This window comes from Gastrolobium bilobum, unplaced genomic scaffold (genome assembly GCF_033153095.1).
Source record: "Gastrolobium bilobum isolate Gb01-03AN ecotype WA unplaced genomic scaffold, APGP_CSIRO_Gbil_v1 utg16198, whole genome shotgun sequence".
Lineage (NCBI taxonomy): Eukaryota > Viridiplantae > Streptophyta > Magnoliopsida > Fabales > Fabaceae > Gastrolobium > Gastrolobium bilobum.
Genome location: NW_026897479.1, coordinates 366 through 144,544, shown reverse-complemented (window position 1 = coordinate 144,544; position 144,179 = coordinate 366). Strand labels below are relative to the sequence as shown.

The following is a 144,179-nucleotide window of genomic DNA, read 5'->3' as shown; positions in this document are numbered from 1 at the left end:
TTCAGATACTCCTTGACTGCTTTACATGCATTAGGATCATTCCCTGCCACTATTATATCATCAACGTAGACTAGGACTGCTAGGAAAGCGTCCCCTCTTTGGAGAGTAAAGAGCGTATAATCTGCCCTTGATTGTATAAAACCATAATGTGTCAAGGAAGAGCTGAGTTTGGAGAACCAGTTTCGTGGTGATTGCCTCAGTCCATATAAGGATTTGGTAAGACGACATACTTTGTGATTGGATCTGTCACTGAATCCGGGAGGAAACCGCATGTAAACTTCTTCACTTAGGTCACCGTTCAAGAATGCATTGTGGACGTCGAGTTGATGTAATTCCCAATTTTTGGAAGCTGCTACAGCAAGTAGTGTACGAACACTCACCATTTTGGCCACTGGTGCATATGTCTCACTGTAATCCTCCCCAGCAATTTGATGATTTCCAGCTATCACCAACCTTGCCTTATAGCGTTCCACCGTACCGTCAGAACGGTATTTGATTTTAAACACCCATTTGCTTGGGAGAGCATGTTTGTGTGGAGGCAAATCTGTAATGTACCAAGTTTTATTATCTTCCAAAGCTTGGATTTCGTTCCTCATGGCAGCCACCCACCGTGTATCTCGCATGGCTTCTCGAAAATTTCGAGGCTCTTGATTGGCGTCAATTGCTGCAACAAAGGCTCGATGTTCTTTAGAAAAATTAGTTAAACTGACATAATTGCATATAGGATACTTAATACCTGAGGTGACATTGGTTCGGATGAGAGGATGCGAGTGTGTTTCAGCCATGTGACAAGCATAATCTTGCAAATAAGTGGGAAGTTTTCGTGCTCTCTGGTGTCTTGTAGGCACAACATCCTGAGAGGAATATGGCATTGAAATAGCATCGGAGCTCCCCCTATCGTCCATAGTGGGTTGCACTATTGTGGCAGTTTCACATGACTGCTCTTCAGCGTTTTCTGCAACTACAACGTTTTCAGTTTCATCAGGGAATGATGTAGGCAGCTGAGGGACAATAGGTTCATTCTTCTTTACTCGGAATGGAAATTCTTGTTCTCGAAACTTGACATCTCTTGACACAAAACGCTGTCCAGTCTCGATATCTAACAATCTCCAACCCTTTTGTCCTGTTGGATATCCAATTAAAATACATCGTCGAGAGCGTGGAGCGAATTTGTCATTGGGTTTGGGTCTGAAGTTAGCGAAGCACAAACATCCAAATGTTCTTAAGTAAGTGTCTTCTGGTGGGGTTCCATGCAATATCTCATGTGGTGACTTTCCTCCAAGAACCTTTGTAGGTGTTCTATTGATCAGATGTACAGCTGTTAGAATGTTTTCTTCCCAGAACTCAGCTGTCATACCTGCATGAAATAATAAAGCACGCGAGACATTAAGAATGTGTCTATGTCTCCTCTCTACGCGTCCATTTTGTTCGGGAGTATGTACACACGATGTTTGTTGTAAAATGCCTTTTTCACTCAAGAGTTGCATCATTTTATTAAACTTAAATTCAGTTCCATTATCAGAACGAATTATTTTGACATTTTTCCCAAACTGATTCTGCACCATAGCCATAAATTTACACATTCGATCATAAGTTTCACTTTTCTCGGCCATCATATATACCCACACACTTCTACTAAAATCATCGACAATAGTTAAGAAATAGTAAGCACCCGAAGAGGAAGGAGACTTGTAGGGTCCCCAAGTATCACAATGAACCAAATAAAAACTTTCTTTACTGCGTGAAGTACTCAAAGGAAACACAGATCGAGTTTGTTTGGCACATTGGCAAACATCACATGCCGCACCAGTAACATTTTTATTCAACGAAATATTAATTCCTGGAATCAAAGACAACATATCATAAGATGCATGACCTAGTCTACTATGCCACAGCTCCATAGATTCTTCTGCTCGAACTGCTGAAGCCGAAGCATGCTTGGGCTGAAACACATACACTCCTTCCTTGAGCTCACCCAAACCAATCTCCCTCTTCAGTGTTTGGTCCTGCAAAAGGCAATTTTTATCAGTAAAGGTTACCATCCTGCTATTATTTCGCAATAGCTGTGAAACAGAAATCAAATTGCATCTCAATTGGGGAACATATAACACATTGGATAGTTTGAATTGTGCATTAAACATCATTGTTCCTTCTTTTTCTGCAAGAGTAACAGATCTGTTTGGTAAAGTGACGGACAAAGGATTAATCTTTCTAATTTTAGTCAACAAATTCAAGGATCCCGTCATGTGAAGAGAGGCTCCGCTATCAATAAGCCATTAAAAGTGTGTAATCTTACCAGACAATTTATCATTGGATGGCTGTTCAACCAAGGCAATGAGCTTGTTCATAATTTCAGGAGTCAACATTGAATTCGTTGTGACCTGCGGAGGCACATTATTCTGGTAAGAAGCTGCTGCTGCAGCTTGTTGAAGTGCATCACCTTGATAGGATGCTACGGCTGGTTGAGAGCTTTCCCAAGTCTGCATGGCATGAGCTTGTTGATGTCTTCCTCCTGATCGTCCCCTTCCACGTCCCCGTCCACCAAATCTGTTTGCTGGAAATCCAATGACGTTCCAACAACGTGAGGGATCATGGTTGGTTTTCCCGCAATGAGGACACGGCACTCTCTCGGCTTGTTTGCCAGAGATCGTGTGCTGATCATGACTTTCCATCTTGTCTTTCAATCCAACCTGAGCTACATATCCTACCACATTTTCTCGTTCTTCCTGATGGCGGGCAATGTTACGATGAGTTTCTTCTTGCGTAACAATTGCATACACTTTGTTGACATTTGGCAAAGGTGAGGTGTTCAAAATCTGTGAACGTAAATTGCCAAAGACAGCCTCATCAAGTCCCATGAGAAATTGATAAACACGGTCATGTTCCTTCTCTTCTTCGATCTCCTTTGCGTAAGCACACTTGTCTCCACAGTCACACGTCTTGCGGGTTTTACTCCCTTCAAGTTCGTCCCACACAGCTCTTAACTTGGTATAGTATTCACCCACACTATTTCCAAGTTGTTTTATATTAGCTAAACTGGTCTTGAATTGATATTGACGTGGAGAATTTTCCACGGCATATCTCTCCTTCAAATCATCCCACAAATCTTTTACTTCATCAAAACATTTGATGAATGGCTGCAATTTCGCATCAATGGTATTATGTATCCAACCATTGATCATCGAATTGCACATCTCCCACGCTCGCCATTCTTCCCCGTCATCTTCCTCTGGTTTCTTTACGGTTCCAGTAACGAAACCTAACTTATTTTTCGCTCTTAGTGCGTTTTTCATGAGCTTTGCCCAATTCTCATAGTTGGCTTCTCCACGCAGCATTACAGTTGTAAGCAAAATTCCCGGATTATCCGAACCTGCCAGATGAAATGGCGATCCAGGATCCGAGGGTTTCATCTTGCTGCTGGCCATCTTCCGTAGGGCAAGCTTTCGCACTTTTCCTCACACTGCGGAAGCGTTGTTTAATTTTGGTGCGCTCTGATACCAAGATAAACTTGGTAATGCAACCTGTTGATATTATTCAAGTGTGCAGCCTTTTAATAGGCAATTGGCAAAACAGATACACGATTTGTTACAGAGCTTTGTTACAGAGAAATGATAAGAGATAAAAACAACTATCTAAATTATCTAACTATCTAGTAACAAACTAAAGAATCTGCAATATAACAATCTAACCGTATAATATATCTAACAGTATAATATCCTAACAAATATTGATATCCTAACAATCTCCAACACAAATTATTTATAAAAATTATTTTCTGTATTTTAAAAAATCTCTTCTCCCTCCGACTTAACTCTATGTAATAGAAGATAAATATAAATAAAAGTGCGAAAGGTGTGAGCTTAAGAAGATAAGTGGGTTTTTTTCCTTGTTTTTTTTTTAGTAATCTTTTTCCTTGTTTTATAACATTTCACCATTCACGTGAAGTTTTATTTATTTCTTCGGTCAATAGAAATAAATTATCTCCGACAACTTTAAAATTACGTCATTTTAAATTAATAAATAATATTTTTTATGATATGAATTTTACTGAAATATCTTTCATTAATTCTCCTAAAATTATATAAGCACTCTTCATTAATTTAAGATAACGTAATTTTAAAGATCATTGAACATAACTTATCTCCGATATTAGAAATTGATTAAAAAAAATTCATTTAAAACTTTTCAATTAGAAAACCCCTTTATTTTTTATCTGCTTTACATAATTAACTTTTTTTTGTTGGATTGTAATACAATTGATTTGTAAATTCTTGAAACCAAAACTACTTGACAGCGCAACCATAACTATTAACTCAGAAAATAAAAGGAATATGACAGAAGCGTTAAAAATACGTCACAAGCCTAGAGAAGTATATTGCTGGAGATACAGACGATGAAATGATCACTGTTTTGTTTCTTTTGTTATTTAAAGCTAAACAGAGTTAGATGAATATACTCAAAATAGGAGCGTACTTCACATTTTACTGTTTACTTTATGTAAATGTACCAAGTATTACTATTTTAGAAAAAAAAAATTTAAAAAAAAAGACATTTTGAGTGTTGAGTCAAGTGTGACTGAACATGTCCCCTCAATACGATGTTGGAAAATAAAAATCAGAAGTTATTGTTAGCAAACGAAATGTTAAATCAATTCTATCTAATACAAATGAGATTTAATAAGATAGGACTTTCTTCTCGTGGTAGTTGAATTGAATTATACTCTCTCTCTCTTTTTCGAGGGTCCCTTTGTTGTTTAATTAAATAAAAGTGGATAGAAAGCAACTTGTATTTGTGTTAACTTTTTTGTTCGTATTTCGTTGTGGGCTACGCTATAACTTAAGCCCTTTAACTGGTTTTCGGCTGTTTCTATAGCCGTAGTAGTCTAGGTTATTGTTTTATTTGGTCAAGGGGAAGATTTTGCTTTTCCTTCGAAACCTTCTTTCGATGCACTTTGTTAGTAATCAAAGAAGCATCATTCTCAAAATTTTGGACATAGTTGCAATGTTAATGATTAGGATTTGGTTTGGCGTGCCAAAAGGACATGCAATAAAAAATAAAATGAAATAAAATAAAAATAGAAAAAATGATTCCATGATTGAGGGCCCGAAATGCAATAAATTTTTTTTTTTTTAAATAAAAAAACTGGACACATATTAAAGAATTAAAAGAAAAAATATTTAATGTTTTATAAAAAATTTAAAATGTTTTGTATTCTTGAATTAGTTATAATAAATAATAAAATATTTTTTATTCTCAAAGTGTGTTCAAATACACATATAAAAATACTTTTAAAATGTTAAAACATAATCGACCAACATCTAAATCCACTTTTAGTTGGCTGATTACTGAGATCTCCACCGATATTTGAATGTGATTAAGAGCATTAAATATCATTTGACTTGTATTTATTTACAATAAGTAAGTGAAATCATGAAATTCATGATGGAAACAACGGGAAATTGATCAGGAAACGTGATATCTGTTATCCCCTCTTCCCCACATATTTGACTCTGCCTCAGGTAATTATGGTATTTCAGTAATCGTGCTAGGGAATAGAGATAATACCATGTGAGTGTTCAACATATTTGATCAGTTATCTTAATTATGGTCAAAATGGCAATCCACTTGTGTCACTAACCAATGTCCCACTTGCATCCATTTTTGTCTAGTTTGTTGAAAGATATCCAACAATATCCGCATCTGAATTATTATGGGATTTCAGCACTCCTAATAATTAGTTGATAGCTCCTATTCCATTATTATTAAACGGTCCTACCCCCCTCTGTCTCTCTACCTCACTTTTTAATGTAATTTTTATTTTGATTTTCAAATATATATTACTTTTTAATTTTTATATTTGATTACTCTAACCATTTCAAAATAAATAAATTGATAAAATTAATTATATTTAAAATTTTGAAAATAAAAAAAAATTAATTTTTATTTAAGAATTACTTTGAATTTTTTAACATGTATCTTAAATATGTATATATTAACAAAATCTTGATTTTTTTCATAACAATTAATTTGCCAACTTACTTCACATACATTTTATAAATGTGTATGATAGAAATTTTGGATGTATTTACCATAAAAGTTTCCTCTTTCAACTTTCCCGATATTCACTCTCTCTCCAAAAGCTTGGGTATTTTTTGTTTTTTTTTTTGTTTTGGTACAGTAAAGCTTGGGTATTTCTTAATTCTCACTTCTTCGTCAACATTCGCCATTTGTTGATTCACTTACTTTACTTTGTTTTATTGAAAATACAAATTATATATATATATATATATATATATATATATAAGGTTTAGTAAGTATATAGTGACTGAATATAAATTTTGGTCCAGTGCACTATGTTCTTTTGGAAGAACACAGTTATAGTAAACATTATAACTATGTTTTTTCGAAAGTACATCATTATAAAATTTAGTGCACTATATTCTTCTGGAAGAACATAGTACACTAAACGGTCCAAAATTTTCATTTTTTTCATATATAAAAAGCCAAAACAGGGAGTTAATTATACAAGTCGAATAATAGATACATACCCTTTATAGCAGGCCATAGGGACGAAGGGTCACCTATTCCTTAGGACTGGTGGGCCCATTTTCCATCTGAGCTTTCAGTAAAACCCAAGATTAGGTGGGCTCCTCAACAGTACCAATCTAGAAGATTAGAAGTTACCTCGGGCTTAAGTAAAAAAAATTGGCAACAGAAAAAGCCCGTGTATAAAGAGGAGGTGGGCCCAGTTGAAGAAAAAAGGAAAGCAGGGTAAGAGGGAATTTGTTGGGCCTAACCTAACCTAAAGCACACACAGGTCCACGTATGGTCAAGGGTCACATCACCTCACGCCTGCCTTCAAATCATAATGTATCATTTGCCTTATGATAAATGCTAGCATTAATAATAATTTTTTTATACCTTCCTTTTGTTAACTTTATTAAAAATAAAATATTTATTTATCTTTAAATTTATACAATATTCATATTACTAATATAATTATGTGTATAAAATCTTTATAATAAGTAAAACCTTAAACAAAATGAAAAATATTCATATATAATATTCATTTTTCTATTTTTAAATGTACTGTTCATGAAATAGATTTATATTCTTAATATTAGTTTCAGTTTGTTTTAAATAGAAAGTCAGAGACACATGCCCTTGCCGGCAGCGGTGAATAATAATGTATTAACAATTAAACAAGGGACAGAGAACGGAGATGGCGTGTCCGTCTCAAACCTTGCGCTGGCTCTTTTCTTTTTTATTTTCTTAAAAATACAAAAATTGGAAGATAAAGTCAATACTTAATATTATCCATTAGCCTAATTATAAATTTATAACCACTAATGAATATAATTAGTTTGTTGATTATATAATGGCGGTTTGATTGTCCAATACAACTATATATATATATATGAGGCAGGATATTCTTACATTGGTGTAAGAGTTAGAAGTCTTACACTCAATCTTTACCATTGATCCACTTGTATCCAATGGCTCACATTACTAAAAAATTTGAGCCCTTAGATATAAATGAAATTAGTGGACAAGATTAAAAGTGTAACTTACAGTGGTATAAAATCATCCTAACCCTATATATATATCGACTAGTTGTATATTATTATATAAAAAGAAAGGTCATTATCGATCCCTTTCATGAAAATAATTAAGACAATAACCTCCAATTGTTGAAAAATTATTATAAATTTCATTACATAATCAGCCATGAATAACGATATGTTCTTTTAATTTTTTTATATGACCTCAAAATATTCAAATACTTCATCATACTATATTTTTAAAATCTAATATAATTTATTTCGAGCACAGTTGAAACCATACTGATTAAGGAAAAAAAAATTAATCACTTGAATTAATAATTATTGGTAAATAATTCATCATGTTGTATTACTTCAAAGTTTTAGCATAATTATCCTTCCTTATTCATGTATTTTGAATTTCCTCAGATTAAAATTTCATAAATTTTTGCATCTGAACTAAAATCTAATGCTAAAAGATAAAGTTTGGGAATCTATGATGATTCATAAACAAAGTATTATTGTATAAATAAAAAGATCTTAATATCTTTTTTTTTTGTACATAGGTTTAATATCTTTTTAATAATTATACATCAAGAATCCAGTATATATTAGTAATTTTCGGTGTTCACATAATACCTGCCAATTATAAATTTCACAATTGTGTGCGCGAAACAACGCATACATAATCCAAAAAAAAAAAAAACCACCCGTAAATTTTGTCCATGTGTCTACTTGTCTAAATTCTAAAAGTACATTTTTCTCATTTAACAATAAAATAAAGAATTTAATGTTTTTGTATTTTCTACAAAAAAAACAATTTCTTTCCACTGATATAAAAATAATCGGGTGTCATTAATATATATTTTTTCTTCTCTTTATAATAGAACACACTTATTTTTGTGTAAGTGTGACTGAGAAATTTTTTATGTATAAAAACAAGATATATTTTTTTCCTAAAATAAAATACATTCATAAAATTTACCCGAAAGTTTTTTCACTTAACTAGGTCCAGGATGTTACTCGGTCTAAGATGAGTCCAAATATCGCATAGTAGACTAATCCATCTCGGATAAGCCCAAAGATTACAAACCATACTACTTGATCAAGTATATCCAAACATCCTCTCTTTTTTCCTCTAAATTCATTTACTAAAAAAAACCAACAAATAGTTTTTAAAAAGATATATATTTTTTCCATTAATAATTATAAAAATACCACATTATTATTATTTTATTTATTGCATCCAATAATTTTCAAGAAAAAAGTAAAGAAAACAAATTTTTGTATTCATCATTTATTTTAATATCATAAAAACACTAAATAATATAAAAATAATGTAACATTATTTTAATAATATACGAAAACATATCAAATAAAATACAAATGAGAAATAAATCAAACCTCACCTCGTTATTTCAAATTTTTTTTGTAATAATCATTTCAAAATCTAAATGAAATTACTTTGCAAAAAAATAGAATTGAGGAATTTAAAACTGCAAGGTTAGCGATTTACTATGATAATTCGGTGTTTTTACTGCCGCACAGTAAGAAATACAGGCATATAACAAAATAGGAATATGATAAATTATTGATACATGAATTCAAGTTGCATAAATTATGTCATAACACGATTAATATATAACTTACAAAAAGTAAAATAGTAAGTACAAAAAAAGTGAATATAGAACATGATCCGGATAATATAGGCCCAATCACATACGGAAAAGTTCAACTCACCAAGAATTCAGAGCAAGCGCGACGGGCAACTATCGCGCGTAACCCGCAATGCCCTCATCGTGACAGACAAGCCGCAATAATTATATCGCGGATGAAACCCCCTCAAGTAAGCAAACTAAACGTCCAAGGCAATCTCACCGCGCCTTTATGTCAATAAGCAACGGACAGCTCCAGCTTACCGCGACTCTACAACTAAACACTAACAAAGATAAGGCAACTCAGATCCTAGTACTGACCTGCAACCCAAACATGGTCAATCAGAAGCCAAGCCGCCTTGCTAAGGCAGCATCATAACTACTATATAAATAAAGGGTTCAACACCCAGGTACGATCATCCTTTACATTTAACAACATACATCATCTGCCTCTAATACTGATTTAAGTATCGGAGTGTCTTCGCAAATACCTCCAGTCAGACTTAACGCTCTACCGCAAAGGGCAGATACGCAGTTTGATCCCATCCTGACTGAAGGCCCAAAACCAAGCACTAAAATCCATATTTCAACCGTATGTGATCAGACTTGATACAGTTTGGCCAACCCACTTCATATCTGGTCTGATCAGAACATAAATAATTAAAAAAAATATCACTTATTCTTAAGTTACTTTTATTTATTTTAAATAAAATTATTATTTTTATAAATTCTATATAAATACAATTTGCTTTTATTTAATCATTCTAACAATTTGCTTGTATTAATATAGAATTTATAAAAATAATAAAGAATATAGATTAGAAATATTTAAAAATATTTCTGATCTATTTAATCACGCTTCCCAGTGGAGCCTATAAAACACGCGCATGCCATTTCAATTGCCACGTGTTTCATGCATTTATGTGCGCGTGAGGTATGGATCCCCTTGGTCTTATATTCTCAACACGTTTGCTCTATCTCGGAGAAAGAGCTTCATCGGATGGCTATAGCCACTCAAGTTCTCCGAAACTCATCTTTGTGTCACTGATAATCGAGGAAGAGTTACAAAATGTCACATTTTATTAAATTTTTTATCCAAATATCACGCGAATAATATTTTTTAACAGATTGTCACGTGTCAATAATGTTAATAATTTCGTGACACGTGGTCATATTACAGACCAAATTTGCTACTAGTGGTAGCGAATTATGACACATCAGCTTTTTCATGCGAAAGTGTGCCACGTGTCAAAAAAACATTCGCGAACATAATATGCTTCACAGGATAATGAATTACTACCTGCTTGACATGTGTTATTTGCTGACTGTGCATTCTGACGTTGCATAATTCGCTACACTGTGTAGCGAATTATTTGCAAGCATATTTCGCTAAACAGTGTAGCGAATTATTCCACGTGGTATTCTGAGAAAATTTACTGTTGGTGTGGCAGTCTGGTAATTTTTTTGGCTAGACGTGGCAAAATGGTCACTGTTTCGATAACCGACCCATTGACCTGATTCTATAATACATTACTGAACACTTAATAGTGTTAACTTATGCAATACATTATCTGATACAATATAATGTCAAACGATGAATAATATTAAAATTTAAGTAGACCTTATACAACCGGACCTTATATATCAGTTCTTATATTATTAAGCTTTATTCTATTTTGTACATCAAGCCTTTACAAATTTAAGTTTTTTTTTTTTTTTTGGTAAACCAAATTTAAATTTTTAGGTTGATATGATTTTTTGAAAAATTCGATCTTTTTTAAGTGTACGAATGATGGGTCTTATGGGAGTTGTGCAAAGGGCATGGGGATTTAGAAGTTATGGAAAAGTGGAGCACTGAGTGTCTTTGGTAGGAGGTTTTGTAGAAGATATCTAGGCAAATGAATGTGGTGTTTTTAGATGTCTATGTTTGGTACTAAGTTTTCAAAAATTTAGATAGGAAAAGGATTTGCACAGTAATTGCCTTTTGTGTGTAAAAATACAGTTGGATAATATCATTTTTAGATGGTATTTGCTTGTTTCCCGTGAAAATTGAAAAAGGACAGTGTGAACCAAGAAACCAAAATGACCAAAATAGTGTCGGATAATACCACTTTTTAGGTGCCATCTTTGGAAAGAGGTCCAAGCCATTGACCTTTGTTATGTAATTTAAGGGTTGTAATGGTAATTTAATTCTATTTTTCTATCAATATTTTTCTTTCAACCAAACATAGACTTAGAAAATTTAAATCAATTTTCCCAATAATTTTTCGGCTTAACAAACAACTTTTTTTTATTTTCTTACCAATCTCATTTTCTTACCATTTCTCTAGTAATTATATTTCCCTGATATAAAAATATTTCTCCTCTACCAAACGCCCAAAGTTACATACTTTTGGTGGAGAATGTGATGGGATTGTTGGTTTTCACTTTTGTTGTGGTGAGAATTGGTGATTAAACGAGTCTGAATTGCATGATCTAGTATAGTTTTACAAATGTATTGATTTATCATTTATGCATTGTGGGGCTGAAGTAACCAACGTTGATTGTAATTTATTTGTGATTTTTTGGTTCAGTCTGGTGTCAATCTGTTCCCTTTTATGTTTTTATTCTTTGCATTCACTTCTTAAGTGTAAAATCCTTTTGATATATTGCAACCTTGGTGAAGGCCAACGCAGTAGTGAGCTTATCCATGTTTTATGTTTTGTGTTTAATTTATCTTGTTAACAGCGTGCAAATGCAAACCATGTGTGATGCAATTGATTTGAATAGGGTTGGAGGAGTCATCAAGACCATAGTGAGGAAAAGCAAGTCAGATGCTGTGGCTCCAACAGAAGATTTTCGAGTTGTTGATGGTATGCTTGTGCCAGTAATGTTGATACTTTGGAGTTAGTATAGTGGTGAACTATATTAATTGGTAATCTTTAATTAAGATGTATCATGTCCTCTGTAGTTCATCTCTAGTAAAATCTTTGGTTCTTTAGTAGTCATTTCAATTGTAGATTCTCTTATCTTCATTTTGTCGAATAAAAAGAATGATATCTCTTATCTTCTATCGGTTGGCCAATGGTATACTCTTATCTTGTATTTCTTATTAACTTGTTAAGTTTGATGAACATGACTCAGGTAAGACTTGTATGGGCTAAAATATATGGGAACACTTGCTATGAAAGTACTTGGCCTTTAATATGAATTGCTTACTAAGGTTTATAAGTTACATAGGGATCAGTGTTTCATGGACCACTCTTATAGTAGTGATAGAAAGCATGTCTGGTTGGGATATGATGGTCAATTGGCATAGGATAGCAATGAAATTAAAAAATTTACAAGCTAGGGTTAGGGTATATCAAGGTCTGATTCTGTAAACTAGATGGCTTTAAGGTTTACATAGAAGTAATATCGGTTTTGGAAGCGAGAGGGAAAGCAATCTTAGCAGAAAATATTGTGTTCCACGCTTGTAAACACTAACACAATCTGTACCCCAAGCATTTTATGCATGTTGTGGAAAATTGGAGCTTGATAGATCAGGGTTTTGCAAATTGGGTTACCTTAAGATGTCTGACCAAGAGAACAGAAGAGGGTATAAACTGCAGATATTATATTAGAATAGATTAAAGGAAAAAATAGGGGAAACAGCATATAGGGCTAATGAAAAACATGACAAGTTGAACATTAACATATGCATTACTTGATTCAAAGCATTACATGTACAAATAGTTTGTAAATTTGCAATTCCAATGCTATAAGAATTTCAATCATAGTCCTATTATAAATTTCACATTTTCCATGCTTTTTTATGGTTTACAAAAACCAATTCTACTTCTATAGATAATAATATTATGCATTGCTGCGAAACTTGCCCACACTTCCCCTCTTCTCAGGGAGGTCATCTTAAGAATCAATTTCTATTAAAACTATCATAAATTTCTATTATAAATTTCACATTTGGCAATGGACTTTGTAATTAAAACCATTTGAAATGGTGGTCCTTTTTATCTATTATTAGACTTAACTCATCCGAATCTATCTGATTGATGAGACAAAAAATTTAGGAGCAACGCATGCATGATTTTATTGGTTCTTGTTGTAACATTGTTTCTCTCAAACAGTACATTATATGAAGGCATGCTTGCTGATACTAGAGAATTATTTGACACTACACGAAGATAACAATATCTTCACTTTTGAGCTTGGAAAGGGTAATGTTATCAAGGCTTGGGACATTGCAGTGAGAACCATGAAGGTCAAACAAAGCATGCTTTTGATGAGCTGTAATTATTTAAGTAAAGACTTTTTTTTACCTCATACTTTTGGCTGATTTCTGCAGGTTGGTTGAAATTGTCAAAATAAAATGCAAGCCGGAATATGCATATGGTAGTGCAGGGTTTCCACCAGATATTATCCCAGAGTACTGATCTCATTTTCATGCCCAAAATATTTTGTTCGTAAACATAAATCATTGTTAAATAAAAAAATTTACATGAAACTTCTAACTAGGAAGAACACCAAAAAGTCCATTTATTATCAAGATCTTTTAACTATTAAGGACTTCACTAGTAAGTATGAGCAAAATTGCAACCTGGGATAGATATCCTAGTAATGTTCTAAGTATACAAGTACTAGGTGAAGTTATGCAGTAATCTCTTAAAGTAGGAGTGGCAGTGAGGACGATTTGTCCTGTCCCGTTCCAATCCCCTTTTGAAAAAGGTTGAAAATTTCAACTCATCCTATTTTTTTATGGTGGGTTAGTGGTCAACCCTTAAAAAAAAGAGCTAAAGAGGGAGATTGGGTGAGATATTTTATCCTATTCAATTAAACTTTAAAAAAAAAAAAACTTGTTGGGTCAACCCGATCCGCACTCAACCCACCCTGAATCGAAGCAGGTTGTGGCAAGTAAGAAAATGTAACCCAACCCGTTAAATTAGGCAGGTTAGCCCCATAGATTAAACCCATTTGCCACCTAGCTTGGTTTGTTACCTATTCTGTTTTTTTGGTCACAACTACTTGGGTATGCAGTATCAGATGAATGTATCATTTTTTTTTATTATTATTCCCTTGCAGTGCGACACTTGTTTTTGAAGTTCCATGTAGTTCGATAGACCCTCCATTCTCCTAACTTAAACGGATTCACCTACCTCACAACCTCTCAAATTAAATTAATACCAACATATTAGAATGAAATAAATCTGAAAATTGTTTTTGGTGACACCGACTGCTAATCATTTAAGAACAAAACTAGAACAACCGCAACCTACTCTACCACCAAACAGGACCGATCAACAACTACCCAAAAAAAAAATTAATCTCCAAAACGGGTGGGCCATGGATTGGGCTATGTGGGATCATCCTACAAAAACCAGAATCAGAAAAAAAAAAAAAAAAATCTAATAAGGAGAAATTACATCTCTCTAATCAGACGGCTATAAAACCCTATCCAAAACCTAAGGATGCACGCGTAGCCGTTGACTGGCAAGCTCACACTTAGTGTCAGTGAATCCAACCCTAGAGTTGACCAAATCAAATTCCATCCACACGTTCCGTTGATGATGATGACCGATGACGTAAGCCTCAATCCCCACCAAGTCAGAGTTCCCAAAAGTGAAGCAATACACCGAATCATTCCCCTTGCTGACATCACCAACCCAATACAACAGCCTCTCCCCTGACACCCTCATCTCCGCCCCGTCAAACACCAGCGTCACCGCCGGCAGCGGCGGAATAGTCGCCGGAACTCTGTAACACAAGTCCATCGCTCCTTGGAACACGTAGTTCGGGTCGTCAAGCGGCGTTAGCAACCCCTTCGTTTGGAGAGCGAACTCGTTCCTCAAAGCGGTGTAAACCGACCCGAGAAGAAACGTGAACTGGGTGCCCGAATCCACCATTGTCTGACCCGCCCCGGTATGGTCGGGCACGAACACCGACTTCGGAAGCTGCAGCAGCTTCTCCGAAACCTTAATCCCCTCGAGCTGGACCGTGTAGGCGGCGCGGTCGAAGTACGGTAACGAGGTTGTCTCCTTGACAAGAGGGGTGTACTGGAGGGGCCCCAGCCACTCGAAGGTGGCGCCGCCGAGGAGCAACACGCCGGAGGCGTCGTGGCCGGAGATGCAGTACGAGAATTTCGGGAGGCCCAGTTGGGTTACGAACGAGAGCGACCCGCGGTTCATGCCCATTAACCCGGTTGTATTGGAGTCCTCGTTGGTGTTGGAGCTGTACCCGGAATCCATGCACCCGAATACTGTCCCTTGTTGTGCGGAGCCTCCGATGAAGAACGTGTCGGTGGCGAGGTTTCCCTCGATGGAGGAGGCGTCGGCGTAGGAGACCGTGGCGTGGCAGAGTTTTTTCTGGTCACAGGAAACGGGTATGGGGAAGTCCGGGGTTCGGGTCGTGCAAATGGGGGAGGTGCAAGGGGTTGGGGTGTACGAGGAAGAGAGGAGTGGGTTGAAAATGGAATTCAAGTTTGGGAATTTTTTGCAGTGAAGCCATGAGAGTTCACTCCCTGTGTCAAGGACCATGGTAACGTTCTGTGGGGGCGAGCCAACGGTTAGTGAGACGGTTAAGGTGACATTGTGCTGGAAAGAGAGCTCACGTGAAGGAAGTGTTTGTGCTTTTAGAGGCAATATGTAGTGTGTTTGTGTTTGTGTTTGTGTTGAAGAGACAGAGGAAGCACTCGTTTGAATTTGAAGGAAAATGAAGAAAAGGGAAATTGAAAGAGAATGGAGAAAGAGTGGAAGAGAGGTAGAAGACTCGAAAGAGGCCATGAATTGAGAATATTGATTGAGCTTTGTGCTGGTTGGTGGCTTGATTTGCTTTGCTCCTCAAATTGTTGAGTTTGAGTTTGAACTCGCGGTGGAAATTAAAAGCAGAGAGAGAAATGGGGTCTCTGTTGGATTGTCCTACGAGACAATCAACTTGTGGTCGTTCAATGGTGCGGCTCTAAAAATTCTCATACATAGCTGGATTGAATGAGAATCCATGCCATGACATTCAGTGGAAGGTGAAGGTCTTGTTTGCTAGCCGTCTTTACAAAATATGAACTGTATGCAGCCTTTACCGTGTTGACTGTTCTTGTTTTTGTAGTATTTGACTGCATGAGACTATGAGAGTGATGGTCTTAAAGCTTTTTAGATCTCACTTATTTTATTATTCCACATAAAAATAGTGCATTGCAGTCTTGATTCTTATTGGCCACAAACATAAAATTATTTTTTACTATTTGATGGTTACATATCATTAAGATTAGAAGCGTGGTAGTTTCTTTAGATTCTTCTTTTTCTTTCACACAACAAACGTATACGTCTAGACTCTAGTCTCTAGAGCATGTGTCTTATGATTTATCTTATTTGTCCAATTGAAAATGCATACAGATAAACATCATCATGCATGTAATATGCTTGAAGACATGATTAACTTGAAATGTGAGCCAAAGAAAAAAAGAAGAAAAGGAAGGCAATGTTTGATGCTACCGACACTTTGTTTGGAAAAAGGTTCTCTGGAAGGAAAAGACATGGACAAAAAGTGCAGTGTTATAGTAAAACCTCGAAGAGCCCAGAAACCGCCAAAAACTACTCTTTTGAGATAAGAAATGGTCTGTTTGTTATACCTTGTTGATTGATTAACTATTGTTATTAAAGAATGTTTTGAAATTTCTGCTACACGCTCAGGCTAGGGATGTAAATCTCTTAGGAGATTTAACAGGGTAACTTACATTAAGTTTTCACTATATTACACCTACAGTGAAATAGAACAAATTCGAGTTTTTTAAAAAAACATGTTTATTCTAAAAAAAAAAAACTTATTTAAAAAGTTGGTCATAGATATTTTTTTAGGGCTTATAAGCTTATATGTCAGCCTATATCATATTATATTAAATAAAATTATTATTTAAATGACTTTGAATGGTAAAATAATATTATTTTAACTATTTTTTAAATTATTGAATGTCTAATAAACTTGGAAATGGATCCTCTAATGTGTCAAAAAAACATGATATGGTCATGTGAGAAGATCACAACCGTACAAAGGTAAATCAACGGTTATGATTTCGTAACTACCTATTTTATCATTTTTTTTCTCTCCTCCTTTTTTACCATTAATCCACCTTTGTATGGTTATGATTTCCCACATTATATGATTATGTGAATTTACACATTAGAGGATCCAGATCCAATAAACTTAAACATGCTAACAGATCTAGATTAAGATTTTTATTTTTTTAAATATAATTAATTCATGTCAGACTTATAATTTAGGCTTATGCAGGCTAACTGATGAGATCATACCTCAAATATTTTACATAAACCTATCTATTTAAGTCAAAATTTAGTCCAATTCAATTATATCCCAGCATACAATCATTAGTAAGAGCAGCCACTGCATGCATGCTATGTAGTATTAATCAGTCCATTAAATAGAATACGAAACTTTCCAACTTGATTGACTCTGCTTTTGATTGGCAAAGGATACACACTCTGGCTTGCATTAGTAGGATAGTGACGTCCAACATCTCAAAACTTCATATTTTCTTATTGTAATTTTAAGTCGCCTAATTTAATTCTAGACACACTCATACTTGCAAACTTATAAACAAATATACTTTAAAGGAGCTGTTTTTAGAACATGAGCTGTATTTCCTTTTTCTTTCCTTCAAAATTATGAATTCAAATAAATTAAGAGTTGTTTCACAATATAACGATAGGAGTTGCAAGATGTAAGTATTTCAATTGTGCTGTATTATAATTGAATTTAATTTTGATGAACTTTGAGAGAAAAAGTTTTGTACTTACATGTATTGTTATGTTATCATGTCATGTATATATTGGAAAATGAATATTTTAGATAGACATAAAGATAGTAAACAGGTTCTAAAAATTTTGAGAGGGCTCTACGAGTGGTGCCATGTTTCAAATCTTTGTGTATCTATTTCTCTCCTAATTATCTTATCATCTGAAAAATTAACATGATGGGACCGATCTTGATCAATATCTAACGAAAGTATAATCAAGCAACTCATTTCAAGCTCAAGAAGCCCATTAATATTTAAGGAATAAGAAAGCGTGTTCATCCCGCATATATATCATTCCGCAAACATACAATTATAACATTAGCGGCTCAGAGCTCCTAACCCTCAACAGCTAATGATCGAAAGACAAACATCTAGTTCCAACTAGATTTAAGAAGCATAGCCCACAAACAAACATACCTTGAATATGATAGGTTATTGAAGCTATTTGAATCCTCCAATAAATGTGGCTAAGGCAGCATAAATAGGTCATAACATCATGCTCAAACCTCAGGTCATATATCATTATAAAATTTGTTATAATTTAATGAGAATTTATAAATAAAGTTAAGATTCGGCGTGAAAGTAAAAGTTTTGCAAGTTTGCAAATAATTTATCTATTTTTTTAAGTTGTCATTAATATGATAATAAAAAACTAATTTTGGTTGAGGTATCTAATTATAATAATGATATAATAATAATTGAATTTATTATTATTATTATTATTCTTTGTAAGTTAAGAAAATGTGACATTAAACTCGGTAATACTGCCACGTTTCATGCGTTCTCGGTGGATCTCATATCATATCCAATATTTATATTTTATAATGTTTTTGCCCTTCCCCATAATTATCGGTGTCTTTCTACACAAAACGATGAATATTCTGATGATGGCCCATGTTTATATTGCCCAATTTTGGAAGGGAAATTGGAAACTTAAACCAAGTGATGTGAAGTGCTCATAAATCATCAGCACGATTTCTCACTTGTTCAACCCAAATAAACTACACAGGTCGCTGAGTTGTCATTCTTCTTAGTCCGTTTTAGGCTTTTAGCCATTTAAGTCCCTTACAGCTTTACCTAAAGGGACCATCCAAGTAATCAAACTTCAAATAGAACAGCCCCTATCTTGGGAATTTTATTCCATAGTCCCTTTTTTTTCTTTTTCTTCTCCCCCTCTCTCTCTCCTCTCTCCTCTTTCTCTCTCTATTTTTTTCTCTCTGGAGGGACCAATGTGCCGGGCCCTCTACATTTTCTCTCCCTATCTTGGTCTTTTGGTTTGAAAACTGCATATAACGACACTGGTCATATACGCGTATAGGTCAAGGGTTTGGTACTAATTAATAAAACGACTTTTTTTTCTCCCTAAACATGAGAAAAAAAATTTAGCCGGAAATCTCAATTTTCAAAGATATGATTTATACATTCAATTTATAATAATATTCGTAAATTTAAAATTTAAAAAAATTCAATTTCTCGAAAATTTCGAAGAATCCCGTGTATCTGAGTTTTTTTTTAGCCGGAAATCTCAATTTTCAAAAATATGATTTATACATTCAGTTTATGATAATATTCGTAAATTTAAAATTTAAAAAAATTCAATTTCTCAAAAATTTCGAAGTATCCCGTGTATCAAACGCCCCCTGAGTGAAAAGGAAAGAAAAGTTCTTTCTTTTTAATTACAGAAAAATATTTATGTCTTTGTGGCGGAAATTTTTATTTGCCACACATTATTATATATTCTCGAAAATATATAATATAATTTTTTGATAGACTTATTTTTTTGTGAGAGTGGCAAACAAGTTATCAGCCTCAACTGTAAAAAAGTTGAACCGGATGAAATTTGTTGATGCATTTTATTCTCATTTCATCATCTGTGGCGTGACACCATAGGTATAAAGATTTACAATCCCCGCTCAATTTTGCTATTGATTAAACAAATGGAATATTAATATTTGCTTAATAACAAGAAGATACTAAATGGTTGGTGAGCAGAGTGACATAAGTTTGAGTCTTTGTGATTCCAACCAGGTTTATGAATAAATCTTTAGTGTTACCGTTGCATCAGGATTCAGTGCATCTCACCAATGAGAGTATTACACATTATAGGAGAGAAAAAAAATTTGTCAGAGAAAATAAAACTTTAACTGAAGTGTAATATTTATATTGGTGGGATGTACTGAATCTTTGGTGCTACAGTAGCACCAAAATTTGTTCCAGGTTTATACACTACCCCAGATAGCCAATTGATGTGCGTTCAGCTTTATTTCTTTTTCCTTCTCTTTCGTTGTTAGTCTCCATAATTGCTCTGCCTCTAATCATGCTAAGAGTAAGAGGCAGCCCAATTGGCGAAGTAACCTCAAGACTTCTCTAACCCCTTGAGAATTCTTGACCAGTTTACCATACCATCCATCATACTTTTTATCTGTTAGGGTCAATTTGGTACACAGTAAGATAAGGTACTTCTTGTTGGAGGATTCAATCACATCTCCATATCTTAGACCTCCAATGGTTACCAAATACCAAAGACAAGCACCCTAAAATGTTGTCATTATGAAAAGCCACCAGGCAACATCCATAACATAATCTGAAGCGTGTTGTTGCAGTTATAAGTTTATCATTTTGTTATTAAATTCGTTTATCTTTATTTTAATGGTTTAAAATTAATTATATTATTTTATTAGTAAGAGTGTTATAAATTTTTAATTTAATTTAGAATTTCCTTATCTTGTTGAAGTTATAATCCTATAAATTGTTAATTCACTGAGCTCAGAAGGAAGGCAGAAGAAAATAATTCAAGTCTTTCTCCCAATATTTCAATCTCCCCCTTAAATTTTTCTTCCTCTAGATTCTCTCTATCTTTATAATTCTATTTCCTACATTGGTATTTTTTTTGGATGAAGGGAAGTAACCTCATGTCGCAATGCGCATCCATTTTATGTTTCCTGATAAGATACTAGATGTAAGGCAATTTGACTGCACATGAGATTAGCAGTTTCATTGAGCCAACACTGTTTCTAGGCAGAAAACAGAACCATGACATTATCAACGTAATCAGAGCACTAAATGTTGCCCGAGAAATGAGGATGATGTATCTATTGCAGTTGCAGGTGTTCTCCGGTGTATTTGATTAAACAGTAATGTATTATCCCTTAAACCGATAAGGAAACATATTATTAACAATTCAATGATTCAACCATTATTAATTTGGTTTGAGATGTGTGTTTCTAAGACGTTTTCAACGAAGTCAATCGATGTGTTTCTAAAGCGTCGCCCCGCTTGAAGGTTTAAGCCCTCTTTCTGCAGCATGCTGATTTCTATAGGGTCTCAATACTCCGTTTTGGTATGTTATATCTTCGTAGAATTTTAGTAGTTTCTTTCTTTTCTCTGGGCTTCGGTCCATCAATATACCCAACAAAAAGAGAGGGAGAGGGAGAGGGATACAGGAGACAAACGCAATTTCCAAGCGCCCCTCACCCATTCCCAGAATTTTTTTATTTTTTATTTTTTATTTTTCATATAACTCACCAGCAAAGAAAACTTATGTAGCATCGATACGACACGCGACACGTGACACGACACGACACTCCGACACGTCAATCCTAAAAAATTATGGATTTCGACACGTTGGGACACGTTTTAATATTAAATAATATTTTTAATTTATATAGTGTATATTTCATTTAATATTTAATAATTTAACAAAAAAATAAAACTAAATTAATAATACCTATCAACACGTTATAAAGATTGAAGCTTTAATAAAAAAAAATAAGAACTGGGATGAGAGAGAGATATAATATCAGATAGAGAGATCAAATCATATTAGAGAGAGATCAGAGAGAAGAAGATACAACAAGAGCGTGATAGGAATTGACAACAATGATGCTAAGATGTTCTCTTATCTACTTAAGGGGAAAAAAGACAAAAAGATAAAATTGATTTGATCAGGTGGAAGCTTTATTAATATATTTTAACTTTAAAAAAAATTAAAAAAAATTAAAATTACGAAAATGTCATTTGACCGTGTCGGACACGGTCAAATTCGCGTGTTGAAATGGTCAACGTGTCGAAAAAAGTCAACCGCGTGTCCGACACCGTGTCGGAGCGTGTCGGACCCGACTCTTCCTGTTTTTACAAGTGTCCCCGCTTCCTTGAACAAAACCATACAGAATTATTGATGTTTCTCACAGCATCAAATAAATGATCAACAACCAATTTAAGAAAGTATGCTCAGCGTTAGCATGCCAATTTGAACGGATGGATTTTCTTGAGGAAAACAATGACAAGGACACGAATATGAAAGATATAAACTGAAGCTAATTAAACTTTACAAATAATGAGAGGGAGAAAAAAAAATATGAAATGAACATTATATGAAGGTGTTATAGATAATATTATGAAACTAGCATGAATATACCGATGTTTTTTGCCCCCACATTTTTCTCCCTCTAAATTCTCCCATTGAATATCTTTTATATATCCTTTACCAGGTTGAGTAGTTACCATGGTCTCATTCCACTATTAACATCCATAGACCAAGTCCTGCGAGAACGTGGAGAGGGATCCGCGTTGGAACGAGATGCACTATTACTCCTTCTCATGGATCCAGAATATTCTATAGTAGAAGAAGCAGAGTGCTGAGGCCTAACTCCACCTCTCAAGCAACTAAACAAACTGCTAAACATTCTGCGCAATCCACCACCACTTGTCCTTCTCCCTCTAGATGATGTTGATACTGACCAAGAAACCCTCCTCGGTTCACCAATAACATTGTTAAACCCACCATCAACTTCTGTGTATACACCAGGAAACTCCCTCTCTGTTCCTCTTCTTCCTCCTGAAAACCTTCCCACCGCAAAACCACCACCTGGTAACCTCCAAATTGTCAACCCCACATTCTCTTCCTCGTTTAAGGAAACCAATTGCTCTGCTGATGCTGAAGCATCACGTGTATTCTGCTGTGGATCAGAAGGCAATTCATGGCGACAAACGGGGCAAGAATTTCGAATTGCGAGCCATGGTAAGATACATTCAGGGTGGTATATATGTTTGCAAGGCATTTCCCTTGCTGCGGTTCCAAGTTCAAAATGTTCCTTGCAAACGGCACAGTGTGATTCCATGGTCATGTGTCTCTCCTCAATCTCAATCGCCGGCAACGAATCCACGGCGGATTTTGACGCCGGAGGGTGCTGGTTGAGTCTCCCAACACCACCGCTGGCCTCAATATTAGAAAGCTGTTCCATTACCCTGTCGAATCCAGATCCAAGAAGAAACTCCGACATCCTCGGAGGCAAAGGTCTGAGACCGGAACCGGCACCGTCGTCGTAGAAAAGGTCGAAGCCACGACTGTCTCCGCCCTCGCGACTTGTCCCCTCCGCGGATCCACCGCGTAGCATGATGACCGGATTGAACGGTGAACGGTTACCGCCTCTGTTTCTGCAGTGCCGCCGGTGAGCGGAACGAGAATTCTGATCGATCATGTACATGGCCGCTGCAGCCGGGAACCGCCGACGTCGCCCGTCCACGTGGACAGAACGGTTAGGATTTTCGATTTCTTCGACAAATCCACTGTCGCAACCGGGACAAATCGCCACGTCTTCCCTCCATAACCTGATGAATCTATTACACCTGTAACACCAATAGGAAGACATGTACATATAGATCCGAATACCCTTTCCAACAAAGATAAGAAAAAACCAAACTTTATACACCCCCAGAATCGAATTCGCCGAAAGCTGAATATTACTCAGAGAGAGAAAGAGTGGGAATGGTAAAGTTCAAAATCAAATCTTGCAATGAAAGGTCAGAAAATGATTAATTGAATCTCTTCGTCATGGTTTCCATGAGAGAGCGAGAGAGCGAGAGAGAGAGAGAGAGATAGAGAGGGTGTCCGGTTGGACATCCTGGGGAAGAGAAAATGTAGGCGATGACAGGTTCATGTTCATGGTGTCGCGTGCAAGATGATAACAGCAAAAACAACGTCTGCGACACGTGGTGAGATCTCGTTGATGTGAACGAAACGACACCTCCTTAGCCGTAAAACGTCCTGATCCGTTGTAACTTCTACGAGTGATGTTGGCGCGAGATTCCAGCCTCTTTCTTTTGTTGGGCTGTCTGAAAATACGAAAAACAGAAATGTTTTTGTTTTTGTCACGGAGTAAAATTCAACAAGAATAACAAATGGACTACTACCCGTCAGAAAAAAAAAAATGAAGATAAAATTTCAACCAAAAAAGTGCGTTAAAAAAATATAAGGAAAAAATGTTTGTTATTTTAAATGACATGAAGTTATCTCATTTTAAAAGAGAGTTAGACATAAGAAAATATTTTTTATTTAAAATTTAAATTAAAAAAAAAATCACTCACTTTCTCTCTCGTGATTTTCATTCTTTGTGTCTATTTCTCTCTTAAAATGACATAATTTATGTCGTTTAAAACGACAAACATCAAACCCAAATTATTATAATAAAATAGTTTTAAAATTTGTTGAGTATTTTATTATGCAAAAAACATAAACTTATACGAATTATTATTATTGTTATTATTATTATTATTATTTGTAATTTATATAAAGAAGATTTTGTAACATGTTGTTGGGTCATGCTTTATAATCAGAAGAAAAGCAATGCGCAGTCGGTGGCTTTTTATAACTCAAGTTCTTTGAGAGAATTTGAGTTCTAATGTATTGGTTGATGGTTAAATCACTGTTGTAAACTTAAGTCCTGAATGTCCAACAATAATTTATCACTAAGCTGACTTTATTTGTTAGTTGATATGCACCATTTAATATATATATATATATATATATATATATATATATATATATATATATATATCATTTAATAGAATTATTTCAAAATAATATTTAGTGGGAATCGAACTCTTGTTATGAAGATATAAATTATAGTCTTTACCACTAAACTACTTGCATCATTTAAAATATTTATTATATAATTGAGTATAAAATATAAATTTATATATATATCCGGTTCATGCGGTTGAACCAGTGACCCACTGACCCGGTACCCTGACTGGGTTGATCACCAGTCCGGGTTTAATAACATTGGGTTAAATTCTATCTGTAGTAGTTACAGTGTTTTTGTCTTTTTTTGCATAGATAAGCAAATGCAAACACTGTTAATGGTTTGATTTAGCAATAGCACGAAAAGAAAAACGATTCTTGAAAACTGGATTGATTTACCTGAACAGGCCTGGCTCCATTTCTACCTCTCACATGAAAATCTTGCTTATTACATGAAAACGGTGCGAAGTGATCCTATTGTCAACCTCGGAACGATGACAGCGATCAAGGCGAACAACGAACCCTTCTCGTCTTGCATATTCATCATAAAAATACTTCGCAGAATCTTCAATCAGTTTTGTTTTTCGTGTATTGGAGGTTATTTGAATTTTGAATTTAATGTAATAGGAGCTGATTGCGTTTTGTATTTAATAGGACGCAATCTGCGTCCTATTAAATACAAAACGCAATCAGCTCCTATTACATTAAATTCAAAATTCAAAATTCAAATAACCTCTAATACCGTGTTTGTCTCATTCAATCCATGCTTTCACGCTCATTTGGGATATTTAATCGATTAAGAGAGATATTTAATCGATTAAATCTTCAAGACAACCATTTTTGCCAGTTTTGACCATTTAATCGATTAAATCTTCAAGTTAATCGATTAAAGAGGAGCAGATTGATAGATAATTTTAGATAAGAGGCAAAATGATTATTAATTAATTAATGAAGGCAAAAGGGTCAAAAAGCCCGCAGTTGGTCATCAATTATTTTTAAAGAGGTGGTATGTTGGTAGGGATGAGTAAATAATTTGCATAATTATTTAAATTAAAAAAGATTAATCACTTAAGTATGTGGATACAATGATATTTTATCTATGTTAATTAATTATGATAATAAGATCGTTAAATCTAATTAGCTTCTAATGGATATTTGAATGATCATGATTGATTTTAATTAATTAATTTAAATATTTAAAGTGATTCTTTTGCTTAATTAAACTCTTGATATATTATCTACCAACTCGATACCTCTACTTAAAGGAACAAGATCCTTACCACTTGAAGAAATTGTTATTAAACTCTTAGTATTTATAACAATAAATTTGAATTTGCATTTATCAAATATGAGAATGACATGGTTAAATTAAAGTAGTATGTCTCGTATAATGGTTGATTTAAATTGATTACCTTTTTATTTAAAGTAATTATTTTAATTAGGGAAAAAGTGTTTGTCATTTTAAATGACAAAAAGTTATGTCATTTTAAGGAAGATACAGACACAGAAAATTTGAATTTTAAATTAAAAAAAATCACCCACTTTCTCTCCCCCATGATTTTCGTTTTTATGTGTCTATCTCTCTCCTAAAATGGCATAACTTATGTCATTTAAAATGACAAACACCAAACTCTTTAATTAATTAGATTATTGGCATTTAACGTTATTTCATCACAAGTAATCAGGGACAAATAATAACGTATTTGAACAAGACATGAAGAAGTGATGATTGACGGCAAATAAGTAATTGCAATGAGTATTTTAGAGCAATCACTAAATTTAAAGCAATATTGTTTATATAAAGGAATAAATAAAATGCTCTTTATTTTGAAAAGAAATACTCAAATAATTAAGAAAAGTGATTAAAGCATTCTATGCTACAAAATAACTTTTAAACATTATTGGAAGTCTAATGAATATGTGGATATGATGAAGTTTTGTCTTAACTTGCGTAATCATTTAATTTAAAAATATTAATTAGTCAAATTAAAATATTGGTAAAGGATTTCTCTAGTCAATGGAGATAAGTTATCTCCGGTGAGCTCAAAACGACGTCATTTTGGGACGGAAATCAAGGTATTTTTGTAAATATAATATATTGCAGGTTATATTAGTCTTTATCGTTATAATTTTTTAATTTTATTATTCCAAAATGACGTCTTTTTGAGCTCACTGGAGATGACTTTATCTCCATTGAAGAAATACTTCTCCCTTAAAATATATGGATATGATGATACTTTATTTTATATTAATAAATTATGGCAACGAGGTAATTAATTAAACCATTGGATTTAAAGTTATTCACTTATATTGCGTATTTCTTTTTTTGGATTATAATGGGAATTGAATACTATACAAATTATATTACACACATCTCATAGGGTTGACAAAACGGGCCAACTCGACTAGACCTGGCCCAACCCACGTGCAATTTGAAAAAATGAGTCAAAAAACTCAATCTAACTCGACCTGAGCCGGGTTAATATTGACTCACGGATTGGCTCAAAAATATGGCTCGTGAGTTTACTTGAAAAAATGGCTCACGGGTTGGCTCACAAATTCGCTCGATTTAAATGAACCTGTAGTATTAATGCATCAGCTATGTGGCTTTTATCAGTTTAAACAATACAATTGTCTTACAGAATAATTTATAAAAAAAGCAAAATAGAAAAAAGTTACAGAATAAGAAGTAAAAAAATCGAGAATACAAAAAGCTTTCAATGTAGGAACTAAGGCCAAGACTGAGCAGCTAAGGCGATGAAGCTAGGGGCTGGCTGACAGAGCGCGGACGGTAGTGGCTGGCGGTTGTGTCTCAATTTCTGAGTGAGAGACCGAACAAAAATGGTAGTGATATGAGAAGATTAGGGACTTAGGTTTAGAGAAGGAAGAAAGATGATGGCAACGATAGTGGCTAAGGCCTGTGTAAAAATTATTGGGTCTGGCATGGCCTGTTAGTCTGTATAGTTCCCAAATTATAAGTCTGTCATAACCTATATTTAAAAAATAAAAACATTGACCCTGTTAATCTGTTTAAGCCTATTAAACATTCAACAATTAAAAGAATAACTAAAAGAATATTATTTTATTATTCAAAATTATTAAAATAATAATTTTATGTATTTTATTTAAAATAAATAATATGATATAGGCCGACATGTAGGCTTATAGACTCGACTTATATAAAAAAGTTCATAGCCTATTTTCTAAATTAATTTTTTTAAAACATAGACATGTTTTATTTTACTATTTATAATAGGTCAAGTCTGACCTAATATAAGATAGTCGTAGGTTCTGTATGTTGACCTAACCTATTTATCCCCTAATTATGATAAGTCTTTTAAACGTAAGCACTTTCCTATTTTTAAAAAGAAAAAATTGTAAATTTTTTCAAGACTCGTTTTTCTAGGGTATGAAAGTAACGTTGCAGGAAAAACAAAAAGTGGTGCAGATGACCCATAGATTAGTGTTTTTTTTTTTCTTTTCAAAAACATGTGGGCCGGTTGAATTTTTGTCCGTCTCTATGACACTTTTCCCCCCTACAACGTTGCCTTCACATTACCCATTTTTTTAAACTAGAAAAAACTTTAAATTAATGAGAAAGTATTAAACATTAAGGGTTTATTAATCTCATGTTACATGAGAGTACTATCTCATGTGGGTGATACAAATATATGGGGTCCACAATTTAAACAGAAAAAATAAAAGAAAATAAAAGATTGGCACAAAATTCTGGTGTAAAACATGAGATAGATATCTTATGTAGCATGAGACTATCATTTCCCTAAACATTAATATGCATAAAGAGTGTAAATTGTTATTATTATTTTTCATCTTTCTTTTCTTCTTCATCTTTTTATTAGATAGATGTTAGTGTAATCATCCCCAAACTACCCAAGAGATGAAGCGATAGGTGTACATTATAAAATGATTTTTATTTTATTTTACTTTTTGTAATGGGGAGTGGCGTAGCCCCATAAATAAATTACAAAGGATTCCAAGCGGCAAAAAAATTAATTTAATGCTTTTTAATAAAGTTTTTATGCATTTATTACAGATTTTGAAAAATTTACACATTTATTGCACAATGTGACGCCCCTTTTCGGCGTCACACCCTAAGGAGAGACGCCTCAATGGGGCGTCAATTGTGACGCCCAATTGGGACGTCACATGTGCGGCCCTATATATTCCCCTACCATTCTATTCACTCTTCACACCTCTTCTCTCACTCTTCATATCTCTTCTTTACCAAAATTCTGACATCATACATCCTTTATATTTAATTTAGTATTTTCATTTTATTTCTTATTCTATTCAAGAATGCGTTCACATCCTAATTTTGTTCATGTTGTGTTATATTACAATGGTAGGAAGGTAGAAGGTTGACAACGTGTCATGTTTGAAGGTGAAAAAAGGCCGACACGTATCCAACGCAAAACAACCATTGGCGAACTGCATCAGAGAATTCAGCAGAAGTTAAGTCTTCAAGGCAACCAATGTATCACTCAGATCACGACAAGGTTATGGCAATGTGATAAATAAATTAGTTTGCAAGTGGTTGACGATGAAGACATGGAGATGACAATGGAAGAAATTTTCAACCAGTCAAGGACAGATTTTCTGGAGTTGTATGTCGACATCGCCACAGCGGAGAATGTTCCATTACCGGTGAGGTCAGTTGATTTAAATTCTCCCTGTCTTCCATCAACGTTTGTCGCTCATGCGTCTCCAGTTGGTAACATTTCTGAGAGAGATGAAAATGATCCGACCTGAAAAATGCATGACTAAGATGACGACGATGATGATGAAAATATCGCAATGGAAGAACGTCTTCTGGCGGAGGATGCTAGTGCTTCAGAAGGAGATGAAGGTGGTGAGATGGGTGCGTCTCAAATCCCAGTATACCATGAAGCAGTGGTCATGCAAATGCCGCAATTGCATGACGTTGCGTCTGCCCCATTAGGAAATCATCATGAAGGCAATTGATATAATTTGTATATACCTGATTTATACCTGATTTAATACCTGATTTAGGAAGTTTGTATTAAAAAGTTTTAATCATCAGATGTAGGTGACGAAGCTGTTATTCCTTTTTGGGAAGGAATTCCGCATTATTCGTACATTGATTGGAGTTATCGGAGCGAACAAGAATCATGCATTGATGGTACGGTTTCAGGATCGGGTTCAGTACAAGGTCCGTGGCAACTGGGTGACAAGTTATTTATTAACCAAGAATTTGCAACAAAAAAAGATGTCCAAATGGCACTTAAGCACAATCTCATTAGGGAGCATCAAGAAGCAATTGTAATTGAGAGCACGCCTGCAAAGTTATCCATGGAATGTTGTGTGTATGATAAAGGTTGTCATCTCATTAGGGAGCATCAAGAAGCAATTGTAATTGAGAGCACGCCTGCAAAGTTATCCATGAAATGTTGTGCGTATAATAAAGGTTGCCCGTGGCGCGTGAGGGCGATCAAACCAGTGTTTGGTGAAAATTAGAAGATTACGAGATGGGGTGGAGATCACAATTGTTTAAATGACCACATTTCCCAGAGTCATAGACAGCTCGATGCGGACGTTATTGCGGATCTCGTTCTAGGTACATATTTATTGACGATAAGATCATCCATCGCCGCCTGAATGAAATCATCTGCCGGTGCGGTTCCTCCAATATTCGAGGAGTGGCCTGAATAATGTGCATATACATGGCCTGAAGTACTGCCCAGCATGTGGGATGGCGTGAATCCCTGACTCTGGGTGTCCGTAGCTAGAGTCTCCTCACTGTCATGGCTACTTAGGATAAGACCTAGTGCTGACCACACGTACTCAGTATCCTCTACAGACTAATCTGGCACGTCAGCATCAAGTCCTTGTGAATATGGCTGTGAGGACGACTGTGAGTATGCTTGATCGACCCCAGCCATAGGCATGGGACTGGCCTGGAAAACTGCCTCCTATGAATCCATGTATGGGTGCTGAGACTCCGACTGGCTAGGACCACCTGTATCCTGGGATCCGTGATGATACATCGGCTATGACCCATAAGTAGTCCCAATTACTGGAGGTATGAGCAATCCCTGAGTCTCGACCACTGGTCTCGGTACAATCATTGAAACAGGGAAAAATTCAACTCGCTCACGTGTACGTCCTAATCCGCGTCCCTCCTGTCTATTACGGGGAACCTCCAGGGACAACTGCGGATCATGCCGTGTCTGGATCGGGGGTGCCTCAGGTCCAGGCTCATCTACCCGTGAATTCTCCCGAAACATGCCAATAATCCTGCCAATCTCCTCATGGATATACTCTAAGCCGAAGCGAGGAAACTCCTCTGTAGTTGTTGCATGATACAACATCTCTAGACCATCAATCTGTATATAACAATGTGTAAGCAAAGTCAAACAAATGTAAAATAATTATGTTTGCTAAAATAAATGATAAACTCACCATTTGTCCAATCTTTGCTGCCCTCCGAGAAATGTATCTCTTTCCTCTCGCTCTGTACCACTCCATGTACTCATAGTTAGGTGACATCAACCCGAGTAATGGAGGGGGAAAAGCGATATGTTGCTCCCTGGCCCTGCCATCTGGAAATCCAAGGACGAAGCTTATGCCTCCAGTTCTCGTCAACTTTCCCCCGCAGAGTATGATCATGGATCACTTTCTACTTCCTGCTCACATCCGGGATGGGTTGATCCAGATCAAACTGTCGCATGCACCTATCCGGTTGACATGCCTCTACGGTGTGGAAGTAAATAAGGGGTGTGACAGCAAGCCAAAGATACTGCTGTTGTGGAGTCACGTCCAGCCACTGATAATCGAAATATGGTTGCCACACCACCTACACACAAAATGATAACGAATATACGGTGTTACATAAAATATACATGCATGATGTAATAACAAGATACTAAGTAACAACAACCTTACCTCATCTCTACATAGTGTATCCAAGGTTGCCCGATAATGGACAACCTCATGCGGCTTAAACCTTGCCACCGAATTAAACCTATCATCAGAAACATACATCATCAATCATCATCAAGCAAGTATACAATTAGTATATATGATAAATCATTAGCGAAATCGAATGAACTTAATAAAGCATACCGGCATCCATAATGCGTGCCAGGCTCTGGATGAGGAGGAAGGGGTGGAACAATGGGTGTAAATCGTATCCATGCTCAAATCTTTAGAAGAATATGGCAACCACCCATGTCAGATCGACCGACATCTGTACACTCGTACAAATTCCTGAAAAAGTGTGCCAGAACTGCAGATCCCCAGCTGAAACGGCCAACCTCATCAAATCCTCCCCCAAGCAACGGGACTAGCCGACAACCGATATTGCTACCTCCAGACTTGTCCGTAAGCAACCAACACCCCAGCATGCGGGCAATGTGCGCCTTTGTGAAATATATCTCGCGATCATGATCCCCGGCATGATCAGTCCATCGGTTATATAAATGATCCAAGAATGAGATGCGGAGGTCACCTGAATGATGAAACTCACTGGCCAGTGGTTGGGCGCCAAAAACAGCAACACAAACAGCGGGCCAATCCTCGGATGTAGATCTGCTAACGACAATGTCGTCAGTAGGCAATCCCAATATGTCGGCCACATCCTGCAAGGTGATAGTCATCTCACCCTGGGTCATGTGAAAAGTATGTGTCTCTGGTCTCCACCTCTCGACCAGAGCACTAATTAATGGGGCATCAATCTGAAATAAATTATACAATTATCACGTGTTAACAAATGGTATTGAATAATCACATAAATACAAAACGCCAAAAATTGCATACCTGGATATGTCGCATGCGGGCAACATGTATAAATCCAGCCTGTGTGAGGTAGTCGGTGACCACCTCTGGAATAGCGCCGGTAGGTGGCCCCCCTTGTGGTCTACCACGCCTGGTCTTTAGTCTATTCACGTGTTCCGTATTCCACACTCGCTGTGAAATATAGGCACTCTGCGTCCTCTTACGAAGGACGTCCCATCTATAAGGCCCAGGTATAATGTACATGCTAGGATCGGTAGGCTTTGGATCTGATGCAGAACCCGCAGATGATGATGAATCACCCATGACCCTAAACTATATAATATAAAACAATATTGAAATTAGTCACATGTAACAACACATTTTATGTACAAATTAATTAAGCAATGCCCTAATTTATTATCAAAAATATTAAGCATAAACCTTACGTTTTTACTACAATCGTAATTAATGTAATAATATTAATACGTAGTACAGTAATTTATTTGTAATTAAATAATAATAAAACTTCGGACACAAATTAAATCATACTGACATAATACATAACCCTAAGTATTATGTTAATTTCATAAATATGTACTAATAATAACGCCTAAGTGACTATAAAATTATCAGTACACTACTGCATTAATAACATCATACAAAATTTACTAAGTCACTATCACTATTTTCTAAATCACTAATTAATACGCTAAACCCCAATGCATAATTAAATATTAATAAAAATAACTACGTAACAAAAAAATTACTAAATCATTACAACATTCATAGCATGATACAGAATTTCTAAGTGTCTATCTTTATGTTCTAAGTCTCTAATATACGATAAACCCTAACATGTTCACAAGGTAGCACTGTAATTTAAACGTATACATAGCAGGTATTACGAACTTACCTAAGTTGGCAGAGCTTCGCTACGAAAATTTCTGCGTTCGGTCGGGAGCACAATCCGTGGTTAGAGAGAGGTGAAACGGTAAGAGTGAGAAGTGAAATGGTAAAAATGGGGGTATATATAGGGCTCAAATGAGACGCCCCTTTTGGGCGTCACATGTGACGCCCCATTGAGGCGTCTCCCCTTAGGGTGTGACGCTTGAAGGGGGCGTCTCATGTGACGCCCAAAAGGGGCGTTACATTGTGCAATAAATGTGTAATTATTTCCAAAACTGTAATAAATGAGTAATTAATTTATTAAAAAGCATTAAATTAATTTTTTTGCCGATTCCAAGCAGATATAACACTATTCCAATCTTCTTCCAATAGCTCTAGTAAACGTTGGGCAAGGTATTGATAGACAATGATCACATTACAAGTCCTAGGGGAGTGCTTCATTAGCGAGTGCGCATAACAAACAATAAACCCTTATAAAATATAAAAGATTATGCATAACGTGTTTTCAAAGTATAAAAATTATATAATTAAGTATTAGGAGATGCTATTGTAACTAGGGATATAAATGAGTCAGACGACCTATCAGAGATTTATAGCCTGACCTATCTTAGGCTTTACTTGGCCTACTCTATTTTTTAAATAGAGCAGATTTAGGTTTTTTTAAAAAATTATTTAAAAATTAGGCCATAGGCTTATTTTAAAAAGCCTGCAGCCTAGCCTTTTCATTTTTATAATAATATAATATATTTATGGTATATATTTTTCACTTAAAGACATATTTTGAGATCATGATTTGTAACATTAATTTTCAAAGTAATAAAATTGATGTTATTTTAACAAATAATAAATATTTTAGGTTAGACGTGTAAATAATTCAAAATTTTGGGAAGATGATAAGTGATTTTGAGAAAACTTATAATGTTTTTTTGAAGTTTTCTAAAAAAATATATAAACACTAACCTTATGTTGAGAGAGAAAACCTGAAGAGAAATTTATATATATAGAGAGAGTACGTTGAGAGTGAATGACGGGTGGGGGCAGGGTAGATGTGGGAGCCGTATTTAAGGTTGCATCTTGCACAATATGTAGCGAGTTTACGGTGCTTGTGACACGTGTCACACATGTACGAATTGCAGGTGCAGTGTGTACTATGCTCGCTACACATCATAGTGTGTTTCACTGCGCTAGGCCACCACTTGTCCAACTATAGACGCTTCACTATTCAACGAGTTAGGCCACACAGATAGCTTTTTTAGACAATGCAGTCTGCCACTTTGACTGGCCAAACTCATTTCTCTATTCACCGAGTATTATGGCCCCAAAAATGGTCACGTGTCCAAACGATAGTCACGTGCTATTGTAACGACTTTGTGATATGATATTTTGGAAAAAAAATTGATTAGAACGTGATATTCAATTTAATAGTATTTAATAGTGTGACAAACGGGTCAATGTCTCGAACAATTTTCTGAACAATTCAATTGTTAACTAGGTAAGGAGTCATGAAAAAATAGGACTACTAATTATGCAATCATACTTTTTGAAAGAGAGAAGCTTGACTTTCTACACGAAATATCTATGGTATTACTGCTGTACCATTCACTCAGTACATCTATCCAATAAAAAATGAGGAATGACTGTCATCTTGTATGAAAAGAAGAGAAAAATATTTTTTTTATCCAAGTGTCATTTGTTGAATGACAGATGTACCTACTACAGATGTACAGAAGATGATCTCCTTTCTACAAGATGTGGCAAATCGAGGTATTAGTCATAAAATTATTATTAGTTATGCTTAGTTTTTTTTTATTTACAAAATTGAAAGATAGAGATCGATTTGCATTCTTCTTCTTTAAACAAGAGAAAATAATAAAAATCAATATCATGTAATACCTTGTGCTACAGATGAGTCCCTTTAATATTCATATTTATTAATTAATATAAGATAAAATGGCAATCTAACTCTATTTAGCATTAAATGCTTAACTTGGAATTTTCATGTTTTAGATTGGGTCCTCCTAGCTGTCCTATTTGTAATTTTCATGAGGAATTCATTATTTAAATGGCACGTGACTGTCCAAAGATTAAAAAAGTTTAGTCTAATCTTTTGAGGCCAAATTTGATAAATGATTTCTTTGATACTGATTTAGATGCTTGTCTTTCCTTGAATATTCAAAATGTAACTATTTTGTGCTTTGATGCCCCCTGGTCATTGGATTTTGCTGTTACTGTTTGGTTAGCCTGGCAGTGGAGAAACAATCAGGTGCATGGTGTGGAAAATAACAGGAAAGCATACAAGGTGCAGTCCGTAGAGAGTCTGGTTCGTGAGTATACACAAGCCTGGATAACCTTCTATAGGGACAAAGTTGACCAAGAATTACATTTCTGTTCCTATTAGATGGTTACCTCCGGACACAGGTTGGGTGAAATTAAACACAGATGGTGCAGCCAGGAGTGATGGCATGGGTGCTGCTTGTGGAGGAATTATAAGAGATGAAAATTGTTATTGGATAGAAGGGTTTGCTTACTATATTGGCCATTGTTCAGCTTTTGTTGCAGAATTATGGGACATCCTCAAGGGCCTTGAATTTGCTTGGGCTAGAGGTTGGAGACGCTGCATCCTAAAAAGTGATTCAAGCTCAGTTATCACTTTGCTCTCCAACAGTGGAAGAGCAGCTCGAGAGTCTCGCTTAGTGACTCAGATTCGAGCATGGTTACAAAAGAATTGAGAAGTTCACCTGGTTCATGTTTTTAGAGAAGGAAATAGTTGTGCATATTGACTTTCTAAATATCCTTTAGACTATCCTGTTGAGAATAATTTTTGTGTTTTTTCAAACCCTCCCCCTGGTATTTGTTCTTTGTATTGGGTTGATTTGTCTCTGTCTTGTATTATCAGAACGATTTTATTTAATTGATCTCTTTGGGGAGTTGTTGTTAACCCCTTAGATTACCAAAAAAAAAAAAAATGCTTAACATGGAATTCCCTAAAATACTTATCCCATTTAGTGTTTGGATTTTTTTTATGTTAGAAGCTATAAGGTAAAGCTAAAAAAAAAACTTAAATAGAGGGAGATGTTATGTTTATTAGTTATTACCTTTTTTTCTTATTATCTTTTACTATCAAATCTTAACCATTGATTTTTGTCAATCTAACAGTTATAATTTATTGGGTCACACTTATTAATTAATTATTAATTCTCAGTAAATTATAACCGTTAGATTTACGAAAATCAACAGTTAATATTTGGTAATAAAATGTAGTAAGAAAAAAGTTGTGAGTATAACCTCCCCTAAAACAAAATGCTAACAGTTGTTTGGTTATTACATAAATTTTTTACACATTTCAGGAAAAGCCTATCTATCTCTATAGCTCTTCATTTCAAAAAAAGCATATAATTCAAGAAAAGTTGATAAGAGTTTAAAAAAAGTTCATTCTAGGAGCTTTTGGCTTCTAACTTTTTTCTTCGTTATAAAAAGAGAGCTTTTCATTATAAGAGTTTTTCTCAAAACCTATTCGGCCTAACTTCTTCTTATAAGGAGAAGATAAGCTAAAAATAAGAGGATCCAAATAGACATTTAGTCAAATATGTTTTTATAAAAGCTCTTATTATAAAAAATTTTATAATGAAGAAAAAAAGTTAAAAGCTAAGAGCCTATTTGCACCTCTCTCTTTTTTTAAGTTAAAAGCTACTTAAGTTAAAGTTATAAAAAATAAAGCTTAAATAATAAAGTTAAAAGCTATTTGGTGATTACATAAAGTTGTTGTGATAGTTTTGAAAGAGGGGAGATAAAATAATTTATTATTAGAATGCATTATTAAGGTAAAGGATAAAATTTATAACTACAAGTTTAGATTAAAGGTAAAATTGTAAAATAAATATGAGTCAAAAAATGCTGGCATAAATCTTAAATAAAAGCTCCTAATTACTTTTAGCTTTTTTCTTTATCGTAAAAAAAGGCTCTTTTTATAATAAGAACTTTTATAAAAACATGTTTGGTTAAGTTTCTGTTTTTAAGTTAAAGATAAGTTAAAATAAGACATGTTAAATACGCACTAAAAGCTCCCAATTTTTTAAAGAGGTAGCTAGCTTATTTTATCCTCGTATTTATTATAGAGTTTTACTCTTATTCTAAACTTTTATTTATAAATTTTAACCTTTACTTTAATAATTCATTTTAGTAATAAATTATTTTATATTTTCTCCTTCAAGACTATCCGAACAACTTTATTTAAGTGTTACAAGAGACAACCCATTTTTTCATCCATATGCATATTTGAGGAATCAAATCTTAAAAAAAAAGAAAAACAAATTGGGGACCAATATCTATTTACTCAATACTTAATTATCATTTCTTGAAAAAAGTCTTAAATTTGATTTTATTTTTAATTATTATTGATCTCATTTTTTAACATAATAATAATCAATAAATAAAAAGATAAAAGTATTGTGGATGCTAATCATATACTTTACATGATATGTATCATGTTTTTATCATAACCAATAAATAAGGAGATATAAAGAGATGAATGTTAATCATGTATTTTGCAAGATATATATATCATACATTTTATCAAATTAAGTGGTTCACAAAAATTCGATGAGAAAATTCCACTATAAAAAATATAACCATCTACTATAAAATATGCCCAAAACATTTCTTTGATTTTTAATCATAGAAAATTTATATTGCTAAAATGTTTATTGATGAGGAATTAGAGGAAATCAAATATTTATAGATGGTTGAATGTCCTTAAATATTTTTATGGCAGACATCTATCCTAATCCTAAGATTTTCTTGAAAAATATTTTTTATTACTTCCATCTTCAAATCATTAAAGTAAGGGTGAGATACCAGAGACAGGTTAAAAAAGAGAATGAAAGACAAAATAAGAGCGCTTTAGCTTCTGTATATTAAATCTTGAGAGAATAAAAATATTCACAGTTGTCTTAATTTGGATTGTGTCTCAGCATATCATCTTTAAATTTTGGTGTGTTGCCACTTTTTTCAAGAATATTACCCTCTAGTTTCCCACGTCCGTTCATATATGCAGTAAATCTACGGGAATTGATTATTTACGAATCTAGAATCCCAATTTTTTTTTTTTAATATTCAACAAGGACGTGAAACAAGCATTCCAAACCAATAAATTAATAAAGGATGGGCCGACCAAATGCTTCTCAATTTCTTATTATACAATGGGGTTTTGTGTTTGTTTATACTTTCTATTGTTGGTTGTTGCCTTTTTCTCTTATAACAAAATATAGCTGAGAGATAAAAATAATTATGAGTGAATGGACAATTATGAGTTGTTGTAAAAGTGGGTGGTACAAGCTCCAACCTCACTTTAAAGTTTTAACTAAATTAGCAATGTAATATATTGTTCACAATACTTCTTGTTTAGGACATTGCTTCTTCTTCTTTTTTTCTTTTTTTATAATTTCATTGTTTTTAAATTAAATTATAAATTATTTAGATATTTAATTTCAAGTTCATGTGAGAACTTATATAGAAATTGGCCTAATGAAAGTCCACCGGTAAGGAAAAAGACAATAGAAACGATAAAGATTGTACAGCCGACTAATTAAATCCTTTTATTGTATTTTTCACATGTCTTATAATGAAAATATCTCGTGATAATTATGCAAATATATTTAGGAAAATATAGCTTTCATATTGTAGAAGGAATTTTCTTCTCCTGCAATGAATTAGCATTATATATTGGGTTTATCGTTTCTCAAGTTGCTTGAGATAATTTTATTTTTGGCTACTAAATTATAACCGTACAAATATGGATTAATGGTGATAAAGGAAGAGAGAGAAAAATGAATCATAACCATTCAAAGGTGAATCAATTAATATAAGAAAATAAATAAACAAAACGACGTAATTTTGGAGTGGCCGAAGATAAATTTATCTCAAGTTGCCAGAGAAATATTTTTTTCTTATATATTATGAGTAGTACATAGTTATAATTTTAAAAGCTGCTTTTTTTTTCTCTTCTTAGAGGCTATCAGCTGACGTGGGAAAGATAGAAAAATTAACTTTAATTTACAACTATATACTACTGATAGTACATAATGTTAATTGGTGGAGAAAAAGTATCTTCTCCTACAATATTAGAAGTTGGGGACCCATATATTTATTGCTAGAACTTGTAAAATTATAATTGAAATAAAAATATGGGTAGAGCAAGTACTTAGAAATTATTTGGACTAACCCAAACCAATAAATTAATAAAAGTCAGGATTATTTTACACTAAGTTACACTCTTATTCTTGTTTGTTGATCCCACTTATATCTAGGGGCTCTAATTTTTATAGGATCATTTTACACTAAGTTACACTCTTAATCTTATTCGTTGATCCCACTTTATATATAGGGGCTCTAATTTTTATGCCAGTACAAAAATATATTGTCGTCCCAATTAATTATAGGATTTGGTTCGGATCGAGATGTTTTTGCGTTTGTTTATAGTTTCTAATGCTGGTTATTACTTTTCTCTCTCTCTCAATATATAAATGAGGGGGATATTTTAACTACTAAAAGTGTCTACTACCACCTTACTACCTATCAAATCACCATTGGATCAAAGAGAGAAAATGTTAAAAAAAATTTGAAGAGAGAGAAAATGTTAATCCAATGGTGATTAGATAGGTAGTAAGGTGGTAGTGGAAACTTTTGGTAGTGAAAATATCCTCCCTCTATATAAATAGTTAGGAGATGAAAACTCAAAAGTGAATGGACGTTTATGTGATGTTTTAAGAGAAGGCATGGTACAAGCTCCCAATGTACCTCACTGTTAACTAAATTAGCAATATAAAATCATCTTTACAACACTTATTGTTTATGATATTTATGTCGTTTTGGGGTCGCAGAGATTATTTTTATAGCATAATTAGAAACACTTCTTTATATTTTTTAATACCCCTTTCACTCTCTTCCTAATAAAAACACTAGAGGCAACAAATAATTAACAAAGACAAGACGTTAACTAATGAACAGTTTCGAGGAAATAAATAATAAACCATAACAAAACCAAAAAAATAAAAACAAAAAATCCAAAACAATCAATCTACATGGAAAAAACCAAAAAATATATTAAAACCACAAATTATGTTACTAAATACACATGCTGGCAGCCATACAAACAACATAAAACAATTGACTAATCTTATTCTCTCTTTTAATTAGTACCATTGTTAATGTAAAAATGGCTTGAATGTGCTCACCATCTTCATTACCCGATCGACGAAGGAAGTACAAGAAACAACAGTTCCATCGTTCCCAGCCAAGACCCTATACTTATCTCTTCGAGTAAAGTTGGTGCACTCGAACCCTAACGTGGCCGCCAATATTCTCTGCACGTAGTTGGCCACATCGTGTGGGCTCTTACCGGACGAACAGGTCGCTTCAACCGGCAACTGGTTCAAGAAAGTAACCTCATAAACTGGCCTTGGGTTCATGAAGAAGAAAATGGGGTCCAAACCCTTCCAACCCCTCGCAGTGGTTGCATGAAAGAACCCTACTCTGTAGTTCATGGCCACAGGCACTATCCGGTCAGTTAACTCAGCAAAAAGGGCACTGAACCTTAGAAGGAAAGGCTCACGACAAGTTGTTCCTTCAGGACACACTACCAAATCCCCTTTGGATAACTCACTTTTGATTTTTTCTGCATCCACGTGTCGTGTCCTTGTTAATCTCACCGTTGGGATCGGAGAGAGCATCTCCGATAACCTGGATATGGAGTACGTGACTGCCGGAATTTTGCGGTGGAGTACGGAGGAGAGCACGACGGGGTCCATGAGAGTCCGGTGAGTACACACGAATAGGACGCCGGAGTTTCCACCGGAGGGAGGTGGTGGTGTTTTGCCCTTTACAATGACCTTGCCACCAAATAGCCTTGAGATATGGGGAATGGCCCAAAACGGCAAAACAAAGCCCACGGTGATACGGATCATGGCCAGTAAAATGCCTAAGGGCATCCATAAGAGGATTAGTAGGGAAGTGAACGGCGTTGGCCGCTTCACGAGGCGGCCGTCGTGAAAGACCACCGGGTGTGGCCGGAGATGCTGGTGTTCGTACTTTTGGCTTGTCACAAATGGTGGGTGCATTTGTTCCTGCATGTCACAAAAAAAGTCACTTTATTTTTCCAAAATTATAATTACAACATATTTTATTATAATATTTTACAATCATTTTTATTATTATTAAATTAAAATTAAAATCAAAATTAATGATTCTCATTTTGATGCTATTTTGTAACCATTAATTTGATTTTAATCCAATAACAATAAAAATAATGGTTAGAGATGGTAAATTAAATTAGTTTTGAGTCTCATTCTTCATATATATGTTGATGGTATATATTGTATAGTAACTTTGGTTAAATAATTAATTATATACCTTGCAAAGCTCGGCGAAGGAATTATATGTTGATGTAGTACTAGTACTAGTACTAGGCCTTGCCATACCCAAAGTAGGTGCATCATCATTATTGAAAAGCTTGGCAACTCTTTCAGAAATGGTATTAATTGAGTCACCATGGACCAACCCTGTGGCGAGCCCAAACCTATTAACGGAGAGTTCACTTCCAACCACCTCGTCTGCATGTAAATGCTCCTTTACAAACCTCTCTACCATTATTCTTGGCGTCTTGGTGACCACAACCTTCTTGTCATAGGAGCTAAACACCTTCCACGCGTCCATGTCAAGATCATCCATGTAGAACTTAGGCAAAACTGCCCTGGCCACCGATTCAATCTCAGACAGGGGAACCCCTGCTACCGCCACGAAGATCATTAACTTCAGCCCTGCGTCCCCCATGCCAACCATGTCAAGAAACCGAATCAAAGGCCATAGTGTTAACAACAACACGAAGCGAATCAATCCCGATGCTTCAAACGCTACCAACATGAAGTAGGAGAATGCATCCAAGTCCTTCACAAGCGTGCCTTCTAGCTCAGACACAACAGACTCCATTAGGATTCTCTTTGATCTGTTTGTACAATTGACCCTTGCCGTTTTGCTATAACTTTTTTTTGTGTTTTGGAATTTTTGAGTTTGCTAATGTTTCACTCTTGCTACTTAATTAAAGGATGATGATATTGGGTTTTATGGTTATAAGATTTAAGGAATTGGGCTCTTATATTTATTTGACTAGTCTCTAAAGCTTGGGACTAGCTATACGGCAGTTTACCTGTTTTACAACCACCTCCTCCCTCCACATTACTCCACTTGTCTTTTTTTTTCTCCCCTCCTCTCTCTCTTTCTCTCTCCGTGATTTTGGGTAGATATATCCACGAAGAATAAAGGATTATAAGCCACGTTTATTGGCTAAGATTGATTACTTAACCCCAACGATAAAAAGTATAGACGGGTACTTTTTTACACCTAAAATTGGCGCGTCTAATATGAGTATTTAGGTTACTTACCATTACTTAAAGCATCCTATTTTTCTATAATAGGAAAATTTATGTCGTCATACTGTGCATATATATGATGTTGTTGTATGGGGCGTACGAGACAAAACATAATACTATAGTGGTTTAAAACTCTTACGTAATTAGAAGTGACCACACTTTTGACGTATTGAATTGAAAGGCGTGTGATGTAAATATGTATTCTTCGAGTGAATTATACTTGTACGTATACGATTTGAAGTTTTTACGAAAAATAGCTCTCAATATTCTAGTTTTAAGTCATACGAAGAAATTACTTAGTAACGTATACGTTTACTTATTTCTTTTCGTTTTTAAGCTTTAAACGATTATTTTATCAGAAAATATGTGAAACATATATTTTTTATGATAATATTTAAAACTGTTGACTTGATTACAATTGAATTTGAATTAAAAAAAGAAAAGAAAAAGGAAAACATTATAGAATAAGACTAACACAGCGGGCGGCATCGAGTGGTAACGTTGTGCGTTTTCATGAAATAAGCTTACGATTTTTATATATAAAACTTCAGAAAAATATTTTTGCAGTTAATACAGATAAGTTATCTGCATTTATTTTTAAAACGACGTCGTTTTGGGATTGAAATATTAAAAAATTATAATTATAAAAACTATAATAATCCTGAAATAAATTAAAATTACAAAAATATCATGATTTTCTTTTCAAAACGACGTCGTATTGGACTTACTGCAAATAACTTATATGCACTAACAGCAGAAAAAGCGAACTTATAAAACTTATTAAATTTTATACTTAGCAATAATAGTTAAAGTTACATATTTTAAAAAAGATAAGAATTTGAACATGTTAAAGAAGAAGAATGGTTGGATGTGATGATAATTGAAGAGACAATGCTATGAATTACGGCTCTGAAGTTACAGTATTGATCTTATATGAATTTAAAATCAAAGGGAGGTGAAGAGGGCACAATTACGGAGGGTGAGGTGAGAATTCAACGAAGTTTATGTAAATAAAATAATGGAGATTAATTTATCTAATCTGGACGTGTGATTCAATATTTTTAGAGTGAAAAAAATTCTCAGGTTTTGTTTGGAAGTTTGGAAGGGAAGGAAAAGAAATAAATCCAAGGGGAAGGAAGGGAAGGGAATTGAAGAGTATTCCCTTCCCTTGTTTGAAAGTTAAAAAAATAATAAGGAAAAAATTGGAGGGTTAATGAGATATTTTTACAATTTTACCCTTTTTTAAAATTAATATAATTATTATATTTTACAAATATAATTAAATTTAAAATATCTAAACAAAATTATTTATGCATTTTTCACAGTACTAAAAAAGATCATATTTTCGACGAAATTTCTAATTGCTAACGACAAAAATTTCAACAAAAAATTACTTTTCTGTCGGAATAATTTTCATCGAAAGGCGACGGAATTTTTTACAAAAAAAAAAAGTTTCAGTAGAAATTTTCGACAGAAATTAGTTTCAGTCCAAAGTTTTGATGAAAATTATTTCTTAAATACTATCGACTAAAAAATGGATTCTGTAAAAAAATTTGACGGAATATTTTCTGTCCAAAATCTTCGATGAAAATGTGTCTCGAGGAAAATTTCGACGGAAATATTTTTGTTTAACATTTTGAGGGAAATATTTTTGTCTAAAATTTTGAGGGAAAAATTTCTGTCGTAACTTTCGACGAAATTAGGATTCTGTAAAGAATTTTGACAAAATATTTTTTTCGTCGAAAATTTTTACAAAAATATTTTTTGTCAAAATTTCCTGACGGAAATGTGTCCGTTGAAAATTTTCACATAAATATTTTTTACTGAAAATTTTGAAGGAAATATTTTTCGTCGAAAATTTTCGATGAAAATATGTTTTGTCGAAAATTTTGACAGAAATTTTTTTCGTCACAAAATATGACCAAAATATTTCCGTCGAAAACTTTTGTCGGAATTTAAATTCTGTAAAGAATTTTAACAAATTTTTTTTCGTCAAAAATTTCTACGAATGTGGTTTTTTGACAATATTTTCAAGGAATTTTTTTTACGAAATTTAGATTCCGCAAAGAAATTTGACAAAAAAAAAATTTGTTGTCACAAATTCTTATGAAAATATTTTTCGTCAAAACTTTTCGCTGGAAATGTGCTCTGTTGAAAATTTTTTATGGAAATGTGTTTCGTTAAAAATTTTGATTGAAATTTTTTTGCCAAAAAGTTTAACGAAACTATTTTTGACGGAATTTAAATTCTGTAAAGAATTTTGATGAAATTTTTGTGTGAAAAATTTTCGATGGAAATGTGTTTCGTGGAAAATTTTGGTGGAAATATTTTTCGTCAAAAATTTGAAAGAATACATGTTTTTGTGAAATACTTTGAGGGAAATGTTTTGACGAAATTTAGATTCCATAAAGAATTTTGACAAAAAAAATTTCCGTCAAAATTTTGTACAGAAATATTTTTGGTGACAAATTTTAATGGATATATTTTTCGTCGAAAAATTTTGCGAAAATATTTGATGGAGATATTTTCCATAAAAAAATTTGACGTAATTATTTTACGTCGAAACTTTTCGATAGAAATGAATTTCGTCAAAATTTTGGACAGAAATATTTTTGTGAAAAGTTTTGACAAAATTTAGATTCTATCAATAATTTTGACTGAATTTTTTTTTCGTAAAAAATTTATGTCAGTGATTAGGGCAAAATCTAGTTCCGTCTCTAATTTCCTCTTTAGTTTTGACGGAAATTTTTTGACGTATATGATTTTCATCAAAAATTTCATCACTGCTTTTGACGAAATATTTTTTGTCGATAAATTCTATCGGTATTTGAGACTTTTCTAATAATGTCACATTTAAAAATGATTCACATTTATGTAGTTTTCACATTTAATACTAAGGGTAGATAAGTAATTTTTATTATTTTTCTCCTCAAACCCTTCAAATTGGGGAAATTTTAATTTTAAGAAGAATGAGAGTTTTAGAGGGTTTAGTAAAAATCTCCAATTCTTTCCCCTCCTCTTTTTTAACTCACAAACAAGAGGAGGACTTAGTAAAACCCTCCCTTTTCTTTCCTTTTACTCCTAAAACCAACTCCCAAACAAAGCCTTAAGCGAAGGAAATATGATGTTATAATCATTTTCAACTCTATGTATATGATGGTGTGAAACTGCGTGACTTGTAACATGAAATAATCAAGTTTGTGGAATGCATGAGAACACGTATAGTGAGGGATTAGATGACCTTGGGGTTGGGGGGGGGGGGTTGGTATAAGTATTTTAGGAAAATTTATGGGAAAGTGGGTGGGGATTTTTATTTTACCATGTTTGGTACGAGTAATAGTAAAATTATCTCGGGATAGTTTTTTTTTCCATCATTCCTGTTTTTAACTACACATTGAAAAAAAAAATTTCATTCCACTCATGATATTATTTTTTGCCCACCAACTCTGAAACACATTTTCACATTTTGAGACAAAAATTCCCTTATACAGTATATCAACAGATATGTAAAAATGGGTAATTTTGTCATTTCGATTTAGATTCTCATCAATATTTTACAATCAACCAAACATAGCATCATTAAAATTAACCCAACTTTCTTGAAAAAAAATTTACCTACAAATACCTTTTCGTAAGTTACTAGGGAAAAAAAATTCCCCATCGAATTCTAAAATTTTTATTTTTTCGATAAAAAAAACATCTCCTCTATAACAAAATTTAGAGTAAATACTATTTTTTATCCTAACAAAAAATACGGTCCTCACTTTAGTCCCTTACAAAAATAAATTTGTCAGTTAGTCCCTAACAAATTCAAGGTGGACCAATTTTAGTCCTTTTGAGAGACTAATATGGGTCTTTTTTGAATTTGTGAGGGACCACGATTTCAACTAAATGGGTCCACTTTTTATTTGTTAGAGACTAACTAACTAATTTATTTTTGTAAAGGACTAAAGTGGATACCGTGTTTTTTGGTAGGGACTAAAAAGAGTATTTACTCCAAAATTTATATTAAAAAAACTATAATATTTTAATACGTATTGTAATGAGTAATGTAGTAATTGGTATCATTAAAGCATAAAAATAAAGGGTAATATAAGTAGAAGTAGAAGTACAAAAATTTCTCCATATGAAACATTAAAAGTGTGGGTCCGACAAAACAAGAAAAAAAAATCAATGAGTCCCACATCTTTATTGTTATTGCTGGAGAGGTTTATTTTTTTTGCAAAAGACTTGTATTACCCAAAAATAAAACTCACAAGTAGATCAGTAAAGTTTACATTATTATTTATTTTTATTTATTTGATATATTTACATTATTATTTTTATATATAAATTATGTCAACATCGTTTGAAATTCCATGTGAACAATAAATAAGGATTGCCCATGATTCTTTTTTGTCTCGCTGCTAAGATTAAGTAACCAATAACTTAATGATGAATATTTGCTTCAACTCGTTTCTTTGGATATATTTTTCCTCAAATTGATTTACGAACAAACACTTGGTTGCCTCTGACGTCAGTGTCCATAATTCGATATTTTGCATCGCATATATATATGAAGCGAGCCATGTGTCAGAGTCATGTAGCGTGCTAAATACAATAATTTTTTTTTTTTTTTTGGTAAATGAATAAGCTTTTATTTATAGACAAGGTTCTTTCATTGTTAGGATTTTTTTAATGCGTAAATAATATTTAATTCCATGTAAAAATAATAATAACTAATTACTCAAAAATATGATATTGTTCAATTTAATTATTTATTCGAAATTACAGAATCACTTGATTAGTTTCGTTGACTATAATTTCAACGTTAATAAAAACTTTAGATACAAATCTCTCGATAGAAAAATTTAATAATCCACGACTTTTATTGATAAGACAAAATAAAAAATTATTATCCCCACTCGGCATGGCATTTGATCGATGGAAGGTCACCATCAATGCGGAGAACCTTTTCAATACTCAGTCGCAGTGATTGATGGGCACTACTCTCATTTAAAATAAAATTATAAATTATTTATTTTTGAAAATATATAAATAAAATATTAGAGTTATTTTTTTTTTTCTCTATCATCAGAAAATATGAAAATATGTCAGCACATGTATTCTCTTCTTATTGGGCGGAAGTCAGAAAATATGATGACATGCTATTTTGTAAAGTGTCATTGATAATTGCCACGTAGTCTCTCTCTCTATCTATCTATTTATCTATGTATATATATATATATATATATATATGGATTTATAATTTTCATTTAACATAAGAATTTAAATTTTTCTACAGACTCTTCGATTTTCGTGCTGACATGGGTCCTATATATAATTTTTTCTAACACATGGATCTCACATGTTTTTTATCTCTACAACATGAGAATTGAATTCTCATTCAACATGAGAAAATCAAACCCCTATATATATCATTATTGTTAGAGAGTCATTAATATAATATCACCTTAAAGTCTTAAGATCTTGAATTGAGATATGTTACTGACTTATTTCTTGTAGTTTGTTGCTTATACCCATGAGGGGAAGAATCTTATCTAAAGTTTTTGGGCTCCTTTATCTCCGAATATTTGGAGAGACCTATGAAGAAAGTTAGTCTGACTTCAATACTTGAAAATATGCTTTGGTAAAAATTGCCCTAAGAAGAGTATGAGATTGATATTTGAGAGGAGAATGTTTGAAATATTCAAGTGTAAATAGTGATGAAGACCAATATTAGTTAGACATAGACAAATTGAGAACCATATTTGCGGTGATATTAATTTTCCTCATGCAACCCCATGTCTGCTTTTTCTATGATCACGAAATTTTGCGTAGCACAGGAAGCAATTTTTGGATTGTACTACGTGAGGTTCGATCAATTTCGAGTTTGGACTTTGGATGGCATAATTTGATACTTGTAGTGTTCGAGTGACTTCCTATAAAGTTATAGTTGCATGTTTCGACCTAAGCCAAACTCAATTTCGATATTAACAAATGTATTAGAAATGTTCCAATAGATCAACGCTGAGAAATTGTCTTAACTCTTAAGAATGGATAGAGGTGAGTGGTGACAAGACAAAATATTCCCTATAAGGGATTTTTTTTATTTATTTTTTAATTCAATAGATACGTCATACCCTTGTGTGCTTAGTTGATTCTCTTCAAAGTTTGTTTACATGCTTTTCCTAACTGTTCCTATCAACAAGTTGAGCTTTTCAACAGTCAAACCGATAAAAATTGTTTGCCTTCCCCAGACCCACTCCTTTTATGGGAGAGGGGTTAGAGGATCAAGCGTGCAGGGTATGTTTTATAAAATACCGTTGCTTTTTAATAAAATTAAATCACAGAAAATCAGTTTACCATAATACTATAGAAAAATGTGCGTGTAAAATAATTTTTAGGGATTCCTTTTTCGAAAATAAGTATTTTTTTCTTTCTTTTGCATTCAAGTTAATTTCACGAAAAATTTACGAAGTCGCTGTGATTGGCTTCCCAATTAACCTTGTAGATTTCCCTTTTATATATATAGACTTCAAATTTTATGCCAACGGTTTAACTAAAGTCAAAGTGAGTAAGACATAAGCATGTTGCTGCTCAGAATGGCCTAAGCAAAAGCAAAAAGCTTGGTGTCACTTTCAATTCAAAAGCTTGGTAGAGGAATTGAGAGTAGGTCAGAAAATAAAACCCAAAACCTCTAGGTTTGTAACTTGTTAACAAAGTACGGTTGCTCAACATCCATGGTGACCCTTGAGTACTATAATTTGTTTGTATTTAACATTCCGAAATGTGGAAATGTATCTTCATTCACATTCCATTTGCCTAATTGTCGCTGTGGAAAACTCTTGATCAATTAGGTAAAATTGGTTAGAATTTGAAATTTAAGGGCCTTTTTGAGGAAGAAGCTATTGTTGTGTTGCTTTTTTCTGGTGCGCTGACGACTAACAAGTAACAAGACTTAACCAAAAATTATATTCTATGCTCTCCCTTATCTGCAATCCGTGTTGGGTATGGCTCATACTTCACATGATGATGTTGGCCCTAATTGTCGGGGTCAGCAGAAAGGCAACTGGGGTCCCGCTCCCAGGTGAGCGGGCGGGGGTCCAGGGGGCAGCGCCCCCAGGCCCGTAGAGGCTAGGTAATGTTTAGGCCTCTGTTTCTATTGTAATTTTCTTAGCAGTTTGGGCTTGGGCCCATGAATAGCTGCTGTTAGGGTTTCTTGTAATCCTATTTATATTTGCCTTGTAAACTGAGAGACTTGTAACGAGTGGCGGTGAGGTGAATATAGTACAGACAAGCTGGACGTAGCCTATATTGGGTGAACCAGGGTAAATCATCGTGTCAATCTCTCTACTCTTATCTCTTTTTCTGTTTTCTCGATTCTGTGTGATTGTCGATTTCCAACAATTGGTATCAAGAGCTTTGGTTCTGCGACCAGGGTTCCTGTGACAGATTGGGGTTTCGCGATTTAGGGTTTTTTCTTGGCATAGATAAAACTGCGAAATTGATCTGGAGAGGATTTCGACTGGCCAATCATGGGTCGAGGTTGAAAAGTTCGGAGGAAAAGGGTTCGAGTTATGGAAGCTGAAGACGGAGGCTCTGCTCGTTAACAGGGACGTGTGGTACGTGATCGAAGATGATAAGCCGTCTGTACCAACAAAACCTGTCGGTGAAGAAACGTCAGGTGGTGGCGAGTCGAAGGAGTTGAAGGCGTGGACCAGAGACGATCGAAAGGCGCGAAGCCTGATCTGGTTATGCCTGGCTGATAACGTTCTGGTGAACGTAACTTCTGAGAAGACCGCGAAGGATCTCTGGACGAAGCTGGGAAGTCTCTATCAGAGCAAGTCACTCGTGAACAATCTGTTCCTGCGAAGGAGGCTGTATAATCTGCGGATGAGCGAAGGTGATTCTTTCTCTGCTCATTTAAATGAATTTAATACTATTTGTGCACAACTTTCGTCTATAGACATTAACCTGGACGAGGAAGACAAAGCTTGCACCTTGTTGTGTTCACTGCCCAACTCTTGGGAGCACATCATTGTGTCAATTGGTACTAGTGTTAATAAACTATCGTTTGAGACGGTTGTTGCTGCCTTATTGTCTGAGGAGATGAGAAGGGTAGGTTCTGAAGGTACCAACAATGAGGCTCTGGTTGCTAGAGGGAGGAGTAATGACAAATCAAAGTCTGGTCACAGAGGAAGATCGAGGGGACGATCAAAGTCCCGTGATAAATCTGATAAATCTGAAATGAGGTGCTGGAGGTGCAAAAATGTTGGACATCTGAGAAGGAATTGCAGAAGTAAAAGTGTAGGTCCTGAGAAGCGGGATGATTCACAACCGTCTGCTTCGGGTACAAAGAAGGATGATGATGATAGTACAGGGGACCTGTACATGGCGTTTGACAGTCATAATGACTGTAATGATTGGATTATTGACACTGGAGCATCGTTTCATATGATACCTCATAGGGAGTGGTTCTGCACCTATGAATCGTATTCTGGCGGTACAGTTAGAATGGGAGATGACACAACTCATGCAATTGTGGGGCGTGGGAAGGTAAAGCTGAAGATGAGTGACGGGACAGTCAAGAATCTGCCGGGTGTGATGCATATTCCGGGGCTTACCAGAAATCTGATCTCCGTTGGTAGTATGGCAGATGCTGGTATTAATTTTAGCAGTGACAAGTATTCTTGCAAGCTGACTCGAGGAGCTTTGGTTATTGCAAGAGGAGAGCGTCATGGTAAATTGTGGAAACTGCTGGGTAGCATAGTATTCAGTGGTGAAAGCTATGTTTCAGAACAGGCGGAGGAGGACACTGCTATGTTATGGCATAGGGGGCTGGGGCATATTGGAGGAAAAGGTCTGGAGACTCTAACATCAAAGAAGTTGGTGGATGGAATTCCGAGCTGCTCTATGGGGTTTGGATTTTGCGAGCATTGCCTGCAAGGGAAGCAAAATCGGGTATCTTTTGATTCCATAGGAGGAAGAGCTGAGGGAGTTCTGGACTTGATACACAGCGACGTGTTTGGCCCCACACCTGTAGCATCACATGGAAAATCAAGGTATTATGTTTCTTTTACTGATGATTTTTCAAGATATGTGTGGTTATATTTCTTGCGCAGCAAGGATGAAGTGTTCGATAAATTCTGCGAGTTCAAGGCTTTGGTGGAAAATCAATTTGATCAAAAAATCAAGGTGCTGAGAACTGACAATGGAGGGGAGTTCTGTTCAACAAAATTTGACCAGTTTTGTGCGAGCAATGGGATTGTAAGACAGAAGACTACGCCCTACTCACCTCAACAGAATGGGGTGGCAGAGAGGTTGAATCGATCTCTCATGGAGAAAGCACGGAGTATGCTGAGCGGTGCAGGCTTGGCAACTGAGTTTTGGGCAGAGGCAGTGGCTACTGCTTGTTATCTGAAGAACAGATCTCCTACATCAGCTTTGAAGGAGAAGACTCCGTATGAAGCACTGTTTAAAAAAAGGCCAGACGTATCTCATATCAGAGTGTTTGGCTGTGAAGCTTATATGCACGTACCCAAGGAGAAAAGAAACAAGCTTGACAGTAAATCTGAAAAGTGTATCTTTATTGGGTACAAGGATGGCGTCAAAGGTTATAAGTTGTGGAATCCGGATACTAGAAGTGTAACTTACAGCAGAGACGTTGTATTCAGAGAATCTAAGTTGAATCAGATTTTTCCTGAAGCTCCTGAAAAGTCATAGACAGTGGAGTTGGATGTGGGTTTGAAAGAGGATACAATAAACTCACAAGTTGAATTGGAAAATTTGAATTCTGAAGCTGCTGAATATAATGAGGTAGAGGATGAATTTTCTGAAACTGAGGCTGAGGTTGAAGCACCAGTGCTGAGGAGATCCACGAGGGAAAGAAGACCATCTGAGAGGTATACACCTGAAAATTATATCCTGTGTGCTAGTGATGATGTTTGTGCATTTAGTATTACATGTGATGATCCGAGCACTGTAAAACATGCGAGGAGCTCGGAGGATGCCAAACTGTGGGAGGAAGCTATGAAAGAAGAGATGAAGTCTCTGATGAAAAACCAAACTTGGAGTTTGGTGAATCTACCTGCAGACCGAAAAGCAATTGGTTGCAAGTGGGTGTTCAAGAAGAAGGTTGGTGCCAATGGGGAGATTGAACGCTACAAGGCTCGATTGGTTGCAAAGGTATATCCTCAGACAGAAGGGGTTGATTATGGTGAGGTATTTTCACCTGTTGCAAAGTTAAATTCCATAAGACTGGTTTTGTCTGTAGCAGCTGCATATGACCTAGAGGTGGAGCAGCTAGATGTGAAGACAGCTTTTCTTCATGGTGATTTGGAGGAGGTTATTTTCATGAAGCAACAAGAGGGGTTCATTGCAAGAGGCAAAGAGGAGCTAGTCTGCAAGCTGAATAAATCTCTGTATGGCCTGAAGCAGTCCCCAAGGATGTGGTACATGAAGTTCGACACTTATGTGCTGAAGCTTGGCTTTGACCGTTGTGATGCTGATCACTGTGTTTATGTGAAAAGGTTAGAAGGTGACTTTGTTATTCTAACTTTGTATGTTGACGACATGTTACTCGTTGGAAACAGTTTGAAAATGATCAGCACTGTTAAAGGACTGCTAGCAAAGCAGTTTGAAATGAAAGATCTAGGCGCTGAAAATGTGATATTGGGTATGCAGATTAAGAGGGAGCGTGACAAACGAAGATTATGGTTAAGTCAGTAGAAGTACATAGAAGATGTTCTGAAGAAATTCAAGATGACTGACTGCAAGCCTGTGTTGACTCCCATGTCTACTGGTTCTAAGTTATCGGCTGACCAGTGTCCCAAGACTGAAGAAGAAAAAGAAGAGATGGCGTCAGTTCCTTATGCTAGTGCAGTAGGGAGTCTGATGTATGCCATGATTTGTACTCGACCTGATATTGCTCAAGCAGTGGGAGTATTGAGCAGGTATATGTCCAAGCCAGGAAATGAGCATTGGACGGCTGTGAAGCGTGTGTTCCGCTATCTTCGTGGTACGTCTGACCTTGGGTTATGCTATGAAGGCGTGAAGGGCTCAAGGGGACAGACATTGTTAGAGCTGAGATGCTTTGTGGATGCTGATTGGGGAGGTGACATTGATAGTAGAAGATCTACAAGTGGATATGTTGTTTCTTCATTTGGCGGAGCTATCAGTTGGATGAGTAAGAGGCAGAGCACTGTTGCTTTATCTTCTATAGAGGCTGAGTACATGGCCTTGACACATGCTGTTAAGGAAGCTATTTGGTTACGGAGGTTGTGCAAAGAGCTTGGCTTTGCACAAGGAGAGATGATTGTTGGGTGTGACAGTCAGAGCGCCATTTTCTTGGCTAAGAACCCAGGTTTCCATGCGAGGACCAAGCATATCGGCATACAGTACCACTTCATCAGAGAGAAGATTGAAGACAAGGTTGTATTGCTGGAGAAGGTTGACACAAAGGTCAACAATGCTGATTTTCTGACCAAGGCAGTGACTTCGGAGAAGTTTGAATGGTGTACAGATGCTTTGGGATTGAAGAAACATGTGAAGCATTCACCAAGTGGGAGAATGTTGGGTATGGCTCATACTTCACATGATGATGTTGGCCCTAATTGTCGGGGTCAGCAGAAAGGCAACTGGGGTCCCGCTCCCAGGTGAGCGGGCGGGGGTCCGGGGGGCAGCGCCCCCAAGCCCGTAGAGGCTAGGTAATGTTTAAGCCTCTGTTTCTATTGTAATTTTCTTAGCAGTTTGGGCTTGGGCCCATGAATAGCTGCTGTTAGGGTTTCTTGTAATCCTATTTATATTTGCCTTGTAAACCGAGAGACTTGTAACGAGTAGCGGTGAGGTGAATATAGTACAGACAAGCTGGACGTAGCCTATATTGGGTGAACCAGGGTAAATCATCGTGTCAATCTCTCTACTCTTATCTCTTTTTCTGTTTTCTCGATTCTGTGTGATTGTCGATTTCCAACAATCCGTTACTCCAAAGTTTCCAACAACATGGGTTGGAAACTTTCAATCGCGAGCTAGCCTCGTTTCATTGGCTAGCTTGTTTTGTGAGCTAGAGTTGTGTATATTATTTAATCCTCGAGTAGCTCAAAATCCCTGCAAGCTAGCTTCATGCATATCCACAATCTTGAAATCGAACGTAATTACATTCAAAGGATTCCTGTGGTTAAACTCTTATTTTAAGAATGCTAATCTTGGCTGAGTAAGTGTCCGGTCTGTTAGAATTTTATTAATTAATGTTATTTTAGTATTTTAAAATAATTCAGGTTAATAAAATATTACAATTCGGTCAATTACTTAATTAAATCTATTATGATCATGTTTTGTTTTTGGGCTAATGACATCTTATTAGATTGAGCCTAGTTGGGAAACACGATAGGCTTGACCCTGATTTTCATAATTAGTGTAACGAGTGAACATAGATTTTTTTGACTAATATTTTCGGCTAGGTTCTTTCTCTAACTTATTTAGCATACGGTTTGAAGTTGTTATTTATGTCTTATTGTGTTGTGTCAACTTATATAATAAGCGACACATTTTGAAGTTGTCAAGTTTTTAATGCCATGTCGTATTAACCTGCAAAATAAGCATGTTATATTCGTATTGAAGATTTTGACTTGTTTTTTAATTTATATCGTATTTGTGTTCGTATTAAATTCTTATCGTATCGTGTTAACCTGAATTGTCACCCCAGTGGCGGGGTCATGTTGAAACCAACAAGTAACTTGACACCTACTATTTTTAAAAATGGTTGGCTTCCTATTTATAGAACTATGAAATTAATAGAGAACTGTCGAAATAACAGCTTTCTCCATAGTTGGCACTTGCTGATTTTTTTTTTAGGAATTGATGTTTGCACGAGCTTAAATTTTTTTGTGGCTGCGCCACTGTGCCACCCTAATTTTATTCATCTAAATACTTGTCACAAATTAAACCGAGCTTGACATTTATTTAACGTAGCGTTACTAGTTTTCTCAAACCAAGTTGAAGGATCATAGATTTCAATGGACCAGTCGGACCCTGTGGTATAAGTTTAAGAGCCCCGTAACTTCTGTCAAAGGAAGGCAGGTCCTGTTCTCTTTTCGTCCCATGAACAATGGAAAAAGTTAGGATATGTTTCATTTTGTATCCAACTACAAGAGAAAAACTAAAACTAAAATGGGCCTTATAAAGTATAATGCAATGAATCCTTCAGGGCAACCGTTGGTGAAACAAGTTTCTTGGATTGGGTTGCAAGGGTATGGACATGGATCACTCACTATTTGAATGGCCCCTGCATGCCTTAAAACATATTAAACGTTAATGACCATATTTTATCAAAATTAATACTCATTATTTTGTTTAATTGGATTGGATAGCCAGATTGTAGAAACATATATATGGTTTTTCCATTTGTCATCTTTTATACCAAGGTCTAACATTTTACCATTAGTTTCTCAAAAAACCTAATCATAGTTCTTAATTTAGATGCACGTGAGCTTCATTGATAACTCGAATTAAGCCAATAGCTCAATTAAAGAATAGAATCAATCAATTAGATCGATATTCTATAGCTAATACTACGTTTGGTTGAAAATAAATTTTAAGAATATTAGAGAAATGTAATTACTAGGTATCCATAGGGAAAGTTGAATAGATGGAGAAGTTAAAAAAAAAGTAGTTTGGCTTGACAAAATTTTACCAGGAAAATATATGACAAAAAGTGTGTCAACAGTGCATTACTCGGGTTTTCTCAAAAAACTACCCTCAAATCGGGTTTCTAAACCGTGCAAATTACTATCTTTCTCAAAAAGCCAAGCATTTCACATAAATAGGTTTTGGTCAAAACCTGTTGAACCAAACATGATCAAGTGAAAATTCACATGAAAGTTGCCTGGGTTTCTTCAACAAAACCCCCAACCAAACATCACCCAGAGAAACTTTAAAATCCCAATATCTCTTCACTTCTTGCACTGAAGAGATGAAGGGAAGCAGGAATAAAGTTTGTTGACTCAGTAAGGGGAGTGTCAAAAGAAGTAATTAAATGTTCAAATCAAAGCCCACAATGTAGTATAAGTTAGGTGTCTAATTAATTCCTAAGCCGGCAAACCCTAAAGCAACTCAACTCGTATTATCTAACAGAGCTAATAAATGGAAGTTAATATATTTCTGTCCTTCTCAACTCATGTGGAAAGAAAGAAAGAAAGAAGATATAATGATATATAAGCCACTCGGCACTCAGCAACTGTGCAATTTAAAGTTAAACCACAATGGGAGTGGGTGACATCGAGGGAAACGGCTTTAAACTTAGATCAGAAGTTGTCCTATATAAAGTAGAACAAGCAAATAGAAAATAGATTTGCAGTTCACAGAATTACTATATGTGAAAGGGGAAATAACTTATGCCCCTGCTTTACCCACAGCTGCAATCTCAGCCAGTAAAACCATGTGCTCTTGTCCTGCAAGCTGTGTGTATGTTATGTTCCTTATTAAAGACCTTAGATATTTATGTGGTGTAAATCGTGATATTTCAAGGGTAACATTAAATAATAAATTAGACACTAACATACACTTTGTTGGTTATGATTTATGTTTCGCATTCGGACAAGGACTTTTATTGGATGGATCAGCAAAAAGTCAATTGAAATTTCGTTCTCAGATGAGCGGGAGAGAGTGCAGGGGTTGCCCCAGGTGCGTAGAGGTCTGGTATTATTGTGAGTCTCTGATTTATTATAATTTTCTTTTTTTTCGTAGTTTGGGCTTGAGCCTATGAATAATTATTGTTAGGGTTTTTAAATCATATTTATATTTCTTTGTAAATCTTAAGGTGAAAATAGACAAACTGAACATAGTCTACGTTAGAAGAATCAGGATAAACGTGTGTTGATTTTCTCTTCCCGTTCTCTTTTCTTTTTTTTCAATTTGTGCAATTTGTGTATGTCGATTTCCAACACACTTAACAATCAACTTTAAACTAATTGATGATTAACTATACTAGTGAAATTAATCTAGAATTTAGTAAAAATGATAACAGATAACACAAATTCATGAATGGGGCTTAGCCGCTTAGGAGCACCCTACTTTCCAGAGGCAGCAAATTGTTAGAAGTTTACATATGCTTGCTAGCCATTGAACCTTAAGTTTTCATTCTAATTTAATGGTCCAAACTTATTTAACCATAAATTATTCTTTCCTCTGATCAAATTATATGGAGTCACATGCTGCCTACCCAGAAAATGAAAAAAGATCGATGTGGCGGGATAGAATCAGATTGGCACAGAAAACATTACAACTAAAGAAAAATTATACGAGCTGCAACAAGTGTAAACTGTTTCCACTTCGGCACTTTCAATTTTTATTTTTAAAAAAATAATAATAATTGTTGCAGGTATTGTACCGTGTAGGAGAGTGGTTCAGACATATCACTATTAATTAATCTAATGCCAAATATATAATAAGGCTCATCAAGAAAAGATAATTAAGTAGACACGTGACACTGTATGCATTGATATCAACAAAGCAACTTCAGAATCTGATACGTACTGTGTGTTTAAAAATTATTAAACAGTGTTATCCACTGTGTGCCTCTACTGATGTCATGAATCAGAGACCAGCACGACACAGCATTGCACAAATACCACCATTGAGATTGGACGAGATACATGCACAAAAGGATAGGGATCTAGCAATTATATGTTAATCTATAGCTTTGGGCTTACGCCACTGTCTTAGTTTAGTTTTCTTTAGAGTAGAGCTATTCCATTTTTAGTTTTCTGTCCATTGAGTATCCAAAAATATCCAATTCTATCACACCAAAACTCAAGGCGTTTTTATTTATTGGAAAAAGTATTTACCCAGTCATCCGAAGATAAATAAGCACAAATGACGTCATTTGAGATTATAAGATTAAAAAATTATAATAATAAAGACTAATATAACTCTGCAATATATTAAAATTACAAAAATAATTTCTGTCCCAAAACGATTCGTTTTGGATTCACCAGAGATAACCTATCTCCGTTAACTGGAGAAATCATTTACCCTTATTTATTATGATTTAAAGTAGGATTATGTCTATCTCATATAAACAACTTTCCTATACACACAAAAAAGGATTGGGTCCCATCAATCTTTTTTCTCTCTTCTCTTACTTATAAGTCTCACTTATAATTTTATTTCTATCACGTAAAATAACTATTCTCCTATAACAAGAAAAGTATTTTCCACTTGAAAAAGGGTATTCTAATATATTATAGAATTGTAAATAATCTGTACAAAGAGTTCTCTATTTATAGAGAATACTTGACCTAATTTTGACCTAATGGGCTTGGCCCAATACAACAAATAAATGACTAAATAATAACTAAATAATTATTATTTACAACACTCTCCCTCAAGCTGAGGAATAAATATTTATCATTCCCAGCTTGCTAGTAAGTTCTTGAAATCTGTCTGAAGGAAGTCCCTTTGTTAATAGATCAGCTAATTGACACCCAGTGGGAATGTATGGAGTGGTAATCAACCCGCTATCAAGTTTCTCTTTAATGAAATGGCGGTCAACCTCAATATGTTTAGTCTGATCATGTTGAACTGGATTATGAGCTATACAAATAGCGGACTTATTATCACATAGCAGCTTCATAGGTCCCTCACATTTTATTTTGAGATCATCAAGTACAATTTTCAGCCACGGTAACTCACAAATGCCTTGAGCCATAGCTCGAAATTCAGCTTCTGCACTTGATCTGGCAACCACATCTTGTTTCTTACTTCTCCATGTCACCAAGTTACCGCAAAGAAACATGCAATAACCAGTGGTAGAACGACGGTCAGTCACGGATCCAGCATAATCAGCATCTGTGTAGACTTCTAAAGATAGATTGCCATCACGTCGGAATAACAATCCTTTACCAGGAGTACCTTTAAGATACTGAAGAATTCTCTCTACTGCCTGTATGTGTTTTTCTTTTGGATCGTGCATAAACTGACTGACAACACTAACAACATAAGCTAGGTCTGGTCTAGTATGGGCCAGATATATCAATTTCCCAACTAGCCGTTGATATTGTCCTTTATCAACTGGAGGACTCTCTTCTTCATAGCCCATCTTGTGATTCTGCTCAATAGGAGTATTAGAGGGTTTACACCCGAGCTTTCCTGCTTCTTTGAGAAGATCAAGAGCATATTTCCTCTGGCTGATAAAAATTCCTTTGCTTGAATGAGCTACTTCTATCCCTAGGAAATATCTCAGTTTCCCAAGGTCTTTGATTTCAAACTCAGAGGCAAGTCGTGTTTGCAGAATCTGTCTCTCCACAAAATCATCACCTGTGATAATAATATCATCAACATATACAAGGAGCACAGTAAGCTTCCCATTTTGGGAGTGCTTGAAGAAAAGAGTGTGATCTCCTTGACTCTGTCTGTATCCTAAGGTCATCATAACCTTAGTAAATCTTCCAAACCAAGCACGAGGTGACTGCTTCAATCCATACAAGGCCTTTTTTAATCTACAAACTTTATTTTCCCCTTCACAGAATCAAAACCAAGCGGGATTTCCATGTAGACTTCTTCTTCTAACTCACCATTGAGGAAAGCATTTTTCACATCAAATTGATTTATATCCTAATTGTAATGGGCAGCAAGGGATAACAAGATTCTAACTGTATTCATCTTTGATACTGGAGCAAAGGTTTCTTCATAATCAATGTCATAGGTTCGAGTGTAACCTTTGGCCACTAATCGAGTCTTATATCTCTCAAGAGTGCCATCAGAATTATATTTCAGGGCATAAACCCATCTGCACCCTACTGCTTTCTTTCCGTTGGGTCTATCAATAACCTCCCATGTTTTATTTTTCTCCAAAGCATTCATCTCCTCTTGCATGGCTTGAGCCCAATTCCTATCTTTCAAGGCTTCATGTACTGATTTTGGGATTGCAATAGAATCTAGTGCTGAAACAAAGCTTTTGTGCTGCACAAAAAGATTAGCAGAGGAAACAAAGTGGGAGATAGGGTATTGAGTACAAGAGGGACAGGAGGAACAAGTTTTCTTGTGACGAGATCTTTTTCCTTTTCTAAGAGCAATAGGTAAGTCATCAGAAGTAGAAGCAGTGGGTAAGTCATTAGAGATATCAGAAGAAATAGACAAATCATGAGAGGAAATAATATTAGAATCAGAAACAGGAGATTCAGGAGACTCAGAAGAAATAGGAGATTCAAGACTCACCAGTGGTTCAGACGATTGAGGTTGCTGGTGAGACAGTATGGGTTGTATCTCAGGTGTATTTGAAGGTTCTGACACACCAGGAGCAGACACACTAGGAAGAGAGAAGATTGATCCAGACTCAAAGAAGGAAGGGGACGAGTCTTCTGAAGAACTGTTCTCCCCCTATCGATGAGGACCCAGGAAATAAGATTCAGATTCTTGAAAGGTGACATCCATAGAAACAAAAAATTTCTGACTTGGTGGATGATAACACTTGTACCCTTTTTTATAAGGGTTATAACCAAGGAAGACACACTTAAGAGCCCTAGGATCCAACTTACTCCGATGTTGTTTATGAACATGGACAAAGGCAACACATCCAAACACTCTTGGTGGAAGGCTCTGCAATATGGGAACAAAAGGAAAGAAGGAAGTCATGGAATGAATAGGACTGATATTGTTAAGGACCTGTGAAGGTAAACGGTTGATCAAAAAAGTTGCAGCTAATACTGCTTCTCCCCAATAAGAACTAGGAACAGATGTTTGGAAAAGTAGTGCTCTAGCAACTTCAAGAAGGTGACGATTTTTCCTTTCAGCAACCCTGTTTTGTTGAGGGGTATCAACACATGTGAGCTCATGAATCATACCTCTGTCTGAAATGAATTGTGACAGGCGTTGATTGACGTACTCAGTACCATTATCAGATCTGAGTCTTTTAATACCCTTACCAAACTGAGTCTCAACCATGTGATGAAACCGAATAAATATCTCTGGTACTTCAGACTTGTCTTTCATCAAGTATATCCATGTTATCCGAGTACAATCGTCAATAAAAGAAACAAACCACCTTGCACCTGAAATACTGTGCACTTTATAAGGGCCCCAAACATCAGAATGGATAAGAGAAAAAGGTTCCTTGCTTTTAATAGTGCTAGAAGGAAATGACACTCGATGGTTTTTTTCAAATTCACAAACATCACAATGAAAGGTCTCAACCGACTTATTGAGAAACAGAGAGGGGAACATAGACTTCAAAAGACTAAATGGTGGATGCCCCAGACGCTTGTGATGGAGCCAAATCATAGACTCTGCAGTAGAAGGATGACGTGTCATTAATAACTGATTTTTGCTAGCATGGTCTGGAAGGAGATGATACAACCCATCCTGTTCATTAGCAACTCCAATTGTCTTCTTCGTGGTAAGATCCTGAATAAGACAATGAGAAGGAAAAAATGTGATAGAACAATTCAAATCAGTTGTAAGTTTTTGAGTGGAGATAAGATTAGTAGAAAGCTGAGGAACATAAAGAACATTTTTAAGAAACAAGGAAGGTTGAATTTGAATGTTACCATAACCAATAACTGATTTATGGGATCCATCAGCTACGGATATAGTATGACTACCAACAGTAGGATGATAAGAACAAAACAACTCAGTACGACAAGCCATATGATCAGTTGCACCAGAATCCAAAATCCATGAGATTTTAAAATCAGTGCAAGAAGCAAGAAGAGATATAGAATGTGTGCTCTTACCAGATAAGATCGAAGAACTATCATGCTCGGCCATTCTTTAACAAAAAAAAGTTAACAACCAGCGATAAAATCAACCAAACAGAATATCAAATGACCTCTGATCAGAAAAATAATCACAGATCCAGACAGAAGACGAGAAGACGAGAAGAATGGTGGTGGTCCGGTCCAAAAACACGGCCGCACGCGCCTCCACGCGCCGGAGAAAGGAGATGCACGTGGGATTCACTCGCCGGGAAAGGGGCGGCGCATAAGAGCGCGTGGAGGGGCTTCTCCGGCTGAGATTTTTCTGGTGTGGTCGTCCGGTGAGCGCGCACCTGTCTGTGGGTGGTCGCGGTTGAAAAGTCGCCGGAAAGTGGTCCAAACGGCGAAGACAGATCTGATTGGAGGCGGTCAGAGGTGTTTCGATCGTTTGTGGTGGAGGAACAGTGTGTAGAATGATAGAACGGAGGAAAAATAAGGTCAACAATGGTCCCCTTGGTCCAAAAGGTCCCCGAAATTTTTTTCCAGTGGCGGCAAGAGGCAAAGAAATTAGGATTTTGTTAAAAAAGAAGATAATATGTGCGGAAACAAAGCCCTCAGATCGAGAGCTCTGATACCAACTTGAAAAAAGGTATTCTAATATATTATAGAATTGTAAATAATCTGTACAAATAGTTCTCTATTTATAGAGAATACTTGACCTAATTTTGACCTAATGGACTTGGTCCAATACAACAAATAAATGACTAAATAATAACTAAATAATTATTATTTATAACATTTCCTTTAAACTATTATATGTATTATGAGTGTTTATACTTGTTTGCCATTTTATGAGAGGGCAATGGCATGTCACAGAGCATTCAAAACACTCGCCTATTTATTTCTTTATTAAATTTGAAGAAAAATAGTGGATTAATGATTCAATTAGCTGCCCCTTTACCCTCGCTCTCAGCTCATTGTGTCGTTTTATATAATTAGCCGCTGGTTTTGTTTTTCGTGTATTCTTTTTAAGCTTGGTATTCTCGTCGTAAGCTTTTAGCTTATTCAAACACGAGGCGGTGGTCCCCTCTAAAAAATATATAAACCAAAATTACCATATTAATTATTTATACTTAACTATTTACTTATATGGTGGAGATCATTAATTAATTATTGAAAAAACTTCACTTAGATGATGTATCACTTGATACGTGTAATTAAAAATTATCACTTAGATTTATTGTAAATATAAAAAATGTATTATTTTAGTCAGTAAATAAGAGAAAATAAAATGATAAAATTTATATAATTGCTTCACACTCGTAGTGTTGAATTATTGTTCTTCCAAATTTCAAAATATTTTTTTGCTGACTTACCTAATAATAATTAAGATTTAATGTCTCTCATATTATATGAGATAAAATTGTCTCTTACATACACATAAAAGTGTGTAGAGTTCATGTATTTTTTTTCCATATAGCTCCACATGGGTTTCACACGCTTATAAATGTGTGTAGGAGATAATTTTATCTCCTACAATATAATAAACATCAAACCTTAATAATTACTGTTGTAGATAATTTTGTTCGTCCACTCTTTCTAATATTACTGCAAATTCAAAAAATATCAAAATTTATTGTTAATGATAATAATTTGATAATTTTTCTTTCTTTCCATTTTCTCTTGAAGAATTCAAAATTTTAAAATAAATATCTTAATAATCAGTATTAAATAAGGATTATAGTAAATGATGCTGTCATTATTTTAGAAATTGACATTAATTTTATTTAATTAAACAATTTTTTTTGGTAAATAATTAAACAATATTTAATATCATAAGTAACTTTCATTTGTATAATGAATATTTTCATGAATCTTGTAAATTTAAAAACATTGTCTTTATTGTCAAAAATGATAATTTTATTATTGATTTTTCTTTTTCTTTTTGTATTGACTCGAAAAAATTTAAATATTTGATATCATTTAAGTTGGATGAGTGATACCATGCATATTCAATAATTGCTTGAATGTTAGTGTTAATTGGGAAATAGCGATATGAATGAGTTGAGCTAGAGTAGATTTTGGGTTAAATAAGTCAGTCATATATAAAATATTTTGAGATTAATTTTGGCTCTTAGCTTGTTGTAGGCTAAATTTTTAATATCTATATTTAAAAATTAAAAGTTCTAACTAGATTCTTAGCTTATTTAATCTTATTAGGCTTTCAAGACCTATCGATAAATAGAAAAAAATAAAATTATTTAAATGAAGTTTTTATTTTATATAAAATAAATAATATGATATATGTTAGGAATTGTAAAAGAAAACCTATGCAAGCTTCTTAAAGGTGTGACTCTGTTCTATTTTACTAGGTATATTTGGTCAGACCTGGGTGGATGAAAATTGAGTTGCAAGGTCTCTGATAGGCCATCTGACTTAAACTTTTTTATTCTTATGTTTTGATTTTGATTTTATTTCCTGATCAATTAATATATTCTTCTATTATTTTATTTATAAAAGATCCAGAATTTTGGAAATCAAGAAAAGTTAATGTTCTATAATAGAAGAAAATTTCGATCACATGAGATCCTTAAACTTTATCAAATATTTGAACTTTTCGAATAAATAGAGTAAGAAAAAGAAAATCCATCATCATTCCAAATAATAAATTTGAGGTTTTTAAACTTTTAGAGATTTTGAAAGGTAATGCTAGATAAATAAAAATATTTATGATATTAATTATTATTTGAGTCATTTAATATCAATTTTCAAAATAATAGTAGTTGTTTAATTTACTATTTTAATTATTTGATAATTGATACTAATTATTATTTATGATAAAAATTAAAATTTAAAGGGATAAGAGTGAAGGAGCCAAAGAGAATGTGGAGTTCAGGGCGAACGACCAGGGTAATGTCATGTGGCAACATCCTGCAATTTCGTTGGGCAATGTAACAAGAGCCTCAAATATAACAAGAGCTAGCTAGACTTCAGGAATCAGGATGTTGTTACATAATACACTAATTTGGTTAATAATGCCAACACATTAACTTGAATCTATATATATATATATATATATATATATATATATATATATATATATATATATATATATATAAAGGAGAGTTCAATGTTGGAAAGTTTTGCCAAGTATTACTCCTTGATTAATTCTACAAATTGTATTCACACTACAACGCATATACAAACTTTCTTTATTGGTAAATTGGAAAAAAAAATTCTTTAAAAATCGAATTTTAATTTTTAAATCGAATAATTAAATGACTATTTATGGTGGCAGATAAGACATTGAATGTCCCACTGCCCATCACATTGGAATTGATCAGCTGATTTAATTGTTTTTTACATTGAAATTTTGAAATTCAAATTTTGATTGCTCATTTAATTGGAATGACTCATCTGATCTAAAATTTGAATTTTGAAATGGAATGACTCAGCTGTTTTAATTGCTCATCTGATCTAAAAATTCAAATTTTGAAATGGAATGATTCAGCTGTTTTAATTGCTTTTTACATTGGAATTGCTAACAAAATTTCGTATGAGTATTTTTTTAAAAAAATTTAATATAAACGTTTTTAATTTATATGTATAACCAATTTAAAAAATATAAAATTTTAAATTAAAAGAGAAAAAACTTACTTTTAAAAAAATATGTATAATTAATATAAAAGAATTTAAAATTTAAATTTAAATAAAAAATTAAAAAATTACATCTATGATTATGTAAAAAATAAATTACTAAAATTTAGTCACTATAAAAATGAATGACCATTTAGTGACTAATGACCATCCAGCTCCTGCATCGCAGAAAGATATTTGCCATTAAATATTTGTACTTGATATTTATGGTGATTTAAACCACGCAAAATGGGGAAAAAAATAACAGTGAAGTGTAAAAATATTCAAACATAAAAAAATAAAAAATAATCATAATAATTGACAGTTAGAGGTGGAAAACTGGGTTCGGCCTGGAGGGCCGGCCTGCCAATATATTTTTATAATTCAATTGAAATTTTATCCTTCTTCTTTTATAATTAAATTACTAAATCTAATTTCAAATTTTGGAAATACAAATTTGTGAAATTCCAAAGACTAACGACACTGATCCTTGCAAAAAAAATCATTTATATAAAATGCTGACAGTTAGAGGTGAAAAACTGGGCTCGGCCCGGAGGACCGACCCGCCAATATATTTTTATAATTCAATTGAAATTTTATTCTTCTTCTTTTATAATTAAATTACTAAATCTGATTTCAATTTTTGTCAATATAAATTTGTGAAATTCCAATGACTAACGACACTAATCCTTGCAAGAAAAATAATTATTTATTATTATTTTATAAATCTAATTGTATAAATGAAAGTTTATTTTTGAGATAAAATATAAAAACCTAGACGCAACTATAAAAACTTTTTTTTGTGGAAAAATATAAAAACCTTTTACATGCTGATAGTTAGAGGTGACAAACTGGACTCGGCCCGAAGGGCCGGCCCACCAACACATTTTTATACTTACATTAAAATTTCATCCTTCTTCTTTTATAATTAAATTCCTAAATCTTATTTCGACTTTTTGTAAATATAAATTTATAAAATTTCAAATACTAACGACGCGAATATAAATGACGTGTGTCATTCTGTAAAAAAAAATTATTAAAATTTAAGAACTATAAAAATGAAAATTTTAATTTAGTACATAAGAAAGAAATTAAAATTTCGCTTTTTCATTGCAAGAGTGTAATTAACACAAATACTTGCAAAAAATAATTATTTATATAAAATGCTGACAGTTAGAGGTGGAAAACTGGGCTCGGTTCGGAGGGCCGGCCCGCCAATATATTTTTATAATTCAATTGAAATTTTATCCTTCTTCTTTTATAATTAAATTACTAAATCTGATTTCAAATTTTGGAAATACAAATTTGTGAAATTCCAAAGACTAACGACACTGATACTTGCAAAAAAAAAAAAAATTTATTTATATAAAATGCTGACAGTTAGAGGTGGAAAACTGGGCTCGGCCCGGAGGGCCATCCCGCAAATATATTTTTATAATTCAATTGAAATTTTATACTTCTTCTTTTATAATTAAATTACTAAATCTGATTTTCAATTTTTGTCAATATAAATTTGTGAAATTTCAATTACTAACGACACTAATCCTTGCAAAAAAAATAATTATTTATTATTATTTTATAAATCTAATTTTTGTAAAGGAAAGTTTATTTTTGAGATAAAATATAAAAACCTAGACGCAACTATAAAAACTCTTTTTTGTGGACAAATATAAAAACCTTTTACATGCTCCTTTTACATGCTGATAGTTAGAGGTGGCAAACTGGACTCGGCCCGAAGGGCCGGCCCACAACACTTTTTTATACTTAAATTGAAATTTCATCCTTCTTCTTTTATAATTAAATTCGTAAATCTGATTTCAAATTTTGTAAATATAAATTTATAAAATTTCAAATACTAACGACGCGAATATAAATGACGTGTGTCATTCTGTAAAAAAAATTATTAAAATTCAAGAACTATAAAAATGAAAATTTTAATTTAGTACATAAGAAAGAAATTAAAATTTCATTTTTTTATTGCAAGAGTGTAATTAACACAAATACTTGCAAAAAATAATTATTTATATAAAATGCTGATAGTTGGAGGTGAAAAACTGGGCTCGGCCCGTAGGGTCGGCCCGCCAATATATTTTTATAATTCAATTAAAATTTTATCCTTCTTCTTTTATAATTAAATTACTAAATCTGATCTCAATTTTTGTCAATATAAATTTGTGAAATTTCAATGACTAATGACACTAATCCTTGCAAAAAAAAAAATTATTTATTATTATTTTATAAATTTGATTGTAGTAAATGAAATATTTAGTAAGTGTAGAACTCATCTCTCCAATGATTGCTATGAAATGACGCTAAATGAATAGCATTTTCATATTATAGGTAAAAGCTGATCTTTTAAATCCATGTTTGCTTGGTGTTATTGTTACCTTGATTTTGTTGATGGATATAGTTAGCAATGATTTGTATATTTTTTTTTATATCCCTTCATCATGTTAACATGGTGTATTATAACGTATTATGGTGTATTATGATGTAGTTGTATGCAAAATTAATTATCTCTCTAAATAGCGGATTTTTTTTTGTGGTTGATATTTGCAAAGTTCTGTGTCAATGCTGTAATTTTTTTCACCTGAAATATAGAACAAAATAGCAACACAATTTTTTATAAGTATAAGATTTGCAGTGAGATTAACCAACCACGGCGGATGACAAAAAATTTGATTATTTTTTTCGTGCATCGCACGGGTAATATACTAGTTAGATTGTGGAGAAGGTTATTTTAACATTTTTTAAATAGGGGTACGATGGTCAAACTGTCCCTATTTATCATATATAAACAAAGTCATATGTATTAGAGATCACGTGAAAAGCCTCAAATATCGAAATGGTAATAATTAAAGACCATGTAGGAACTAATTAATAAGTAATAACTTACCAAATATTTATATACTCCATTAAAAAAAAAGTGCCCAATCACTTTTTCGATTTTATTTTTTTTATGGGTCAAATCCAAGTGCAATGATAAAAAAGAGACAAGTTAAAATTCAAAAAGATTAAATCAATCCTCAATGGGTAAGATTTTTAGGTATTTAAAGCTCAACAATCAGGGAAAGGAAATCTGACTAAAAAATCTAATTAAGGAAATTCAGCACTCATATGATTGGTACTTAATCTAATTTAGGAAATCAGGGAACAGATGACTGAATAAATAGAAAAAGTAATGTAAACCCTAATAGAACTCAATCTATACCTAAACCATAGCTAATAGAAAAAAGCGTACAATAAAGTAATACATATCAGCTAGCAAAGACGCAGAAAAGGTGAAAAAGAATTGATAGGAAGAAAATGTATCGCAAAGAAAAAGAGGTAAGCTCCCTCTTATACTTTTTGTTGTTCAGTTTTTTTTTTTTATCATTAAAAATTTGAAAAATAATGTCATCTGATGTTGTATATTGAATCCATTACATGCGAATTTTTGCTTTGGTTTCATTGAATTAAACGCATCCCCTCCAACATTGTCCTAGGAGATTTGGTTTGATGTTCATGCAACATGGATTCAAATAACATAACCCATTTATTCTTGGGCCTTTATTGTATTGCAATATAATAATTATGCATATTTTTCTCAAAAGAAAAAAAATCAATACAAATTGCAAAATAAAATCCTGACTGTGAGCCAAATGTTGTACATGGCAGAAAATGGGTCATAGAAGATTACCTATGGAATTCATTCAAAACGAGAAAAATCGTCAGATAACATTTCAAAGGAGAAAGAGAGGTTTAATGAAGAAAGTTAACGAGTTTTCCACTCTATGTGGGGTTGATGTTTGCGCAATTATCTATGCCCCCAACTTTGAAGGCCAAGAATTTGCTGAACCTGAAACATGGCCTCAAGACAAATCAGAGGTATGTGGCATCATTCAAAAGTTTCTTAACAGAGATAGTGATAGGCGTCATGTCTATGATGTGCAAGAGTATTATAAGGATCGGTTATCAAAGGTAGAAGATGAGATTTTGAAAGTGCGCAAAGAGAAGCTCAAGACCATGTACCCGACTTGGGATGACTCTTTCAATACTCTTACCAAGGAACAACTGAATATGTTTGTTAGTATGTTGGATGCTAAGATTGATGCTTGTAATAAAAAATTCAGTATGTTAAAACTAGATTCAAAGGGAAAAGCAATAGCAGAATCAGAAGAGACTGACACACTTGCTCTCAACTTGGCCTCAAATACAAGTAGCCAACTTAATTTTATGAGCAAAATGTCTCAACCACAACATTTTCCTCTCCCTATGAAGTCAACTAGTGTTAACAACAAACCGCCATTTTACCCATTTCATCTTGGCCAGAGTTCTCAATCTTCCAAGCTTCATTTTAGTCAAAATTGCACACAATTGATGGGAAATAATGGAATTGTGGGTTGGGGTGATCAAGTTGGTCTTGTTACTTATGATCCCAAAAATGATATGCTAAAGGAGGATAGAGCTGACAAAAATCAAAACCACCAATGATGCTATTACAATGGAAACAGCTTATACTAGGTTACAAGCTCAAATGTTCAACTACATGCATGGAAGAACGTAGACCATAATACTCCAGACATCTATGCTTCTAATATGATTGTGAAATTACTTTAATTTCCTTAGACTTTATTGGCTTTGGCTTATGCTTATTGGATTCTTTATAGTTCTATATATGCTTTAGTTTTCTTAAAGACTTTATTTCCATTGGCTTATGGTTATTGGATTCCTTATAGTTTTCTATATGCTTTAATTTTCTTAGACTTTATTGGGATTAGCTTATGTTTATCGGATTCCTTATATATATATATATATATATATATGAGGTAGGATACTTTGATGTATCAAAATTGAAGTTTGACATCTCGTCTGAGAGCTGTTAGATCAAAAAAGATCAACGACTCTGATTTATAAACATGTGACACAGTTGGTCTTTTTTTATCTAACAGCTCGTATGAGGAGTCAAACTTGAAATTTCACACTGGTGTCAGAGTATCCTACTCCTATATATATATATATATATATATATATATATATATATATAAAGAAAGAATCTGTTTACAAACATTTTTTACAAATTACACTAAGTATAACCGGTCATACACTCTTGATTGAAGTATGACCGGTTATACTTAATGTAGTTTGTGAGAGTTTGTAAACGAAAAGTTTATAAATATAACCTTTCCTATAAATAAATAAAGAGATAGAGAGAGAACAATTATAGAGAATTTTACCCTTAATTAAAGATATCTTTCATACATGAAATAATAAAACAATCGTGGCATAAAACTACAGCTGATCCTGTTAAAAAATTCTGCACCGGTGAAGTTATCAGATAAGTTGAAAAAAAATTCGAATCTCATTAAAAAATTTGTCTGTTTGGAATTGGTGAGACAATTAAAGTATTAGTAAGACAATTCTGCATCGGTGAGAAAATAAAAAAATTGCTGATTTAACCCCAATCCATAAAACGAACACTTCTTTTATATCACAATCCATGCCTAAAAAAGTTCCTTTTGACAAGAAAGTTTTTAGTACATTTATACTAGGATATGGAGACGCAATCGGGAATAGAACCAATGGTGATGCTTGGTTACAATTTTGAATCCGTTATTATGTATGTTTGCTCTAGTTTCTAGTTTGCATGGTCCAATTCATTGATCCTGAAAATTTCTACAATAAAATTAGGTAGGCGATTGGTATAGTTCCCATTCTGAGATTTTAAAAATAAATTATCATAGTCGATGACAGTTCATTTGTACCTTGAGATTTAATTATGGATTAATGCCCTCGAAAATGTCTCGTAGAACCTTTAACATTGCATTAAGAGTATTGCAAAGAGAAAATTAGCATAATCACAACAACAATCGATAAAGATGTGCAAGAGGAGAATAAGCAATTTAGAAATCTAAGAAAAAAGAAGATTGAACAATATAATCAAATAAAAATGAAAGAAGATGAGGATAGACCCAAGGTACGAAAAGAGAGAAAGGTTAAAGATAATTAAAGAGAGAGAAAAGAGATAAAAGAATTTGTTTGACCTTATAAATATCAACTGCTATATGAGATTGTTGTGGAGAAAAATATATAAAGTAGATATGAAAGAAATATTTGCATAATATCATATTAATTTATTTTAGTGCCCATTCAATATATGAATAATAATAGGGTCTATTTTTTTTTTCTGTTTTTGTTGCTGTAAAAAAATCCTCTACCAATTATAATTATATATTTCGAGGAGTACATAGTTATGATATGAAAAAAAAAATTCTCTCTCTTATAATTTTTGAAGAAAAAAAAATGAACTTTTTTTTTGTAGCTCTTGATTCAAAGCTATAATGTGGCAGATCTTGGTTGTTCTGGATCTCAATATACATGGCAAGATCCAAAATGGGGTCATCTAAATAGAGTATATAAAAGGTTGGATAGAGTTGTTGCCAATTTGATTTGGAGGATGGAATATGATGGGGCCAAAGTAACAAATTTGCCTAGAATTTACTCAGATCATAATCCAGTACTGCTGGAGTTGCTTGAAAAAAATGTTAAATCTCATAAGAGACCTTTTCGTTTTGTAGCTGCGTGGAAGATCACCATGATTTTCAGCAACTTCTGAGGACTGAATGTAATTTTGATGTCCCATACGTGCTTCAACATTTTGTTCCTGTAGTGAAGGATTGAAATAAGAAGGTTTTTGGAAACATCCATATAAAGAAGGAAAGGTTACTTAAAAAGCTGAAGCGCATCCAAGATCAGAGAATTAATTGTGAATCAGAGGGTTTAAAAAGATTGGAGGAAAATTCTCATATAAAAATTGGGAAAATTTTAGAAGATGAGGAGAAGCTTTGGTTCCAAAAATCTAGACAGCAGTGGATTAGAAATAGGGACCGTAACATAAAATTTTACCACCTCTGCACAATCATTCGCAGAAATAGCAATAAAATATCTAGGCTGAAAGATGATGCTAATAGATGGGTTACAAATTTGAAGGAACTGGAAAATATAACTTGGAGATTTTATAAAAATCTCTTTAAGGAAGAGATTACAGTTAGGAGATGGCTGGATTCAGAAAATTTATGGCCCCAGATGACTCAGGAAGATAGATTGCAGTTGGGTAAAACTCCTTCGGTTGAGGAGATCCAACATGCTGTGTTTGATTTGGGTGCTTTAAAAGCTCCGGGTATAGATGGTTTTCCTGCGATATTTTTTCAAAGAAATTGGGATACCGTAATGAATCAGATTCTTAAGCTGGTTGATGCTGTCTGGAGTTATCCTGAGCTCGTTTCAACCATAAATTCAACACTTCTAGTCCTTATCCTAAAAAGTCAGACTCATCTCATATTACTCATTTCGGACCCATTTCTTTATGCCCGGTTATCTACAAGATATTGTGTAAAATAGTGGTTATGAGACTCAAACCAGTCACGATGAAGGTAATATCCCCTATGCAAGCTAGCTTTGTTCCACAAAGGCACATACAAGATAATATCATAGTGGTGCAAGAACTCATTCATACTATGCATCACATGAGAGGAAATAAAGTATTCATGGCTATAAAGGTGGACCGTGAGAAGAGATATGACAAGTTAAACTGGAATTTTATGAAAAATATTATGCATGAATTGAAGCTCCCTCAAAAATTAGTTAATGTTATTTTGCAAGCAATTTCCTCCATAAGAATTAATATCTTATGGAATGGTAGTGTAACTGAGGAGTTTCAGCCTACACGTGGGATCAGACAAGAGGATCCATTATCTCAATGTCATTTCGTTATGGCAATGGAAAAGTTGTCTCATATAATTGACACAGCAGTGAGGGGGGAGTTATGGAAGCCCATTCATGTTGGCAGGGAGGGGCCAAAAATTTCACACTTAATGTTTGCTGATGACTTTATGCTGTTTGCTGAGGCCAATATGGATCAAATTCATATTATACTCAAATGTCTTGATCTATTTGGTGAAATATCAGGTGAAAAAGTTAATGTAGAGAAGACCAATATTTTCTTTTCAAAGAATACTCCGGAAGATGTGGCTGCAAATATTACTAAATTTTGTGGATTTAAGAGGGTAAGGAATGTAGGCCGTTATCTTAGAGCTTTGATGCAACATGGCTGTGTCTCAAAGGAGTCCTATATGGCAACAACTGATAGGGTGAGAGAAAAACTGAATGGCTGGAAAGCTAAGTGTTTATCTCAAGTGGGTAGAATCACTCTTGTCTTAGCTACTGTTCCATATTTTCACATGCAATCTGGCAGACTTCCTAATAATGTGTGTTTGGAGATTGAAAAAATTCAAAGGAGATTTATTTGGGGTGATACTGAAGATAGAAGATATATGCATTTAATAGGATGAGAAACAATCACAAAACCAAAATCGAAATGTGGGCTTGGTTTGAAGAATCTTAGTACCATGAATGATGCCTTTATGGCTAAGTTAGCATGGGCTATATACTCAAATCCCCAAGCCCTTTGGGTTCAGATTCTTCATGCTAAGTATGCAGCTGGTAGAGAGGGGATTGATATTTTTAAATCCAAAATGGGAATTCCAGAACCTGGATCTAAATCTGTAAAGCTTGGAGAAAACTTGAAGAGTTGCTTTTATGGGAAGTTGGAGATGGATCCTCAATTCTCTTTTGGAAGGATAGATGGATTTCTAATTCTGGCAGGCTTTTGGACCAGGCTATTCAAGCAATCCTTTGGGAGGAGGTAAATAAGTTAGTTAATCAGTATGTGGACATTTCTGGTAATTTGAAGGTAGGTGAGATTGCTAGGTGGCTGTCTTCGGATGTTATTGACTGCATTAGGAGTATTCTAGCTCCTGGTAGAAATGATGGTGAGGATAGATTATTCTGGCATATTCCTGGTCATCCGAGATTAACTATCAAAGGTTTGTATGAGGTTTTTTTTTTTTATTCTCAAAGTCAAAAAAAATGGGGTATCTGAGTTATGGAAAGCTATTTGGAGGTGGAAAGGCCCTCAAAGAACAAGAATTTTTCTTTGAAAAGTGGGTCATGACAGGTTGCCAACTAAAGCCAGAATGCATAGGCTACAAATTGGAGATCCAACATGTCCAGTTTGCAACCATGGTGAGGAAACTATTTTGCATATGTTAAGGGACTGCTCGAACATTAAAAATTTGTGGTGTCAAATGCTTTCTCCTATCTTGTCACTGTCATTTTTTGATTTACAGTTGCATGATTGGATGTTATTTAATTTAAATCATAAATCGCTAAGGTTGTTTGGCGTTCATTGGGAGACTATTTTTGGTGTCACTTACTGGATGGCTTGGTGGTGGAGGAATGAAATAATTCATAGTTCAAGTATGGCTAAAAGTAGATATAATCTTGATGTAATTAGGCTCAAAGTGCTGGAAATTTGGGCTGCTGTCTCTGATATGAGTGGAGGTAGAATGGATAGGGGATATAGTGAGGTTCTAGTCAAATGAGTCCCGCCAGATGCTGATTGGATTAAGCTAAATACAGATGGTGCTTCAAAGGGTAATCCTGGTAGGGCTGCTTGCGGGGGGCTGATTCGTGGGTCAGATGGTAGATGGTTAGATGCTTTTTTTTACAGGGTGGGTTTTTGCAATGCTTTAACTGCTGAATTATAGGAATATTTAAAGGGCTGGAACTTGTTTGGAATGGTGATTGGAGGAAAGTTATGCTAGAAAGTGATTCATCTACTGCTATCACTTTGCTCACCAAATATGATGATGCATCCTGTAAGTCTCGACTTGTGATTCGGATACAGGAATGACTATCAAATAACTGGACAGTTCAACTGGTGCATACATATAGATGAAGTAATTCTTGCACGGATTGGCTGGCTAATTTTTTGCTGGAAATGATGGAACAAGAGGACTATTTGACTTTCCATATGTGGTTGCATTTTTCTAATTTTAGTTCTGTTCATAGGACTAGAGTTTCTCGTTTGTAGTTTGTTTGCTTTTTTGTTTTGGGCTATGCCCTTATTTCAAACAAAAAAAAAGGAGAAAAAAATAACTTAAATATTATAAGTATGTACTCTTCGAAATATATAATTATAATCCGTGGTAGAAAAAAATATTTTGTTGCAACAACATAAGAAGTAGATTTTCCATAATAATATGATTTAAAAGATAAATATCTTCCTCTCAAATTTACTAAAAAAAATCTTCTCGTAAAAACAAATTGAACCAATAAATTACTTTCTAAATTAAATAATTTCTTTCTACTTTTTTTATTCCACCGTAATCGCCGCTTCCGTCTCTTATATCCGTCATTTTCTTCTTTTTCATACACGTATATATCATCTATGTGTCATTTTCTTGTTGGTACGTTAGAAACTGAAATGAACGTAAAGAACATTTTACTCCTCCAATAACCTTAGCCTTTTCAGACTTCGACTGGTTCTCTTGAAAACAACATGCCCAAAAAATATAATGATTCTGTTGATGTCGAGTTATTTTTATTATCTTATTTATTTAGAATGAGCAAAAATATATATTGCATCACTATAATTATTAGGCTGTGGTAATAATTTCAAATTTTTGTAAAACTATATGATCATCAAAAGTGATATATAAGCATATTCTTGTTTTTTTAATATAAAACTTCATTTTCAATTTTTTTAGCTGAATTTAAAGTAGAGATTTTATCACTATTTAATTTTTGCCATTAATTAGGTAACATAATTTGATTTTCACACATCAATAATTCAGCTCATGGGCAAGGATAGTCATGCAAAAGTATAAAAAATAATTCATATAATTTAAATTAATAAATTTATATAATTCTTACATAATCTAAGTAAGTTTTAAATACATGTAAAGTAAATTTAAGCGCCGATACATATCCCATGAATATTAATTTTATTGAAAATTGACACACACAAATTGCAAGACATAAAAGAGAAAAGGAAGAGAAATTCGACACAGCTGTTTATCTTGATTCACTTAATGTAGACTACATTAATTTATCTCTAATAATAACTATTCATAAGCCCAAATTCAAATTATTAAAAAAAAAAAATTACAATAAATCAGAACAATACTCAACAAGAACCTTTATCAATACGAATTACCAATAATACTCAATAAATCTTAACACCATATCTCCCGAACATAAGGAACAAAGGAAAGTACCCCTTCCAAATTCAAGTCCCTGCATGGGCATGCTGCTAATAAATTATTCCAAGTTAGGCAAAACCATGCCTTTATACATAACAACAACGTTAATCAAATCTAGAGCTTATTATCTATAAATTCTAGTGTAATGAAAGTTGACTTTCTCATTAATCAGTAAATAGTATTTTTTTAAAAAAGCGTTCATCTCCTAAACAAGGAAACATGCCCTACAAAAAACAATCCTCTCATGGTATTGCAAAATGCACAAATGCAATATGTTTCAAACTTTTTAATACCGAATATTGATTAGGATTTAATTGAACCTGTTGTTTTATTAACACGAACGCCAGTGTTAATGAATAATAATAAAAACCCTAATAAGAGCCGAATGTAACAACAAATCTTGGAACACTCAATCTGCACCGTCAGTGTGACATCCAACGGTCCATATGGGTGGGGCGTTGGTACTTATCACTCCTCACCATCTTCACACTCGCAGTCTGCCTACTCCATCAGAGTATCTATTTCTGTTTCTGATTCTCTCCTAACATGGACCAACACATCGTCGATCCTCCACGTTCTTCTTCTTCTTCACTCTGAACCCAACCCCGATCCTCATTTCAATTCTGACCCATCAAACCAATCACCATACCCACCAATAAAAGCACAGCTTTTTCCGTCTTTAACGTTTGATTCTGAGCTGAGCTCGTGTAATTGATTAGCCATAACCAAAAAAATAAAAATGAAAAATCGAACTTTATTTTTTTGTAGCTCTTGATTCAAACCTGTTTGTGCTCAAAGTTTCTGTCTTTGTTGAAGTGCCGCGTGTATATCATTTTTTTGTTCGTGGTTTGTTTTTTGGGTCACTGGGTTCAGTCAAGTTTTTTTTGTTTTTGTTTTGCTGTATCTAATGGTAAGCGATAGTTACCCGAAGATGATGTCAGATGTGGCGATTCGATCGATGTTGAAGAAGCCTGATTACAACGAGGATTTGGGGGTTCTGAGGCGGCAGCAAGAGGCGAGTGAGAGGGAGAGAGAACTCGCGAGGTTGCGAAGTGGGTCGGCGCCTCCCACCGTTGATGGGTCATTGGCGGCGGTTGGAACTTTGTTCGATGGCGGCGCTCCGGTTGCCGGTTTTGGTTACGGGAGAGGTTTTGGGAGTGAGGAGGAGCTTCGAGCTGATCCTGTTTACGCAAATTATTATTATTCCAATGTAAATCTAAACCCGCGGTTACCTCCTCCAATGTTGTCTAAGGAGGACTGGCGTGTAGCGCAGCAACGGTTGAGAGGTGGTTCGAATGTTGGTGGGATTGGTGATAGGAGGAGGAGGGTGAGTGGTAGAGGGTGTGATGATGGTGTAGATGGAGACATGTCTATGTTCTCAGTGCAGCCTTCTGGGTTTGATGTTAATGATGAGAGTGTTAATGTTGTTAAGCAGAGGAAGAATGTGGAGTGGGGCGGCAATGATGGGTTGATCGGTTTGCCGGCATTAGGTAGCCTTGGAAGTAGGCAGAGGAGCATTGCTGAACTATTTCAGGTGAGAGTTAAAGCCAATTCTTTGACATTGTGTTTGTAACTAGAATGTTATTTATTTATTTACTTACGCTTTAACATCATGAGGTGAAAATTTCAATTTTCAATAAATTTTGTGCTCAACATAGCTTCTCATGTTATCATTTTATTCAGTTACATTGTTTCTGATGTTTTCTTTGGCATATTTTCAAAGCAGGATGAGATAATTAGTGCTGCATCTGCTTCTAAGCACCCTCATCATCTGCCTAGCTGTAATGGATTCAATGACATTGCTGAAAAATCAGAAACCCATTTTGCTTATCTGCATCAAGAGTTGGATAATAAGCATGGCATGTCTGCTGCCCAAAACCTTGTTGGTTCAGCGTCTCAAACTTATGCTTCTGCTTTAGGAGCCTCCCTGTCAAGGAGCAGCACCCCTGATTCTCAACTTCTACCTAGAGCTGCTAGTCCTTGCCTTCCTCCCATTGGGGATGGGAGGTCCAGCTCTGCGGATAAGAGAAATTCCAATGGTCAAAACTCATTTAATGCTGTCTCATCCAGTTTAAATGAGCCCGCGGATTTGGTATCTGCTTTGGCTAGCATGAATATGTCTACAAATGATACAATAGACGATGAGAAACATCCCCAGTCACCAAGGCACAATGAATTAGATTATACTCACAATGTGAAACAGAAAGCATACTTAAATAAGCATGATTCTTTTCCTTTTCAGCATCATTCTGCTACCCAACCCCATTCGAAAATGAGTCAAGGCAGCGGTTTTGGATTGGATGTAAACAACTCTTCAGTATATGCAATCGAACAGCTAGAACCTCGTAAGGCTGGTGGAATTTCTGTTAACTCACACTTAAGAGGACCTTCTACGCCAACTTTTACTAGCAGAGGTAGTTCACCTGCTCACTATCAGAATGTTGATGATATGAACATCTCGTACCCTAACTATGGCATGAATGGGTATGCTGTTAATCCTTCATCACCATCCATGATGGCAAGACAGCTTGGGAGCGGCAATTTGCCTCCTTTCTTTGAAAATGCTGATGCTGCATCTGCACTGAGAATGAGCGCCATGGACTCTAGAGCCATAGGAAGAGGTGCAGCTTTAGGACCTTTGTTGGCTGCAGAGTTACAGAATGCAAGCAGGCTGGGAAATCATGCTGCAGGTAGCACTCATTTGCTTCCCTTGATGGACCCTTTGTATATTCAGTATCTGAGATCAGGGGAAGTTGCTGCTGCACAGATTGCCGCCCTTAATGAGTCGCCAATAAATCGGGAATGCCCAAATAATTCATTTACAGAATTACTTGGCCTCCAAAAAGCTTATGTAGAGTCTTTACTTGCCCCCCAAAAATCACCCTTTGCTGTCCCCTACCTTGGTAAATCAGCTAGCTTGAACCATAATTCTTATGTAAATCCATCATATGGTCTGGGCATGTCATATCCAGGAAGCCCACTGGCTGGTTCCCTTTTCACAAACTCCCTCCACGGACCAGGTAGTCCAATGAACCAAAGTGAACGAAATGTGCATTTGTCTGGGATGAGAAATGTGGCTGGGGGTTTCATGGGTGCTTGGCCTTCAGACACTGTTGGTAACTTGGATGAGAATTTTGCATCTTCCTTGCTCGATGAATTCAAAAGTAATAAAACGAAATGTTTCGAACTTTCAGAAATTGCTGGCCATGTTGTTGAGTTCAGGTGCATCCTGCATGTCATACTATGTTTTGCTTCTTGACCTTGAACATTTGGCTAACTCGATTTAATATTCTTTCTTAAACAGTGCTGACCAATATGGAAGCCGTTTTATCCAACAGAAACTTGAGACAGCTTCGATGGAAGAGAAAAACATGGTTTTCCATGAAATCATGCCACAAGCACTTTGTCTAATGACTGATGTCTTCGGTAATTATGTGATTCAAAAGGTAATTTTGTTCTTTAGTTTATATTTATACTATATATAGAATCTTATTATATTTGCACTTTGAACTTGTATAGTGTGTTTTTGTAATTGGTATATTCAAGTGGGTAGCAAATTTATTATATAGAGCAAAACACTTTCAAATTTGTTATATGTATACCTAACTTATTGTGATTCATGTTTAGTTTTTTGAGCATGGAACAGCAACACAAATTAGAGAATTGGCTGACCAGCTTACTGGTCATGTGTTAAACCTAAGTCTCCAAATGTATGGCTGCCGAGTTATCCAGAAGGTCTGCTCATCACTTCATCTACCTTTTCATTTTTCCATAATTATATACCCTGCTTGTATAATGTTTTACGATATTCTACAGTTCTATGTGATGGATTGTAGTTGGTTGCAGTAGTCAATCAAACCATCGTGGCCTTTGGCCACTAAAGGTGTGGCATAGCATCAGGTTTTGCCGTCATGGCAATAGCCGCTGGGATTGCGGCCAAATAGTGGCTGTGACAGCCGCTACAATGAATAAGAGCAAAAACCTCTCCTCTCTAGTTTGCCTCTGCCTTCTGTTCCAGCTGCATCCTGGCAGCCCAGAGGTTTTCTGATCAAGCCTGCACTTTTTCTGGCCAAGTCCCACTATGAGTGTTTAGCTCTGTTTCAACAGCAGCTTCTAGAAGAAGCCTTCTCCCTTTCACAGAGCTCACATTCGGACCAAACCTGGACTTCTTTTGTAAGGGTTTTCCTGACGAGTGCCCTAAGGGCATTGGTTAAGATGATCCTAATTGTTTAAAGAAGAAAAGATTAAATGTTTTTTGAATTTTCTATATAATAAAAGCTTTACTTTTTATTTAATACCTTTTATTTGTTTCCTTAACACTTAAAAGGGTGCTTGTTAGCAATTCCCTTTTTGAAAAAACCTTTTTTTGTCTTAGTGGCAAACCTATTCTGAAACAATACGACAACACTATACTTTTGTTTTGGTAATTGGCATTATTTTCCCACTTTAGTAATAACTTTTTTTCTTTAACACTTGTAATTAGTACTTTAAATTCTTCATAACACGTTGACTTATATAAATGCTGATTATGTTAATCTTTGAGTGGTGATACTTCATTTATTGTTTCATTAGTTTATGGTAAAAAAATTTTAGTATTAATTTTGAATATTAATGATGAATGTCCTAATTGAGTACTTTTTGAGTTTTGAGCAGTTATGTGTGTATTTTATATTATATCTGCTACTTTTGGTATAGTGGTCGCTCCAAGATCTACTCTAACTAGTTTGGGGTTGGCTGTTCCGCCTATCCATGATTGACTACTATGGTTTGTTATGTCAAAATTTGTTGCGGAGAGCAATGCTTTTAATTGTTATAGACTTATAGTCTATGTGGAAAGACCAGGAACATGTCACCCCGACACTGCGTTAACTGTTATGAATACTGCCTTCAGCATGCTCTCTTGTGAATGAGAGGGATCACACTAAAGGGTTGTCAAAGGGGCACCCTGTTGAAAATATTCACAATGAGCTAGCTTTTATCTTATTTGGTATAACTCATCAGGTATTTTTTTTATTTTTATTTTTGAAACATTTCACATTTTAATTAACAGGGTGGGGGTGGGTGTTTGAGAGGAATCCCAGTCTTTTAAATTGTTCATTTTCCTCAATGTTAAAAAAGCTATGGTGCCGTTTTGACCTCAAATTTTTCATTTCACGTTAAAACTTCAAACATTTTTAAGTAAGACAAATTGGGTGGTTCTGTTTGCTTATATGCAATTGTTCATTGTGTTTGAGACTGATATTTTGATTATGCTGTGAGTGATAACTGCTGCTGTGATTTGTCTGGGTGGATGGTATAGTTAACAGTTATTCATCTTGTTTTTCTCTTCTAATTTGTCTAGGCTATAGAAGTTGTTGATATGGATCAGCAGACTAAAATGGTTACCGAGCTGGATGGTCATATTATGCGTTGTGTACGTGATCAAAATGGGAACCATGTCATCCAGAAGTGTATTGAATGTGTACCTGAAGATGCCATCCATTTTATTGTTTCAACGTTTTATGACCAAGTTGTGACATTGTCAACTCATCCATATGGTTGCCGTGTTATACAGGTCACAGATGCATCTTATACTTTAATTTGTGTAAACACATTTTTGCTGGATTGACAGCTTGGAAGATAGTCATTATAATTCTAAATTAGTTAAGTTTCAATGAGCAGAGAGTCTTGGAGTACTGCCATGATCCCAAAACACAGCAGATTATGATGGATGAGATTTTGCGATGTGTCTGTATGTTAGCACAAGACCAATATGGGAATTATGTTGTACAGGTTTGTTGTATTTCATTTTGATTTTTTGCTTGTTAACCCATTGGTTTACAACCTGTGATTTTATTTTCTACTTGTTAACTGCTGTCACATGTTCTTGTGCCTAAGGATGTCATACATACTTACCTCAAGGCAGTTAGTTACTTTTTTTACATTTCTTGTTATTCCATTGTATCTGTATTTCCAGTATGCTCTTTTGTAGGAATGTATGTCATACATACACTTCAATCATCTAATTTTTCTTTAATGAAGTGGCAATCAACTTTCACATGCTTGGTTCTGTCATGATGAACAGGGTTCTTAATAATACTAAGTCTTCTTAACCAAATTTCCTCTCAAATGTCGTGAGCCAGTGCTCGGAATTCAGCTTCAACATTACTGCTTGCCACTACCCATTGTTTCTTACTTCTCTGGTTTACCTTAGAATATGGTAAACTGTATCAAGATGCTTTTCCTTGTTGAATTCATAAATTAGCTGACCATACTCACTGCAAAAGCAATTTTAGGCTGTGTATGAGATAAGTAGATCAACTTACCAACCAAAGCTAGATACTGCTCCTTATTCACCTTTTCAGCATTGAACCATCTTCAATGCTGAACTTGTCATTATGTTCCATCCTGTCTCACCAACAATTCAACCTTAATCCCAGTCCCATAAGTGTCTTAATTAGATACACTACCTAACAGGGATATAAGTGTTATTCCCCATCCCAAAAAGTTTTAATATCTGAACAATTTTGCCCAATTGGTATCATGAATCAATTATGAGTATGCTAAACATTTAATCAATTAAGAAAGCCCTTTAGGTAAAAACTAATGATAGTAACACTTTGTCCATACTGAAATTGAGGAAGGTTAATAATGAAATGCTCAAATTCTTGTGGCTCTAATTGGATATAATTGGATGTTTTAGTGATTTTGAGAGCTTAATATCATTTTGTTAAAATTGTGATTTAAAACATAGGATCACACGATCCTACAATTTTTCCCCTTCAAATGATTCAAATCGCTCATGGGATCGCGATTTTGTAAAATTGTGTGGGATCTCCTTTGAAAATCGTAGGATCGCCTTTGAAAATTGTAGTATCAGTGGGATCGTGCCATCCAACGTTTTTTGATCCCAAAAATCCCAAGCCCACTACCCGTAAAACTCACCCACATTGACCCAAAATTCTGAAAATTGTAAATCAAGAACCTTAACCCACCTTCTCCCTTTGTTCTGTGACTTGTGAGACTCTTTCAAAGCTGAAAACACCTCAACAGATATTATATAAATTGGATGGAAAACGCACCCGAGTGTTGATTTTCTTTAAAGTTTAACAGCTGGCACTTCCTATGTTCTTCTTACATTTTTTAGCCTTAGTTTTGGCTGTTAAGATATTTGTATGCTTCTCGAGTTGATTCTTAATTTTGTTTCCTGCTATGAAAATTTGTTGGATGATTTTCTTAATTGCCTCTTTAGATTTTGCTCATTTTCCCTTAATCTTTGATTGTTGATTGTTGTTTACGAATGTCAGCATGTGCTGGAGCATGGCAAGCCTCATGAACGATCAGCTATAATAAAGGAATTAACTGGGCAAATAGTACAGATGAGCCAGCAGAAGTTTGCCTCAAATGTTATAGAAAAGTGTCTAACTTTTGGAACACCTACAGAGCGTCAAGTCCTTGTGAATGAGATGCTTGGTTCAACTGATGAAAATGAGCCCCTACAGGTTTGAGCATGATCTATGATCCCCATCACTGGATAGAAGCCATTATCTCTTGTTTTGTTGCATTATGCTCCTTTTAGCCGTCTGTCATCTATCCTGCCAAAAGTACAGCTTGAAATTATTTTATGAATATTTTTATCCCTCTTTTCTATTCCTTTTTGATGTTATCATTTTATTGAATAAAAAGTTTCTTTTATTCTGGCTGAAGCTTGGAATTTAAACAAATAAACTACATGTGATATTACTTTGGATTACCTAAGCAATGCATTTATTTTGATGAGTTGTGGTTTTTACTGGCTCTTATCTTGTTCTTGTTGTCAGAGAAGATGTTCTGCTAAATTTTTCTTCATGTAAAATCCATTTCTCAGTCAAAAGCAGGCTTCCCTTCTGTATTTTATAACTTATGATAGACTCTCGCATAAGCTGAGTTGCTTCATAGCCCTACCCCTCTAGTATCTCCAATGAAAATTTCTTGTTCTTTGAGGGGTCACTCGTACATTTTTTGTCCAGCGCAGAGGGTATACACTGGTGGATGGGTCCTTCCCCTTTAACATCACATACGTTTCTTAACATGCCCTTCCTTATTAATTTTATCTTTTTTTTTTACATCATAATTCTTTTCCCTTCTCTATCTATGGCTATATATAAAACAATTAATGCTAATACAATCATATATTTAAATAAAAGTAAAATAATAATAAACTAAGCTGTGAAGGTTGTTGATTAAAAAAGAGAATTAGGTATCTAGTGGTTTGCTGGGCCTACTTGGAGTTTATGGTTTTGACTCAAGCATTGCTCTATGTTAGTCTGTTGCACAAAATTAGTCTAATATTCTTCATAGCTTTTTAGATAATAACTTGATGATTACAATAAATAAATATAATCTACAATTATTTTATAATGAAGAAGGTTATAGTTACAATTTTTTTTTTTACAACCTCTTACAACCATATCTTATCACCATTGATTTCCGTCAATCAACGGTTATCATTTATTATGAATTAATAATTAATTAATGAGTTTAATTTGCTAAAATGATAACCGTTGATTGGCGGAAATCAACGGTAATAAGATATGGTTGTAAAAAAAAAATGTTGTAACTATAACCTTGCTCTTTTATAATTGTAGTGTTTTGTCAAACAATTTATAAGATGATGGTTTCTTCAGTTTTTGTAATTATATAACTCAATTTGTGTTGCAAAAAATTATTATTTAAACAATTTTTAGTAATTAAATTTTCATATTAATGGTGCCCTTCTTAAGTGTAATCTTGGCTCTACCATTGAAGGTATATGGCTATATGCAAAAATATAGAGTCTACCCATTTAAGGCTCTTGAAATTTATTGCTGGAGTCTAGAGATGGTTGAAGGTCACAAGTGTATTTGTTTTTCATGGTTAGAACTTAGATGCTCAGTCATGCATATTGTATCAGTTAATGCCTAGGGTATTTGCATTGTATTAAATAATCAGATTTTTATGTCTAGGAAATAATCTCTTTGAAAAAATGTAAGGGTAACGATGCGTTCCATCCTCGCCTTTACTTTCGCAAGGTCTAGGAGCCTTAGTACACCAGATTTAGCTCATTTCCAAAAAATTAAATCTGGTCTACGTTTGGTACTGTCATTCTTTGTTATATGGTTACTTGACCTTTTGTCATCTTTTATCACTATTTATGCTTTTTTAATATTTTGCTTGTATTATTTTTTGGTTTAGGCTATGATGAAGGATCAGTTTGCAAACTACGTTGTACAGAAAGTGCTGGAAACCTGTGATGACCATCAACTTGAGCTAATCCTTAATCGAATAAAGGTTCACCTGAATGCCTTAAAGAAATATACCTATGGGAAGCACATTGTTGCGCGTGTGGAGAAATTGGTAGCTGCCGGAGGTACTTTCAATCTCATAAAATTACTTTTCTTTTTTGCTCATATATTTAATTTTCTATTTTTACAATTGTCTCAAAATAGGTTTTCTCATGTATTCTTGAAAACTTATATGTACTTATTTTCGTTTCCCTCAAAAACCGTTTTATGTTCTAATTTGATTTAATTGTGGTGTTCCCTGGAAATTCATCCATGGGCTCACTTGACATTCTTTACAAAACTTGCATGTGTGTATATAGCATTTCTTGTTTGAAGAAAAAGTTTCATTTCCATCAACCATGGGATTCGATAATTTGCTTGTATCAACTTGTTATTCAATCAACTAGCATCATGAAGTAGGATGATCTATTAGTCTGGTAATGTTATGCAATCGATGAGTCATTCTCATTCCTGTCATGCACGATGAATGGTATTCACTTTTTATTCCATGCTGAAGGATGTGTAAGATAGGCTCCCAGGTGTAGTGATGTCTAAATTTTTGTTTTAGTTGGATGATGCAGTTTCATGAATTGACTTTATGACATGAAGTGGTAGATATTGGCGCAGTTTTAGTATTTCTTTAAATGCTTCATTATGTGTATTTAACTAGTAAAATGTTATATTTGATGGTTATGCAGAGAGGAGGATTAGTGTTCTGACTCTAAATCCAGCACAGATGGTATAGGAAATGAAGTTGTGTACAGCTAACTGAGGATAATACAAGCACCTACTCTTTTTTTCTTTTCATATCTGTATTGAGATAGACAGCGGCTGATTGGAAGTAATAAATTGTTAGTTGTACTTGAAAATGTACATTTATTAGTGTGAGGATATACCTAGAATCAGGTTAGCTCAGGCTCAGAGGCTCGGTTGGTAAATGATGCCTGAAGCCCATGCGGCAGAAATATGTTTTATGAGCTAGTTTTAATGTTGTAAAGGGAGGTGTTGACTGTATAAATTTTACTAGATTATCAGAGTTCTTGTATTCGGGATCCACACATTTTGATGCATTTGAGGATTTACTTTTTGCCCTTTGTTAATTGTGTGTGTGTGTGTTTTTTTCCCCCCATTCCCTTTGTGCTACATTTTTGCCTGTTGCTTGGGAAATACTTTATGCTCACTTCTAAGATGTTCTTGAGAGGTGATGAAATGTTTTCTGTTGATCTCCATCAAATTTGTTTTTTTTTGGTAAGAAGGTAACTTAGTTTAATGCATGTATGGTTTTGAGTATTTTACGTTCAAAAGTTTCTGTCAAAAAAGCTTTTTCTTGAGTGTTTTATTTATTAACTTTGAAGCTAAAACACATTTGGGAAAAGTAGTGAGATGTAATTTAATGAAATAAGATGAGAATATCTTTAATTAAAATAGAGACTATGCAAATTGATGGGTTGATTTAGATAACTTGTTCCGTGAAAATTAATGAGTTAACCCTGATGGGTAAGACTTGATTTACCAACTAAACCAGCTATGGCCAGTACCAAAATTTTTGAAAATTTCGTTCCAGTATTTAAGAAAGTTATACATACTTTACCCTAAACACTACTAAAACATCACGTGGCCACCAAAGGTTTTTCTTCAAGATCCGCCATTGCCTGTAAGGTTTAGCACCCACACACTCATGCTATTAAATCCTCACATGCTTTCCTCTCAGCTCAAACTTCATTTTTCAACTTCATGTGCCTCAAATTCTTCATTTGTCTGATGTATGTGTTGCTGTAAAAATATGGGCATGACATACGCTCACATTTTTATTTATTTAACTCTAACCCACATATGCTTTTTTCTTCATTGGTTATTGGGTGTTTGATAATATATTATACCTGTTCTATATTTCTCTATATTAGCCATTATTATTTTTATTGATGATCTAACAATTTATAAAAGAAATGTATATTTGTGAGGGATTTTGGGTATAGCAGCATCACCTTAGAAATGTCTAAAAAATTAAAAATCTTTTCATTGTGGAACAATTTATGCATTAATAATTATTTAACATATTAGCCATGAGAATTTTGTATCTATGTTTGAGGTACTAAATTTTTTTCATGTTTTTACCCCAAAAAAAAATCATGTAAACGTTATGTAGGTATACAAAATATTTTATAATTTAATTTTATATTTATAACAAATTTTATTAATTAAACTTGTATTTTTCTCCTCTATGCTGTTGAAGTATGGCAATAGCCATCCTCCCATAAAAATAAAACGTTTGAACTTGTGACATCCAAATTAACAAGTAAATAAATCAACTAAGAACCAAAAGGGAGTTGAGGATCCACAAGCATTGCATGCATGGAGAAGAATTTCGGTGGTCCCGGACCATCATTAACTCAGTGGTCTGAACTAATTAAAATCATACAACTAATAAAGAGAGAGAAGAAATAAAAAATAACTTTTTGTCCAAATGTCACCTCCTGAATGAACGGACCATGTGGGACTTGGAGCACCAAAAATTTCTCCGCATGCACGACCGCGATAATTATAATAGTAACAATGAAGGTAGGTAGGATTCAAATCCAAATTTGTAAAATGAAATTCTTTAGAATTTTAATCAACTCAATATATTTATTACCTTCATTATTTTTCATGAATATTACTGCTGCTGCTTGCTTTCTGTGGACTTGTAGTTGGGAATTTGAACGTGTCCAGACTCTATGTGCCTAACGTCCTCCAAAAGAATTTCATAGTGTCTCTTCACATCCTCAGCTGATTTATCACCAACTACTTTGGCTATATTTTGCCATCGATCTGGGGTGTCTTTGTCGTACAAGGCAAGTGCTCTTTCAAATTGCTTGTTCTGCAAGGGTGTCCAAGACCAAGAGGAAGAACTTTCTTTGTTATTATTGTTGGAGGAGTTTGAAGCCATAAGTTAGCTCAGGTGAAGGTATTAACGAAGGATTAGTTATTCAGCTAGCTAGAGGTAATGGAAGATTCTGTTTCCATGCAGTTTGGAATAGGACAAGAAGAGAAGAGCTGAAAACAAACAAGGAATAAGGAAAGATAGGGTTCTTTTTTCATGAATAAATATAGGCGGGTTTGCTTCAGTGAATGGTATATGCAAGAGATTGACGAGGGTGCTCTGCTTATGAAAGGTGAAACTGAAGGGATTGTCATGCCTAGATGTGACCCCTAAGTGTAGATTGGGAATGTGATACATTTATTTTTAGATAGTCGAGCGAATGGTATACGGATAAATATGATTTCTTTTAAATGACATAAACTTATATCATTTTAAGAGAGAGATAAACAAAATAAAATAAAATTTATATCTCTGTGTTTTTTTCTCTCTTAAAAAGACCTAAATTTATGTTCTTTGAAATGACACATTTTTTTCTCCATATATATATATATATATATATATATATATATATATATATATATATATATAGGGTTTAGTGTGTGTCATTCAAAATGACACAAGTTGTGTCTTTTTAGTAATTTACGCAGAGTACGACCGGTCGTACTTTGTGTAATTTTGAAAAGTTATTTTTTTCACTTTACTCGTCAGTGATGTGACTGGAAAGAGAAAAAAATAATAACATTTCAGTTTTACACAAAGTACGACCGGTCGTACTTTGTGTAAAACACCTAAAATGACACAAGCTTGTGTCACTCAAAAGAATACTTCTTTTTTTCATATATATATATATATATATATATATATATATATATTGTTTTCATGACTCATGACTAATGTTGAATAAATCAGATGAACTAAAAGTATGTGATGGCCTGAGCTAGTTTTATAAAATTAATTAAGGGGTTAACTCAATAGCAGAATAAGAATACAGCGTATGATCAGTGCCAAATTAGAAACTTGAATAGTTACAAGCATTTTTCTCATGAACTCTAATCTCCTTAGAAAAATGTCATCTTTGACTCGCTTTGGTTCCTTAGTTTATTTCTCAATATTTTCTAGGTCTTGTTACTTTTCGAGGAATAAATAAAGCTTGGCTGTCATTTGATGGAACAGTGACCATTGTGTCACGTTTGGCAAAAAAATTTATCGGACTGCCACGCCAACAGTAAATTTTGTCAAAATGCCACGCGGCATATTTCGCTACACTGTGTAGCGAAATATGTTTGCATGTAATTCGCTACACAGTGTAGCGAAATATGCCACGTCAGAAGCAAAAAGTGCCATGTGTCAAAATTGCTGAAATTCGCTACCCTATGCAGCGAATTTCAACAATTTTGAGAATGACACTTTTTGCTTGTGAGGTTTCTGACGTGGCATGTTTCGCTACACTGTGTAGCGAATTACTTGCAACATATTTCGCTACACAGTATATCGAAATATGCCGCGTGATATTTTGGCAAAATTTACTGTTGGCGTGGCAGTCTGGTAAATTTTTTTTACAAACGTGACAAAATGGTCACTCTCCCTCGTTTGATCTCAACGTTTGACAAGAAAGCTACCGAACAGAGAAGAATGGATATGATATACAGACAGGTAACGTGACAAAGTCCAAACATGCCCCATTTGTTTTGTGGAATAACTGAATAAGCACTTTCAATTGAACTAATATATTAATGCTAGCATTGTTGGTTCACTGTTCAAAAATCTATCACAGATTGCGTGTCTGATGCAGATGCCGTACAACCAAGGCAGCCATATTTGATTGGTTGCAGTGGTACCATGATATAAATGGAAACTTGTAAAAGGACTCGTCCAAAATGCCGGACAAGCAAATTTTTTTTTTTTTGGCAAAAATTTATAGGATTGTCATGTCAGTAGATTTTTTTTATCAAAATATTATGTCACTAAACTTGTTATATTGTGCAGTGAGATTACATGGCACTATGTCAGCAAGTTTAAGGTCACGTAATCTTACTGCACGTAGCGAGATTACATAGCACGACCTAATTCACTGCATTGTGTATCGTTTTATGTTGTGTCATTAACAATTTGATACATGGATTAAGAGATAAATAAATGCTGATTTATTTTTGTTTTCTTTTTAAAAAATATAATAAATAATATAGACGATGGGATATCTATGAAAAAACGATAACGATGAATTAATGTCCAATAAATGTTGATTTATTTTTTGTTTTCATTTTGAAAAATATAATACACAATAAAGACGATAGAGTGTTCAGGGAAAAATGATAAAGACAAATTAATGTCAAATAAATATTGATTTATTTTTTGTTTTCTTTTTAAAAAATATAATAACAATAAAGACCATCTATGGAAAACGATAAAGAAGAAATAATGTCCAATAAATGTTGATTTGTTTTTTGTTTTGTTTTTGGAAAATATAATACACAATAAAGATGAAGGAGTATCCAAATAAGTATCCATGGGAAAACGATAAAGATGATTTAATGTCAAACAAATAATGATTTATTTTTGTTTTCTTTTTGGAAAGAGTATAATACACAATAAAGATGATGAAGTGTCCAAATGGAGTATCCATGAGAAAATGATAAAGACAATTTAATGTCCAATAAATGCTGATTTTTTTATTAGTCCTCTCAATCTACATGTCAAATTGTCACTGGTATTATATAAAACGCTGCATAATACAGCGAATTAGGCCCTGTCACGTAATCTGGCTACACAGTGCAGCGAGATTACGTGGCACCAAATTTGCTGACATAGTGCCACGTAATCTCGCTGTACAGTACACGTGATATGACATTTTGACTGTAAAGAACCAATTCATCTCAAAAGCTCAAGCTATTGGGTGAGGCTACATTAACGGTTTTACATATCTCAACACGCCTCCTCACATGAGAGCCCACTGGACTTGAAGGGTGGACGATGCACAGACTCACCTACCTGTGTGAAGAAAGAAATTCCATTAGAAAGAAAGTGGGAGCGGTGAGGATCGAACCCGGTACACCGAAGCTCTGATACCATGTAAATAGGGGTGTTAACGAGTCGAGCCGAGCCGAGCTTTGGTCTTAACGGGACGAGCCTGTGTTCAAATGTGTCAGACTGACCTTAGCCTGTTACCTGTTACGAATATAATATCAGCCTGTGGCCTGGCTCATTTACAAAAAATAAAAGTCTGGTTTAGCCTGTTAGCCTGTTTTAAAATAATAAGACAACAAAAATTGACCCAAACAAAATCTACAATCAAGAGCACTAGTAATTCCATAAATATTCATAAATTTAATGTACATCCAAATAACATAATATAAAATAAAATCATTCAAAAAGTTTGTTTAATTAATAAAATGGGATGAAATGAATTGAGAAGAGAGAGTGCTATCACAAGTAGTATAAAAAATATAAAAATATATATATTAGGCAAGCCTGAGAGGCTCTAAGGCCGAACTTTTGAATTGGAGCCTGAGGCCTTTTTATTAAACGAGCTTTTATACAAGTCCAAGCCTGGGTCCAACAATCAATTTTAGACACGTAAGATCAGGCATTCACGAGCCAAGCCAAAGGCCCTTGGCTCGTTTAGCACCCCTACATGTAAAGAACCAATTCAACCCAAAAACTTCAGTTAATGATTTTATATATCTGAACATTGACAAAAAAAAATTCCTAACGTAACAATTCAATAAAGTTTTGCCAAAAAAATGAGAAAAAGAGTCGTTGTCCCCGCAAAATGCACCGATTCTCTCCAAAAGTCTCGTGTTCTGCACCTATTGACCATAGCCAATTGGTTTTTGTCTTCATTATGCATACATAATGCATATAAATTTAAGGAATTAGTGTTTTTCGCGTATAAAGTTCATATTTTTTTGCCTTTTCGGTAAAAAAAAATTAAAATGTTGTTATTTTAATAAATAATTACGAATACATAACTATTTCAAAATTATTTACAGATCTATTGCACTCATTCACGTCCAAATTAGGTGTGACTATTCACGCCCAAATTAGGCGTGACTTAGGGGAGTAAATGGGCTGGGCTGGGTCGGTCTTTGGCCTTCCTGTCCCAAGCCTACGTAAAAAAAAATCAGCCTATATGACTTACTGGCCTATTAAAGGCTTTATTTGTAGGCCAAACCCGACCCATTTTTAAAAATAAGAAAGCCTGACATGACCTACAGGCCTTGTAGGCCTCCCACTGTAGATACTAAGCAAAAAAAATTAATTGTATAGAGCAAACAAAGTTCCATTCATGCATGCACTAGTACTTCTCATAAGAAAAAAATGACAAACAATAAAGAGTCAACATAACACTCCAGCTCTAGAATGTATATCATAGAGGAATAGAGTCAAAGAAATGGAAAAAATAAGAAAAATACAATTACTGGATGCTGAAATAAAGTCTACAAGAGAATGTCATTCATCTAAAAATCTTTAAACCACCATCAAGACAAGGGAAAGAAGAGTATTATTGAAATTTCTTCATCAGTAACATCATAATCCAACAAAGTACCCATTGCCACCTAAAATAAATATTACTTTATTGTTTTATTTTAATAAATGAAATAGGCCAGCCTACAAGGCTGTAGGCCGAGCTTGACAAAATTGGCCTATTTCCTATTTGTTAAAAAAAAAATTATAAGTCTAAGCCTACTCTACTTTTTCTGAAAGGTCGGGCTGGGCTCAATGTAGGCCGGGCTGTAGGCTGGGCCAGGCAAGCCTGGCCCATTTACACCCCTAGCGTGACTCCCAAGGCATTCACGTCTAATTTAGGCGTGAATAGTCAAATATAATTTGGACGTGACTAGTGGCACAAGAAAAGTCAACTTATGAACCGTAAAACTTTGGAAAGCCATAACTTTTAACTCAAGTATCCAAATCAGTAAAAAAAAATTTGATTCTACAAAACTTTTCGAGATCTATGCAATGACACCTCATTTGACATATTTTATATCTAACAAATACAATTCAAATTTGCAATAATGATATTATAAGAGCGTTTAAATCATAAGCCTCCGAGTTCTGCGTTTGTGAATTAATATAAAAAAAGTAATAAAGATTTGATTTATGATTTAAATTAAAAAAATCAATTTTTTTAATTTTTAATATAAAAAATAAATAAAGATTTGGTTTGTGATTTAAATTAAAGAAATTAAAAATTTATTATTAGTAAGTAAAACAAAATAAAGATTTGATTTGTGATTTAAACTCAAAAACTAATTTGAAAGATCTGTATTAATAAAGGAAATAATTAAATAAATATTCTAAATCTTTCAGGAAGAAAAATTTTATTTTTAAAAACCATTCATAAGCTTCCAACGAATCCAGCCATAAAGACTCAGCCTTTGTTTTGTATCATAGACTTTTTCAAACTTTAGATGGACTAATCTACTTTGGTGTCATCTTTATACTACCATTATTGCAAACTTGAACTTTATTTGTGAGAGATAAAATATATCAAATGAGATTTCATTGCGTAGATCTCGAAAAGTTATGTGAAATCAAAAAAAGAATTACCTGATTTGGATATCTTAGTCAAAAGTTATAGCCTTTTTACAGTTAAACTATTAACTTTTTGTGACACGTGTCAACACCAAACGATTCACGCCTAATTTTGGCGTGAATGAGTGCAATAGATCTGTAAATATGTTCGAAACAACAACTTATTCGTAATATTTATTAAAAATGAAATATTTTAAATTTTTTTGCCTTTTTTTCTCTCTTTTTCTCTAATGATTTTATATGAGTTTCATATATTTTTATTTATGTAAGAGATAAATTTATCTCCTACAACATAAGAAATATTAAACCCTAAATCTGATGATAGTTCTTTTTTTAAAAACAAAACATCAAATTGAAAATATGTTTGTCACGATATCCTAACTTGTAATTCTCCCAGTTGACTATTAAAAGTTAATGACTCCCTATGTTTATATAAGTTTCCTGATTCTGATAACAAAATACTATTTTTTAAAGCATGTATACAAGAGGTTGATCTAGATTCACTTTCTATATAATTTCTGCTGAAATTGATGGTTTTAATGGCTCTTCTCATCAGAGAATTATCAATGAAATGTATCTTTGAGAGCTCTTATTTTTAATCTTTTTTTTTCTTATAAGTAAAAGCTTGGCTAAACATAATTTTACAAAAGCTATTATCATAAAAAAAATTATAATGAAAAAAAGCTAAGAGTCAAATGTTCTTTTTTTAAGATGTATGTCAACTTTTTGGAGGTTCCAAATTTATTTTCTAATTATATCCTTATTTAAAAATTTTATTTTATAAATTTTATTATTTACCTTAATAATTTATCATAATAAAAAATTATTTCATCTACCTTCCTGAAAAATGTTAAAAAATAATTTTATATAATTATCACACAGCTTTTAATTTATTTTTTTTAATTTATTTTTTTAACTTTAACTTAAAAATAACTTTTAGTTTAAAAAAAAATATGTGAAACATGCTCGAAGAACGGTCAATACTAGTCAATTGCATGGTTGGTGGTTACAAAACCATACCAGTGTTCTTCATGATAAGAAAAGGAAGTTAGTGGTCATGCGAATGTATAGCCCTTTGGAAAAGTTATATACATACAGCGACTTGTCATTTATTTCCCGTTTCAGAGAGTTTCTGGTTTGGCGAGTGGTCCTTCCTAATCTATTGTGTAGTTTGTGTTGGGTATGATTCATAATTTGCATACCGATTATGATTTTTATTGGCAAGATTAACAGAAAGTCAATTAGAGTTCCACTTTAATACTATTGTGAGTCTCTACCCGTGGGGTCAGCAGGTAGTTAACTGAAGTCCCGCTTTAGTACTATTGTGAGTCTCTACCTTATTGTATTTTTCTTTTGTTAGTAATTTGATCTTGAGTCCATAAATAGATGTTGTTAGGATTTCTAAACCTTATTTATATTTTCATTGTAAATTGAGTGATTCATATAGCCTGCATGCATGTCAGGATAAAACGTGTCAATTTCTCTCCCCGTTCTCATGTTTTCGATTTGTGTGTTGTGTGAAACCCTGATTCCAACACGTTGGAGGGTATCATAAAAGTTAAGAAGTTGGATAACAATTGCGGTTATGCAAGGAGTTCATGTACATTATCTTTTGTGAAAATAGGGCCCAGATTCTTGGTTTTCAAGAACCCCAGAAGTCGACCACACAGATAACTGGTCCCTTGCCTTGCAATCTTTTCAAAAGTTTCGTTATCCATATGCAAGTTGGACATCGATTCTTTAACGTTTAAAGAGAGGCTTAAAACAAATCACTAAAATTTTTGTATGGGATTGATAATGTGACTTGAATTAGCCTTGAAGTAATTTCACAGATAAAATGGATCAAAGTTGTGATAATGCACTCACCCCACATAAATTTAATCAGCTCCAGACACTTTCAACATAGTTATATACGGTCACCTCAACGACATAAATTTGCTCCTTTGGGTTATTTTCCACCGTGGTTGATCGTGATACTTGTAGGAAATCTTAGATTTATGCGGAAGCGGTTTAGGACCTAGTACATTGGTATGCTTACCGAATCATCCTTGTTTCACAATTACCTCTCGGTGTGCAGGTCTCGTGTAGAATCTTCCCTTGTAGGATTCCTCTTCACGAACAGCTCACCTCAGCGCCGCAGCACGAACAACCTCCTTGAAGCTGGACTGTGGCAGATCTTCCAAACTATCTCTCGAGGAGGAAGGGGAAGTGTGTGGGCACTGATTAGATTCTGAGCTTGCCTCTTTCTCACAAAAAAGACCTCTTGGAGGCTGATGACTTAAGAGGTACTATTTATATGGGTTCCAAGAAACCCTAGCTCATTGGGCTCTAGGTTCCTTGGGCTCTTCTCATACTAATAACCCATTTGGGCTTTAGTAAAAGAGCAAACCCAACAATCTCCCACTTGCTCTTTTGGATACAAACTTGAGTCGTAAAACCCAAGATCATGTAACCCATAAGTCATCATCTATCCGAAAAATACCCCATCCCTTGTCTCAAGCTAGCTTGGGGATCTACCATCTGTTATTAATCAAGGCTCCTGATAATCAACGAATGATTATCTAATTCGGTGCTACTCCACTAAAAGCCCGAACTTGAACTCCAAGATTAACAACACTTATAACATGAATATGCATCGCCCCTTTGTAGAATGTCTATAATTGATTGACAAGTTTTCTGTAACTCAATCAATTATTTATTCCCTTGACTATGATAGTTTCTTTAATGGATTACATGCACTGGCCAGTGTCTTTAATATCCAAGTACCGAAACATATCAAGGGGACATATCCTACAAATTCCATGTTGTTTATCTCATAAATACCGATAATCAAATAATCTCACTCCCAAAATACCGAGTTATTGGCCGTCAATAGATCGAACCTCACCCGTTGGTAAATCAAAGAATGAAAACTATTTGATTACCTATTTATAATAAACTCAGGGTTAAGAGCAATCACATAACTATAGTTAACTGGAGAATTGATACCTTATGACAGAAAAACAACCTTAATCAAATCTCTCCTTGATCCTTTCAATGTGAATGTTTACAAGGCTTTAAGAGATTCTCATAACTACTCTTGTTTATTGTTAACAATCCTTCAGTTTATCTTTACAAGGCTTACGATGGGCAAGTCACTTGTAAAAACCAAAATTGTTATTTGGGCCTTCAGTGCCATTGCCAGAGCCTCGATGGGAGGGTTAACAATTTTACCAAAGTTGAATGTAATTAACCATTGTTTAATTTCAAAATTATCCTTAGTGTCTAAGCATTGCCGACGATGGGTCGTACAATACTTTACTAAAATTTTGAAATTATTAAGATTTAATCTAGTGAAATCTGATTATCCTTATCCGATGGGGCTTCAGCGATAACCATTTCACTAATAAACCCACAAATGGAGCCCGCAGGTTTTAAAATTAATTAAATTTTAAAACCTTCACCCATTCAACATTTTTGTTTGAGAATTTTCATAAGGCCAATCGAATTCATTGTTTAATTTCAAAATTATCTTTAATAACTTAGTATTATCGACGATGGGTCGTATAATACTTTATTAAAATTTTGAAATTATTAAGGCCCAATAAAATCCAATCATGCTTATCCGTTGGGGCCTCACATGATTATTTTATTGATAGGCCCACAATGCGCCTGGAGGTTAAATTAATTTCTTAATTTAAATCTCCTCCCATAGATATTTAAGTCCAATCTAATAAAATCCAATCATGCTTATTCGATGGGACTTCACATGATTATTTTATTAATGGTCCTTATAATGCGCTTGAAGGTTAAATTAATTTCTTAATTTAAATCTCCTTCCATTCAACATAAGCAACATTTTCTAATTTCCAAGAATTATTTAATTGAGAGTATCCTTTGTTTGGTTTTAAAAACTATATAAGTAAGAGCACCGATAAACGTGCACTAAGCTTAACATAATTTTGAAAGCATTAAGGTCCTGAAATCCGGTCACTTTACGTCAGCGTGTGCTCCAAACAATCATGATACATGAATGTTGTATGCAGCGTGTGTTATTCCATGACCATTTCAGAAAACCCACAAATTACTCGCAAAATAAAAGAATTCTCTTAGGAAATTTTCTCTAATTATTTTTCTAGATTTAAATCATCCAAATAGCTGATTTAATTATTAATCTAGATTGCAACAATCATAATAATTATCATTTATGAGGATAATTTGAAATCAAAATAATTTCCATAACGATTATTTGTCTTGATGTTAATTATCCAAAATTAATTAATTCAATTATTAATCTAGATTTTTAATAAAAATCATAATAATTATTAATTAATTTCTTAGGATGATTTAAAATCAAAATAATCCCATAATAACTATCATACTAGTCGCTGAAGACATAATAGCTATTATGCTCATGCAATCATACAAGTTATGCAACAATATGGCACCACCTATTCTATATGGCATGTTATCGCAATAAAGCATGTTATCAATCATATAATTTATACCAATCAATAAAAGCATTAAATAATAAAATCTAATTACTTTAATCCATGGCCTTCCTATTTTAAAGAAAATAAAATAAAATAAAATAAAATAATACAACTTTGGAATTCGACTTTCGCCTAGCCCATAGTATCTGTCTCAAGCCCCTTTAGGGTTTCATGGGCCCAAAAGCCCAAAGACCCAATCCTTTGGCGAGAAACCCTAGGACGCGAAAGAGAAACCCTAGCCGTCAGGTCTGCCGTGCCGTCACCCGAAGTCAAATCAAGCTGAAACTCTAGGGGAAGGACCGCCACGTAGAGACGAGTGCACCGCCGCCGGAATCACCCAAAAAGGTGGCCGGACGCTCCTTCACTCTCCCATTCTTTGCCGGAGAGTGGCGGCCACTCTCAGAATCTTGTGGAGGCGCGTGTAAACTCAGATGGCGGTAAGCCACCCACCGTTGCGTTCGTCTTTCCGTCCTCTTTCCAACCATATATAGATCGCCTCATTCCGAGATCGGGAAGACCTCGAAAAGTCTCCGACAGTACTGACTGCGCATCTTACTCGCGGTTTCTCGATCTTGAACTTTTACAAAATATTTGAAAAATACACAGAAATTCCAAAAATAAACAAAAACAGCAAGGAGGAAACCTAATCATATGGGATTAGCCTCCTTGTTACAAATCGAGAAATACACGAGAGATCCTAACCATGGATTAAAGCATTTTTACCGATTAAAATTTAAACTTTTATGAAAATGAATTATAAAATACACATGCTAGATTCATACCATAATCCTAGAACCCTAGGTGCCACATTTCAAGAAGCAAAACTAATTACATAAATAGTGAAACTAGATTCACATACCAATGTACAGCCAAGGCTCTGATACCAATTGTAGGAAATCTTAGATTTATGCGGAAGCGGTTTAGGACCTAGTACATTGGTATGCTTACCGAATCATCCTTGTTTCACAATTACCTCTCGGTGTGCAGGTCTCGTGTAGAATCTTCCCTTGTAGGATTCCTCTTCACGAACAGCTCACCTCAGCGCCGCAGCACGAACAACCTCCTTGAAGCTGGACTGTGGCAGATCTTCCAAACTATCTCTCGAGGAGGAAGGGGAAGTGTGTGGGCACTGATTAGATTCTGAGCTTGCCTCTTTCTCACAAAAAAGACCTCTTGGAAGCTGATGACTTAAGAGGTACTATTTATATGGGTTCCAAGAAACCCTAGCTCATTGGGCTCTAGGTTCCTTGGGCTCTTCTCATACTAATAACCCATTTGGGCTTTAGTAAAAGAGCAAACCCAACAATCTCCCACTTGCTCTTTTGGATACAAACTTGAGTCGTAAAACCCAAGATCATGAATGTATTTGCAGAGATTCCGACGCTTAAATAAATAAGTACGAGACATGGGTGGAAAATGTAGATAGGTTAAATTGGTACACCGAAATGAGGGAACTGTTGAAAGTTTGTGAGACGAATTAAAACTGAGACTTGAAAACTACCCTTTTACTAAATGGGGGAGTTCAAAAGCCTATGAGATATTCATCTAGGCTAGGGGATAATTGTGGGTTTTACACGGTATTTTGTACTAAAATTTTAAGATAATGTGTTTTTTGAGTTTTGTTACTTGTATGGTCCTTATTTAACTCGTGTTACCAACATGGTATTCCATTATATATATACACTTCAACTTCCAACGCACGAAACTAAATGATGCTTCAATAATCTCAAGTTGCAGGCAAGCCCAATAAGATGAATGTACACAACCAGCAATCGGAGAAGGACCCCTCACGGAGCTTTTCCTATATTTCCCTGGATTGCCTGAAATATGAGTGTTGTGGGCTCAAACATCACCCATGTAACTTGCGTACACCGAAATGGGTTAAAACTATTTTGGTTCAATCAGGCTAAGCAGCCTGCCATCCCACTTCGTTGAAATTGAATGCCAGATTCAGACAAGAAAATTCGATGGGGCAATCAGAAAAAATTAGGCAAATCAGAGAAAATTAATGATAATATACATATTGCTCCTACACTATTTTTACACAGTCACTAGATAAAATCTCATTTGAAACTTTATCTATCCAAGGAAATTTCTCTTTCTCATTTTTTAAGCAATGTTGTCTTACACATCGCAATTTAATATACTTCATTTTGCTTTTAGCACGTGGGAAACAAACATATATTTTGAAAAACTTAATTAGTGGGCCAATACTGTGCACAACAAATACAACTAAAGAGACTCAGTTAACCATCTAACCAATACAATAATGTTCGACAATACAATAACCACAATTCCAAATGATACGCTACTTTGAACTTCCAATCTTGCAAATTGCCATAACTAGAATAAAAAGAGAATCAATAACAACAATTTGATTGAAGAACAATAATGACTAAAAATACGTTTCTTCATCACACACCGTTACCCATATAATTAATAGCCGACAATACGGCCACATAATCAACTTGGGGGGCAAAATGTAATGACATAACGAGGTGCTTTGCAAGTCTTAAGCCCTGCTGAATCATCATAGGCGTAACTATAAGCCTGAGGGCAAACGGTCTTAAAAAGACGAGCAAACTCACTTGGCTTGCAGCTTTTTGGGCTAGCAAAGTCCCCAGTGCAACAATACCTATCTGATTTTGCAGCCAAACAAGCACTCTTGCATCCCACAACCTTCCCTTGTCGCTGCACAACAAGTGCTGATGGACAACAAACATTCAAGTTAGCCTCACATGCTGCAACACCACAACCAACCCCACCACCCACAGGCTTCATGGAAACTGGAAGGTTAAACCCGTCAACCAAACTAACATCATAGAAATGCAATGCTGATTGAGAGGTTCCAAGGGTCATTTCCACAAGGGTAGCAGGAGGGACTCCACCGATGCCACTACACTTCAAAAGTCCTCCACAATCACCTGTTTCACAATAACCTTTTCCTGTTTTTGGGTCAAAGCAACAACCTTGTCTACCCCATATTCTCCCTGACCATCCCTCAGGGACTTCCAACACCGTCTCTTCGCCGCTGCAAAGTTGAAAGCCACCATCTTTTGGAGATGGGTGCCCTGCACTGCCAAGGATACCGGGCCACACGCTCTCTTTGCAGTTGTTCACCAAAATGAGTTGAGTCCCATCTGCAACAAAAAGCACCAGAAAACAATTACACAAATTGTCAACAATCCCAACACTCAACTACTGTAAAACAAGAAGACAAAGTGCATGAAAAAAGATTGTTATTAAGCAGACATAGAGAGTTCAAGTGCTTCAGTGAAGAAACTGATCAGTTGAGAGGCTTTTTTTTTTCGTTGCTTCTGTTCTGTTATGAGAGAGTGAAATTGAAAGAGTACCTGTGAGGGAGATGGAGATGAGAATGCAGAGAAAAGTGAAGAGATGCAAGGAAGTAGGCATTGGAGTTTGGAATGCTAAGAGCCTCATGCAGAGAAGGAAATGGAGAGAAAGAGTAGTGGGAGAGGGTCTCTCTGAGGAGTGGTTTCCTTCTTTATAGTCATTTCGTGGTGTTTTAAAAACGGTTTGCTAAAGAAGAGACTCTAGCTCTTCGATTCGAACGGTTACCTCTTTCTGCCTTTTATGCTTTTTTTCATTCTTTTATTCCAAATTTCTAACTTTAATTTAACTTCATTTGCCCTTTTTTAAAAAATATGATAATTCGAAAACGAATCTTAACGGCAAAATTTGACGTTTAAGTCTCTTTATGATATAAATATTCTATGGTAGTTATTTTATTTATTTCTTTATTATTAAAAAACATGAATCAAAAAGTGAATTAGGGAGTTTGTTTTTCTGTTCAAGGAGTTTCAAATCTCGTACTAGATGATGAGAGAATCACTATCGATTTTACTAATAAGACATGCATGCCTTAATTCTTAATAGAAGAAATAAATTAAATTGTTTATGTGTTGGTGCTTAAAATTTGAATATGATATATATGAAAGACACTGGATTTATTCAACCTATGTGTAACCTTTTATGAAATTGATTGGAAATATTACATAAAGGAATAGAATTCTTGAGAGAAAGAAAATATATTTTTTTCATTATAGAGAATAATGGAGGAAGCCTCTATTTATAGAAAAAAAAAATCACTATTTACACAATAATCATGAAGAGTAATCCCATGCATCAACATTAACCATGAACAATAATCTCGTGAATAAACAATAACCTTGTATCAAATGTGTATGAACAGTAGTTTCGCATACAAAGCGCCTAGGAACAATAATAACGTATATGAGTAGTTATACTACTTATAATAAAGAAGTTGTAGAGATAAGGATATGAAACATCCATAAATTTATTTCATAACATAGCATAACTATTATTTTATTTTATTTTTGCTGTTGAGAAGCATGACAAGAGTCGTTGAAAATTTGAGAAAGAAAATAAGGATAAAAAAAAAAATGTAAGATTGATAAAATTGCTACAGATATGTACAGTAAACTAAAGAAATGACTTATACAGAACAAAGAAGAAAAAACTGACCAATTAGCAACCACATGTGTGGTAATAATTGCAATGAAGAAAAGAAAGAAAGAAAAAAAGTAGTATTTGATAGAGAATGCTTTGCATATCTGTCAAGGGTGGAGAAAGCAATAAAAGGAGAAAACGTATTTTTCATTGGTGATTCAAATTCAACTTTGTGCTACAATAACTGTAATTTTTTTGAGTACCCCCTCTTCACTGTGGACCTCGAAGGGTATAGGGTAAAACCAACCACAAATACTAAGTCATAGAAACATACAAAAAATTAACTCTTTTCCTATTCACCATAAAGTGAAAGGGACGTGGCCACAACATCACCGGCCATAGAAGACCACATGCTCATCCTATCGAAATACAATGAAGTTGGACACGAATGCCCCAAGTCCTCAAGGTCCCCACCACCACCAACCTGCGGCGGCGCAACCACCTCCGACAACGGCAACTCCCCTTTCAAGTACATCAACGCCTGCCTAATACTGGGTCGTTCTCCGGGAGAGTCATTGGAACACATCAAGCCCAGTTTGAGGACCATCAAAGCCTGTACCCTATCAAACTCACCACACAACTTGGGGTCCACAACCTCCAAAACGGCACCGTCTCGCCAACGATCCCGAACCCAATCCACGAGTATGAGTTCCTCCGGCAATGCCTTAGGCTCAAAGGGCCTTCTCCCACACACCACTTCAAGCAACAAAGTACCAAACGCAAACACATCAGAACTCGTGGTTGGTTTCCCTGTTCGCGTGAGTTCAGGTGCCAAGTACCCCAATGTTCCCACCACTCTGGTCGTGGTCGGGTTCGCCCCATGCTCATAGAGCTTCGCCAAACCAAAGTCACCGAGCCTGCCATTCATTTCTGAATCCAACAAAACATTCCCAGCTTTTATGTCCCTATGAATCACTGCTTGTTCCCATTCCTCATGCAAATACACAAGACCACAAGCTACCCCCTTTATGATATTGAACCTCTGTTCCCACCTCAATATTTCTTTTGGTTCGTCGAATAGGTACTTGTCCAAGCTACCATTCGGCATAAAATCGTACACAAGTAGTAGATCACACCCCTTCCGACACCAACCTAGTAACTGTACTAGATTCCTATGACGAAGCCTACCAATGGTTGCAATCTCCGACACAAATTCTTCCCACCCTTGCTTTGAGTCATTGGAGATTCGCTTCACTGCGACTTGGGTGTTGGAGTTTGGAAGAACCCCTTTGTAAACACGACCAAAACCACCAAAACCAATTAACTGTTTTTCATTGAAGCCCCTCGTCGCTTGCTTCAGCTCTTCGTATGGGAATCTGTGTGGACCAATGTCAACCTCCCAAGCTTCAATAAAATCATTCTTCATCTTTCGGACCAGATAAGTTCCTAACCAAAAAATTGCCACAATCATTGTCAGAATAGCAGCAGAAACAGTGACCCCAACGATTACGGTTTTTGTGCTCTTCTTAGACTGAGGGAGTGGTGGTAATGTTTCCAAATTCAGAGATTTTGCTTCTCCATTCATCTTAAAGCTCCAACCTAAGATATAGTGCCAGCTCGCTAGCATCCCTGTTGAAGCAGAAAACCCAACATACATAGCGTCTTCAAGAATTGGTGAAAGATCAACGTTGTAAGACAAAATGGGAAAACTGGGTTTTGAAGAGGTTGAAGAAAGCCTAACATCCAATTGGTTTCTAGAAGAATTGTAATCCACCCATGCCTGAATCACCTTGCCACACTTCAAATTAAGGACTTTCTTGGTTGACCCATCGGTGAATTGTTGAGCTGGAACAGACATACTAGATTTCATGTTGTTCAAGTTGATACCCACGTGGTTGCCGTTGATGTCATAAAAATCATAGTCCTGGACAGTGTCAAACTCCACCGCGAACAAGTGATTTGAGAAATTCCCAACATCGTGTGGGTTGAGAAGGCCAAGGTACTGATTAGGATATGCACCCGGAAGCGCTTTTGAGGGAGAAATGGTGAAGGCGAATCCATGGCCACCTTGGTTTGTGTACCGGGTGGTTATTGCAAAAGCGAAAGCGGTGGAAAAGGATGAAACTTTGCCGTTGGTGGAGTTCTTGAAGTGGATTGGGTTTGAATAAAACGCGTGCCCTAGTACTTTGTTGTTGTCGTTTGTAAGTTGAAGTATGCCATTGTCCACAACCACTGCACTTCCGTTTATGCTTATGTTGGTGGCTGCAGCAGCACCGTTAAACCCCTCAAAGAAGAGATCTTCCCGCTGAGAGTTTATAGGGACTAAAGCCAGAAAGACAACATAGAAAAATATGAGTGTTTCTGCCATAACAGAGCTGAACTTGAAGCAAAGCAGCGTAGTTAAGGACTTGGTCTGAAAAGTGAAAATGTTTGAAGAATTCATAATGTTACATCATTGGACTGGTTGCAGAGACTCATACAGTGTCCCCAGGATAGTAAACGCGGTTTTTTGCTTTCACGAGAGCATTTAACATGAGTTAGGTTCACCGCACCATATCAACAAACAACGAATGTTATTTGCGTGGTGAATGTATATGGGTTTAGCGGAGGGATATTCTAACTCTCAAAATTTTTCGCTATTAATTTATTATCTATTTAATCATTATATTAACATTTTTTTTATTTTCAAAAACTTTTTACATTCTCAAAGAGATCCAACGATGAGTAGTAAATTAGTAGTGAGAGTTTTTTGTAGTTAAAATATCCTCACTCATAGCTTTTTTTTGTTTTTTGTTTTTTTTGTTTTTTCCTCACTCATGGCTTTAATGTTTTATGCATGCACATAAAAGTTATATTTTATAGGGCTTTACTTTTTATTTTACTCATCTTGTAGGAGAGAAATTATCTTATGTTGTGAGATAAATTAATTGGAGCTCACCAATTTTTTTAAAAAAAAAGAAAAAGAAAAAAAGATAGAGACATATTTTTTTATGTGAGTATAACATGAGATATGAATCTTATATACCATAAGGTGGTGTTTGGTTGGAAGCTTTTCAGCGGATATCTATCTTTCTAAGTATGGCTTTTAGAAATACCATGTTTGTTTCAACGTTTTTCACCAAAAACTCATCTATCCAATTTGTCTGGATTTATGAGAAACATAGATATCCGTACTGTTTAGAAACCCAATTTGAAAGTGGGATTTTTCGAAAAACCGGTTATCTGGCTTTTAATGTACTGTTGATTTCATAAAGTTACCTAATTTTCTCAGTAAAGTTTTTCCCCACCAAACAACTTTTTTTTACATTTTTCTACCTATCTCACTTTATCTATCTTTCAAATCATTTCTCTATCTATCTCATTTCCCTACTATTTCAAAAAAAATTCTCTGAACCAAACGCCCCCTAAGAGTTTAATTTTCCTATTTTATGTATGGGTTTTATATTTCTGCAACTGTTGTACGTGCAACAATCAAATACTTGTCATCCATATATTTGAAAGCATTAAATGCGAAGAATCACAACCATACAAAGAATGAAAGCATTAAATGTGAAAAATCATAATCATACACATATCGTTGCTGACTGCAGAAATGATTTTACTTATATATATATAATTTGAGAAATAATCCGTTTATAAATTTTTTTTACAAATATAAATATGATCGATCATATATTCTTGATTAAAGTATGACCGATCATATTTAATATAATTTGTAAGAGTTTATAAACAGATAATTTATAAAATAACATTTCCCGTACAAAAAAATTTATGAGACTATATTTTTTATTTCTCTTTTCTCTTCACTTTTTCTCTCTTCTTTTCTCTGAACTTCGTATATTTTGTATATGTGTATACGAATGTATGGGAAAGCAACTCTGGTTGGTTACGAATTTTGTGCTCCATGTGAATTAGTAGTGTAATGTCTTAACCAATGGATAATATCCAAAACATATTCCGTAATTCTTTACCTTTATTTGTATTTTATATATATATATATATCAATCTTAATTACTTATTTCATTTTAGTAAGTTTCATGGATATTTTCATAAAATTCAATTTTTTATGTTGGTTATTAAACTAATTTTGAGATGGGATTTAGTCATAGTTGAAATGCTTTTCCCCTTACTAAAAATATATTTAATGGAAACTGAATTCAAGTTCTCTTCCCATTTTATCTAATATATGTTACCAATTGAATTATACTCATTAAATTTCTTTATTTGTATGTTAACTCCGGACTTTATAAGCAAATGTAATTCACGAATATTGTTATTACGATTTTCCCGCTCTTCTCAATCTCTATTCTATCGTTGAGATTATATGAATTAAAGTTAGGATTTTATAAGAGTTATGTTGTAGGAAAATTGATTGTGTAATGTTATAGAGATTCATTTTACGTGCGTTAGTTTTTTTTTTTTTGCTTTAAAAAATACGGGCCCTACAAAATGTTGTGTGTGTAGGAAACTTTTTTATGTCATGTTAAAGGACAAAACGAAAACCCTTAAAGTTATGCCTAAACTAACATTTTCTTTTAGGGAAAAAATCTGTTTACAAACTTTTTTGAATTTTTTTTACAAATTACACTATGTTCTTCCGGGAGAATATAGTGTAGTTTGTAAACAAAATTTTTTGTAAATATAACATGCCTCTTTCTTTTATAGGAAAAACACTTCTTATGCAACATAAGAAGTGTTTTCTCATATTGTGATCATTCAATTTGCGTACAATTTTTTTTTTAATAAATGTGAAGCCTATTATTAATTGAGTCGTAATATGATAAAACAATTTTCATCCAACATGAAAAAATCAAACGCTTCTTTTTATATACTACAACTTAGTAAGCTTGATGAATTTAACAATAAATCAATTCAAGGTTTTAGATATAACTAAATTGTCGAGAGTCAAAATTAATTCACGGTAGAAAATAGTCATGTTTTTCAATTTTGCTTTTATGGTATCAAACTATAACCAACGAAGTGTCTATTTTTTTAGCCTCCTACTACTAGTGCACAGGAGAAAGTCTGTAGAAGACTACATGTGTGTCTAACTTTATGATATTAAATAATATTGAAATAGTTTGTTTGGAATCACTGGTCTAAATCATATTGAAAAAGTATAAGGTTTATTTTTACTAGAATACAAATTTAAGCAAGTTGTAGAAGTTTGTGCACGCGTGTGTCTAATTTTTATATCGTTTTTTAATAAATGAATATGTATTTCTTATTTATTACTTCTTATAATAAATATTTAAAATGAACCAAATATAGCTACAAATAATTCTAAAAAGGATAAGTAATATCATGATATCAATACTTTATTTGGGATCCGGACGCCAGAGCCAGGGGACCACAAAAATGGATATTCTGGAGACTTGTACGATGGACCTTCAAATTATTGTAGCATGGCTGGCCCATTGATATGACCTGATATAAACTTATAACAGGACAGGCTAGACCCCCTTCCATTATTAGCTGTAAGCCTGTAACTACTAACTTGTAACTCCTATTATTCTCATATATTGCAAGTTATAGTCCTAAACTGACAATTACGAATTAGTCCTCCATTCTCTTAAGCCCTTTGTTGTACGAATCCATCTGAAACAGGAGCAACATGTAGAGGTCCCGGCCCAATGCACCTTTTGTGAGAGAGAGAGAGGAGAGAGAGGAAGAAGGGAGAGAGAGAGACCAGGGAAATAATTTCCCTAAACATGTTACTTTTATGGGTTGTATTATTTTATTTTTTTAAGATAGTTACCTTATGTTGTAGTGGAAAAATAGGTAGGTCCTACTATTATAAGAAAAAAGAAAAATATGAAGTGCGAAAATTAAAGTGAAAGAATAGGAGATAAGTTATTTTACGTAAAAATAGAATAACATTTTCCTACTTTTATATATATATATATATATATATATATATATATATATATATATAAAGAAAGATAACTGCATCACCAACTTTTTATTTAATAAATACATTGAAACATTGATCAAACTAATACTATTTTGAAAAAATTATCAACAATATAATTGAAAACTACTTACCAAATGATATAATTTTGCGAAGAAATAATATAATATAAAAATAGTAGAAGCTAGGCCACTTAAGTTTTGGATTAAATAGATATGTGCCCCATCCTTCATAAAAAAATGTTATAAACCCTAAAAAAACTCATAACACTATGAGCCTAATTTAAAAAATTCATATTTTAAATCCTAAAAAAATGAGCTTTTTATGTGATAGATTTGTAAATTATTCATATTTCAATCCTATAATATAAAGCATTGTTAATAAAATTGAACCGGCCAAGTCGATCCGGAACTGGTGAACCGGTCATATAATTGGTTCAGTTGAAGCAGCGGACCGACCATGCATTGGACCTGGTGTGACCCGGCCAATTTTGGTGAAAATCGGTGATCCGACCAAGTTTATTTAAAAAAAAAATTCCAAAAAAAATTATCATTGACTTATTTGAAAGATTTGTTGCTTATTGACTTATATAGGTTATATACCTACAATAATAATATTATCTCAGTTATGTACTATACAGGAAATTTTGATTTGATTTATAATTAGAGATGTCATTTATTGAATCTGAAACACTAATATAGCAGTATCACATGCATTATATATTTGTTTGATCCTTTATTGGATAATAATGTGTAATTTATTATTTTATATTAAAATTTTTAAAATTTATATTATTATTTTTAACTATTTGAGTATGTTTATAATTTTTTTAATATAAATTATAAATTTATATATAATTACTGAGTTATGTAAATGACCAGGATGATTTTAGTAACATTGTTATAAAGCTCTTGGATTGAGAGAGGATGTTAAAAAAAAAATATCTTCACGTACTAGTTTAAATTTTGAGTTGAATTAATTATTTATAAATTTGATTATTATTTTTTTATCATTTTTTATTATGCGGGCCTTACAAATGTGACACGTGAATTAAAAATGAGCATAAGATGATGACACAAGTCTTGTTTATAAGGTCCACATGATTAAAAGTATTAAATTATTTTGCTTTAGTGAATAATTTTTAAACTATATTATTCTGACAATTTAATTTTTAAAATTATATTACTTTGATCAATACTCTAAGTAAGATTAAAAAATGATATTTACAAAATTTTATATTATTAAAAAATTATATAATACTTTATATATATATAATTTATTTGATTTGTGTGTGAATTTATTTTTGGAAATATTAACTAATTAATAAGTGCGATCTCATAAATTATAATCGTTTAATTCATAAAAATTAATGGTTAAAATTTGATATCAAATAATCCTGCTATATATGATCAGTCCAGTGCAAGATAGGATGGGTCAAATCACACATAGTTGAAGGTTGTGAGCCTCAAGGCTATTGCAAGATAGTCTGGCGCGATGAGGGATGAACTTCTCCTTGAAGTGTCTATGTTGTAACTATGACGCAATGGAGTGACTGGGGGTGGTACCTACAAGACACTCCAACGCTCAAGTCAGTATCAATGCAAGGTGTGTATCGTTTTTAATGGAGAGAGATGTCCATACTTGGGCTTGTACCCTCTATATTATAGTGCACTATGTGCTGCTCTTTAGGGCGGCATCTCTTCTTATTGGTTATTTTGGGGTGGTTGTCCTTCTATCAAATTCGTTACCTTTCAAGCTATTCCTCGATGAACAAGTCTAAATACTAGTTTGTCTCCTTAGAGTAATGGCAAGCTGGAGCTGTTTCACTTGTACTAGCTCTTGTGTGCGACCGACTTTATCAAATCACTATGGTCTTCCTTAGTCTTTAAGTTTTAACCCGTGGTTTAGCGCGATGGAATGCGCAATGAGGACATTGCGCCCATCTCATTTGGACCCTTCCTAGATCTCTAACTATTGAACCTGTATTTTATCCGGATACACACACACATATATATATATATGATTTATTATTTGTACTGTCACTGTATATAATATTTCGTACTGTTAGCTAAAAATGACATCGTTTTGGTAGGATAAAGAAAATTTGCGTTCAAAATTAATTGCAGAAAATGGAAATATTATATTTTTTTCACCTTTGTATGGTTATGATTCTCCATATTTAATGTTTTATATTTATTTTCATTTTTATATGGTTATAATTTCCTATATTTAACGTTTTCACACTATAAAACAACGTAATTTTATATGACTGCACCAATGCTTAGGTACAGTCATTATACATCCGATATATATATATATATATATATATATATATATATATATATATATATATATATAGGAAAAAGATATTGTAACAATCAAGTTGTGTTACTACCAATCAATCTCACCGTTAGATCGATTATGTTGATCCAACGGTTATATTTATTTTCATCTTTGTATGGTCATGATTTCTCAAATTTAATACTTTATATTTATTTCCACCTTCGTATGGTTATGATTTCCCATATTTAATGCTTTCACTTTAAATATGGGGAATCATGACCACACAAAGATGGAAATAAATATAACCGTTAGATCAACATAATCGATCTAATGGTGAGATTAATTGGTAGTAACTTGGTAATAACACAACTTGGTTGTTACGATATCATTTCCTATATATATATATATATATATATATATATATATATATATATATATATATATATATATAGGCTTATCATTTCTCAAGCTGCTTGAGATAATTTTATCTTCGGCTACTATACAAAGATGGATCAATGGTCGTAATTATTCAAATGCAAATCAATTAATATAAAGAAATAAATAAATAAAATAACGTAATTTTGGAGTGGCTGAAGATAAACTTATCTCAAACTGCTTGAAAAATATTTATATATATATATATGGCTTATAAAAGAATATGCTGACTTACTGAAATGTCTCTGATTATCATTCTTCTCAGAAGTTATTTACATTTAGTCACTAAATTTTGTATGTTACTGAATTTTGCATTTATGGTTAATATATTTGTCAATATTTCAGCACAAAAATAACCCCGAGTGAAGAAAAGAGAGTTCCCTTTACACCTTAATTTTCTTTTTCTTTTTCTTTTTCGGTAGACTCGTTAATCATCTAACCAAAGAAAATGTCATATTCTCTTTCAATTCCCTCCCTTTCCTTCTCCTCCAATAAAATTAGCACATCTTGAATATATTTCAAATACGGCTATTCATTGCATGCAATTTTGTATATATGAAATCGATTTGCTAATTAAGAAACTGAAATTTTGTGAGGACTCCATATTCATCGATCATCTTTAGGGTGATATTAACATCGTGTCATACAAAAAATTGAATATAGAAAAGCAATAACATAGCACAGACCGAAAGAGAAAGGCACCAATACGATTTAACATTGTGCACAATATAACTCAAAATTATAGAGGATAACAATCCCATATGAGAACATGATAACAAAGTTATTCGATTACTCAAATCTCAGCTTCTTCTCCTTTCCCCTAGTAGGTGGAGATTAATGCTTAGATTCTTAGAATGTGTATAAACAGGTTCCATCATCACTTCTTGCAGTTGGGTCGAAGTTGGAGGCATTTGGATCAGTACAACCTCCAGGAACGGGAATATTTACTTGCTGTGCTGCTTGGCCTGCACAGAAAATGTTACAATAAATAATTTTAGACCTAGTTTTATTTGATTCAAATATACTTTTTGAGTTTAATTTTGATATAGTGTCATCATTCAATTATGTTATGTCAAATCATTGAAAGAGTTTGATGAGGGCAAGGCAATACATGATTAACTGGAACAAATTTAAATGTATATATTATTTATTTGAAGTTGGCTAAATTAAATTTAATCTAGATGCTATGAAGGCCTCAAGATAAAGGATCTAACCATAGAAAGTTCCTCTGTTAATGGAATCTTGGTTAGCATCACCAAGAGCAGCCTCGCTCATATACTTGTCTGCCAGTTGGACTCTCTTCACATTCTCTTGTTCTTGGACAAGCATGTTACCATACTCCAAGAGCTTACTCAAAGTCATCTTGGGCTGATCAAAGGTTGGAGGTCCTTCCTTTGAGTTCACAAGCCTCTTCCCAATGCCATCAACACCAATACCAGAAATCCACTTCCTCACTTCATCATCGTAGACTCTGGCCCTGAGTGCACCAAAGAAATCTGCAATGACACATGGCATATCATTACTCTTATTGTTCTACTTCTAGTTCTTTTCTCAAGCAACTAAATCCCACTTAAAATTTCTCAGTTGTATACGGCAAAGTTTTGTACTTCCTTTGAAATCTCAACTGGGTTTAGCAGGGAACTTACCAATGGATTGGCCAGGGAAAGTATCAACAAGCTTCACAATGTCCTCATCAGCCACATTGTCACAGCGGAAAATTCCCTTGCAGACACCAACTCGGTCATCCCTTGTAGGTGCCCAGTAGAACTTCTCCATACGCCCATCACGGATGAGAGGAGCATACAATGTTGAGAAATCATTACCAGTGACAATGATGGGCACACGTGGGTTCTCTTCCTTGTTGTACATACCAGGGAGCTGAACATTTGTGGGGTTATCAGCAATGTTCATGAGGGTGGCATTCACCATCTGGTTGTTGACAGTGTATTGTGTGGTTCCACCCATACGACCAGCTCCTGCATCAAGATCATTGATGAAGAGTGCACACATCTTTCCCTTCCTGATTATATCAGCAGCTTCACGGTATCTTTGCCTGATCAGTTTTGCTGGCTCTCCTGCATTTCCACTTTCCAGCTCTCCGGCACTCATCATGATTGGGCTGTAATTACAACATCATAGTGACACATACATCAATTGTTGAGTGCTAACTGCTAGGTACTAAGTTCTAATGCATAGAAGAGACTTTCAATCCCAACATTGATTGCTACTAAATATAACTGATGCGTTCTGTAGTAGTACAGTTCATTTAGTAGGGGTTAGTATTAGTTTAGCAATAACTCACTTGATTCCCATCTTAGCAAAGACAAGTTCGCATTGGAAAGATTTTCCTTGACCTTTGCCTCCCCAGATACCAAGAATGAGAGGAACCTGTAAAAATAATGAAAAATGTTAAATGTGTCTCCCTATTTTATAAAAGTCTTAGGATAGTATTTGTGGAGAATCATATGTCTAATTACATGCCTTGATGTTGGGCAGGGACATGAAGTTCTTGGTGATGTGAACAACAAGCTTGTCCATAAAAGCAGGAGCAATGTAAAAACCGTCCATGTTGTTGTCCAAGTTGTACCTGAAATACCATCATAATTAATGACCAGCTTTAGATCATAAGTGACTTCATGTTTTCAACTCATGACAAGAAAAAGGATAAGCAAACACTATAAAGTGTAGAATTCCAAAGTATCTCTCACTCACTGTCTAAGTCCAGTGCTAAGGTACTCATAAGAGCTCATGACTGCGTAGTGAGTTCCAGTTTGCTGTGGAGCTTGGAAAAGGGAATCAACCATACCCTTCCCCCTTGTGATGTCTTGCTGGTCATCTGAAATATCGTATGCCAGACCCTTCCATCTGTCCTTATCGGTCTGCTGGCCCTCATCAATCTCTGCAGCAACAATTTTGAAACTTCCAGAGGAAACCTTGGTGTTGGGGAGCCTTGAGGTAACCTTCTTCAAGCAGCTCCCAAAGAAGGTTGAACTGGGAACTAGAGCTACAGCGCCAGAGCTATTCAAGCTCAGCTGCAATATCACAGTAGCTACTCTTTCACACTATTCAAACCATCTTTAAAAGTTCACTCACTCACTTGTCACAGGCTTCCAATTTCCAAATATGTTTTTATCATGCCTCAAGTAGGAAGTAAATTACTACTCATGGTGATTTAGTGTCAATATAAATTAGGAGGAGTGAAAAATTAAGGATAGTTTCTTTCTTTTTTATAATTCTCTCTCTTGAATTTTATTTTACTCATAGTTTTACAAGTGTACCAAACTCATAGCTAACCTTACTGGCACCAAAAAAAAAATAAAAAAATACTTGCTACAATATCAGATAAGAAGAACTTAAACTTAAATTCTTAGCTAGGTGTGTTCTATTACACATTTTTTAGACATTTAAATCAATATTTGACGCATATAAAAAAAAACTTCCAAAGAAAAGTGCATTTACAACACAATTCTAGAATTTTACACATAGTAAATGATGCTTGAAATGGTCATGATACACTATATTCACGTATGAATTACTTAAGAGAGATTAAGGAAAGGAATAATTAATTAAAGTGTAACAAAAGTAGGAAAAGCATCTTACTGGAGTTCCGTTAACTGCTCCAACAGTGGAGATTGAGGCAGCCATGGCAGTGTTGTACTCGGAGTTGTAGAGAAGGAGAGGTACTGCAAGCAAATTCAGAGCATATACTTTGAGGCCAGCAGATATAAGCACATGAAGAACTTATAGTAAGAGGCTCATTTGTGTGTACAGAAATTCATATCCTCAAGATTAGTTGGAGAATCCTTAACATCCACACAATGAAGATTACATGCCTTCCACGTGGCAACAATATAATGCCTGTAAGGTCTAAGCCCCAAGAGACATAGATCTTGAGGTTGGCATGAAAGACTTTTCCTGCTCCATCAGTTATAAGGAAATTTTATCACCACACAAAGCTAGTAGCACTTATCTCATCTGGTTCAAGCATTGTCTACTGTCTGTTTCACTAGAAGAAAACAAGTGCTTATCAACAGTATTAATATTTCTAATGGTTAATTAATTACACAAAAAATCTGAAATTTAATTTTTAGCACATTTTACTACTGACCCACAAAAGCAACTTATGTTGAAAAAAAATGGGCATATGAAAAAAATTTAGTTTTCAAGAAATTATGTTGAAAAATGGGTCATGCAATATAATTGTATAGAAACGGGAGTTTTGGTGATTGAGATGATTTACAAAGGGAATTGACACCCAACACTTCTGATTCAAAGGGTAGGGACCAATGGCCCCAAAGATGCACACAAGCTGCTTTATCCGCTGCCATTAATTAATGCCTCTCCGGCTCTCCCTGTCTCGGTTACGTGCTGCATGTCTTTGTGAGCTTGAAGGAAATTCGGAACTTTAGTGAGTTTCTCCATTCTTATGCTTCTAAATAAACCAAAAATATTAAAAAAAAAAATCATAAGTTCTGAAATGGAAATGGCGATGATTCTTACACACGTTCATCAAGATTTTACATTAGAACCACCACAAATTGAATTTCATAAAAGTAAGTCTAAAGCATATATTTTTCAAGTTCTTGATGAAACTGAATCTTAACCGTCTCCGCTATTTCACACTTTCTTTGGTTCCACTAAACATATAAAATATTTTTTCCACACTCACATAAATTGTGAAGAGAAGATAATAAGATTTTTTCACTTTTTATGTAAGCATGCCAAATAAATATTTTCTACAATAAAAATAAAAATGTTAAATCCATATAAGTTATTTCGGCTTTTCCCTAACAAAGAGATATCATTATTTATCTATAGTGTTATGTTATTTTTACATATTCGTCACAGGTGCGTTTTTAATTAACTATAAATCTGATTTGTACCTAACAAATAACATCAATATTTAAATCACAAATAGTAGGGGTAATTGAGTTAAATAATTGATCAATAAATAGTAATACATAAAGAAAAATAATAATCTCATGTTACATGAAATTATCTTATGCTTTAGATACAAATTAAATATGGGACTCATTTTAAATTTTTTTTCTCTCCCTTATTCTCTTCCATGTGTGTAGGAAATAGTTTTTCTCATGAGAAAAACAATCCCCATATGTAAAACCAATGAATTTAGAAGAGATTGGTATAAGGAGTTCCTTATACCAATCTCTTTTAAAGTGTAATTTATAAAGTTGTAGTCAAGTATAAGTGATTAATTTTGATGCACATAAAGTGAGAACTCAACAAAGAATTTAAGTAACTACTTAATGGGTTAATTAAAAAAAATTTGGTCTCAATCAAATTTATGGCCAGTAAATATGATTATATTTTCAAGAAATTTGATGTATTTTAAAAGCCTGATTGATTTGATTTAATTATTAAGTTTTCCTATATAATTTTTTGAATATTAGGGCTAATTTAATTTTAATTTTTTTTATTCTAAGTATGTTTAATGCTGATTAATTCATACATAATTATTTTTTTTAATTATTATTTTTTAAATGTTGAATGCTGATTGGATTGTACACAATTAATTTTAAATATTTTATTTTTTAAATATATCTAATTTTGATTATTTTCTGAGTGGTTTATATAAAAAAAATAATTGAGAACACCTACCATAGAGTATTGAATTTTCTATTATTTTAATAATTTATTTGAGATGTCAATTTTTATTCTGTTTAATCATTTTTTCTCACCTTTTTTAAAATCATTTTTTCGTTTTCTTTGAGCTCCATATTTTGAACTTTTAAAGCATGGTAATATTCATTGCATATATATTACATTTTTTTTAATGAGCTTAAACCTATGCAATATTTGATAAGTACTGAACGTTTTTCCGAGATACATATTAAGAATAGTTAGATAGATAAGAATAGTTAGATAGAAACAAAAATAAAAAATTATGGCTATATACTTTGTGTGTTTGTGCTTTTCATATCATATGTTAATTTGTTGTGTTCTTCAGTTATATTCTTCTTCCTATATTATAACTGTGTATATATTTTGTTAGTTGCTAGCATTAGGATTTTGGGCTACGGCAATGCATTTCTATTTGTAGTGATTTTTTTATTTATTTTTTATACTGACCCTAATTATTTCTCTAAGATGAATTGGCTCCCGAATATTTCCACAACTATTTGAGTCGACATGAGCCTAATCTTGAGTGGGGGCTTAATCACAATTAAAGCGCACTTCTCGTTTTTCTCCAAAGATGTATTTGGTGAGAATCAAACTCAAGTTTTCTCCTACTCTACTGAGTCTACATTGGCAACTGAATTACATCTAATGATTTATTTTTTAGATTTTTATTATAAGAGCATAGTTATATTTACAAATTTTTTATTTAAAAACTATACTATATATTACGTGTAGTACATACTACTTGAGCATATAATACCCGTAGTACTTAGTGTAGTTTGTAGACAATTTTTTTTTTAAGTATAACCTACTCCTTAATGAAAAATTTGTAAACGTAATGCATTTTATTATTAATTGGTATCTTCTTTTAACAATAAGTGCATTAGACATTTATTTTTATATAATTTAACTTTTATTTATATGTTTATTATTTTAAAATTAATTATTATCTCAAATTTTGACTAATCATATTTCCTTTATTATCTAGTCAAATTTTATTTTCAACTCCTCTATTTTGTCCCCTGTACTATACATGTGACTTTAAATACATTTATCTTCCATTTAATTTTGCTTTTTCATATTTTTTATCATCGTCGCAGATAATATTTTAGACCCACCTAAAAAGTTAATTTATGTTTGGATCTAACATACTGGTATAATTAATGAAAAATACTACTAAAAATATATACAGAAGTATAAATGGAAGATGGGTCACTTAGTTAATCTTCCGCTCATAACAGTATAACATGGATTTAAAATCCAGAGATCTCCCTTTGTAGCGATCTATTGTCTTTTTATAACTCTTTTTAAGCTGAATGATGATTTGACCTGATATTGAACTATATATTTATATATAGGGATAAGATTCGTTTATAAATTTTTTTTGCAAATTACACTAAGTACGACTGGTCGTACACTGCATGATTAAAGTATGACCGGTTGTACTTAATGTAATTTGTAAACAAAAAAGTTTGTAAATATAACATGTCTCTTATATATATATATATATATATATATATATATATATATATATATATATATATATAGGTAGGATCATTTGACACCAGTGTCAAATTTGAAGTTTGACACCTCATCTGAGAGTCGTTAGATCAAAAAAAATCAACGGCGCCACATGCTTACAAATCAGAGTCGTTGATAGTTTTTCCCTATATATATATATGACAAAATATATAGGAAGGATCCGTTTACAAACTTTTTTGTTGAGTTTTTACAAATTACACTATTTTCTTCCGGAAAAACATAGTGAAATTAGTGTTCTTCTGGGAGAAGATAGTATAATTTGTAAGAATTTATAAACAAAAAAGTTTGTAAATATAATCTGTCCCAAAATATAATACAGTTTAAAGTGAACTCAGTTATTAAAGTTGGAGACGGCATTAGCTAATTTGTGTTTTTAAATCAAAAAAATGTTTAAAAAATTTATGATAATTAACTAAATTTTTTAATGAAGAAAAAATCAAAAAAAAAAATATTTTAATATTTTTTTATAAAATAGAAATTAAAATTTATTAAAAATTTCTAAAAGAATATATCATTGATGTATATATATTTTTCAAAACTAAAACTAAAACTACGAAAAAACAAAGGGAAAAAAATATTTAATGTTATTTTAGATGATTTTATCTAATTTTCACCAAAACGACGTTGTTTTGGGGTTAAAAAATTATAATGATAAAGACTATTATAACTCTAACATAAATTAAAATTATAAATATATCATGATTTTTGCCTCAAAATGGCGTCGTTACGGGTGAACATTAGACAAAGTTATATAAAGTAACTTTAGAAAAAACGAATCCTAAAATAAAACAAAAAAGTTTAAAAAAAAAAAAGTAGAACACTTAACACTAGGGGTGTGAATAAGCTAGACTAGGTTTTGACTTAAATAGGCTAAGTCTGTGTAAAAAATCTTAGGCTTTACCTGGCCTATTAGCCAGTGTAGGCCCAATTTACAAGTTTGGTTTGACCTACATATAGAAAATAAAAGTCTTGGCCTGTGTCTGTTAGCCTGTTTGGACCTATTAAACTTTCAATAATTAAAAAAAATGTTTGCTTTTTCTAAAGTTACTTTAGATAACTTTATCTAATGTTCACCGAAACGACGTCGTTTTGGGACGGAAATCATGGTATTTTTGTAATTTTAATTTATTTCAGGGTTATAATAGTCTTTATCATTATAATTTTTTAATTTTTCAACCCAAAACGACGTTGTTTCGATGAACACTAGACAAAGTTGTCTAAAGTAACATCAGAAACTTTTTTCTCTTAAAAAAATAATTAAAATAATATTATTTTATTAATCAAAATTATTAAAATAATAATTTTATTTAAAATAAATAATATAATATAGGCTGATTTGTAGGCTCATAGGCCCAACATGTACAAAAAAAACATATAGCCTACTTTCTAAATAGATTTTTTTAAAAGCCTATGTCTATTCTATTTAATTATTTATAATAGGTTAAGTCTAACATAATATAGGCTAAGCCATAGAGTCCTGAAGCGGTGTAACCCATTTATACCCGTAGATACTTAATAGTACTGATTAACAAACTTGGCCCTTGGGCGGCGCGATGGATAAGGTATTTGATAATAAAATGACAACATTTTTGGATTCTTTCACAGCTAATATTTTATTTTAAACCCAACTATTATTATGGTCATATAATATTAAATCGGATTTAATGTTTCCGCTCAATCACCATCAAACCACCGATATGTGATTTTTTTTCAAAGTGTGCGTGTGTGTTTGACACATGATTAATTTTTCGAGACACACGGTTAATGCTCTAACACGTTTTTTGACACGTGGTCAACTTTTTTGACATGCGGTTAATGCTTCGACACGCATTCGATACGTTTTTTTTTTTTACTTCTTAATTTTATTTTATTAACTAAAAATAAAAAAAATAATTTATAAATTAATTTTTTTCTGTTATGAAATTTAAATGAAAAATTAACAAGGTACAAAAAATTATTTCTATTTATATTTATATTATGAAATTTGAATATTTGATTGGTTATATGACTTATTATAGGCTATTATACTTATATTATATATATTAAAAATATTATTTAATATCAAAAGGTGTCTCAGAGTGTTGAAATATTATATTTTTTAGAATTAATGTGTCGGCGTACCGTGTAGTGTCCCGTGTCAATATCGGTGCATCATAGTCTATCCCACTCACATTATAATGGGAAGAAAGAGAAAATATTAATAGGACTCACTCACATTCACTTTTATGTAAGTGCGGCAAGAGAAAAAAAATTTATAGGAAAAATAGAAATATTTTTTTCTATTATATGTTACTTTCTTATTTTTGATTTATTTTCCAGTTTATCAATGACCTAATTAATTCGATCAAGTCAAGCAGGGCCACAAAAGTAATAAAAATCTCCTTATTAAATACTTAAGACAGTTGCCTATTCAGAACTCTAATTCAAAACTGCTACTTAAGCATTAATAATCTCGATCTCAGTTGATCCATATACTCAAATGATTGGTTAAAATAATGCAATATCTTATGCACTCAGCGAATCCCATGTCAATAATAAAAGGGAGAATTTCCTCTCTCAAGGGAGATGTAAAATGTTAATTCAACTCAAAAATTTAAAATGTTAAGCAAATATTATATTAATAATTTTATATTATATTTTTTTAACGTTCTCTTGATACAAAATCCCTTTACAATGCTAAAATCATCAGTTATCAATTTAAACTTTTGAATTAAATCATTATAAAATAGAAACAATGATTATTTCTATTTTCTACTAGCAGTCTATTTAAATAAAGAAAAAATTTGAAAAAATTCAGACTGAAATTTAATAAATAAGGAAAAATAAAAATAAATATAGAAATTAAAACTCAAATTTTATTTAAATCTGATTTCTTATATTAATTTACATGGAGATTAGTGCATCAAACAGTATTCCTCACAATAAAGTATTATATGTTGGAAATAATCAAGTGTGAGTGAGTGGTGGTGAAGTAAGTTCCACATAGTCTAGACATAGACCAAGTGATGACTATATAAGTGCAAAAAGACCCATAAACCTATAGCCTTAAGGTTTTGGGTTAAAATGTGGTGTCGGCCCACTTATTGTGGTTTATCGCTTGGCCTAAGGATGTATTCCTTGCAATGTGTTTTGGGCTCCCCCATACCATTCCCAACAGTGGTATCAGAGCCAACGATTTGGGCCAAGTGTTTGGAAGGCCTCTGCAGAAGGCTAGTGTGACCCTAATATTTGAAGACAAAAAAAGACTTCCGCAGAAGTTGACCTTAGAGTAAGAATGATATTGGGCCTCACACTTGAGGGGAGGATGTTGGAAATAATCAAGTGTGAGTGAGTGGTGGTGAAGTAAGTTCCACATAGTCTAGACAATAGACCAAGTGATGACCCTAATATTCCTTGCAATGGGTTTTGGGCTCCCCCATACCATTCCCAACATTATATATATGGTTTTAGAAGAAAAAGTTTTTCTTCTTCAATAAAATTGTTTTGTAACCATCAAACTTATGTAGACTCCACTAACTATATATATATATATAGTGACCCAGCTTAATCTAATAGCTAAAAATCTCGAGAAGGAAGAAAAAGAATCAACCAAGAGTATATAAGAATTTTCATTCCATACCATGTTATTAGTTTTCCTGCAGAAGAACAAATATAAGTTATTAAACTTAAAATAATATCATTTTTACATTACAAAATAATGTAAAATAACAACACTTGTAGTTTTTATTCTATTTTATTTTTATGTTATAATTTCAACCATTTCATGTCTTAACCTATATTATAACCTGTATCCAATAGAATGGTCTCTCTCAAAACATGACGATGAATTAAATTTCATGGCTATTAAGAAAAGGATCAGAATGGAACTTGATATACAAGCTGGCAAGCTATAGAGAGCACTGCTCGAAGAGATAAGAATGATGATTGATGCATGATAGAGAAAGACACTTTCATCGTTAAACTCGAAAGCCCAAAGTTGTTCATCCACCAACTGATACCTCTCCCTTCAATTCCTCATGCAGGTCCATCGGTCAAAGACAAAAAAGCTCACTGTTTTGAAGTGACAGAAACCAGAAAGTCGTGTAAGTGTGAATGACATTGTCTCCCAACTCCTTCTATTGCACCTTTCTTGATTTCTTCGTTGTTACATCAATATCACAACCTTCTACTTAACGAGTTCAACACACCGCAACTGTGAGCTTGTATTATTAGCCTCTTTTCTTGGGTCTGAAAGAGTCAGAAATGAACACCAAAGGAATATATAACAACAGAGTGGGTTATTCTAACACATCTCGGACCATAGTTTAAGTGGCCAACAACTAAACCTGAATTATGGTGGGGATTAAAATATGTACACATAGAACAAGTGGCTAATAAATAAGACATTAAATTAGGCGAAATAAAGGACCATTAACAATATCAAGACAAAAAGCCGCAATGAGTCATGAACTCTATTGCTAAAAAAACTAGATTAGGTAAAGCATGCATTATAACTTAAACTCATAAACCGATTATAGTAATACTTTTTAACAAAGCCCAACAAATGATGATGATTGGGTATTCAATAACAGTTGCGTTAGGGAAGAAACATTATGAACAAAAGTTCCTTTTGAGGCACAAAAGAGGAAATTTTTTCCCTAATTGACAATGACAATGTAGGCCACAAAAGAGACCCAAAAGAACATAAAGTAAAATGAAGGGAGAATGTCTTTTGGACACATCAAAAACAAAAAGAACGTGACGCTCCCAGGTGATGGCTATAAAGCGTTCGAATCTCAAGCTCTCCTAGACAAAACTAGTACAAAGTCTTATACTAGTGAATAAAAACTTGGGACAATGACAGGGTTTGGCACTTCATGTGGAGCATGCAAGTTCCTAAGGAGAAAGTGCACGCGTGATTGTATATTTGCTCCTTACTTCTCCTATGACCAAGCTGCAACTCATTTTGCAGCAGTGCATAAAGTTTATGGTGCTAGTAACGTCTCCAGGCTATTATCACATCTTCCAATCCATAATAGAAGTGACGCTTCCATCACCATATCTTATGAAGCATTGGCTCGCATGCAGGATCCTATATATGGTTGTGTTGCTCATATCTACGCATTGCAGCAACAGGTTTCGATCCATGCTATGACCCCCACAACCTGCTATATTAATATCATACCATAAATATAGTTTAAGTAATTTTGTGTTGCATATGTATCTTGAACTTATTGCTGTGTGTAGGTTGCGAGCTTGCAAGAGGAGATTGGTATTCTTGGAGGTTTAATGGCAAATTCCACAGTTAGTGATGTAAATTCTGGCAGTGTCCAAGCACCGATGAACTCAAACAACGGAATACAGTATCTTTTGAAGCATGATGCTACAAGGGCACAGTATAATCAAAATCAATTGGCTAATTTTCTTTCACAAGAAGGAAGTGCCACAGTCTACCAAAGTTTCGACTCACTGAGGGATAATATAGAGCTTCCTAATAATGCACATGGACTAGAAGGGCCTTCATTTGGCAATTCTAACTCCAATCCGTTAGAGAAGTTCCTATCTGGAATTGACCAAGAGGTCTTCATGAACCATCCATGGTTCAAGCATAATGCAGACATAAAGAACTAGTAATATTAAAGCTGTGACTAGCTACACTTTGGCTTACCCCACCTAGTACAAGACGATTGCATGAGGATCAACTTTTGTGTGACATATATATAATTATATACGTAAGAGTGTAAGATTAATGTTACTCCCACAATTAAATAACAAATCAACAGACTGTAAATCCAGTTGTAAAGTTTTGAAACCAAAAATGATTGGTAGAATCATTACTTTATATCTAATTAAAGCAAGCAATTAATTTCTCTGTTTTTTTTTTTTAAACTTAGCTTATATATTAGGTAGGTCCCTGAGTTAAAAACGTTAACAGAAGCAAGTGGATTTTAACTGGACGTATCCTACTTAGCAGATAAATATGAAAACCACAGGCACGCAACTCTCTAGTTAATTTCAAAGTAGAAAGATAATTCAACTAACAAGTGGATTTTAATTGTCCTCGCATAAAACAACCAACAGAACCAAGTGAGGTTTGGTCGGCTGCCTAGATCAAATAACTTTATTCGGCTCAATCAAAAACTAAATTATAATAAATCTATTCAGAGTAAGGAATTTTTTATGGTTTCTTCTATTTTATTTTATTAAATCAGACTATCATTTGATTCACTAGAGTCTCGGTCTTCTCATACGTCGAAAGTCACCTTATGCGAGTTGCTATTAATCCAGGATGCCTATGATTTATTCAAAAGAAAAAACTTTTCAACAAGTGAGATATATATATTTATATATATATATATATATATATATATATATATATAAAAGAGATCATTTGACCCTAGAGTAAGACTTATATATAAAAGAGATCATTTGACCCTAGAGTAAGACTTATAAGTTTTACTTCTCATCCTAGTCGTTGATTTCCGTCCATCCAACAGTTATAGTTTAGGAAGTTATATTAATTAATTAATTATTAATTACGCTATAAATGAAACCATTAATTTCCGTCAATCAACGGCTGAGATAGGGAGTAAGACTTAAAAATCTTACTCTCGAATCAAAAGAACCCTCCTCATATATATATATATATATATATATATATATATATATATATATATATATATATATATACACGCACACGCATGTGCAGGCGTGTGCGTGCACGTACATGCACACAAATGCACACACCTGCACATCTGATATATATACACGCACACGCATGTGCAGGCGTGTGCGTGCACGTACATGCACACAAATGCACACACCCGCACATCTGATATGCATTTAGATATTGCCCTTAGTCTATTTTTGGAGACTTTTCGAACTTCCTGGAGAGTCACACAGAAGATACAGAGCGTGCTTGAAGCTTTCTCTTTAGAGATATTTGAGAGATTTATTTTTGGGTCCTAGATCAAACACAATTGCATTTGATGAAGATGTTGTTGGAAGTATTCAAGTATGAGTTGTAAAGAAGTACCACATTGGCTAGACATAGACCAAGTAATGACTATATAAGTGCAAAAAGACCCATAAACCTACAGCCTTAAGGTTTTGGGTTGAGATGTGGCGTCGGCCCACTTATTGTGGTTTATCGCTTGGCCCATGGATGTCTATCTTGCAAAGGGTTTTTGGGCTCCCCGTACCATTCTTAACAGTGGTATCAGAGCCAAAGGTTTGGCTGGGCCGGGTATTTAGAGATGGTGATGTTTCAAGGCCTCCGCAGAAGGCTGGCGTGACTCCAATAGTTCAAAGAAAAAAGACTTCCGCAGAAGTTGCCCTTAAGGGGAAGCATGATGTTGGGTCTCATACTTGAGAGGAAGATGTTGCAAGTATTCAAGTATGAGTTGTAAAGAAGTACCACATTGGCTAGACATAGACCAAGTAATGACTATATAAGTGCAAAAAGACCCATAAACCTACAGCCTTAAGGTTTTGGGTTGAGATGTGGCGTCGGCCCACTTATTGTGGTTTATCGCTTGGCCCATGGATGTATCTCTTGCAAAGGGTTTTTGGGCTTCCCGTACCATTCTTAACAGATGTACCACTCTTTGCCTTAACTTTAATTAATTCAGCAATCGAATTGGGAGGGCCTTCCATTTGCTGTCACCCTAGTTTGCTGAGCTTAATTAAAGATAAATTGTTTCTTAATCTGATGCAATTTGGATTGTCAACGAGCCCCTTATACTTTCAATGGTGTGTAGCATTGTTCTCAACCTGTATCATAATCTTCGTACAGAGCTCAAATTGTAGCTAGAAGCATTTTTTTCTTGTGAGACTTGCATAAAGCAAATAAGGAGCTTTATACCAGCAGCAGGAGGTAGCCATGGATGCCCTTGTTGACTTCTGCTGGCAAAAAAACATTAATGGTAGATACGTATGCTAACTTTGACTGTGACATTACTCGCAGTAATGTCTTTGAAGACCTTGCTAATTTGTTGTCAAAAAGTGGATATCCTATGAACTGTCTATTGTCTACCATGCATATTCTTGCTTTGGATGGTCTAACTCCGTTCTGGATGGTTAAATCTGAGAATTACAGTGATCCAAATCATTGGGTTCCTTTGGTCTGCCGAAGAATTAAATTAACCCCGGAGGCTCAATTAACAATTGAGTTCCTAAGGATTTCTTTGGGTCATGGGTTCAAATTTTGCCACGAACAAATTTTTAAAAAAAAAATTGGGATAAAGAGAAGATTGAATGATCCGGATGATACAAAAAAAAAAAAAAAAAAAGAATTAAATCAAAAGAACTGTACTCACCTTCTGAATGCGTGAACTTTTTGTAAATTATATTAGTTCTCACAATCCAATAATAAGATTAATGAACATTTATAAATGTGATTCGCATGGTGTAATCAACCTCAAATACACTTTATACTCATAAATCACCTTGTTCAACAAAAGACACTTTCTCATAATGATGCCACAAACTTACTACTTTACTTTCAAAGGTTAATATTGACATATAATTCCTGAGTAAAAAAGTTTATCTCATCATATGGGTCTCCTACATTGATCGATTCGCCATTGGAGCTCTAGTTTTACATTATCTGACACAACCCTCGTCTTTTATCCACACTTAAAAGACAGGTTATGTAAAGTTTGAGAAAAAGAAGCATGACATGGGCAGAGTTGGTTAAAGACGTACACGTGACATATAAACATTTTATTCATTTTCAGATTATATAAACTAGCAAGACTAATTTTTTATTAGGATATGCAGTTAGGATTTATTTAAAAAATTTATTATCTTTGGGCTGAAAATAATTTTAATTGCTATATATTACAAAGACTTTTATATATTTAATGGGAAAAGTGTGTGTCCTTTTATATAATTAATGAAAAAAATATCTATCTCTTCTTTAGAAGGACTTAAGTTTATGTTCTTTAAAAAGACACACATTTTTCTCACAATTAATTAATTATTAATATTTTATTTCTCTTTGAGAAATATCCTATCAAAAATAGCACTCTTATAACTCTTTCAGTAGAATGCATCAAGTCTTGTATCACAAGTCCGTGTAAAATTGAAATTTCTTTTGTTAGGTAAAAGAAAAAAAGAAAAAGACTTTCTTCCATTTTCACAACCTATCAATGCCAAACACACACAAATTAGAATTACAAAAAATTAAAACAGTAAAGAAAAACCCCTAATTTTCAATTATGAATATTAAAATAAAAAAATATTTCACCAAACAGTTGTATTAAAAATCTTTTTGTATGGCATTAGTTAATTTTATAACATAAAGTTAAACTAAAAAATTACAAAATAATACAAGAATTAAAATAATGTCGTAATAGTAACTCATTGGTTAAATAAAAAGAAAGATTGAAAATAAGGATTACGATAAAATAATATTTCTCTTTTCTGAATTTTATTAATAAAAAACAACAAAATAATTATAGGGTTCTCCAAGCCTTAAATAGGCAAAACAAAACAAAATGAAAATAAAATCAAAAAGAATCATGCGCAAACAAAGAAGATAATGCACAATTAATAAAAGAAATAACAAAAAAGTAAATAACTAATAATTATTTAAAGCCCTAAATTATGAAAAGCTCAAAATTGTTGATGCACATGCAAAACGACGAGTCTTGCTCAGAAGCCAATTTCGAGTTGTCTATCCAAATTTGAGCACAATACAAGTCGGTTAGCTCGAGTGCATCATCTTCACCCGCTAGGAAAAGATTCGCCTTCAAATCTGCTTCATTTTCATTGATATCAACTTTTTCAGGTGGTAATCCAGGTGGCAACTCTTCTAGTACAATATCACCAAATTCCCTAATTAAATGTAGAACTTGTGAATGCAATTCTTTGTTATGCTTGGTATGTTCATCTACATTTGAACTAAACTGTTTGGGAACTAGAAATGATACGAGTTCTAAGGGAGTAAGTGGACAAAGCCTATAGATTATTCGAAAAGGACTATTGCATATAGTTTGGTTCAGTGATCGTGTCTGTGATCCGTCATAGGAAAATTCTGCCTGAGGCAACATCAAGTCCAATTGTCCATGACGATCTCCAATTAAACTTTTACCAAAAGCTAAATCGCTATCTCCATGGAGCATGAGGTTGCTATGTCCGTTGTGCCTAAGTTCATAATTTTGCTTGCAAATTAAAGACTTCTTGAATGAACGATCATTCCCCATGGCATCTTTGGATAGAACTTCAGCTTTGTTAGAGATATTAGAATTTCTAATAATTGACTTTACATTGAAATCACTATAAAGGAATTCTTCCACCTTTGGATTCTCAATGTCTTGCTCCCTATCATACTTATCATAGACAGGGAATTTGCCATAGATTGGAGCATCAACAATTGGATTCTCATCATCTTGCTCTTTGTCAAATTCATCATTGATAGGGTCCTCGTCATATAATGGATACTCTTTGTTCTTTTCTTCGTCAGACGCGTTATAGACAGTGACATCATCATAAATTAAAGCTTCAATAAGCATCACAATCTACTGATTTCGACAATTCATAGCAAAATGTTCGATCCCCTAACACTTGAAACACCTCTGCGCCGCAACACCCATCATTTTTGATCCACCATTGGTTGATCCTTGTTTGCTCGCTAGTTTAGTATTAGAAAGAGTTTTCCCTCACTAGTGTTAGTTGCTGAGCTCAATAACTCCTTGCTGTCAGAAAATCTAGGTTGGAATTTTGAAGTAACTCCCTTTCTCTCATACTATCACTCTACCTTCAAAGCCAGTTGACATACAACCTTGTATGACCATTACTGATGCAGACATAAGACATTTGAGATCTCAGTTCGCAGTCCTCCCAGGTAACGAGCAATTAATTGTTTGTCCTCCTCTATGATATCACAGTGTATCCGTAGATGGTCAAATTCAGCGGTATACTATTTAACTGACGGGTCTCACTACTTGAGATTGAGGTACTCAATAAATGCCTCCTGCCAGTAGCGAATAGGTAAGAATTTTTTTTGCAATAGTTTCTTCATCTTATTCCAATTCTTGATCTTGGATTTCCCTTCTCTGGTTCATTGCTTCTTAATGTGTTCCCTGTAACACCCCGTGTTAACCCGGTTTGTTAACATGTCATCGTATTAAGCCATGCTTAATTAAAATTTGCGGAATATCTTTTTCTGTTCAATTATGACGTCATTATCATTACCAAGTTGAATTACCTAATTCATTTTCAAAACATTGTCTGTATGTAAATCGCAAATAGACAGCTAACTGAAATACCTCATAAATAAATAAGTGAGTATCTAAGTCACGGATCTACAACACGTAGTCTGGACATAATCCTGATACAATCATGCAACTCGAAACAACTAAAAATATAAAGTCAAGTCAATGTGGCATGGACAACCCCATGCTAACCAAATAAGGAAACAACACCCAACAACAGTCTCAAATCAAATAACATGACAGTAAAGATAAAGCAATGTCAGCATCCAGCATAATCATCATAATAGCATGCAATCAGCTAAGCTCCGACATCCTGCCGCTAGAGGTCTCAACCCTGCATTACCTGAACCTAAAATATGTGCCCCAAACGTGGGGTGAGATCTCTAAACAGAAATCTCAGTAAGACATCGGGTCCTCAAGGATCTTCCACCCCAAGCTCACTTACATCTGCAATATAAGTTCCAAAAGCAGTAATTCAATATCAGTTTTAAAATTAGTGCAATGCAGCAGATAATCATGTCATGTGTGTTATAGCTATTCTACTGATCAGAGAAGTGCAGAACTACGTCTATTACCCACACAGTACACGCCCATGTTGTACCCGCCTCCAGGACCACCCCATGGCCTCCTGGCTAGGCGAAACACCACATACATATCATAGGCATTTTGCACTTAACAGCTCCATAGCATTTCAATAAAACAACAGTACATGAAAACACATCATGCATATAAACCATCCCTCCATGGGACATGGTGGAACATACAATGGCTAAACCGAGGACACGAAAGCTTACCTTACAAGCTAACTATCCAATGCCAAGAGTCCACACTAGCTCAAAGTCCACACACAACACAATCACAATCTGTTTGCACCAACAATAATATCAATATTCATACTCAACAAGCATACGGTATAAAGACAACGCCTTTCCTTTGCGTTTCAAGTCTTAAGGCTTCTCACAAAGCCACAAGCTCTTAATCCCTTGATTCTGACTTAACTTAACCATTACAGAAGTTCAACTTCCACAATCTAGGGTCCACAAACCCATAACTCAGTTCTGTATGAACAGTACCGTTACTGTTCACGCAAACCCAAAATATTCGGATATTTGTCGGGGCCATATATCCGGATATGCATATCCAGATATCACAAGACCCCATATCCAGATATTTCGCGACAGATGCATATTCTGCATTTCGCGAAGATATCCATTAAAGGTTGTGTTTTTAACACTTCTAAACGTCTAAGGACCCGTTTTTAAGCATCTAAAGGTTCATATACGTGTTGGTTACTTGTTTAACTCATTAAACATGGCAAGACTCCACTTTTACCCATTAAAACTCATGATCAAAGTGATGGTGCTTACCCAAAAGGCTTCAAAACAGAACCACAAGTGCTATTTGAGCTCACTTGCTGCTCCAACGTCAAGCTAGACAAAATCCACGAAAATGATGATCAAGAGAGGTTCTTTCACACCAAAGTTCACTCCTTGGAGCTCACCATACTAGAATAAGAGCTCCCTCAACAAAGCTCAAGAACACATCCCTCTAAACCCCTCAAAACAGACACCCAAACTCAGCAACAAGGTCAGCAACACACTCCCAATGGTAACTCTCACTCACATCAAGTGTTTAGGAGAAGATTTCATGAAGGAAATGGCTCCTTGGCTCAAGAAATGGGGAAAGGAAGGCAATGGAACAGTAAGAGGAGTTGGTCAGCCTCCAAGGTTCACGCAGCAGCTGAAATAAGCCTAGGGTTTTGTGCAAAAATGAGTATATATAGGTGGTTTAAGTTAAAACACACAGTATTAGCACTAATAGCTACACTTAGCATTTTAATCCCAAACTTAGAATTCTGAATTTACTCATTTTTCTAAGCTCTTTTATATTTATATTTTTATTTTATTTTTGCAGCACTTTTCCGGTACGCGCTTTTCCATAGCCAGTATCAATTCTGGCACCGGTTCTCATTATTTTAACTTGAAACTTGTTTTATAAGTCCTATATATTATTCTAGTGACATATACACACTTTTCATAATTTTCCGGGAGACTTCATCGGTACGCATTTATACCGAGTAGCAGAACCGGTATCTGCACTTTTCGTCAGAAAAGCGACTTTCAGCATTATTACTCACTTACCATAATTATTTAATCCTCAAAATAATTATTAGGGTCAATTATGGAATTATTTCTTAATTTCACACAATTAATTAATTAACTTCCTTAATTAACGGTGCAGGTTCTTACATTTCCACTAAATTGAGGCATGCTTTCTCAGTTGATAGTGACTAATTTAACATTCTTGTCTTCTGTCAAGTCTCAGATGTAAAAGACCCTTTCAACGACGGTGTGTAACCAGTCGATGAACTCCTCTCGATGAGTAGTACCCTCGAATTCCGGGATCTCAATCTTCATCCTAATGTTAGCCAAAAAAGATTGATTGTTAGGTTGACTTCGTCGTTGTCGCTCCTGATTTCGTAATATGTTTTCGCTCATTTCCTTCACATAAGATGATCTTTCATATTCCTTTCCTTCATCTGACTCGTCCAACTATATTAAAGCGCAAGCAGTTGTTCGAGCTCCTGAATTCGTCTACCTTGTTCCGTCATTTCAGCTACAACTATGGCGTCTCGCGCGTCGATGTATGGTTGTTCGCCGTCACTGTTAAGGGTGTTACCACGCCCTCTACCGCCATCGTTACCTCAACGTCGTCGTCCACGAGCTTGACCTCAACCACCATTGTTCTGTTTAGCCATTTATGTGACAACCAGAGCTCTGATTACCAAATAATGCCGAAATAATAACATATTGGCTAAACAGAAAGAAAGACTAAAAATAATGATTGCGAGAAAACACTATTTCTCTTTTCATAATTTTATTAAAAAAATAACTAAAAGGCTCTCCAAGCCTTAAATAGGCAAAACAAAATGAAAATAAAATCAAAGGAATCAAAGGAGATAACACACAATCAACGCACACTCAAACATAATTAATGAAATAACAAAAAGGTAAATAACTAATAATTATTGTAAAGCCCTAAATTATGAAAAGTCCAAAACTGTTGATTCCCATTGCAAAGCGACGAGTCTTGTTCAGAAGTCAATTTTGAGTTGCCTATCTAAATTTGAGCCAAATCCAACTCAGTCAGCTCGGGTGCATCATAAAAAAATATATGAAAACTCATTCAAACGACTCAATACACAACGAAAGCACCGGGAGGAAAATGTGAGGCTCGTTTTGCAACCGGTCAAATTTCAACCCAATTTGAATTCGGGATACTTAGATATAACTATCTCACATAAATTTATATGCATTACCCATCTAACTGAAAGTAGAATATTGGATTTCCATGACTCTTTTTCTGCTTCCTTTCTAAAAGAAATTATTCAATTTTTTACTTTCTTTTTCTTGGCTTTTATTTTATTAAATTGATTTTTGCGGATATTTGTAATTCTTTGGGGTGGATATTTGACTATGTTAAGAAGTCTAAAATCAAAAAAATTATTATTCTTAAACTAATCTAAAAACTCTCCAAAAAAACACTTATCCAAATGCCAATATGTCTAAGGCTAACAAAATGTTCAAATTAACAGCATCTAGATGAAGGCTTAGAAGTTTGATATATAAACCTTCAAATTCAATCTTTCGGTTTGCCACTCTCCTTCCTAACAACTTCATGTATTCTTTTTTTTTTTTCCTATCCAAGCTTAGGGTAGATGGCTAACCCAGAAATTAGAATGAAATTTTATATTTATGTTATTAAACAGATTCAGTCATCGATTCAATCAGGATACTAAGTTAATGGAACACTAGTTGAACCGTATGTTAGATGTATATAAGTTTATATTTTATACTCAAAATCCTCCACAGTAACTTCTATATTGTCTAGCAAAATCCATAATTATGTCCGGCCAAAATCATCAAAAATTATGTCCAGTAACAAACGCAATGATTGATTTGCAAAATAAGGTCTTGGCATAGAAGAGGATATTATCATCTTCAACTAGCCTCCTCTTCAAATGATTAGTTTACTAAATGAAATTTACTTGTTTTTCAATCTTTGTAATTCATTTTTTCTGGATTACGTCATCCTTAAATACAGAAAAAAAAAATTATACATAGGGTCATTATTAAAAAATAAAGTTAATATCACTTTTCAAATTTCAATTTAATTAGCTCTCCCCTTTATCTTCTATGCTTTCAAATTTCAATCCAACTTACCTAAGGTTTTCACTTTTCATTTCAATTTCATTTTTTTTAACTTTAAATGTTTAGTCGTGTTTTGTTTTGTGTGTGATTGATATGTGTATTTGTAAATTGAAAATTATGCACTCCAATTTAGAGATTTTGCATTTGGCCGTTGTTTAAAAAATAATATTATTTTTCTTTAATTTAAAAAAAAGGCATGATCCGATTGCGTTAAGAAAAATTGACAGGATCATCGATTTTGACAAAAATTGACCGAGTCAAACTAGTTTTCATAGGGTCAGATGCATGACCAATGTGTTGACTAACTCGAACCGATTAAATAATCGATTTATTTGTTTTTAGGTCAACCGGCCAAGTTGAACCGGGTTTAATATCACTGTTTTATATCATTTATATTCAAATCCAAATCCTAACTAACGACGAAGTTTCATGTATTATTATTATTTATTTTATTTTTGATAACTTTCATGTATTATTTTCAAATCCTAGTTCTTCGTACGTCCGAGAGAAAAAGAAACAAATAAAAAACTACTTGGTATGAAGAACAACCGATTCAAATCAAGCCTTCCACTTGACATGATGATTATTTTTCTCTTCTCAACCACCCACTGCCAAAGTCAATATTTTGCTCTAAAGTAAAAGCCTGCAAGATCAACTTTATGATTAACAAAATCTAAAGCCGCTCACCTAACAAGAGATACTACCTCTAGCAATACTGCAAATGGCTTATTGAAAGAAAGAATCCATTAGTAAAGCTTTCCCTTTTAGGGTGGGGTCGTGGAGAGGAGGCTCTTCTTGGAAAGCCAACAAAAAGAAAGTTCAAGGGCTGATTTTTCTATGCCACCGTTGGAAATTTGTGTTCGTACATTTATTCCCTTGCATTAATAGCAGTGCGTAAATCAGCAAAAGAGCACAAGATAGAGAAAGACACAGAATCAGACACCATTAACCTCAAAACAATTCAATCTTCAAACATCACATATCACAAGCAATAATGAGATAAGACAAATTTCAGCTGAGTCAATAGACAAAGACGCATTCAGATAACACAACGAAGACGAAGACAATCACGGGAGAAGGATATTGAACCAACCATAAAACTAGATAATAACATGTGCATTTGTTTGACCAGAGAAGAAAGAGAAGCTTGCATGGTCTCTCGATCATTCAATTAGAAACAAAGACACGCAACACAAATGGTGGTATAATAAATCAAGGGAAATACCTTTTTTGTGTTAGGGAAAAAAAGTTATTTCATGTAGTAGAAATAAAATTATAAGTCGGATATTTTCAAAAAAAAAAAAAAAATTATAAGTGGGATCCACACGTAAAAGAAAAGAGAAAAAAAAGTAATGAGACCCAATACCTTTGTGTGTGTGTAAAAAAATTGTTTATATCGTGTAAAATGAGATAAACATAATCCAATAATCAAAATGAAACTATACTCCTAAGGTAATCGTTTCATCATTTTAGTAACTTCGTTATTATGAACAAAGGTGAAAATATTCAACCGGGGCACTACACCCTAAAAATGTACATAACCATCAAAAAAATAAGTGCCCAATTTTGGAGATGATCTATAGAATAGTCATATCCGCATCTTTAAACTCCTTGGAAACCGTGGATAAAAGCAGGATAACATATGCAGTACCCACCCAAAAAATAGTCCTTCCCGTCTGAGAAGTTTTTATATGTTAGCATCATAGTACATCGAAACTTTCTCTAAAGAAGAGTTTCAATTGGGCTAAAAAAAGCATGAGCTTGAAAGTTTACCAAAAAAACGAAAAGGATGAGCTTGAAATAACAATTTTACAAGAAACAATCTTAAGGTAGCATATAATCAACCATGACCCCTATCTTTACAAGTAGGGGAAGCCTTGTACCGTCATTTTCCTTTGTATCCTCCCATAATCCTAATATGCAAAAATAGTTTATCTTCATTTTTAATTCCTTATTAAAGAATTATCCTACAATAGTTTCCCGTGTTTTACAAGAACATATGCATATCCTTTTTATGCATACGTTGAACAAATGCATGTGAGTACAAGTTACTTATTTTTGCATGCACGGTGTTACATTAGACAGATTAATCTGTTATTTTCAATATCAACAATATCAATATCAAGAATGGAGTGGATTCACTCGTGTTAATTCACATGACCATGAAAGAATCATAACTATATAAAGGGAGATCAATAGTAATAAAGAAAAGAGAAAAAAAATTATGATAGATAGTTACAAAATTATCACCATTTATTTACTTTTGTATGGTTAGATTCTCCAACATAATATTCTCATGTTAAATAAAACATGAGAGGATCTATTTTCCATCAAGAATATATTTATCTCAAACTAGTTGGAATTAGTAATTGATAAACCCAAATAAAAAACAAGAACACATTCACATAAAAGAAAAGAAAAGAAAGGAGATTAGAGAGATATAATATAAAAATCGTTGAAGGTCCGTCATTTAAAAGCTTAAGCTTTTGAATTGAATTAGTTCTTTATATGATATCAAAGCTTAAGTTGTTAGGTGAGATGATTGCTTATTATGGTATCAAAGTTTCCGTGACCACAGAGTCACGAGTTCGATCATCACCCCACTTTCTATGGAATTAAGTCAGCACAAGATAGAATCAAAAAACAAGTTTGTACAATAACCACGCTTCAAGTTCAAAAGGCTCTTGTGTGGGGTGTGTTAGAAAAAAATAATATATAAATCATTGAAGGTCATCACTTAGAAACTTGAACTTTTATGTTAGATTAATTCTTTACAAGGGGAAATAAATAAAAATAAAAATAAATACAAATTGAAAATTGAAAAAGACAAATAAAATAAAGATAGATAAGAGAAAAAAATAAATAGTAAAAATAAAAATAGACAAAAGAAAAAAATAAAAAATGAAGAAAAATAATTAAATAAACAAAATAAAGGAAGAAATAGGAAAAAAATACGACTAAACAGGGACTGAAGAAGGACATTAATAACTTCTAAAAAATCCCAACATAATACGAGTGAAGAAGGACGTTTGTTTCTTTTTGCTTCCTTTTGCCTTCCACTTTGAAAAACTACAAGGCTGTACAACATCTAGGATATATGCTTGTGCTGAACAAATCATAGCCAGTTGACAAATGAGAAATGACTTCAAGAAAATCTGATAATACAAATTAAACATCAACCTATTATTGTTAATGTATTATGCTCATCAAAGAACAGTAGGAGAAATACTCAATCTATAAATAACTAGAATGGCTCCTTAAATAGAATCCGATCACATTAACACTGAAATATAAAAGTTATATTAAGACATTATAAAGTAAAACGGAAGGAATAACACACATCTTAAAGGCAAATAGAAGCACCATAACTAGTTTGAACTGCTTCACCAGAAAAAAAAATTGAGCCAAAAGTGTTGCTATCCATACAGATGTTCCCTTCTATTTTACAAGTGTTTAACTAATATGCTCAAAGATCCAGAGAAGACAAAATAAAGAAGCCAAGGACTATTTCAACCATACTAATTATAGAAGATAGCAACTGAAATGAATAATTTTAGCGCTTTCTCTATTCAAGCCCTCTTAAATTCATCAAGAGAGCCCAACTGGCTTAAAGGAAATGAAAATGAACCATAGTAACAAAAGAAAGGGTTTTATAAGAGTTATATTATAGGAAAAATGATTGTGTAATGTTATAGAGATTCGTTTTGCGTATCGGAAATTTATTTATTTTTCTTCAAAAAGTGTGAACCCAACAAAATGCTGTGTGTGTAACAAAGTTTGTTATGTCATTGTTAAATGACAAATGCAAACCCCTAAGGGTGTGTTTGGTACAAGAGAAATTTTTTGGTGACCGGGAATCATGATTAATGGGAATACAGTAGAAATTGAGTTTACTTGGAATCTTACGAAAGAGGTGTTTGGTTCGCCAAAATATTACCGGGAATATTGGATAAAAATTACTGATTCCATATTTGGTTTAGAACGAAATATGACTTGGAATATGAGGTTATTTTACAAAAATAACCCCAAACTATTTTTACTTTTGTAATTGATAGATTGGATCTAGATTTTTATGTGTATTGGGGTATTTTTGTCTCAAAATTTATTGTTGTGTTTTCTCTTTACTTGGTATTCTGATTGGTATTCCGAATTACCATATTATTTTTGATAATCTGAATAGTGACTTTTCTTTATAAATCAAATTACCGGTAATCCTTGGATATCCGGGAATCGTAATTTATTCCTTCTACCAAACGTGGTAATTACATTTACCAAAGAAGGATTACCGGTAATCCTCTTCAAAAACTAGAAACAAACACCCCCTAAAAGGAAATGGGAATTGATTCTCTCATGTGAAAAAATGGTCATGTGATCATGTTATTTAATCACAACCACTCATTGATGATGAGATAACAGAGAGAAAATTTTATAATTTGTAAATAAGTGGTTGTGATCAAATAACATAACCACATGATCACTTTTTCACATGAGAAGATCCATTTCCAAAAGAAATAGTTGAGTACCTTGGAGCCCTTGCTGTTAAGCCAAACAAAAGATATAGCCGACACAATTATTCTGCTCCCTCTCTATCCTTTATGCCTATGAAAACCTAATTATCTGACATTTAATAAAAAAAATGGTAAAAAGATGTTGGCTAGATTAGTCTTTAAGCACGAGTGATACAGACTCAAGGCCAAAAACATGTAAGCGTGAACAGTATCCAATGTTGCGGCCAAATTTGACAGGCGTAAGTTTGCAAGGACACGCACCTAGACAACCTTTTTCTGGAGAAAACCTTCGGTCAGATGTAGGTACATCTTTACTTAATATAGAAAGTTTTTGGGATTTAGTGAAAATAATGAAGAATAATAACGGTATGTAGGTACATATTTACTTAAAGAAGAAAGATTTTGCGATTTAGTGGAAATAATAAAGAAAAGTAAGGGTATAAACAAAAAAACTCTTTTTCTGGCACTGTCCTGGTGAAACGCAACAATGACCTACACAGATAAGGTTTCAAAAATATCAAATGATGGTAGTTTAATTGACTCGTTGGAGCTAAATAGATGAGGATAAGAGTATGTGTTCGATCTTCTCTGATATTATCTTTGAGAGAAATTTAAAAGTTTAATCCTGAATCTATCTCAAACAAAATTGTCTCCAGTAAAAAATACTCGTTGTTTATCTAAAAAAATTAAGGCCGCAATGTTGGAATTTTTTAATTCCTCTAAACCTTTTGGTGATAACTATCACCTACAAGCCAAGATCCATCATACCAAATCATAAAGAAATAAGAACAACATAAAGGTGGAGGCATACCTGTTTCCATTGCAGCGGAATAACTTTTATCTTGTCTCTTGGGGTTTATAGTCTTCCTCAGTCAAATCACCCTAAAACCTTATTCCTTAGTGTGTTGTCTCTCTTTTGATGGGGAAGAGAAACTAGGGTTGTTGATTTGACGTATTGGGGACCATAACTCTTTATAGTGTTTTTTTATCTTTATTGTTGGGCCAATAAGCTCCCATTATACCTAGTTGGCCCAATACCGATATCCACTCATTCAGCCCATACTCACTTAGGAATCTATTTGGGAATATTTACCTGATCACTTTAATTTACCCAATATATATAAATAGCACAATATAATTATTAATATAATATGTTACCCACAATAATTATTAGAAAATTAGAAATATAATTTTCTAACAATCTCCCACTTGGGCCACATATTAACTTGAGATAATTATATCATATATCTTTAGAGCGCAACTGTATGCTATTTTTCTTTAGATTCCTCCTTAGATACAATCTGGTCCACCTCCTATATCAATATGAGATCATGGCGGCTTTTGTCACTTTCAAGCGTAACTAAACCTTCCATGGTCATCGCACCAATATATTCAATGACATAGATCAAGTATGGATGAGTGGCATGGAAATTACATGCAATGTGATCTTACCATGCCTATTTCCAACTGGTCATACTTTAATCTTTATGAGATCAATCCTAAATTTTCTGCATACACAAAGCAGAAATACAAGCACAAAATTTAATACATTCAGAGGGAAAATAACATTGAATTCTTTATTCTGCAAAAAATTTAATCTTCATAGAACACTAACATAAAGAACTCCCACTAAATCGTAGTGTCATCGAACAAAACAACACCCATATGAGCAATATGCTCGTGAAAGACCTTAGGCACTAAGCCTTTAGTAAGCGGATCCGCAAGCATTGAGTTCGTCCTTATGTGTTCTATGGAAATCTGACCACTTTGAACTCTTTCTTTAACAACCAGAAACTTTATATCGATGTGCTTCGATTTTGAAGAGCTTCTGTTGTTGTTGGAGTACAACACTGCTGACCTGTTGTCACAATAAATCTTCAATGGCCTTTCAACACCACTCAATATATGCAGCCCTGTGACAAAGTTTCGCAGTCATACCCCAAGGTTGGATGCCTCAAAATAAGCTACAAATTCAGCGGCCATAGTAGAGGAAGCTACGAGTGTCTGTTTAACACTCTTCCAATAAATAGCTCCTCCAGCCAACATGTAGACAAAACCTGACATGGATCTTTTACTATTTTGGCATCCAGCAAAATCAGAGTCAGTATATCCGACGATCTCTAATTGATCTGACCTCCGATATGTAAGCATATAATCTTTTGTTCTCTTTAAATACCGCATAACCCTCTTGGCTGCTTTCCAATGATCCATTCCTGGATTGCTCAAGTATCTTCCTAACACTCCCACTATAAATGCTATATCATGGCAAGTACAAACCTGGGCATACATAAGGCTTCCTACTGCCGAAGCATAAGGTACCTTTGTCATTTCTATCATCTCAAGCTTACCTTTAGGGCATTGGGCGAGACTAAACTTGTCTCCCCTAGATATGGGCGTATCTCCTGACGTACAATCCTTCATGCCAAATCTATCCAAAATCTTTTCAATGTAGGCCTTTTGTGATAACCGTAGGATACCTTGAGCGCGATCTCGAAGTATCTGTATTCCTAAGACAAAAGATGCATCACCAAGGTCCTTCATCTCAAAATCTTTAGTGAGAAGTTTCTTGGTTTCATGCAATAAGCCTATATTGCTACTGGCAAGTAAGATATCATCAACATATAGTATCAGGAATATGAATTTACTCCCACTAAACTTGTGATACACACAATCTTCCACTAAGTTCACCTCAAAGCCATAGGAGATAATAACCTGATGGAATTTGTGATACCATTGACGAGAAGCTTGCTTAAGGCCATAGATGGACTTTTTCAATTTGTAAACCATAGACTTTGAATCTCCCAATACAAAGTTTTCTGGTTGCACCATATAAATTGTCTCATCAATGTTACCATTGAGAAACGCTGTCTTTACGTCCATCTGATGTAGCTCCAAATCCAAATGAGCCACAAGCGCCATTATTGTCCTAAAAGAGTCCTTCGTAGAAACCGGAGAGAAAGTCTCTTTATAGTTTATGCCTTCTTTCTGAGTGAAACCTCTAGCAACTAGACGTACTTTATATCTTTCGATATTGTCATTTGAATCCCTTTTGGTTTTAAATATCCATTTACAACCAATGGGTTTCGAACCTTTAGGCAACTCAATAAGATCCCAAACGTCGTTGTTTTTCATAGATTGCATCTCATCTTTCATGGCATCAATCCATTTATGAGCATTAGAGCTTTCTAAGACTTGTTGGAAGTTGATTGGATCATCTTCCTTCAAGCTTAAAATATTTTCATGCTCTTGAAGAAACACAATATAATCATCCAGAATTGCATTTCTCCTTTCTCTAGTGGATCTCCTTAATGGCACTTCTTGAGTTTGTTGAGTTTGTTCTATAGGTGGCATATGGGGTGATTCATTATTGTCTTGACCCAAAGTAATGTCAGGGACCAAAGCCTGTTCCATAACAATGTCATGAACAGGGACCTGATCATTAATTGCTTGTTCCGTAATTGCATCTTGAATGATGACAATATTAGGAAGAGAAATATTATTTTCTTCCTCATCAAAGACAACATTCCTTATTTTATCTTCCCCCCCAAACTCAACATCCTCAAGGAATCTGGCATTTCCCGTCTCCAAAAAAGGATCTTGTAGTGGGATTATAAAACTTAAAGCCCCGAGAGCGTTCAGCATATCCAACAAAATAGCAGCTGATTGTTCTTGAGTCCAACTTTCTTTCATTTGGCCTATAAGGCCTTGCTTCTGCTGGACAACCCCAAATGTGTAAATGCCTTATGCTAGGTTTCTTTCCATTCCATAGCTCATAAGGGGTTTTTGTCACTGCTTTGCTGGGAACCCTATTAAGGATATAAACTGCAGTCTTTAGTGCTTCTCCCCAAAGTGATTCTGGCAATGAAGAATGACTAAGCATACTCCTCACCATGTCTTTAAGAGTCCGGTTTCGCCTTTCCGCAACACCATTCATGCTAGGTTTACCTGGCATTGTGTATTGCGGGACGATTCCACACTCCTTTAGGAAGATCGCAAAGGGCCCTGGACGTTGTTCACCTGATCCATCAGATCTACCATAGTATTCACCACCACGATCAGATCTAATGGCCTTAATTTTCTTGCCTAACTGAAGTTCAACTTCAGCTTTAAATTCTTTGAACACATCCAATGATTGTGACTTCTCTCTAATCAAATATAGGTATCCAAATCTTGAATAGTCGTCTATGAATGTGATAAAGTATTGTTGACCATTCCAAGAGGCTATAGGAAATGGTCCACAAATATCCGTATGAATCAATTCTAAGACGTCTGAAGCTCTGTTGGAACCTATTTTCCTTATGTTTGTCTGTTTCCCCTTTATGCATTCAATGCACACCTCAAAATCATCCAGATCACGTTGTAACTCTCTTCCTCTTGCACACAGTGAGAAATGAGCTCATTAAGAGTCCATTTTTCCTTTTGAGTGTTATAACTCACCACAAATTGACCGTATTGTGCAAATGAAGAAGAAAAATAATAACTAAGTACATGAGCAACTCAGAGGGCAGCTCTAACTTTAATGCCTTTAGTTTTCTAGCAAGATTAGACATTTCCATAATGTACTCCCTTATGTTTCCCTTTCCTTTATACCTCATGTTTATGAGTTTGGACAAGGTTTGACC

At 34.1% G+C, this 144,179-nt stretch overlaps 10 protein-coding genes across 11 annotated transcripts; 3 read left to right on the top strand and 7 right to left on the bottom strand.

Moving 5' to 3' along the window:
- The first annotated feature begins 11,939 nt into the window (after positions 1–11,939).
- On the top strand, positions 11,940–14,309 carry LOC133307250 (peptidyl-prolyl cis-trans isomerase FKBP20-1-like). The gene is made up of 4 exons (XM_061507729.1): positions 11,940–12,048; positions 13,303–13,441; positions 13,527–13,601; positions 14,255–14,309. The coding sequence occupies exons 1-4, from the start codon at positions 11,940–11,942 to the stop codon at positions 14,307–14,309; spliced, it is 378 nt and encodes a 125-aa protein (XP_061363713.1).
- Positions 14,310–14,616: 307 nt separating this feature from the next.
- Positions 14,617–16,234, bottom strand: LOC133307264 (aspartic proteinase PCS1-like). Its single transcript, XM_061507746.1, has one exon. It carries the CDS (start codon positions 15,949–15,951, stop codon positions 14,635–14,637), a length of 1,317 nt encoding a protein of 438 aa, XP_061363730.1. The 5' UTR covers positions 15,952–16,234; the 3' UTR covers positions 14,617–14,634.
- Positions 16,235–22,325: 6,091 nt separating this feature from the next.
- On the bottom strand, positions 22,326–23,864 carry LOC133307270 (E3 ubiquitin-protein ligase RDUF2-like). The gene has a single exon (XM_061507756.1). It carries the CDS (start codon positions 23,630–23,632, stop codon positions 22,475–22,477), a length of 1,158 nt encoding a protein of 385 aa, XP_061363740.1. The 5' UTR covers positions 23,633–23,864; the 3' UTR covers positions 22,326–22,474.
- Positions 23,865–31,955: 8,091 nt separating this feature from the next.
- On the bottom strand, positions 31,956–32,856 carry LOC133307249 (protein MAIN-LIKE 2-like). The gene is made up of 2 exons (XM_061507727.1): positions 32,575–32,856; positions 31,956–32,492 (listed from the first exon to the last, which is right to left on the bottom strand). Exons 1-2 carry the CDS (start codon positions 32,854–32,856, stop codon positions 31,956–31,958), a joined length of 819 nt encoding a protein of 272 aa, XP_061363711.1.
- A 7,784-nt stretch (positions 32,857–40,640) lies between these two features.
- LOC133307266 (glycerol-3-phosphate acyltransferase 5-like) lies at positions 40,641–42,519 on the bottom strand. 2 transcript variants are annotated; one of them, XM_061507748.1, is made up of 3 exons: positions 42,049–42,519; positions 41,191–41,558; positions 40,641–41,097 (listed from the first exon to the last, which is right to left on the bottom strand). In XM_061507748.1, the coding sequence occupies exons 1-3, from the start codon at positions 42,418–42,420 to the stop codon at positions 40,641–40,643; spliced, it is 1,197 nt and encodes a 398-aa protein (XP_061363732.1). In that variant the 5' UTR covers positions 42,421–42,519. The 2 variants fall into 2 exon arrangements, with proteins under 2 accessions (XP_061363732.1, XP_061363731.1); XM_061507747.1 differs by having other exon boundaries at positions 40,641–41,558; positions 41,845–42,519.
- Positions 42,520–77,772: 35,253 nt separating this feature from the next.
- Positions 77,773–87,596, top strand: LOC133307246 (pumilio homolog 2-like). The gene is made up of 9 exons (XM_061507724.1): positions 77,773–78,784; positions 78,977–80,472; positions 80,555–80,696; positions 80,878–80,985; positions 82,592–82,804; positions 82,912–83,022; positions 84,537–84,731; positions 86,443–86,617; positions 87,230–87,596. Exons 1-9 carry the CDS (start codon positions 78,158–78,160, stop codon positions 87,274–87,276), a joined length of 3,114 nt encoding a protein of 1,037 aa, XP_061363708.1. The 5' UTR covers positions 77,773–78,157; the 3' UTR covers positions 87,277–87,596.
- Positions 87,597–101,861: 14,265 nt separating this feature from the next.
- Positions 101,862–102,839, bottom strand: LOC133307248 (thaumatin-like protein). Its single transcript, XM_061507726.1, has 2 exons — positions 102,752–102,839; positions 101,862–102,538 (listed from the first exon to the last, which is right to left on the bottom strand). Exons 1-2 carry the CDS (start codon positions 102,837–102,839, stop codon positions 101,862–101,864), a joined length of 765 nt encoding a protein of 254 aa, XP_061363710.1.
- Positions 102,840–104,043: 1,204 nt separating this feature from the next.
- On the bottom strand, positions 104,044–106,370 carry LOC133307261 (L-type lectin-domain containing receptor kinase S.4-like). Its single transcript, XM_061507744.1, has one exon. It carries the CDS (start codon positions 106,270–106,272, stop codon positions 104,182–104,184), a length of 2,091 nt encoding a protein of 696 aa, XP_061363728.1. The 5' UTR covers positions 106,273–106,370; the 3' UTR covers positions 104,044–104,181.
- A 6,741-nt stretch (positions 106,371–113,111) lies between these two features.
- LOC133307245 (ribulose bisphosphate carboxylase/oxygenase activase 2, chloroplastic-like) lies at positions 113,112–116,216 on the bottom strand. The gene is made up of 7 exons (XM_061507723.1): positions 116,059–116,216; positions 115,171–115,490; positions 114,940–115,045; positions 114,761–114,846; positions 114,105–114,577; positions 113,673–113,954; positions 113,112–113,423 (listed from the first exon to the last, which is right to left on the bottom strand). The coding sequence occupies exons 1-7, from the start codon at positions 116,101–116,103 to the stop codon at positions 113,308–113,310; spliced, it is 1,428 nt and encodes a 475-aa protein (XP_061363707.1). The 5' UTR covers positions 116,104–116,216; the 3' UTR covers positions 113,112–113,307.
- An 8,260-nt stretch (positions 116,217–124,476) lies between these two features.
- Positions 124,477–125,250, top strand: LOC133307247 (LOB domain-containing protein 33-like). The gene is made up of 3 exons (XM_061507725.1): positions 124,477–124,755; positions 124,867–124,994; positions 125,061–125,250. The coding sequence occupies exons 1-3, from the start codon at positions 124,477–124,479 to the stop codon at positions 125,248–125,250; spliced, it is 597 nt and encodes a 198-aa protein (XP_061363709.1).
- Positions 125,251–144,179: the final 18,929 nt, after the last annotated feature.

Excerpts from the sequence above, each read along its gene's own strand:
- LOC133307250 (XM_061507729.1), top strand. The coding sequence starts at position 11,940 with ATGTGTGATGCAATTGATTTGAATAGGGTTGGAGGAGTCATCAAGACC. Across the intron at positions 13,442-13,526 it reads GTGAGAACCATGAAGGTCAA|TGAAATTGTCAAAATAAAAT; the intron begins ACAAAGCATGCT and ends CTGCAGGTTGGT. Across the intron at positions 13,602-14,254 it reads CCACCAGATATTATCCCAGA|TGCGACACTTGTTTTTGAAG; the intron begins GTACTGATCTCA and ends ATTCCCTTGCAG.
- LOC133307264 (XM_061507746.1), bottom strand. The coding sequence starts at position 15,951 with ATGGCCTCTTTCGAGTCTTCTACCTCTCTTCCACTCTTTCTCCATTCT.
- LOC133307270 (XM_061507756.1), bottom strand. The coding sequence starts at position 23,632 with ATGTACATGTCTTCCTATTGGTGTTACAGGTGTAATAGATTCATCAGG.
- LOC133307249 (XM_061507727.1), bottom strand. The coding sequence starts at position 32,856 with ATGGGTGATTCATCATCATCTGCGGGTTCTGCATCAGATCCAAAGCCT. Across the intron at positions 32,493-32,574 it reads CCCGCATGCGACATATCCAG|ATTGATGCCCCATTAATTAG; the intron begins GTATGCAATTTT and ends AATTTATTTCAG.
- LOC133307266 (XM_061507747.1), bottom strand. The coding sequence starts at position 42,420 with ATGGAGTCTGTTGTGTCTGAGCTAGAAGGCACGCTTGTGAAGGACTTG. Across the intron at positions 41,559-41,844 it reads CCTTCGCCGAGCTTTGCAAG|GAACAAATGCACCCACCATT; the intron begins GTATATAATTAA and ends TGTGACATGCAG.
- LOC133307246 (XM_061507724.1), top strand. The coding sequence starts at position 78,158 with ATGGTAAGCGATAGTTACCCGAAGATGATGTCAGATGTGGCGATTCGA. Across the intron at positions 80,473-80,554 it reads GGCCATGTTGTTGAGTTCAG|TGCTGACCAATATGGAAGCC; the intron begins GTGCATCCTGCA and ends TTTCTTAAACAG. Across the intron at positions 83,023-84,536 it reads ATGGGAATTATGTTGTACAG|CATGTGCTGGAGCATGGCAA; the intron begins GTTTGTTGTATT and ends TACGAATGTCAG.
- LOC133307248 (XM_061507726.1), bottom strand. The coding sequence starts at position 102,839 with ATGAGGCTCTTAGCATTCCAAACTCCAATGCCTACTTCCTTGCATCTC. Across the intron at positions 102,539-102,751 it reads CATCTCCATCTCCCTCACAG|ATGGGACTCAACTCATTTTG; the intron begins GTACTCTTTCAA and ends TTTTTGTTGCAG.
- LOC133307261 (XM_061507744.1), bottom strand. The coding sequence starts at position 106,272 with ATGAATTCTTCAAACATTTTCACTTTTCAGACCAAGTCCTTAACTACG.
- LOC133307245 (XM_061507723.1), bottom strand. The coding sequence starts at position 116,103 with ATGGCTGCCTCAATCTCCACTGTTGGAGCAGTTAACGGAACTCCA. Across the intron at positions 115,491-116,058 it reads GAGCAGTTAACGGAACTCCA|CTGAGCTTGAATAGCTCTGG; the intron begins GTAAGATGCTTT and ends GTGATATTGCAG. Across the intron at positions 113,424-113,672 it reads TAACAGAGGAACTTTCTATG|GCCAAGCAGCACAGCAAGTA; the intron begins GTTAGATCCTTT and ends TTTTCTGTGCAG.
- LOC133307247 (XM_061507725.1), top strand. The coding sequence starts at position 124,477 with ATGACAGGGTTTGGCACTTCATGTGGAGCATGCAAGTTCCTAAGGAGA. Across the intron at positions 124,756-124,866 it reads TCTACGCATTGCAGCAACAG|GTTGCGAGCTTGCAAGAGGA; the intron begins GTTTCGATCCAT and ends TGCTGTGTGTAG. Across the intron at positions 124,995-125,060 it reads GGAATACAGTATCTTTTGAA|TGCCACAGTCTACCAAAGTT; the intron begins GCATGATGCTAC and ends ACAAGAAGGAAG.